Genomic DNA, 130,310 nt, shown 5'->3' on the forward strand with positions numbered 1-130,310 from the left:
CCTCCTTACAAATGTATTAGAATGTAGGTAGCTAGGGGCGCCTGGGTGGCGCAGTCGGTTAAGCGTCCGACTTCAGCCAGGTCACGATCTCGCGGTCCGGGAGTTCGAGCCCCGCGTCGGGCTCTGGGCTGATGGCTCAGAGCCTGGAGCCTGTTTCTGATTCTGTGTCTCCCTCTCTCTCTGCCCCTCCCCCATTCGTGCTCTGTCTCTCTCTGTCCCAAAAATAAATAAACGTTGAAAAAAAAAAAATCTTTAAAGAATGTAGGTAGCTAGACTTGGTAAAGTCACCTTGGTTGGCCCAGGCTTTAAAAGCTTGTAATGTGAAGAAGACAGGAAAGGGCAGATAATTTCATTGGTGGTAATAAATACCCTTTGGTTCTTAAGTTAGCTATTTTGAGAATACTTTTCCATAGCAACAACAATAAAATAATCACTCCTAGTTCCCCCATGTGGAGACATGGCCATTATTGATTCTTCAGTGACTATACATTTTTTTCTGTATATTCATATATATATTTTCTTCAATAATAAAATTTGTACTGTGCATACTCTCAAAGCCCATAAGGTTAGTATTTCTGACGTAGACTTACAGTATTCAGTTACATCAGAAAATGAGCAGTGAATTGATTCTTTCTAATGCTACAGATGCAGATTATATGCAGTTACTGAGAGCCCTTTCCAAGTCGGTTGCTTAATTATGAATGTTTAGATACTGTTGGCATCAGGATGATACATGTCTAAGTAAATAAAATAGTTACATTTATTTAGCACAGACAAGCTTAACATTGCAGATACATCTCCTCAAAAGCCATTTTAAATATTTGCATTTTGGAATTATGTGTTAAATAGTTAAGCGGAATATGTGAGACACTATATGAGTAGTTCACTTCACTGTTACCTTTCAATTTCCTTCCTAGGTTGGAAAAGAGGATGAGCTTTTCAGTTTTTATAGTTCCCAAACAGTTCAATGTAGAGTGAGTTAGTTTAACACCTGCAAAAAAAAAAAAAAAAGAAAAAGCTACTGCTTGTCTGTCAATTAAGTCTCTGTGCTAGTGTGGTTTCCAGCATCTCAGAAATAGTATTTCATGAATGGTTCACCTTTAGTTCTGGAACTTACCGTGTTTAGTGTCCTGGGGGCTTAGAACATGCGGCTCTTTTTTTGATAGTCATTTGAGAATTTTGGTGAGAAAGATTTAGCTGCAGGGCAGTACGTAACGTATAAACCAACATATTGATATTTCAAGAACATTTTTACATATATGAGTGAGGTCAGCTGCCAGCTTTGAGCATTACCAGATTTTAAAATACAGCCACATATTTTTAAATGAAGTGTTAAGGATTTATATATATATATTTTTTTAATTAAAGATAATGTCTGTCTTGTTGCATGTGGATTCTCCTCTGTTCTTGAAATGGTTAGAGGTTTTGTTTGGAATGGAGCAAGGCTTGTAGTCACGGCTCTACTGTTTCAGGTTGTCAACTGTTCAGTGAAATTCTGGAAATGTTTAGGTGTGGCTTTCTGAAGCCTGTCATTTATTGGCGTTAATTTACGTGCACCTTTAGTATTTTCTGCCCACCCTGTCCAGTCGTCCAAATGATACCCAGTGGTTACAAATGCCCTTTCAGTTTTTACTTTCTCCTGTCATTAAATTGCCCTAATGGGAAGTTTATAAATGCGAGTGTGGATGGGTGGGTGGGTGAATTAAATTTTTGAATGCTAGACTCCCAAGTTCAGAGACTAAATCCTTTGAGGCAAACCGTTCTCACTGGAATCTCATAGTTCATTGTAATGAAAATAATGTTTACCTTGGATGACCTTTGACGTACAGGAATGAATCTTGGATATTAATGAACTTGTTAGTAGCATCTGATGTGTGCATTGAGTTATTTTCAAACTTGTGCATTTAACCAAAGTTGGTGTATTGGAAATGTTTATATCAAGTTCCATTTGGCTACTGATGGACATAAAAACAAATGCTTTCCTATGGAGAGTATTTTTTTCTTTAAAAAATTAAAAAAGTTAATTATTTTGAATATTTGGTTTTAAATTTTTTATTCAACAAGTACTTATCAAGTCCCTTCCTTTTATAAGATGTTTGGAAAATATTAGTGATCAAAACAGACATACCCTCTTTTGCCCTCAGGAGTTTCCACGCCAGGAGAGGAAATAATGTTTTATTAAAATAAAATGTGATCCGTGCTGTGAAATAGGAGTTACATGTGATACAGTAATGACCACCAAGCCTCTCATATGCTCCCCTTGACTTCGACCCCCTTGAGCTTGGCTGGGGCCATGGTAACTAGTCAGTTCCAATGAACAGACGGTGAAAGTGAGGTGACATTACAAATTAAGTTCCTCGCACACTCCTTGGGTTCCTTTCTTCCCCTCTGGCAGTGACCAGGGACTGGACACATTTCAGATGGTGCAGCTCTGTCAGCCTGGGTCTTGAGTGACTTTACGGAGCAGAACTTCTTCAAATCAAACATGTTAGACATTAGCATGAGCAAGAAACCGATATTAAGTTAGACCAAGATCCTGGGACGACTTGTTGCCATAGCGTAATTAATTATATTCTGACATGCTTTGGAAGGGTCAGAGAAGGAAGCAGGGAAGGGGGATTTAAAATTACGCCAGACAAAGGGCAATGTCTTAAAACCAACAACATGGTGCAATAAAGAAACTAAATTGCAGGTCAGTCGTTATGGGTCACCTGCCAGGCACTGTTTTAGATACCTGAGACCAATGGGCAAACGGCAGATCCCCATTCCCATGAGGTTTACATCCCAGCGAGGGATACTAAGTGATAAACAGCGAGCACTCGGCCAGTTATAAGGCAATGCGGGTGGCTGGCTGGGGGATTGTGGAGCGGGGGGGTGGGGGTGGGGGGGGTGGGTTCGGGTTTGCAGAAGTGATGAGATTGCAGTGGTGATAGGACAGTCTGGAAAAGCCCTCACTGGGAAGGTGAGGACTCAACAGAGCCCTGAAACCGTGGCATTAGAATTTTTTCCCATCCTATCAAACAGCAAGATGCACCCCATTATCCTTTATAAAATTTTATTCTCACCTACAACTCTATATTAGTTCCTGGGCTTTTATAAGATCATTATTGGTATATCTATCTAGGGGTAACTTTTGAGAATGACACCCAAAATAATCTAAATCATTCTGTTTTCTAAACTGGTTTGGCAAAATCCATATAAACAATATAGGTTCCTCTTCATTCTCAGAGTTTAGTTCATTTTAAATTTTTTCTTCTGAAATCTGTATATGTCTCAAAAATACTTGATAACCGCTTTTCAGTAGAAGTTATGGCCTTAAACATTTCTGTAAAGCTGAAAGGAAATGCCATTTATGATTTATCAATGGGAAACAAGCTATAAATTTTGAGTTACTTCAGAAACAAAAGGGGTGAAATTTATGGCCTAGTGCTATATGCTTTAATTCTTAACTCACGAGCAAAAGTTTTTTGAAAAACACCAATATCTAAATAGTAAAAGAAACTTTTTTCACAAAGGAGGAAACCCTTTCTTCCCCTACCTCATTTCAAGCTCCACAAAATTTAAATTTGTGATGACGGGCAAATAGTATAATTGAGTTAATTTGATAAGGTAGAGACTTGCAACTTTTTATTTATTGGAGCATCATCTTACAGTATTTGCTGTTGATCGGTTTCTTCCGTCCGGGCAGGCACCTGGGGCATGAAATTTTGAAAGAAAATGTAAACTATTAGCTTTTCCTCTTTTCTTAATTTAAAATACAATTCTAAGTGATTTTTAAAGACACTTCCCTTTGGAAATTTTGCATTTTGTTTCTATTCTGACTCTGATGAGTTGTTTTTTTTTTTACATTTTATTTTGCTTTAGAAAAAACTTAAGGTAGCTGAATAGGTTTCCCCAACATGAGAAAAATGGTCATGTAAGTTTAGAAGAAATATTTGTGTACATCCTTTGGTCTTGGCCTAAAGATTAAACATTATTTACTGGGCATGTCTCTTAAACCTACCTCACTGGAATTTGGAAGAATATTCCAACAGTAATGATAAATAAGCCTCAAACTTAATTTGCAACGAATTAGCCATATTTTTACTCCACTTGAAATACCGGAGACTTGGGGCAAGATTTAGTTACCCTTTTCTATTTAATAATACTCCATTAAATGTGACCTGCCTGTAGAGATTACGAAGCTTATCAAAAATATAGTCTATAAAAATACCCTAAATATGACGATGCTTTTTATGTATTAAAACTGAGCTCAAGTAGTCCAAGCAACTGATACTGGGATACATCGTGACCTGTAAGTTAGGAAAAATAACAGATGAGAGTCATGTTTATGCTTCTCTTTTCAATTATAATCATGTTTTTGAAATTACAGATCTCCTAATTTTCCAATCCTTATCTGTAAGGAAGACCAATGTATATAAGTTTTACGGGTGGATGTGAAAATTAGCAAACTATTTCATTTTATTCAATATCTTCATGAAGATATCATTGGCAGGGCAGCTCAACATTTTACATGGTTATCTTCAACAAGGGAACTGTAAGTGTTCTTTAAGTCATTAATTAGCTAATCCTTATTTACTGCGTATAGCCATCACAATTCATATGAATAATGCATGGGCTTCTCAGAATTATTAGTACTGTACATCAAATGAATGTTTGAAAGGGGAAATGACTCTTAGTCTTTGGTAAAAGAGTAGGCATAAATTAAATTTACCGTTTGCCAGACTCAGCAGACACCGTTTCATGTGTTGAGTTGTCCTTGGAGAAGACTGAGGCCATTGTTTCCATTAACAACAACAAAAAAATCCAATAATGTTAAAACAAAAATACCACTATAAACATGATCAACTGAGGTAAAATCCCTGCGAGGAGGTACTTGAAAATCTCAAGCAACTTGAATCTTCTTCAAGAAAGTTCAACACAGCTCTCTCAGAAAACCTGGAGATGCATGTCTAAAATTCATAGGAGTTCTGTGATAAGTCACCTACCTAGAGACCAAAATAACAGAGCAGAGAGAAAGGAAGCTGAGGTAAGAAAGGGAGGAAAAGGGAAGAAAAGAGCCCTGGGGGGGGAGCTCATGCTAACTCTTAGTACTGGAGGACTTGTAGGAAAATACTTGGTGCCAGTCTCTTGTGCCCAACACTGTAGTAGACGTTTCCTATGCCTTACCCACCCTTCAAGGTGTGTGGTTTCATCCCAACTTGTCCACAGAAACTGAAAGAGTGTTCAAGCTGCCCAGGCCTCACAGCTAGTAAGTAGGGAACTGACTTTGAACCCAGGTTCAAATTTTTACCATACTATGATACCACCTCTTAACTAAAATCAAATTCACAAAGCAAACCAAAAACAAAAGCGTGAACAACCGATCGTCATGGAGTCATGCCTGTATCCTTTATTACTGACAGAAGAAAAGCAAATTTGAGTACAAGGTTTTAAGTCCTGCAAGATGAACAAAGAAGAGAAATACTTAACTGCTGTTCGCGCCATGAAAGAGAAACAACTCAATCTTGCAAAGTTCTTGGGAGGTAAGATGGTAAGGTGTTGGCACATGTGTTTGTATCAAGACTCAGAATGAGAGCAAAGTTTGCTGTTTTGGTCTTAAATCTGTTGAATGAACTTGTACCTTATTTTCAACTGAACTTCAAATACACTGTTGTTTAAAGCAATTGGTTCCCGTTAAGCAGGCCATCTAGCCATCTATCAGGTGCATCTGTATATGCTGCATGCCTGGTATCTAGTTAGAATTATGGTGGTGTGGAGTCAGAGCAGGTCATTTAGATTTCAGACTGGGAAACAGAGTTTACGCAGAGGGCAAAGCAAGCAGAGTGGCTTGTTGTGGGAACAAACGTGGCCGTTGAGGAAGCTGTAAGAAGAGAAAAGCTAGAACAGGGAGAGGGACATGGAGAGGCGTGGAAGACAAAACTTGGAGAAGTAGGTGGGGAAGCTCTGATTCCTCTCAAGCCCATTTCTGCTGTGAACAGCAACTAAACATTTCTGGACCACACACACAAAAGCAAATACCTAAGAACTCAGACGGATTGTGAAGGAGACTCAGAACTTGGAAAAGCAGCCTCTGTGAGGATGCTTCCCTTCCCTTTTTCTTTTTCTTTCTCTTTTCTCTTACAGGTTTGCGCCAGGGGTCAGCCCCACTTATGGAGATGCACAGCAGTGGAGGTTTACTGTCCAAAGAGCCAGGAGAAGCCTCTCCTGTTGGCCAAAGAGCATGGAGTGGGGGGAATGGGAAAATCCTAAAGAGGGGAGAGCTGGAAAGGCGGACCCTCTCTCACTGTGTGTATGACTTTCCACATGTCCTGGGCTCACTCCTGAGCTGGTGTGCACAAGACAGACCCAAGGAACTCTGGCAAAGTCGACAAGAAATGAAAATGAGATCAAAACTACTGTTCGTAGAAAGTGACACAGGATTTGCAGTCTGAGTCTAATTGGGTTGATTGCCTGCTTAAACAAACAAAATATTTCTCAGACAATTTTAGTAAGACCCAGAGTTGACACAGCCCAGTATCCAAAATTGCTTAAGTAGGAAGACCAGGATAATGTGACCAATTTCCAAGGAAAAAGTCAATCAAGAGATGCCAGCCTCGAGATAAACCAGATGTTAGAATTATCAGACATAAAAGCAACTGTTATAATTATGGCCCATGAGATGGAAGATAAACACACTTGAACAGAAAGATAGAAGTTCTCAGCAGAGAAAGTGTAAAAAAGAATCACATGGAAATTCTGTAGCAAAAGATACAGTATCTGAACTTAGAAACGACTAGATGGGCAATAGAAAAATGGAAATGAAAGAGTCAGCAAACTTGAAAGTAAATTAGTAAGTGTCCAACTTTAATGATGCCTTTAAAGTCTTAAAGGTGGATGAGGCTTTGAAAAGCAAAATGGATCTGACTGTAATTAGCTACAGGGAGCCCCAATAAGATATTAATCCAACTACATTCTTGTGGCTTCCTGAGATACATATGAAGAAATTCATGCTGTTTGTCAATTACGTTGAGTAAGGAATTAGCATTATCATAGGCCCAACTGTAATGATTATGCAAATGTTCTACTACAGCGTCCTTACACAGGCTTACTATGTAAAAACATGTCACATATGTTCTGCGACTTACAATGTCCAAGGTGATGCATGCATTGACAAAGAAAAGTTTCCTAATCGGCTCCATTAAGTTTTGTACCTGCAGTCAAAGCAGTTTTGAAACATAGGAGTGTCATCACTAGGTAATTGCCAAGCTCATCATCAGAGTCAGCGCCTGGGAAATTGATTGGCTCGCCTGCTCATGTTAACTCTTTGATTCAGCTTTTGTAATAGGACCTCTCCCTAAATATAGATGTTATTACAGTGATGCTGTATGAAAATTGACCTATCTTGTAGGCACAATACATGCTTTTCAATTTTAGAACAAAAAAAAAATGCTGTTAGTACTTAGGAATCTGTTATGAGAAATCATTAAGGTGAATTTGGAGTAAGATTGAACTGGTATATTATGTTTGGAAAAATGACTTCCTGCTGAAGGAAGAGAATTTCAAGGCTTTAGAATACCTCCCATTGTTACATTAGCACCATATTGCTCTTAAGAGGTAGCGTAAATTCTTGTAATGCTGGTGATAATTCTGGATTTAAGAGTTTAACAAGTGTTGCCATTTAATTCTTATAAGATAGGAAGCACAGTTATATCCATCTTATGTGTGAGGAATCGAGGTATAGAAACGTTCAGTAACCGTTGAGCCTAGAAAAACTAGTAAGTGGCAGAGCCAGGACTGAAGTTCAGGTCAGCCTGATTGCCAAGCCTAAGCCACTAACCACGTGTTACATATGTTACTTCCTATAGCAACTAAAGGAGAAATTTCATGTTTCGTTTTTTTTTTAAGTTTATTTTGTGTGTGAGAGAGAACGAGCATGAGCAGGGGAGGGGCAAAGAGAGAGGGAGAGAATCCCAAGCAGGCTCCACACTGTCAGCGCAGAGCCTGACGCAGGGCTTGATCCCACGAACCACGAGATCACGACCTGAGCAGAAACCAAGAGTCGAATGCTTGACCGACTTAGCCACCCAGACGCCGCTCAGGTTATTTTAAAAGGGCATAGCCTTCAAGCCGCAAAGGGTAGAATAGTAGTCAAAGCAGTGGTTCTCACGTTTTTTGGTCTCAGGATTCTTCTTTTTTGGCCGCAGAGAGGGTTTATTAAAAATATGGAACGCTTCACGAATTTGCGTGTCATCCTTGTGCAGGGGCCATGCTAATCTTTCTGTATCGTTCCAATTTTAGTATATGTGTTGCCAAAGCGAGCACAGTCTCAGGATTCTTTTAAACTCCTGAAATTTCTTGAGGACCTCAAAGAGCTTTTGTTTATGTGGGTTATTTATACTTACTGATATCTTACTCTATTCGAAATTAAATCCGAGACATTATTACCTGAGAAATATTTATTAATTAAAAATAACAATAAACTCAGTATGTATTAACATAAATAACATTTTTTAATGAAGATAATTATGCTTTCCAAAACAAAACTTTGGTGATGAGGATGGCTTCTTTAAAAAGAAAATACATTTCTTCCCCAAGTATCTATTAATACTTGGCTTAATAGAAAACAGCTGGATTTTCACATATGCTTCTGCATTTAATCAGTTGTGATATGTTGTTTTGGTTGTAGTATATAAAGAAAATAGAGCTTCTGTACACAGATATGTAGTTAGAAAGGGAGAAGTATTTTAAGAGCCTTTTCAGATAGTTGTAGGTATTCTTACCTGATAATCATCAAACTCAAGTTGTAATTTTTAAAAAGGTTGTTGCAGTGTGGGATTGGGAAACCTCATCGAACTTTTTGTGCTCTGTTTAATTCCAACCTGTTGCTTTTATCTTGTTCTTTGAATGGCCTTTTACCCATGTATAATTTTGTAGCATCATGCATGGATTATTTGGAACATATTGGCTCACTGATTTGTATAGATCTTCCAAATGTGGACACATTTCATTGTAAATGTAAAAAAGGGAAAAGCACATATGATATCATCTTGAGCTCAGCAGAAAAGTCTTTAAATACTGGGAAGCTATCAAGTTCATAGTAGCAGAAACAAGTTATTTAAAATATTTATTTTTACTTGAAAGCTTGAATTTTATCACCAAAAATACATACTGTTAATTGTTTTTCCAAAAGGGTCTCGGTATCCCACTGGGGCCATAGGCCACACTTTGAGGGTCACTGGCGTAAGAGCTTAGATTGGGGAGAAGCAAGTTAGAAAACATTTGTCTAAAGGTCCAAACAAATTAATTTTCAGGGTGCTGAAGGAACTTGAAGACGAGGTCTCAGAATCACTAGCAGTGGGGGAATGGGAGAGAGTTCAGACATGTAAGAATGAGAAAAGACTGCCTTGCCTCTCCAGAGGGATGTATTCTGGGTAACTCTGATTCCCAGAAAAAGACTACGGGATATTCTGTAGCAGGTAGCTTAACATTACAAAATAATTCTGTGATTGCCAGATGTGGTGAAGGCTAGGAGGTCATTTCAAATATCGTTTTTTCTTTCTGATCATGTGACACAATGTGTCACATGGTATATACACTGAGCTATTTGAATAACTACATAAAGACAGTTGAAGAGTAATTTGTGTGGGTACTGCTTGTACAAAATGGCACATGTTGCTTTTGATCAGAAAATCAAACATAAAGAAATTATACATAATATAATTTCTCATAAAAGAAAATTTATAGAATACCTACCATATGCAAAATGTGGTGTTGGGAAAATGGCAGCTCTGAGGGGCACATATGAGGAAGTAGCATGGCATTATGAGAAGATCATAGCATTAGGAGTCGGGACGCTTGAAAATGTGTTCATCCTGGTTTTCCACCAACTCAGTGGCTGCTGGGCAAGTGACTTCGATTCTAGACCTACGCTTGATATCTGTCATATTAAAGAAGTTAAGGCCTCTGAAAGGGATGGAGTTGTGCTCTCTTATGCCATGGAGCGTAACCAGAGTTGACAAATGGGATTTGGGAGATGCCAGTTTGCCTCACGGTGGATAACTTCCTATCTCTGTGAGGTCCATTACTGAAGCCACTAGCCTCACATGGCTATTGAACACTCAAACTAGGACTAGTCTAAATTGCGATTTGCTCTCAGTGTAAGTTACACACCAGATTTTGAAGACTTCATATGAAACATAGAATGTAAAATATCCCATCAGTAATTTTCATATTAATTTCATGTTACAAAAGATAAGTTTTGGATGCATTGGGCTATGTTAAGTATTATTAAATTAATTTCATCGGTATTTTTAAAAAATACCTGGCTACTAGAGAGCTTAAAATTACATAGATGGCTCACGTTATATTTCTTTTAGACAGTGCTGTTCTAGCTAACAGAGTTTCCAACAAAAGAACAGTAACTTGAAGAAGAACATAAATTTACTTTTAATTTTACTTTTTGAGGTTTGCAAGCAGAACCCGGGTCACAGTTTTGAGAAGACAGCCTCACAGAAGACTGCGTGTGCTATGCAGCTGGGCTATACTGGGTTCTCCATCTGCACTTGGGTGAGTGCTAAGGTTCTTTCAGCTCTGCTCCCAGGATTTGTCAGTGGTAGTAGGTGAGGGAAACGGCCCAAAGGAATGCCTGACATAGGACACGGGGGACTTTCCTCCATTCCCGGATTCAAGCAGAGAATGTTCAGTGTGTACTAATTGAGTGAATGAGAGCGTACCAAATGCGTGTGGGTATTTCAGGTAAAATGGATGATGGTTTAAGACTCAGGCTTTGCATCAGCTCATTGCCAGCATTTTCTAGCTCTGTGGCCTTCCTTACCTATCCATTCGGTGCCCCAAGGTCTTGGTCTGTAAAATGCAGGGTCCGCAGGTGCAACTTTTCAGAGCATGCACTAGATTTCCCTCGACATGCGGCGAGCTACGAAACTTACTCTGCAGTGCTCTTGTGTGAGTCACGTCTTGCGAGAGAAAACTACACGCAACGACAAACCCTTTGCAAAACACCTTGCCTGTGAAGTTGGTAAGCGTGTTCTCACTTCCTTGTGTCCCCTAACCACCTGTGCAGCATGATTCTGAAACGGCTCCACAGGGCTCGGCACTGAAGCAGACCTGCCGGGAGGCCCTTAACAACCCCATCTCCCCATCTCCTGGTGGGAGGTCCACTTGTGGGGAAGTGGACCCCTTAGGTGCAAAGAGAGCAGAGGCGCTCTCTCTCCAGTCCTGCACCTCCCATGCAGACCCGCCCCTGCCCGTCAAGTGTTGATCTCATGTGCCTGCCATCTGACCCTTAGGATTCTGCAGCGGAGGCCTGGGTGATGAGTAGTGATTATTTTTGTAACCCAGGACTGCCCGCAATCACATCCTCCTTCCCTCCCCTCCACCCAGCTCTCTCCCCTTCCCCAAACCTTCTCCATCTGCCCATTCTGTCCCTCTCACCTTCCCCCCTTCTCTCCCTCAGACCTACCTTGGCCTGATCTTTTACTGGAGAACCAAAGGCTCCCAACTTCTGTCCTTCTATCATCACCCAGCCCTCTCCCTCCTTCAGTCTGCCTCCCTGAGATGCAAAACGAAAAATACTCTTCCTCTTGCTGAAGGCAGACTTTTCTACCATGTTCTTAGTCCTCTCTTCCCCAGGACCTAGACCATGTTTTATTGAATTACCTCTTTTTCATCTTATTTTTGACATTTCGATCTCCTTTGGTCATTTCTTAAAGAGTTTATTAAATATTCTTTTAAATATTCTTAAATCTTTTTTTTTTTTTTTTTTTTGCAAAGGAAGAAAAAAACCTTCCCTACCTTGCATTCTGTTTAGGTATCACTCTCTATTTTTTTTTTTTTATCAATTTTTAATTTTTTATTGAAGTATAGTTGATACACAATGTTACATTAGCTTCAGGTGTATAACATAGTGATTTGACATCTCTTTTTTTAAAAGCTTGTTTTATTTATTTATTTATTTATTTATTTATTTATTTATTTATTTTGAGAGACAGAAAGAGAGAGAGGGGGAGCATGTGAGCAGGGGAGGAGCAGAGAGAGAGGGAGAGAATCCCAAGCAGGCATCCCTGAGGTGGGGCTCGATCCCACAAACCATGAGATCATGACCTGAGCCAAAATCAAGAGTCTGAGGCTTAACCAATGGGGTCACCCAGGCACCCGGTGATTCGATATCTCTATACATCATGCTATGTTCACCACAAGTGTGGTTACCATCTGTCACCACACAACGCTATTACAGTACCATTAGCTAGAGTCCCTGTACTGTGCCTTTTATTCATTCCATAACTGAAAGCCTGTATCTCCCACTTGCCTTCATCCTTTTTGTCCATCCCCCTCTCCTCTGTCTTTTTAAAATCAAGTTAAAAAAAAATTTACCCTTTGTCTCAACTTCCTCACATCTCATTCGCTCATTTTCCTATTTATAACATTTACCATATTAATTTAGTTACAAATGCATTCAAGAATCACATGTAGAATAATATGTCTATTTAGAAATATTTTAGACCTCATCAAGTTATTAATCTAGTAGTGGAATATACACATTTTCAGATATTTAGGGGTTCAGAATCTTTATCTCCTATGCAACTTTCCTGGCAAGGTATGGGAGAATATGTTCTATGAAAATGCAGAAGTAAACCAAGAAACAGGAAGACACAGGATCTGGGAAAGGGGAGGGAGGGCAGCAAAGGGAAGTCCTAAAAATAAAAGCTACATAGCAGGCCTAGAGAAAAACCAGTCCAGATTGAACCAGAAACGTGGAGTCCTCAGGGAGGACTCGGGTCTCCAGGAGGGAAAAAATGGAACCAGTGTGTTTGAGTGCATGCAAAAAGTTATCAGTAGGTAGGTGACAGAGATGCTGGAGAATTTTGTAAAAAAAATATGTCAGAGTGTCAGAGGCATGTTAGAGTGTCAAGCAAATGAAAACATGGGGTAATTATCAACTCCAGGAAAAATGAAATGTTGAGTAAGATAGGATCTATGCTTACAAATGACTGTCAGTTTCCTCAGAAGCATTACTATACATTATTAAAGTGTAAACACCGATTAATGATTTCACCAAAAATCGCTGAGATGTTGGTTGGGTGGTGTGGTGGGGTAGAGAGGTGAGTTGTGCAAGAGCTAAGTCTTTCTCCGCCATCATTAGGAAGTCACCAGCTAATACCTAACACCTGATATCGATGAATAAAGAGGTAGAACTATGATGTGGAGTTCAATATGTAGAGACAGATTAACAAGAAAAGGTGAGGGTCCAATTGAGACATTGTCTCTGGAGACTGTAGTCATGGAGAGGGGCAAAGGTAGGAAGCTGGTTTTTTCATGATAAGCTTTTGAGTATTGTTTGAGATTTAAAATTATGCACGTGTTATTTTCATACATAATATTTAAAACTTAGGGGCAAGATTTTGATGTCACTGTTCTCCAGGATTCAAAACCTCTCCCTCTTCCTTTCTTCTATACCAATAGACTTCCTTGGTGATTTCTTCTATTTCATGATATTCACTGGTATTAGTACTCCACAGCTTATAGCTGGCTGTACCCCAAAGGCACAGCTTCCCCTGTAGTCTTCTCTAAACCCTAAGGTATTTTATTAAAAAAACCTCACTTCTTTAAATTTAAGTTAGTTAACATACAGTGTAGTATTGGTTTCGGGAGTAGAACCCAGTGATTCATTATTTACATACAACACCCAGTGCTCATCCCAACAAGTGCCGTCCTCAATGACCATCACCCATTTAGCCCATCCCCCCCCACCTCCCCTCCAGCAACCGTCCGTTCTCTGTATTTAAGAGTCTCTTATGGTTTGCCTCCCTCTCTGTTTTTATCTTGTTTATTCCTTCCCTTCCCCTATGTTCATCTGTTGCATTTCTTTTTTCCAATGTTTATTTATCTTGAGATGGGGGAGGGGCCGAGAGAGAGAATCTCAAGCAGGCTCCCCTGCTTGGAGCAGAGAAGCCTGACACGGGGCTCAAACCCACAAAGTGCAAGATCATGACCTGAGCTGAAATCAAGAGTCGGATGCCTATCCGACCGAGCTGCTCGGGCGCCCCTCATCTGTTTTGTTTCTTAAATCCCACATATGAGTGAAATCATATAATATTTGTCTTTCTCTGACTTATTTCACTTAGTATAATACACTCTAGTTCCATCCACGTTTTTGCAAACGGCAAGATTTCATTCTTTTCCATTGCTGAGTATTATTCTATTGTGTGTGTATGTAAGCTGGAAGCTGATTTTACCTTTCCTTTCCTTTTGTAAGATTTTGTAGGGGTGGGATGATGGGATAGGGATGGATCTTGCTCCTCATTGTTACCTCTCTTGTCCGGAAAACCAAAAAACAAGAACGTGTGCACGCATGCACACACACACACACACACACACGCACACACACACACATGTCCATCTCCTCTGAAGTTTATACCGTTAGATTTTCCAATCCGAACCCCTTCATGGTGCAATTTCCTGGTCATCTACTCTTCTTCCCTGAGGACTACAGTATCTTGCTTACTGTTTCCCCCCATCCCTTAATCCTGCCGTGATTTCTGGTAGGTTTTCTATGCAACAGTTCCCGGACCCAATCACTTCTATCCATTGTTTTCTCCCCTCTGCCTCAACCAGCAGCTCCCATTATCATCCTGTTAGTTCTAATTGTCAGTCACCCGAATCTCTGGTTTTGAGCCTCCTACCCTGTATGACTCCGATATTTGCACTCACTTTGTCTTGTACCACCACTATTGACCCTCCCACTTTTTTTTATTATTAATTTCTCCCCTTATCTCCTTACATATGTTCATACCCATTTCATGGTTCTTCATTATAATCATTCTTTTGTAGCACATTCTTGATTTCTTTGACACTTTCTTTCTCAGTCATTTGCCTGGCAGATTCCAATCTATCTGTCTATGTGTCGGCAGCTGAACATCAAAGGGTAGAACACAACTGCGCTTTCTGGTTTCACTCTGCATTGACTGCCGCCACCGAAACATTCCCACCAGTCGGCAGTCCTATTTTTTCCTGGCAGATTTACTTTCTCATTCTCCAAGGTGACTACTTCATACCTTCTCACTCTTTAGACCTCCATAACCTTGATTGATGACCTAAACTTCTATTTTATGGACAGCATTTCAGTAATTTCATGCTAGTGCTCATATTCCTACCACAGAATCGAATAACCTCCTAGAATCAGTACCCATGCTCTCGGATTCTTTTCTTGGTTCCAACGAAAGGGAAAACTTAGTTCGTTTCAAAGAGCAAGTCCTTCATATTGGCCCGAATGCTGTCTCTTCTAGTGGTCACAGACTTTTTTTTCCAATCATCTCATCCCTTTGTTCAGCAATTTCCCCACTGTACTTGATGGATTGTTCCATTAGCACACAAACGAGCTTGGGTATTTCTTCCAGGTAAGCTCTTCAATCCTTAGCATGGCCTACAGAAACGTCCGTGGGCTGGCTGCCCTTATCTCTCCACTTTCGTCTTCCCACATCCTACTTTCCGGTCACCCTAGACAACTGGCTACTTGCCAAGCAGCCCTTCTGCTGTATACGTCCAGGTGTCTGACTACATTCAGTGTACAAAGCTCAGGGAGATATGACCCAGAACCAGGAGAAAAACCAACCAATAACCCACTCATGATAAAAAGCCTCAGCAAACGAGGAGTAGAGGGGAACATTTTCAACTTGATAAAGAACATTTACAAAAAACCAAAGCTGCCATCATCCCTACTGGTAAGAAGCTAGGAGCTCTCCTGCTAAGATCAGGGATAAGGTAAGAATGAGCCCTCTCACTCCTCGTTTTCAACATCATACTGGAAGTCCCAGCTAATGCAATAAGGTAAAAACAAACAAACAAACAAACAAACAAACAAATAAATGGTATAGAGTTTGGGAAGGAAGAAATAGAACTGTCTTTGTTTGCAGATGACGTGATTGTCTATGTAGAAAATCCAAAAGAATCAACAAAAACCTCCTGGAACTTATACCTGATTATAGCAAGTTTGCAGGATACAAGTTTAATATAAAAAGCCAATCGCTTTCCTGTATGCCAGCAATGAGCCGGTGGAATTAAAGTAAATACACAATACAATTTACATTAACACCCACCCCCAAAGTGAAATACTTACATATAAATCTTAAAAACATAGTAACAAGATCAGTATAAGGAACATTATAAACTTGACTAAGGAAATCAAAGAAGAACTACATTATTGGGGAATTTTTCCATTTTTAAAGATAAGGAGATAACAAGATAACAATCTTGTTAACATGTCTACCTAGTCAATACAATCCTAATCAATATCTCAATTTGTGGATATGGACAAAATGATTCTAAAATATATGTGGAGAAGCAAAACACCCAGAATAACCAACACAAAATTGAAGGAAAAGAACAAAATCAGAGGACTGACACTATCCCACTTCAAGACTCACTATAAATTTGCAGCAATGAAGACAGTATACTCTTGGCGGAAGAATAAACAAATATATCAGTAAAACAGGATTAGAGAACCCAGAAATAGACCCCTGTGAATATAATCAACTGATCTTTGACAAGGATAGAAAGGCAATATGATGGAAAAAATCCTTTTTTTTTCTAGGTTTATTTTTATTTATTTGAGAGAGAGACAGCAAACGGGAGGGGCAGAGAGAGAGAGAGAGAGAGACAGACAGACAGACAGAATCCCAAGCAGTCTCCACACTGTCAGCACAGAGTCTGATGTGGGGCTCAAACTCAAGAACCGTGAGATCATGACCTAAGCCAAAACCAAGAGTTGGATGCTTAACCGACTGAGCCACCCAGGCACCACAAGATAGTCTTTCCAACAACTGGTGCTGAAACACTGGACATCCACGTGCAAAAACTGAATCTAAATACATACCTCACACCCATCACAAAAATTAACTAAAAGTAGTTCAGAGACCTACATGTAAAATGTAAAAGTGTAAAACTCTTGGACAATAACATAAGAAGAAATCTAGATGATCTTGGGTGCGGTGATAACTTTTTAGATACAACACCAAAAGCGCAATCCACGAAAAAAAAAAACGTTTGATAAGCTGGACGTCATTCAAACTAAAGCCTCTGCTCTGCGAAAAACACTGTCAAGAGAATGGGAAATCGAGCCACACACTGAGAGAAAATATTTGCAAAAGTCACATTGGATCAAGAACTATTATTCAAAATATACAGAAACATACAAAAAAATTAGAGAACAAGAACAAAAATAAATAAACAAGTGGCAAGAGATCCAAGTAGGCACCTCACCAAACAAGATACTCAGATGGCAGGGGACAAGCTGTTCCACATTCTGTGTCTCCAAGGAACTGCAAATTAAAACCACAGTGAGATACCCCCACACAGCTTATTACAGAGGGGAAAATCCCAAACACTGAGAGCACGAAATGCTGGTGAGGATGGAGACCAGTGGGAGCTCTCATGCACTGCTGGTGGGAATGCAAAATGGTGCCGCCACTTTGGAAGACAGTTGGGTGGTGTTTTACAAAGCTAAATATAGTCTTACCGTATGATCTAGCGATCGGGCTCCTTGGGATTTACCCAAAGGAGTTGACGACTTATATCCGCACAGAAACCTGCACGCAAATGTGTATAGCAGTTTTATTTATAATTGCCCAAACTTGGAGGCAACCAAGATGTCCTTCGGTAGGTGAATGGGTAAATAAATTGTGGTCCATCAGACGATAGAATATTATTCAACGCTAAAAAGAAATGAAATATACAACCCTGAAAAGACCTGGAAGAACCTTAAACATATATTACTAAGTGAAAGAAGCCAATCTGAAAAGGCTATATATTCCAATTATATGACATTCTGGGAAAGGAACAATATGAAGGCAGTTACAGGATCAGTGGTTGCCAGGAGTTAAGGGGGAAGGAGGAATGGATGGGTGAAGCAAAGAAAATTTTAGGGCAGTGAAACTATTTTGTATGATGTTATAACGACAGTTGTATGTCATTACACATTTGTCAAAACCCATAGAATGTGAACACACTGAGTGATCTCTAATTTAAACTGTGGACTTTGGATGACAATGACACATCAGTGTAGGTTCATTGGGTGTAACAAAATTTCCACCCTGGCCTAGGAGGAGTGGAGGAGACAGGGGGTGTAGGAGCACATTCCATTAAATTTTGCTGTGAACCTAGAACTACTTTAAAAAAAAAAAAAGACTAGGGGGCACCTGGGTGGCTCAGTAGGTTAAGCGTCTGACTTCGGCTCAGGTTATGATGTCACGGTTCGTGGGCTCGAGCTCTGCAAGGGCTCTGTGCTGACAGCTCAGAGCCTACAGCCTGCTTTGGGTTCTGTCTCCCTCTATCTCTGCCCCTCTCCCACTCATGCTCTGTCTGTCTGTCTCTCTCAGAAAAATAAAATTGAAAAAAAAATTTTTAAAGGCTATTTAAAAAAAAATCAACCAAGAGAACCAGGCCCAGCAATAATAGTTAATAAAGTTAATAGAAAATAATCCTAAGGGGTGCCTGGGTGGCTTGGTTGGTTAAGCATCCAAGTCTTGATTTTGGCACAGGTCATTATCTCATGGTTCGTGGGTTTGAGCCTGAGTCGGGCTCTGCACTGACAGCATAGAGCCTGCTTGGGATTCTCTTATCTCTCTCTGTCTTTGCCTCTCCCTCGCTCATGCTCTGTCTGTCTCCCTCTCTTTCTCTCTCTCTCTCTCTTTCAAAATAAATAAATAAACATTAAAAAATGGAAGAAAGAAAATAATTTTAAAATAGTTTCTAAAACTGTTATCATGTGTTAAATAATGTAAAAGAGAATACGATTGTCAAATTGGATAACTGATTTTTAAATACAAAGCAAACAACACAATGTAAACTTAAACACAAGGACTATTATGAAGGATAAAGAGGGAAAGAGGAGCATTTCTTAATGTAAGAGAGGCCAATTCAGCAAGAAGCCATAATTGCTTTAAATGTGTATAAATGTAATAACGGAGCTTCAAATATATGAAACAAAAGCCAGTGGCATTGAAAGGAGAAATAGAGAAATCCACACTTATAGTGGCAATTGAATCTGGAAATATGACCTAAACTGTAAGCAGGCAAAAATAATTTAATTTTGATTTATTTTGAGTGGTTATTCCGTTCACATGGCTGAAAATCAGAGGTGAAAAGCACATCGTGTATATGGTATATACAGCATAAAGATATGGTGAAAAATCTCGCCACCTTGTTACTCGCTCTTTAGCCAGTTTTCCTTGGAGGTAACACTGTTACCAATTCTTCTGTATTGCCTAAAGATATTTTATGCATATATAAAAGGCTTATGTACCCACTTTTCCCCTTTTCTATACAAATAGTAGTACACAGTACCCATTTCAGAGTTTTGGGGGGTACCATTTAATAATATTTTTGATTCCATTATTGGTACACAAAACCCCAGATTAGGTAAGCTTTAGGGCATGGCACTTTGTCCGTAGTTCTATGGATTCTTTTTTGTATTCAATTGTGCGTGCCATGGCTTGAAATTCTTCAGAAAGTTTCAAGCCCCATTGAGATCGCATGAGAATTTTTTTTTTAATTATTGGGATGTAATTCACATACCATAAAATTTACCCTTTCTTTTTTGTTTTTATTTTTTCAATTTTTAATTTTTATTTATTTATTTATTCACTTTTTTTTTTTTTTTTGAGAGAGTGTGCACACGTGTGCAAGCGAGGGAGGAGCAGAAGAAGGAGAGACAGAATCCCAAACAGGCTCCAAGCCCAGTGCAGAGCCTGATGTGGGGCTCGAACTCATGACTGTGACACCATGACCTGAGCCAAAATCAAGAGGCAGTCGCTTAACCGACTGAGGCACCCAGGTGCCCCACACACTTTCAAAATATACGCTTTAAGTGGTTTTTAATGTATTTATTAAAGTTGTGCGAACATCACCACTTCCTAATTCCAAAGCATTTCCATTACCTGTATCCATTAGGAGTCACCCCGTTTCCCCTAACACATCTGCTGACTCTGTAGATATGTGCAGTGGACATTTTATAGAAATGAACTCATATAATATGTGGTCTTTTGTGTCTGACTTCTTTCACGTAGCGTACTGTTTTCCAGTTTCATCCATGTTATACTCCACTCCTTTTTGCGGTTGAATAATACACCACTTCTCATTTGCATTAGAATTTTAAACATCCTTGCTAACAATGTGTAATTGAATCGGTACAGGATGAGGTGGTGTGGTCTCGTACACATTAAGACATAAGTCCTTTTTAGGTTGTGAATTTGAAAAGGTCTATTTTTAACACATTTTACAAGAATATTCAGATATGAATGAAGCACATTTCGGAGAATCAGGAAGCTGTGCCTGTTGCCACAGACTTTTGGCAAAGATGGTAACTTATGTGTAGGTTTCTGAAGCTTTTCTCAGAATTGGAAATGACCAAAAGACATTAAAGGAACAAAAACAAAATGCCCCCGGCTCATTTGTGTGGAAACCAGGGAATGATGCCAACCACACTGCATGAAATTCAAGGTATATCTATTAGGTCCAGTGCAGTGGGACCAGATGGAAGTCACAGAGGAGGAAGGAAATTCTTCAGGTTCTATCAGCATCCCCTTAAGTCACTGATCGAGGCTGATGTAGGGTGGGAGACAAGGCTAAATTAAGAATATGACACACGGCTTACAGCAATGAAAAGCAGGTTGGGGATTTTCTCTGATCCATTGTCTCAGTGACGTCGGGTTTCACATAGAGACAGATAAGGACTTTCCCAAGCAGGAGGGCCATGAATGCTACTTTCTTGTCAAGAGGATGGGACACTGTTCCAAATGAGTGGATGTACCAAGAGTAGCTACCAAGCCAAACAGTAAACTGATGTGGAAAATGGCCTTCCTATGACAGGGAATGAAATATGGAAGTCAACCAACAAAGACAAATGACCCCACCCCAGTGTGACCGGGGCAGACTTTGGCCTCAGTTCTTTCCGGCCTTCTATAGACTTCTTTTAAAATGGTTATGAGAACATATATCATCGGCCCTCCAGCTGATGTTTAAGGGGAGGTTTAAGGGGCGCCCAGGAACAGTGAGGAGACTCAAGGAGAGTCCATGTACATTATCTGGGGGCAAATATTGGATCTGGTATTTACCTCCATGTTTGTAAGTATGTCAGTACACAATCTCTTTATTTTTTCATTTTAGAGCTTATATTGACCTCCTATTTTGGTAGATGCTGCTTAGCACACATGTCCTCCAAACACCAATTCTGATGCTTTTCCAGTCCTCCTGGTTATACCACAGGTTTTAGTTAAATCACTATGAAGTATTCATATCACTGGACTAAATAAACACTGCCCTCTGCTTTGCCAAGCAGCATACTGATTGCTTCTTACACGACTTTTGTTTTTCCTGTAGTTAGTAATTGCCTGATTTATTTCACTTGCCCATTTCCTTGTACCTTGTACTTTTGCTAATATTTCTCCTTCCTTTCAATATAATGTTCCACAGAGTCAAATTCACCTGTAACCTATCCATTTCATTGATTTTCCCCGAGACATTCCATTGATCTTCATGGGTTGTCCTCTAGTGGAGATGTCTTTCCGCATATCAGGTGTCCATCCATATGGACAAGCAAGACATCCCAAATCCCAAAGCTCCCCGTGCGCCTGCACAACACCAGACGCCTCTGCTTCTGGTGTCTTTTCAGGGTTTGACCTGGTTCTCGTCAGTGCCTCTCGTGGCACACACTGAAGTGTCACATTTCACTGCTCTGACAGGTGCTAACCGTCCCGCCCTATCTTTTCTGTTCTTCATGTTTTTGTGGTCTACAGACATTTCCAGGATTCATTATGGTTGGAATCTGTGAATCTGTGTTTCTGTTCTCATTTTTCTTGTTCAGCGCAGATTTCTAAGAGGAAAGGTGTGCAGAAGGATCTTTACGTTGCCATTTTACACAGAGGTCAACCACTCTGTCTTCTTCAAACACCTCTTTCCTTGCCCCTGTGACTCTAGGGTGTGGGTTCTTCTCTTCCCTCTTTCTGTCCTACAACACGTCTGAATTTGGGAGTCCCTCAGGCTGTCGTGTGTGGCTACCTACTCATCTCTCTCTATCTCTCCACCCACGATTCTCTAATCCATCCATGTGATGTTAAATACCTTCTGTGTCCTGAGGACTCCCCAACTTTTAATTTCATCCAAGATTTCCCTGTAAAGACCTGATCTTGTCTATTTGTCAAATGCATCACAAACTTACCATGTCTCAAACTGAAATCCTGATTCTCAGCGCTAAAGCTGTTCTGCTGCTGGGCTTTCGCATCTCAATTACAGTGGTGCCATCCACCCGGTTGCTTGAGCCTAAAGCCTGGCAACTTCTTCCTCTTGTTTGTTTGTTTTTATTTTAGAGAGAAAGCATGTGTGTGAGTGGGGGAGAGGGGCAGAGGGGGAGGGGGAGAGAGAGAGACAGAGAGAGACAGAGAATCTTAAGGAGGCTCCATGCTTAGTGCATAGCCTGACTTGAGGCTTAATCCCATGACCCTGGGATCATGACCTGAGCCAAAATCAAGAGTTGGACGCTCAACTGAGTGAACCACCCTGGCACCCCTCTTCCTTTTGTTTAACAAACCTCTCTGCACCCCCATTTAACCCCAGTTCACTTAATCCAAAATTCCAATTCCAAAATATATCTTGAATCCTTTTGCCATACTCTAAACTACTATAATTTCTTATTCGGATCACTGACTTTGCAGCCTAACAGACTTCCTGCTTCGACTACTTGGCTTTCCACCCCATGCTTCCCAGCAGCAGCCACAACGGATTTAAAGCGTCAGTCAGATCACGCACTCCTTTCCTTGGAGATCCTAGTGAATTCTCGTAGCATCTCCAAGAACACCCAAGCTTGTACCAGCCTGGGTGTGGCCTGGTTTTGCCCGCCTCTTTCACTGCAACTCCTGCAGAGTGATCAGGGCAGAGAAAAGCAAGAGGGTTTCTGGCCTCAGGGCATTTGCACGTGCTGTTCTTTTTACCTGGTTCACGCCTACACTCTCTCTTCATATGGATTGCTCATTTTCATCCATGACATCTCATCTCAAATATCACTTCCCAAGAGGTTTAGAGGGTCACCCAATCTAAGGCAGTTTCCCCGGCTATGGTCTCTCATAGGACTCCCTTCTTTTTCTTTAATACCTGGCCCTAATTCATATCTGTTTTCTTACTTGCTTAAAGTCTGTCTTTCACACCAGAGAATGAGACTAGAAGCTAGTTCTAGGATTTTTCTTTTTTTTCCCTTTCAACATTATCCTTCCGGTGCCTGCCCTGTGGAGATCCTCAATATATTTTTCAATTCAAGGAATGATTTTAAAAATAAGCAAGCAGCAATAAAACAAAACAAAAACAGGACCTATCAAAACATTCTGCTGCAAACAGGATTGTCATCGATTCAAATACAAAGGATGAGTGTATTTCAGGAAAGACGATGACATTTTAGGGAGCATTTGCTCTCTCTCGGGGCCCTTAAAAAGAAATTGTGAAGTCTCTGAAGAAGAGAAGAAAGATGTTACGGAGAGACAGCAAAATGCGGACGAAAGGGAAATGTAGACTCAAATGCAGGGGGACAGTAAGACCAGGACAGAAATTCCGACGGCATCGGAAGCCATGAGGAACAGAGTCAACGCTGCCAAGAATAAAGTCAGTTCAGTGAAAGGCAGGTAAAGGAGGCTCTGAGAACACACAGGGAAAGGGAACTGGAAGGAGCACACCGGGCGTGTGATAGATAGACAGGAAAGAGTGCGGTGTGGACAGATGGCGGACGGTCCTGAGAGGGAGAGAGGAAATGGAGCCAATGGATCCAAATACACCCGTGCACAAATTAACGACAAGACTATAGCCACCTGGACGCATGTTGGTGGCTTTCTGTGTCCTCTGTGTCTTGTACACAGTAGGTACTCAATCCACCTAGGCCAATTTTAACATAAAAAAATTTCTATGTTTGGGGCGCCTGGGTGGCGCAGTCGGTTGAGCGTCCGACTTCAGCCAGGTCACGATCTCGCGGTCCGTGAGTTCGAGCCCCGCGTCGGGCTCTGGGCTGATGGCTCAGAGCCTGGAGTCTACTTCCAATTCTGTGTCTCCCTCTCTCCCTGCCCCTCCCCCGTTCATGCTCTGTCTCTCTCTGTCCCAAAAATAAATAAAAACGTTGAAAAAAAATTAAAAAAAAATCAATTGATTTTATTAAAGAGAATAGAGGGGCGCCTGGGTGGCACAGTCGGTTAAGCGTCCGACTTCAGCCAGGTCACAATCTTGCGGTCCGTGGGTTCGCGCCCCGCGTCGGGCTCTGGGCTGATGGCTCAGAGCCTGGAGCCTGTTTCCGATGCTGTGTCTCCCTCTCTCTCTGCCCCTCCCCTGTTCATGCTCTGTCTCTCTCTGTCCCAAAAATAAATAAACGTTGAAAAAAAAATTAAAAAAAAAAAAAAAAGAATCAGACAGCTGGGGTGCCTGGGTGGCGCAGTCGGTTAAGCGTCCGACTTCAGCCAGGTCACGATCTCGCGGTCCGTGAGTTCGAGCCCCGCGTCGGGCTCTGGGCTGATGGCTCAGAGCCTGGAGCCTGTTTCCGATTCTGTGTCTCCCTCTCTCTCTGCCCCTCCCCCGTTCATGCTCTGTCTCTCTCTGTCCCAAAAATAAATAAACGTTGAAAAAAAAATTTAAAAAAAAAAAAAAAGAATCAGACAGCCGGGGCGCCTGGGTGGCGCAGTCGGTTAAGCGTCTGACTTCAGCCAGGTCACGATCTCGCGGTCCAGGAGTTCGAGCCCCGCGTCGGGCTCTGGGCTGATGGCTCGGAGCCTGGAGCCTGTTTCCGATTCTGTGTCTCCCTCTCTCTCTGCCCCTCCCCCGTTCATGCTCTGTCTCTCTCTGTCCCAAAAATAAATAAAAAACGCTGAAAAATTAAAAAAAAAAATTTCTATGTTCTTATAAAAATCAACAACTAAGATGGAGGGTTGCAGTTTTATTGTTGACATATACAAACTTCAATAAAATTACTGTAACAAAATATGTACTGAACAACAAAATACATAATACGAAATCTATTTATAATGTGTGAAGAAAAGAATCAAAACAACAGAGGAAGGAAACACGCGCATCATTCCTTTGAATTTTTACCTGACCAAAGAGATCTATGATTGTATCTATGATTATAGATAAATTTAATATAAATCAATAAGATTTATGATTATAGATAAATTTATATAGATAAACTTAATCAATAAGATTTCTTTAAATACATAAAACATTTTGTTCTTTTTAAGGTCCATGGAACACTAAATAACAAGTTTTAAATTAAAAATAACTTATGCACATAATATAATTTTATCTTAAAAATATGTATAGATATATACAAATATATTTATTTTTAAACTTATTTACTTATTTTGAGAGAGAATGTGAGTGGGGGAGGGGCAGAGAGAGAGAGAGAGAGAGAGAGATTCCCAAGCAGGCTGTGTGCTGACAGCACAGAGCTCTCTACATGGGGCTCGATCCCACAATCCATGAGAGAATGACCTGAGCTGAAATCAAGAGTGTATGGACCGAGCCGCCAGGTACCCCACAAATGTATTTATGTGGGTAAAAATAATGCAAGATGGAGACTGCAGTAGTAAGAGTGTTTTCTCTGAGTGGTGGGATTTCTTTTGTTGTTGTTGTTTTTTTTAATGTTTATTTGTTTTTGAGAGAGAGACAGAGTGTGAGCGGGGGAGGGGCAGAGAGAGAGGGAGACACAGAATTGGAAGCAGGCTCCAGGCTCTGAGCTGACAGCACAGAGCCCGACGCGGGGCTCGAACCCATGAACTGTGAGATCATGACCGAAGTCTGATGCTCAACCGACTGAGCCACCCAGGCGCCCCTAGTGGTGGGATTTCTAATTATTACTATTTTCCTTTCATTTATATGAATTTTCTGTCATTTCTACAATGGACTCGTATTGCTTGTATAATTAAAAAAGTGAAGGGGAAGCCGGTCAATTCACACTCAAGTGAAATGTTATTAGTAAAGACACAGCCCATCATAAGGGAGGGGTGACCAGTAGGAAGGACGAGACGTGCATGCAGACAACAAAACCTTCAGTGTGTTTGGGGAAAGCTTTGTTAAACCATAAGAATTGAGCGAAGTCCAAGAATACGTTCTCTATGGAAAAGGAAACCAAGGGAGGAGAAAACTAGATCACAGGCTGTCTTCACAGGCAGAAGGCTTTCCCAAGCATCACATACCACGAGGTAAAGAGCAGGAAGAGAAACAATCCCAAAGGAATATGGATATTAAAATTAATGCTAACCCTAGAAGGATTATAGTGCTGTGCTGTTGATTTTGGAAAGTGGAGAAAACTCCAAGCCTCTTGAAGTCATAAGAGACACTGTGCTGTAGTAAAAAAAAAAAGCCCCGAGTAATCAGGCACATTTGAATTTCAGTACAAGGTCTGCAACTCAACCAGCCTGTAACCTGATTACTGAACTGTCTCTGACCCTCAGTTTGCACCTCTATAAAATGGGGATAACGATGCTTGCTTTGGATGATTGCTATATTGAATTATCCAAAGAAAGTTTGTGAGGGGTGCCTGGGTGGCTCGGTTGGTTAAGCGGCCGACTTCGGCTCAGGTCATGATCTCGCAGCTCACGAGTTTGAGCCCCGAGCTGGGCTCTGTACTGGCAGTTCAGAGCCTGGAGCCTGCTTCCATTCTCTCTCTCTGCCCCCACCCTGCTCGCACTCGCACTCTGTCTCTCAATCTCTCTCTCTCTCTCTCTCTCTCTCTCTCTCTCAAAAATAAATAAATAAATAAAATAAACATTAAAATATTAAAAAAAGGAAGTATGTGAACACATATGGATAAACATATATACAGAAAGGGGTGTGGATCTTGAAGAATTAATTCGGTATCTATGTGTGGAGCACTTACTACGTACGAGCCACAGGGGCATAGAGACCTCATGTCTGCCCTCATGAAGCTCACGAACGTCATGTCCACGAATGCAGCCTAAGATAGCGGAGGAGGAGTTCCCCTGAGGACAGCATGCTGGGCGTCTCAGGGAGGAGATGTTGGTGTTTGAACTGGACCTTACCGGAAAGCCAGAATCTGGACGTGCTAATCCACGGGCAGGCGGGGGAGTGATTAAACACCCCCTGCGTTATGAAGAAGGATGGAGAAAGGCAGGAGGAGAAAAATAACAAGTTGTCAACAGAGCGTTGTTCGATTTGATTAGATCCGCAATGATCTAATCATTTTTTTTGCCTACAGATCTTCAAAGATCATCGTTTGGATGACCATGCAGGCGCAGAGAATTGAGACAGTGATGTTAGGAAGCTGGTGAAAACGCTCCCCTATTTATTTCTGCCTGCTTGTCTGTGACCAGTGTTTCACAAAAGGAGTGAGAAATTAGTAACCACATGCTGGGTAAGATGTTCACGAGAAGGTCAGGAAGCTTGTTTGTCAACCTTAATTGACAACTGATGTTTAAAAGGCGAAGCATCATTCTCGTAATTTAATGGGAGAAATTGCTATTTAATGCCAGAGGGGGAAGAGCTACCATGTGCAAAAGCCTGTGGAAATGAGAAAGGCGGACAAAATAATCCCCTTTTTGTTTTAGGAAAACGTAAAGTGGTGCCCCAGGGATTGTTGGCAAATATTATCATCTTTGAAAGCTACTACTTAACACAAATTCCGGGAAACCAGAGGCTTCTGGGTAATGTGAATCACAAGGAAAGAATGCCCCGTTTTGTGGCTGAAACTTTTTAATGGAATACTGGTTGATCTTAGCGAAGAAGGCCAGGGGTCAGGGTCAGTTTGGGAGAATTTTCTGCCTGTTTCTGTAGAGGCCCCTACATAAAACACTTCTTTCTCGGCCTGATTGAAATGTTTCATGTGATCACCTACCCGTGGGAGCCACTCACATCTCCAGAGATACGCTTCCTCCTTTTTCCCTATGTTGCCTAACTTGAGATAGAGCTTAATAGGGCTCTACTCATTCTTTAAATGAACACTTATTAAGCACTGGTTGCCTCCATGCCTCCTGTCTTTGACGATCTTGATTGAGAGATGGTGTATCTGAGACAGGATCCCCTTAGCCAAACAGAATCACTCTACGTTTTAAACCGGAGGGCATTTACTACAGGGGATTGGTTACCTGATGAGGGGGAAACCGAGATGCCAAAGTGGGTGGTAAGGCCACCCAGGGGTTATCGTAAGAGCAGGCAACTGCTTCGGCCCCAGGGCTGCAGAGGGCCGGGGGGAACTAGTGGGGGGTGTTGTTGTGGGGTGTCCAGGAGCATCACAGAAAGCTGAGAGGAGGGGAGAGATATCCTGACTCCTTTGGGTTCCTAGCTTTCTAATCTTTCACTGGTGTCTTCACAGGCCAAACCCATCCAGAACTGGAGGAAAGGGAGGAAGAAGCTCCTTGTAATACAGAGTAGAGCACTAGGAGAGAGAGGGGTAAGCCAGGACTGTACTGTGATGTAGTCTGTCTGTGCTAAGTCCTACAAGAGCAGGTTGCACGGACCTCTGTGCGCTGAGATGCCTTCAGAAGAAGCTATTACTTGAGCTGCTTCATAATGAATAGTTCTATGGTAGGAAAAGGCAGGGTGGGGGTAGGGGAGGAAGGGTGCTTTGAAAGAGAGGGGAAAAGACTTGGAGGGCTCAAAGCTTATGTTGGAGTTGAGGAATCACAAACAGCTCTTTGGGGATAGAGCATCAGTGGATGGCAGGTGTGCAGGGGATGAAGCTGGAAAGAGTTGGGGACCTCCTAACACTTAGGACGAGGAGCTGGCCGCGGCTAGGACGCTAGGATGGGGACAGTGTCATTGAGAGTTCCCTCGGGGGTCTGCACCAGCGTGAAAATGTGGTGTAAGGGGGAGACTGAAGACAGGGAGGTCGATTAGAAGGAGGAGACAGTGGGGAGAAGGGCAGGACTCCCCAGGGAGGAGCACACAGTGAGGAGGGGAACCTAGTGACGTCAAGAACGTTGAATGGATAGGATTTGGAGATTTTTTTAATGTTCATTTTTGAGAGAGAGAGAGAGAGAGAGAGCGAGCAGGGGAGGGGCAGAGAGCGAGGGAGACACAGGATCCGAAGCAGGCTCCATCCAGGCTCCGAGCTGTCAGCACAGAGCCCGAACTGTGGCTCGAACTCACGAACTGTGACATCATGGCCCAAGCCCAAGTCAGACGGTGCTTAACTGACTGAGCCCAGCCAGGCGCCCCTAGGATTTGGCGATTTTAATGTACATCATGAGGGGAGATGCAGAAATCCCCATTGGATGGTCATGGTGCCATTTACCCAACAGGAGGAGGGAGCTTTTTATTGACCTCTCTGATATTTTCCATGTAGAGTTTTATTTTTGGCTGCTAGTGGAGTTTGAAATGGAGAAAGCTAAAGCTGTCTATCTGGTTGATGCCCCATTACTGATAGGAAGAGAGTAGATAGGACACACCCACCACTCTCCCCATTAGCCGCCTCACTTCCTGTGGGAGAGACACGTACGCCAGCACAGAATAGCAAGACAAAGTGATAGTCATGGAAGAGGTCAGTGCCAGCTGCGAAGGAGCTGAAGGGGGAGCCAGCTTCCAACTCTGCCTGGGTGCAAGTGGAGGTGGGGTATTCATGAGGGCTTCCAAGAGGAAGCGACTCTTGACCTGACTCTTGAAGGGTGCGTGGGAGTTCTGTAGGTGGAAGAGTGAGAAGATAAAGTGTGTAGAGACATGACCTGTGAGAGAACATGGTCCCATCTTGTTGAACATAAGTGTGAGAAGGACAGAATGATGTGAAATGATGCCAAGAAGGAAACGAGAGGTAGAGCAGTGACAATGTTCACCCTATAATTGATGGGGAGACCTTGGTAAATTTTGAGGAGATCCTTTTTGGATACCACTCTCTTGCTCACTCAACAAATATCATCTGAGTTCCATGTTGGACCACTCTGGTGGCAGAGTGAAGGATGAATACATAAGAGATGTTTCACAGGGAACCAGCTGTTTTCCAGAACGTGCTGCTTCTGCCTCCAGACGCAACTCGACCACATCTCTGTCTCTCTTGCCATTAGGTGTGGCTGCGTGTCCTTATTCCAATCTAAGCAATGTGTGCAGAAGCGAATCGTGCTTCATTTTGGTGAGATGGGGCCTTTGGGACCTACCCTGTGCTGGGCTTTATGCTTTTCCTCTTCCTGGCCGACTGGGTTGAGACCTTGGAAACCAAGTCAGGAAGATGCTGGAGCTGCCATCAGCACAGGCCTCCCTACTGTCTGGAAACATACCATGGACCATATGTGAGCCAGAAATAAACATTTCTTAATGTGAGCCCTTGTGTAGATGAATCTATCAGCGTAGCTCAGCTACCCTAATCATAATCTTAGTGACATAAGAGGTTGGTGTAAGTAAATGAAAGTTTGAGCTGGGGCCATAGAAGTGAGGATCGAGAAGCAGGAGGAGAGGGAGTAAATGGCTGTTTAGAAGACAGAAAAAACAGGTGCTGGAAAGCGGTTGGCTTCGTGGGTGAGAGCGGTCCAGCATGGCTCCTGATTCCTGCCTTGGGTGACTGGTCAGATGATGGTAACATTCCATGAAGGAACCAGAAGAGGGGCAGGATGTTTGGTGTTAGGGGTATGGATCTGACTGAGTGAAGGTCTGGGGTTTAGACATTTGGGAGACGATAAAGTTATGAAGGTATGAAATGATTCATTTAAGCATAGAGGTAGAGTGTAGAGAACAGGATAGATAATGGACTTCGATGAAGCATCTATCTATCTATCTATCTATCTATTTACTGTTGGTCTTCAAATATTTTGATCATGAAATTTCAAACATATAAAACTGAGAGAATGGTGTCGTGAACTCTGCACAACCATCATCATGCTTCAGCGATTTCAGGTTCATTAGCTTTCTATTGCATAGAACAAATCACCCCAAAACTTAGCAGCTGAACACAGTAAATATTTATTATTGCATACCATTTTGGTGGGTCATAAATCCAGGAACGCCTCAGCTGTGTGGATCTGGAACTGTGGTCATCAGGAGGCTTGACTGGGGCTTGAAGATCTGCCTCCAAGGTGATTCGCTCACATGCTTGGCAAGTTAGTGCCAGCCATTGGCAGGACGTCTTATTCAAGGGTCTTTATGATGTGCCTGCTGGCTTCTCCCCAAGTGAGTCACCTTTAGAGATAGCAAGGCAGAAGATGTATATGACCTATCCTTGGCAGTCAGACGCCTTCACTTCCACAGTGTCTTGTGGCTACAGAGGTCAACTCTGTTCACTGTGGGAGAAGATCACACAAGAGCATGAATACTAAGAGGTGGAGGTCATTGGGGTCATCTTGGAAGCTGGTGACCCTATCACTCCCAGCCAGTCTTATTTCCTCTATACCCTCAACTCACGGCCCCTTGCCTACATTGTTTTGAAAGAAATCCTCAATATTGTACCATTTTATTATTAAGCATTTTCAATAGGTATCTGAAAAGTTAACGGTATTTTTTTTTTGATAGAATCCAATATCTGGTCAGTATTAAAATTTCCCCATTTTGTATATTTCTCCATAAATGTACATACATATACATATATTTATTTGTTATATTATTTGTTTATTTGAGTCATGTTCCTACTAAGGTGTATATATTGCAATTAGTTAATATAACCATTAGGTCTCCACCTGTGGGTTCATCCTTTTTTTTTTTTTTTAAAGGTTTTACATTTATTTGTTGAGGTAGTTTATTTGTTTTGTTCCACAGTCTATTTTTTGATGATTGCAGTATTATTTAACGTGTCTCATCCTCTCTGTATTTCTCACAGAGACATCAATATTTAAAGTGTCATCAGAGAAAGAGAGCTTACAAATAGATACTTTTGCTAGTGTTAAGATCGGTACTTGCCCCAAACCAGTACACTACAACAGGATGAAATTCTGGTATATAAGAATACATTTGAATTCTTATTTTTAACTATAATAATTATTGTTCTTTTGTTGTTTAAAAACCAAGCAGTCAGATTGGAGCACTTCGAGTGCTAGAGTAGAAGCCATCAGCCCTCGGTGCCGTCTCTTCCTGGACTCTGGCCAAGTGTGTGCACATTTGCGATACTGAATTCTTGTTCGCTTTCAGTTGAGGCCAGTAGAGGAACCAGAATTCTGGGGAGCCCTACTGTTCTCTGATACTTTTTTCTTTGCTTTCTTTCTGTTCTGTCTTGTGTGTGCACCAAGATAACTGATGGCGGCAGTGTCCAGATTTTGGAAAGCTTTGCTTGTGAAACTTGGAGGCGGTCAGGGTGTCGTTGTCCTTTTAATTTGTCCTTACAAGGCATGCAAGGGTTCCCAAGTAAGACTTTTTCTTGAAAGACTTACGGCCTAATGTGATTAAGCAACTGCACGTGAAGTATAGCTCTTAAAAGTGATTTTATTTATTTTCACGAATGCTAGCCTACCAATTAGTCTCACAAAGCCTGAAATGGTGACACGTTATCTTTACTATTTTGACTTGTATTATTAATTGAAATTGTATTTAAAACATTATAAACATTAAAAAATTTTTTTTAATGTTTATTTTTGAAGGAGAAAGAGACAGAGCACGAGTTGGGGAGGGGCAGAGAGAGAGGGAGACACAGAATCTGAAGCGGGCTCCAGGCTCTGAGCTGTCAGCACAGAGCCCGACGCGGGGCTTGAACCCACAAACCGTGTGATCATGACCTGAGCCGAAGTCAGACGCTTACCAACTGAGCCACCCAGACGCCCCTGAAACTGAATATTTTGATATTAACAATAAATCTGAATGACATGCTCTTTCTGTATTACGGCGATGTGATCAGCTATGAAGGAAACCTGTGCCATCACACGATTATTGGTGGGCACAAGTTCAGGGATGCCAGAAATGACAGTGAAGTTGGTATTTAGTTATTTGGTCTTTCAGAAGCTGAAGCAGAATCCTCAGGTGAAAGGACATTCAAAGAGAATGTCCAGATAAGCAGGAGAAGCGGGAGAGAGTACTTAATTCAGCAAATATTTGTTTAGAGCCTATTGTGGACCAGGTACAGTTGTTTTAGGATACACTTGGGACACGTTCGTGAAAACCAGACAGGGCTCTGTCTGTATGGAGCATACACATTCTCAAGGCCAATGGCAAAAAGGACTGGAAAATGTCCACTGAGCTTGACAAGGAAAGCACTAAGCTGGTAGGCTTGTGAGAACAGCTCTAAAGGGCTTGTTGGAGTGGAGGCCCCTGTCTCCACAGGCTAAGTGGTGAATGGAGGTGAGGGAGTATAGATTCGTGTGTGTGATTCGTTCAGAAGTTCAGCTGTCAAGGGATGGAGGAAGGGCTGCATAGAGCAAAGGATTTTTCTTGTAAGCTAAGAAAGGCTGAGCATGTTAAGCTGATGGTGCAAATGAGTGTCAACATCTGGAAGAGCAAGGAGAGATATTAAGAGTTCAATGGTCAGGGACAAGGTGAGGTAGACCTAGAAAGTTCTTTGAACAACCTAAGCTGATGGAGAGGGAGTCCTGCAGGGAATTGCCTTAGACACCACCAAGACCTTAGCAGCATACTCTCCCCACTTCCTCACTAATAAGAAACTGGGGCACACTCAGCCCTTACTTCCATGAGCCATGGCAGGAGATGCCTTCCAACTCCTGGATCCTTCTTAGTGTCCAACTTGCTTCATTAGGCACAGGGCTTCCTTCTAAACCAAACCTACCTTCCTTCCTTCCTTCCTTCCTTCCTTCCTTCCTTCCTTCCTTCCTGATCCTGGTTGAGAAGACAACCAGAAGTGGTAGTGCTGACCTCCAATCTGAAACCATCATGCAAGAAACTTAGGCCATAAAAGTGGGGAAGTAGCAGAATTCCTCCTGCTTTGTTCTGGTTTTCAGAAAACCAGGAGTTCTTTATAGAAAACAGGAGTGACCAACCCAGGGCAGTAGGATAAGATCAAGCAGATTGTTCACTGTGTAGGGGCACGTGGGCTCGGGAGCAAATGAAGACTGGAGCTCTCTGCTTATCAGGCCTCGTCCCTGGGCCATGGGTTTGAAACTCCAGCAAGAGACATCTTTTTTTCTTTTTTCTTTTCTTCTTCTTTTTTCTTTCTTTCTAATTCATACAGACATACTCCTTATCCGCTAGAAGCAGCCCTGGAAAAACTCAAAAAGATACCTCAGTAGACACTCTACCAGTGGCCAGATGAGGTATTCCTTATTTTTTGATAGATAATTCCAAGCTCTCATTTACTTAGAGCAAACCTGCAACATGACTGTTTCCAGAGTCTAGTAAGAAATTCTTGAGTGGGTATTTTTTAGTGATATCTCTGATAGCCAAGAAATCATCCGCAGATGAGTCATACAAGAGTCAATGCAAGTATTAAAGAAACACATGGGAAAAATCTACAACCTCATTAGACAACAAAGAAAGTAGAATTGAGCAGCCTTGAGGCAACATTTTAAACACATAAAGATAGAATGATTTTGTCCTGTGTGGGGAAGTTGGTGATGAAGTTTACCCCTCACAGGACAGCTGGCATCATTTGAGGGCAAACCCACTTGCAAAACAGCATGACAACATGCCCCAACAACTATAAAGATGTTCCTATTCTTTTTTCCCCACACGGTTATCCCATGCCTGGAAATTTATCCCATGGAATTAATTCAGAAAAAAAAAAGGCTATATGCGTGAAATGGTTCATGGCATCATGATGTACGTATCAGATAAATAATAGGAGCTCAATAAATACTTATGCATTGATCTAGCAGTACATGAGGGTGTCTGCTCTAGGAACATTCTGCAGAGACTAGCTCTGTGATACTGGTATGTTTTCAGAAGTCATCCAAAAAAAAAAAAAAAAAAAAAAAAAAAAAAAAAGGGGCGCCTGGGTGGCGCAGTCGGTTAAGCGTCCGACTTCAGCCAGGTCACGATCTCGCGGTCCGTGAGTTTGAGCCCCGCGTCGGGCTCTGGGCTGATGGCTCAGAGCCTGGAGCCTGTTTCCGGTTCTGTGTCTCCCTCTCTCTCTGCCCCTCCCCCATTCGTGCTCTGTCTCTCTCTGTCCCAAAAATAAATAAACGTTGAAAAAAAAAAAAAAAAAAAAAAAAAAAAAAAAGAAGTCATCCACACAAAAGGTGTGCAAGCATCTTATAAAATGAAATAGCATATATACACATTACACAGCAGTGTCTTTGGTATCCACAGGTGATCTTTAGCAAAATTTTCACAAGGAAAATAATCTAGGCGTTGCTTAGTGCTTAATATAAAGTAACGGTCCTCAAATTGAAGTGTATTTCAGACTCCACCCCCCAGCAGTTCTGATTCGATGGGTTTGGAGTGGGGACTGAGAATTTGCATCTCTGACAAGGTTCTCAGACAAGCTGACCGTGTTGGTCCCAGGGCCTCACTTTGAGAACCACTGGTTTAGAGTAACTAGCTTTGGCCCCGGGAATTCTAATTATGTCTAAGTATCTGGAATCAAAAACACAACTGAGATTTAAATGATTAGGGGTCACGAATTATGCCTTACTCATCCATGTGTCCCTAGCACCGAACCCATGTCGTGTCTGGGTTAATGCTTGTTAAACCGAGTTGCAGCCACAGCCGGGAATTTCAATAAATAAGGCACATCTTCATTTCACTTTCCGGTTTTTCTCCATCCACTGGAGGCAGGATTGACGAGACCATGGGTCACAGTCATGTTTATGTGGAGGCCACCTGGTTGGCTCAAGCTCTCTGATCTGACTTTGGAGTATTTAAACAGCTGTTGAGACCGGGCAGCGGGGTGGGTGGTGAGTCCCTGCTCTTTCTGTTTTCTGTGCCTCTTAGATCCTAGACTCTCTGTGATGGAGGCCCAAAAAGTGACCCTGTGGCCGAGGATGTACTCTGTGCATTTTCCGCAGTGACAACCGGGAGAGAGCAGTGTGCTTGAGAATCACGTGGGCGTTGAGTTCCCTGAAGGGATGTACTACGATTTAAAAAAAGTACTTCAATTAACATCTCTTTCACGCCTGTGTTTTCACAAATTGTGGAAATGCTAGTCCCACGTTTGCAAAATGCTCTGCAAAAGGGTTTTGTCATACTTTTAAAAATTTTGCTTCCAGTAATAAGGTTCCTTTACAGGTTTGCCGGCGTGGCATATGATTAATCTTTTAAATTTCTTTTATCTTACGGGAAAAATTATATTTTTATTGTTTTAAGTTGCATTTTCCCAACTCCTAAGCCTCCTATGTTCACTGTCCAATTGTGTCTCTTCTTACGGGACTATGGTACCTTTGTTAAGGAAATTTCCTTTTATTCCTTTTCTAAGATTTCTTCCTTTTTAAATTAGAATAGGTATTGAAATTTACCAAATGCCTTTTCAAGTCTATTAAAACTCATGTATTTTTCCCTTTGATCTGTTATATTGTAGCGGATTATATGAATATATTCTACATACTCTACAGAATAAGTTCTACTTGGCCATAATGTTATTCTCTTAATATTCTGCTGAATTCAGTTTTTAAATACTCTCCCAGTATCAGTTCATAAGTGAAATTTGTTTATGAACTCTTTTTTTTTTTTTTTAATTTTTTTTTCAACGTTTATTTATTTTTGGGACAGAGAGAGACAGAGCATGAACGGGGGAGGGGCAGAGAGAGAGGGAGACACAGAACCGGAAACAGGCTCCAGGCTCTGAGCCATCAGCCCAGAGCCCGACGCGGGGCTCGAACTCACGGACCGCGAGATCGTGACCTGGCTGAAGTCGGACGCTTAACCGACTGCGCCACCCAGGCGCCCCAATGAACTCTTAATTATATACTGATTGAACCACATCCCCCTCTGGCTCTCCATATTTCTTCAATCTGAATTGAGGTTCTTGTATCTGTTCTCCTCTTCACACTATTTTTCTCTTGTGTTGTTTCTATTTCCAAAGAACTAATCACTGATGAGACTTTCTTGTATTTTCCACTGCTTGTTGGGTTTATCCCTGTTGTACTAAAAATTTGACAGTCATGTGTGTTCTTCGATCTATCACCTTGATCCAGTTCCAATGCCATTGTTGCTATACCTAAGAAAAAAATTTATGTCTACCTTGTATCTTTCTGCCCTATTAAATTCTCTTTTTCAGACTGATAGTCTTTCATTAATTGCTTTGGGTTTTTTTGGATAAACAGTGATAGCACATACAAACAACAATTTTACCTCCTTTCCTCACTTTTCTTTTCATTGTCTTATTTCAAAGACTAGAAATTCTAGACTATGTTAAACATGGTGAGAGAGGACATCTTTATCTTATTTTTGATGTTAACAGGACTCACTTTTTCACCATGCATATCATATTAGCTGTTGGCTTTATATAGACATTGAAAAAATCTTTATTTATTTATTTTGAGAGAGAGAAAGAACAAGCAAACAAGCAGGGAAGGGGCAGAGAGAAAGGGAGAGAGGATCCCAAGCAGGCTCCACCCTATCTGTGCAGAGCTCTCGGCGGGACTTGAACTCACAAACAGTGACCTGAGCCAAAAGCAAGAGGCAAATGCTCGACTAAGCGCCCCTAAACCTTCTTTATCTTGTTGGGGTTCTGTCTCTTTGTTCCCTCTATTTCTAGATTACTAAGCCATTTTTAAAAAATAGGTATTGATATTGAATTTTTATCAAATGCCTTTTGACCTTTATTCAGAAAGTCAATTTTTCCCCTTTGACTTCATGAAATAAATACATTTCCTAATTGAGGGAGGTCAGTGTCAACCTTTTGTCCTTGGTTTTCTTTCATTGTCTCCTGTCATCTTTGCAGAGCAGGCTGAAAACGAGCCCCTGGGCGACAGGTGATAGGGTGTCCCCTGCCATTGAAGATGGCGAGATGGATGGACGGGAGTCTGATTTTCTGGTTGTTGTTGTTGGTTGGTTGGTTAGTTGTCAGTCATGGGAAGAAGTCACTCTCCAAAAGTGTCACCCAACGGCAAAGAGAACAAGGTCCTGCAGAACCAGGCACAGTTATAGCCAATGGATGAGAACAGACCAACTGGGGAACAGGACGGAAACCATCACTCTGGCTCTTTACCAGCTAAACAACTGGGCACAGACACCCCAGGTGTGCTCTTTGCCAGGTCAACATGCCCAGAGTGGGTGCCGGGGCCGAGCTAATGAAGTCTGTCTACTGTAACTTCTTACCCTCCTCCCATTTTGTTTTCTGAGTAGTGGTTTTGATTCTGAAATACTTCATATTTGGCCATTTTCCTTAATGCTAAACGCTTAGGACTAAGCCTCAGGATTTCCACCAGCCATGGGGAAATGCTTTTCTTGTGAATGCTGTTTGGCTAATGTGCCCAATTATCTCCTATGTTCACAATTATTTCCTCAAGGTACATCCTGGACCTTTCTAACTTAATACAAGCTAATGAATTATGTGTGGGAGATATATATATATATATATATATATATATATATATATATATATATTTTTTTTTTTTTTAAGAATTCAGTCATGGAAGGTGAACCATCTTTCCACTGAGTGTGTGATTCTAAAGGCGTTTCTTGGTATTTAACTACAGGGTTAGACAACAGCTAAACATGTTAAGGCCCTAATGATGAGCCTGGTGGGCTAGGTTATCGAACTGTGAGAGAGGATTCAGATCGTGCTTGCTCCCCAAAAACATGCTCAGTGGAGGCAGATCTGGAGACTCTGATAGAACCCTAGGCTGCCACACTCAAAACCTCCAGCGTCTTTAGCAGGGGAGCCGCGAAGGGTCTCAGAGCCTGCTCCAATCACAGCCCTGCTAAGAGGTGAAGCTTCTCAGAGCGCGTGGTCACAGCCACCATGTCACCCGTCCCCGTTACTATTGTCCCGTTGCGCTAACACGTCACAGGCTGAGTGGGAACCTAACTTAGGCTCTTCAGTGGCCTTGTTCAAAGTGTTTTTGGGTCAATCACACTGCTCTCTCAACAAGACAGATTTGGGGCTGAAAGACCAAGCCAGTCAGGAAATGGACACGAAGATCCCAGGTCAACGAGGGGCAAGAGAGGTCTTGAAAAGCCAAGGACAAGTAAAATTACGAGAGAGGAAGGACTGCGAGGAAACGGGCAGTGAGTGGACGGCAAAAGGAGAAGAAAGGAGCAGATGTGCTGAGCAGAGTGGGTAGGTCCGGAGAAATACAGACCGAGGTTCTGATGTCTCCCAGTCGTGGTTCTTGGAGGCGTCCGCATGTGTGTTTGCTTCGTGTCCCCGTGTTCCCTGTGACTCCCGTGGATTCTCGCGTTGCCCACCTGCAGGCGCTAGTCTGTGTGTCCTCGCAGTCAAAAGACCCGGCCGCGGACGCTGACAGTTTGAGAACCCCCTTCGACAGGCAGTGGGACCTTTACTCTCACCCCGCCGTTCCGAATCTGCCCACCTCACGGGAACCCTGTCAGACACTAGCATGTCTGGGCCTGTCCAGGGCTTGAGGCTTTAAAGTTCGCCAGCAGGGCCTGGACCTCTTCACACTCAAACCCGGGAGGCCTGGAGACCATCCCTTAGCTCCAGGAGGGCTCGTCCGGTGCTCTCAAGTCATGAATGGTTATTTACCAGAGGGACTGGGGAGCCAGTCTCCTACGTGTCCCCTCACACCCCTGGAACCGCCACAGTGACAGTGCCACTCGCTCTCAGTCCCATTTTTCTTTTTTAATGTTTATTTGTTTATTTTGAGAGAGAGGCAGAGGGAGTGAGCTGAGGAGGGATACAGAACCCGAAGCAGCTCCAGGCTCCGAGCTGTCAGCACAGAGCCCATGTGGGGCTTGAAGTCAGCACATGATCATGATCTGAGCCACCCACTGGGCCACCCAGCCCCAATCCCATTCTTTGGAAACAAAAGAGCAAAAGAATAAAAGGTGAGAATTGATTGTAGGGAGTGAGCGCATCAGGAGAACCTTTCTGATCTCAGCTTAGTGGAGGAAAGAAGGCTTTTTTGTGATGGACATCAGCACCGGGAATTTTCCGAACGCCCAGGATTCCCATGGAGCCCGCTGCCCATTGGGCAGCTTTTCTCCTGTGGGGACTGAAGGGCCGGCAGGATGTGGATGGACGTGCCCACACGAGAGGAAAGATGCTCCCTGTGGAGACGGTAGCACGACTCACAGCGGACAGCGTGGGGTGGTCAAGCTTGCCGTCTATACGGAGAGCCAAGGACAGGAAGGTAAACCGAGGCTACATCCTGCAGTGCTCCTTGCGTGGGCAGAGTGGGCATCGGTTTTAGGAACAAGAGAGCGATTCATCAGAGCCTTCGGGGAGGGCCGGGCTTTGTGAGGACCGGAGGGAGGAGATCGGACATAAGACCAGGGTAGATGAGTGACCTACCTGGGCCAAGGACAGAGGTAGTCGGAGCTACTCTTAGAAGTTGCTTGTTTATGGCGTTGTGGAAGAGGGACGGTGACTTTTAGGAAAGTGGGAAATGCCAGAGGGGGAGAGGATGGGGAAGAGGAGGAGGAATGGGGGGAGAGAGGCACTTCTTGGATCACTTTAAAAATCTTCAAAGACTCAGTTGATGAGTTACCATCAGATTTCAACACACCCTGTCTCAGGGGGAGACTCAAAAAAATACACGTAGATCACGGCTAAATTAGACTAAGCGTTTCATGTCTGCACTGGGGGAAGTGTGTTGGTCTATAACATATATGTCACTAAATCCTTGAATGTGCTTGCAATTTGTATAGAAATGTAAAAAAAATAAAACCCAGCAAAACCCAACTTAGCCTCCTTTTGTCCCCCCCCCCCCGCCTCCCCCCCCCCCCCCCCGGCCAAGACAGTTCGGCTATCCTAGGGTCTCTTGACTTAGATTTTTAATTCATTGTGATAATTTTCAAGTCAGTTAAAAATTTCCCACATACTATCGATTTATGACTACAAATCAGAAAAATCTAAACCCTCTGTCTTAGCACATTGCATCTTTAATAAGACATTCTTTCCAGAATGACATTTCAAGGATATCTGGAGGTGACCGATGGGATGATAATTTTGAGTGAATTTAGAGTTTTAATTACGGTTTTATTTGTAATTGCAAGTGGGTGCTGTGGAAAAAAAAAAAAAAAGAGCTATCAACAAAGGAAATAATTGTTCCAAAGAATTACATCTGCACTGCATTCTCTGTCAAAAATTTCTCATTAAAAATGTGTTTCTTTAAAAGTAACTCAAAGCAGCTGATGAAATATAAGAGCATGGAAAGTTTCAAATCCCAGAGCAAATGTGGATTCATCAGGGATCATTTGCCAGAGACCTGACTCAATGGCAAAAGACCTTCTCACCATTTCTCACATCCCTTCCTGGGTTTCATACGTAAGTTCAGATGCCTGCAGTTTTATTTCCAAAGCTCAGTATTTTCCACTTAAACACTTCCTTTTCATAATACTTCTGGTGTCTCTGGAGTGTTATTACCGTTTGATTTTTCCCTTTTAATAATGACTCTGACTGTTGTGTTTTTTTAATTTTTTTTTTTTTTATTTTAAGAGAGTGGATAAAGAACGACTAAGCTACCAACAAGTCTCCCAAAGAGGAGACAATCCCGTAAACCTTCCCAGGATCTCTGCGCCACCCGCCGAGGCTGACGCGCGCGAGATGGCTGTTACCAAGATTATTCCCAAACATCCTCTAGCTTGCTGGAGACCACAAAGATCAGTCCTGCCTGAGGGGCCACCGGTGTGCATCCTACAAAGAATGAGATGATGGAAAAATATGGCCATCTCCTTGAAGTGGGCGCTGCCGATGGAAGAAAAGCAGTAGATGGGCAGAAGACAAGGTCAAGACCCAGGCCGGGCTGACGCTGTCTGGAAGACCAAAAGCCAGCTGCCTTATCGACGAATTTAACGAGCACCTACTATGTGTGGGGACATTGCCAAATGCTGCAGGAATCCCTTCCCGAAGGTATTTACAGTCTGTTGAGGAGACAAGGCACGTGTAGACCAAATGATTTAATTATCATCTCAGGTGGGTGTTTGGTTGATCTCTGGAGTCCCTCTTGTTCTTCCCCAGTCAGAGAACACTATAATTTTATTTTTTCCCCCACTTTTAGAACACTTTTTCTACATATGTAAGTGTATGCCGATTTGTTTATCTGTTTCTGGTCTGTCTTCTCATACTGAGCTGTAAGAGCAGGGCTGTGTGTGTTTTGGTATTGTTCTATCTCCAGAAGCGAACACAGTGCCTGGTGCGTAGAAGGTGCTCAGTAAATGTTTCTTTAATGAATCAATGAATGAACCAATGAATGAGAGATTGGCTGGGAAACTCTCAGGTGTCAGGAGAACACATTGCAGGCACAGCTAGAAAGAAAGCTGGTTAAAGCGACTTTTTTTTTTTTATGTTTATTTTAGTTTTGAGAGAGAGACAGACAGAAGGACCACGAGTGGGGGAGGGGTAGAGAGAGAGGGAGGCACAGAATCCGAAGCAGGCTCCAGGCTCCGAGCTGTCAGCACAGAGCCCGACGCAGGGCTCGAACCCACGAACCACGAGATCATGACCTGAGCTGAGGTCAGATGCTTGACCGACTGAGCCCCCCGGGTGCCCCGTTTCGGGGTCTTTATTACTAGTTACAGATAATTCTCAGACTCTGAAAATGTGATTGCTCAAATTTCACTTTAAATGTAGTCTGTACGAATTGATATTGATAGAAGTTTTACTTCCCTCTATGCTGCAAAAAGCCTCCTGCCTGTTAGAATTCTCTATCTGCGTTCTTTGCCTCCACAAGGGCAACGAATGACAGGACCAACAACAATGGTAACATGGCCGCTGTTTAGGTAGCACTTCCTGTATGGCGGGCACGGGGCTGACTGGTCTAGGTAACTAATCTATCCTTCCCCGTAGATGAGGACGCTGCAGCATGAGAGGTGTATTACCTAGAGTGGGGTAACTTACATTTTGCCACTGTGGCGTCCATGTAGTTTGGTGGTCAAGGTTATCTACTGAACACAGTTATTTGGGGCTTCAGGCTCCTTTCATATAGAAAGCCAGTAGGGCATCAGAATCCTCCTTTTGGCCCCTGTGAGTCTGGTGGTAGTTGATAAGAGAAAGGCGAGGGAATGTGAGCATCAGGCAGAAGGGTTTAGATTCCAAGTCGAGAAGCGGTCTATTTCCTCCCTGTGCTCAGATTCCATCAGCCAGGTGTCGATTCCATGACCCCATCAAAAGGCAAGGGGGCTGGGATGCACGGTCTTGGCAAATGCCCAGGAAGAAGAGGAAATGGTGTCGGTGAGCAGCTAGTTTCTGTCTCTCAAAGGCTAAGTGACTCATAAGATAATAAATATTACAGCTCGGGGACCCAAACCCACGTCAGTTGCAAGCTGTTAACCACACACTCCCTTTCTTCCCTTCATCTGTCAGTTCATTGTCAGTGTTTGCTTGTTTTGTGTCGAATGTATAGTGTACCACAGCCGGGCCATGAAGGGAAGGTTCTGGTCTGCTCTTTGTCAGGAGGACTCACCACCTGATCGAGGGCTGGGCTGAAAGTGGATTATTTGAAGGGGCAGGAAGATGGATGGCTGTGATACTTCCTCTGTGAAACCATATAGCCTCCGTTTTCATGTCAGCAGCTCGGGGATGCTGTTCCTGCTGAACTAATTCCCGCCAGATATCGTGAGGCCACGTTAGACCAAGGACCTCGGACCCTTCTCTGTGGCCGGGCTGCTCATGGACCCTTGGGTCTCCCATTGCTAAACCTGTGTAATGGGCATAACTTCATTTTACCCAGTCCACCGTGTGCAAGATATGCACCTTTAAGTATTTCTTTAACTCAAGTTGTCATACTTCATTAATTCCAATACATGCCTTTTCGTGCGTTAGCGTCTCAGAAATCAGGATCCTCTCACTGATGGCATCTTTGAATCGCTATTTCCCGGGTGGCAGGGCGGACGGAATGGCCCGTGCATGTCTGAACTTGTTCACAGGCATTCCTATGACCGTCCCTTCTGTTGAAGTCTGTGCATTGTTGGTAGGACCCAAGTTGAGTTTAGTTGCTGTTTGAAATGTTTTCAAAAAGATCATCCCAAGTTTCAGGTTTGAGATGAAAAGTTATCGTCAACAGAAAGGTTTGGAAACAGAGCAGTGGGGTGCAAATATGATATTAGTGAAGCAGGTATTTGTGTTGGGGGGGGTCGCTGAAAAGAAACAACCTCATACACGGTAATAGATGTAGATTACTACAAGCGTTTGAAACTGTGATCATTTTGTTACTGAGTTGTGTACAAAGGCAATGCCTGTTTGCACACGTCAAGCAAGCAAGCACCCACATCAGACCTTTTAGAATGGATGGCAGCATCTCGGAAGAAAACCTGCAGCCAATAGTGGGGACACTTGTGAGAAATGTTTCATCATCAATACAGAGGACAGCGCCGTGCAGAAAAATATGAACATTGATTCCGAATGCGTAAACTATGAATGCGAAGATAACTTCAGGAATTTCTTAACGAATTTATTTTCTTTTTTGTATACGCGTGAGTGTGATGTATAATAAAAGCCTCTGACCCAATAAGTCTAGAAAAGCTTTTTCAGCAAGCATAAAATACAGATTTTAAGTGATGAGAAAGCATTGTTTCATAGATTAATTGGCGTCTTTCTTTCTTAGTGGTACATAAATTAATGATGCATTTTACAATCGATGGCTTCTGAGTATCAATGAAATAGCTACTTTCTCATTTGAGTTCCCATTCCTTTGGGTATTAGAAATTAAATTTCTGCCAGTTCAGCAGCACCCCTCCCCATGATTACACTGCATTCCTGGGGGCTTACCCACAGCTACCATTTAGACTGAGGACGCTGTGTTTGTTGGGCATGAGTTTCTCTCTGTACTGGCAGCCGCCGAGATGGCCATGTCTGATGCCACACAGATCGCTGCTGGGTCCTTTTCCTGTTCTCATCTCAGGCCTCTTTCAGAGTTGGGGGGATCTTTCTGCTAGTTCAAGTGGGCTTGGGGTCCACCTCCCTGGCAGCGAAGACGCCGAGCTGGTGAGGCCCTGGGCCCCTCGGTGGGCTCTCCGGAGCAGGAAGGGCAGTTGGCATCCTCTTGGGCACTGGGTGGAATTCACTCTTCCCGCTGCTCTTAGGCATGTAGGATCCAGCGTCCCTTTGCCATCCCCTTGGAACGGGGAGACCCAGACCCCGCCATGTTTCCACTCTGGCATCTCGTGGCCTCCCTGGCTCCGCCTGGGGAAGGGGTGCGCGTGTCCTCCGGCCTGGGTGGGGTTTCTGGTTGTTCCTCTTCCATCTCTGCACGATGAGGGGAGGGGGCTGTGCTGCAGGGCCCCCTGTTGAGGTCCCTCCTGGCCTCCTCTCCAGCCTGCCCTGTCCTCCTGGTCTGGGCAATGCCTTCTAACCTGGAGGGCCAGAGAGCCTGTCTCTTACTCCCCTCCCCAAGTTTTGCAGCTCCTCAGAGGCTTTGGGTTCTAAAACTCAAGCCAAGGACAGACTCGTGGTTCCCCTACCGTCTGGACGAGTGCTTCAGAGCACAAAGCTGACTAAATGGAAGAAAGATCTGGCACAAGCAAACACAAGAAAATCACATTGACTCACATTTCAAAATATCACCCCAATGCAGGTTCTCACCGTGGTTCCCCTTTCCCCTTTATTTTAATGTGTTTGTGTGGGTCCATTTCTCACATTGTCGGTTTTCCACCCTATTTTGTAGTAGCCTGGGGCCCCGTTCCAACTGCGATGCCTCAGATTGACTGTTTCTCATTACCTCGGTAACCGGGGTGAAGGGACAACCATGTTCTTCCTTCACCTCCTCCTCCTTCAATTGTTATCATATAAAGTTTATAATCTTTGTTCCATCATAGAGAATCCATAACATGAGACGAAGCAGAAGGAAGGAAAGGAAATCATGCATCACCTCACTGTGCTAAGACATCCACCGGTTGGTGACATTTTGTTCTTTCTCAAGTTGGTTCTTCGTGCTTACGTAGCTTTTGTATATTTTTATATAGCTGACATTGCATCAGCCATAAATCCTGCTTCGTTCGTTCAACACTGTGGCTGAGTATGTTTCCTTATTATCCTCAAGTCTTCAGAACCCTTAGTTCAACGCGGCCGTTTATGCAACCATCTCCCTTGCGTTGAGCACTTAGCGTATTCCCTTCGTCATAAATAAACGATAGCATTGTGATGACATCCTTGTGCATGAAAGTTGCCCCGCCGTTTCTGACTATTGTCTTGAGATAGACTCCCAGGATCGGGATCGCTTGTAAGACTGCCGTCTTAAAAACAAGCCATTTCCCTACCCTCTCTGTGGCGTCTTCTCTGCCCATTTATCAGTTGTTACAGTAACGCTTATCTGCGGGTAGCGCGTACTGTTTGGCTGGGAGTTTTCTACAAGCTGGCGTCCTTACAACAGTTTGGCATTTATCTATAGGAGGTCACGTCCGGTACCTCCACGTACAAAGTCTGACTCGGTTACTTCGAAGGTTTCATCATTTTTTAGCCAAAGATGTTGACAGGCAGCCTGCGGCATTAGACCTGGAGCGTCACGCTGAACATGAAAATGACTCTGAACGTGATGTGGCCGATTTCGTTTTAAACAAACATCCAACGCTGATCCATAAAAAGCACTGTCCCCTCCAAGGAGCCACTGTGGATGTCCGAGCACTTATTCCAAAGATGCATCATCACTCAAGATGGTTTCAGGCCTCGCCTCTTGAAAACGGCTGTCAGAGTCTCGTGAATATCCTCCATGAAGAAAAACAAAAAAAGAACAAGCTTCATCCTTCGAGGAAGCATTGGATCTTGGGAGCCTTTCAGTGGTATTCAGGATAAAATCTGAGTGGACCGTGGGGTTGGTGAGCAGGTGGACAAGACTAATAAAACTGTCGTAAGGCCACGGGGTGACTTTCTGGTGCGACTAGTCGGTAGCCGAGTGTATGGAGACAGTTCTCCAAGAGAAAAGAATTACGCCGTAAGCCACAGCAGCATCTTTGGGACGGAAGCATCACCCATGTTGACATCAGGTTGGGGAAGTACATGCCCTGAAGCATTTAACCTCGGCTCATTACTTACTAGTGATACCATTTAAATTAAAATAGCCACTTTTTTTTTTTTTAAGTATGAGATCGGGGCGCCTGGGTGGCTCAGTCAGTTAGGCGTCCGACTTCGACTCAGGTCCTATCTCGTGGTTGTGGGTTCGAGCCCCATGTCGGGCTCTGTGCTGACAGCTCAGTTCTGGAGCCTGCTTCGGATTCTGTGTCTCCCTCTCTCTCTCTCTGCCCCTCCCCTGCTTGCACTCTGGCTCTCTCTCTCAAAAATAAATAAACATTAAAAAAAAAAAAAGTCTGAGATCAGGAAGAAGAATAAAATGTATGCATTGCAAATTCCTGGGCTTGATTAATTTTAACACTCCAGGGAGGACCTTGCCTCTTTTAAAACAATGCCATCTTATCCGTTTAAAGTAATACAGACGCATCCCAGGGAATTGGGGAAACCCAGGAACTTTGTCTCTCAGAGGTGTTCCCTCCTAATATCTGATTGGGTTCCCTGGAAACAGAGTCCGAGATAAAAGTTGCATGCGGAGTGTATCTTGGGGAGACTCCCCTGGACGAAAGGGAGGGAGAAGCTCGCAGAGGGAGACTCTGGCTCCAAATGTGGCTCCCGCTGGCCGGGGGCTGAGCGGGCCTGGCCTTCCAGAATGCTTCCAAAGGAAGGTAAGTGGATGGGCCTTTGTGGCCCTGCCTCAGCAAGTCACTGCCCCCCCCCCGCCCCCCGCCCAGAGGGGCTAATTTTGGATGCATCTACTTCCTGGGGCCCAGAACAATTCCCAGTGAGGGGTGCAGCTGTGAGCTATCAGCAGTGACATCCCAGCAGCCGGGGAGGGATCAGGGCTCCAGAGAGGGACTTGGGTGAAGACACATGATCTACCACATTGCATGCACATTGGGATCCCCCCCCCCACCCCCCACATCACATACAACTTCAAGCCCACTTTTTTTTGCTGAACGTTCTTTGGTGAATTGTCCCCATCTCGTGAACCTTTCTTTGAAAACATTTTAAGTAGATGCCTGTTTGGTTGTGTGGAAATATCGTCTATGTAACCATTCTCTCATTGTGGGACAGCTCATTTTTAACACATTTGCCCCGTAAGAGACAATGTTGCCACGGCCACATTTGTGTTTCCGCGATGGACACGGTAACGATAAAAAGAGTCCACACTTAATTGACTGCTTATTGCTGACCGGATCAGGCTAATATTTTTCTTGCCTTCCGTGTGGAGTTTTCATGAAAAATAAACGAGAAGATGCATATAAATAAAGATGTTACATTTAATAACTCAGTCGTCTTCACACCTCCGTGACGCAGAGCCAGTTATCCCCATTTTGCAGGCGAGGAACCCAAGGTCCAGAGAGGTTGAGTCCCCCTTGCAAAGTTGCACAGCTGGTGAAATACAGACACTCTAAATCCAGAGGTCAAACAATGCACTGTACTGCTTAGCCTGCTTTCCTGAAGTTCATGTCCTTAGAAGGAAAATTCCGAGGTCAAAGGGCTTGATTTATTTTAGAACTCATGATAAGAATTGCCAGACGGTTTTCCAGAAGCAGTGAGTACTTGTGCTAGCAGAGGAAGTGGGTTTAGTTCAGCGCAGTCAACCCCGAAAACCCTGAATCCTTAGAGAACCATGATACACGACTAGTCCTCTATTTCCTTGTCTTCCATCAGGCATTGTGAACATCGGTGGTTCTTTAAAAAAATTTTTTTTAATTTTTAAAAAATGTTTATTTATTTTTGACAGAGAGAGCGAGGGACAGAGCGTGAGCTGGGGAGGGGCAGAGAGAGGGAGACACAGAACCCGAAGCAGGCTCCAGGCTCCGAGCTGCCAGCACAGAGCCCGACGGGTCTCAAACCCACGAGCCACGAGATCCTGACCTGAGCCAAAGTCACAGGCTTAACCGACTGAGCCACCCAGGCGCCCCTGAACGTCGGTGGTCCTTAAGCAGAAGGTTTTCTTTTTGTTTTAGCACGCACGACTTTTTCAGGGTCATCTTGTAAGGGTTGACTCCGTTGTGCCGCCTACATTTCCAAGAAGAATTTTTCGTTTGCGGAATGAATGCGTGATTGAGGGCGGGGAGAGAACGTGAACCCGCAACCCCTCACTGGGAGTGAAGCAGGTGAATGGAAACCCCGGAGAAGACCGTCTTCCAGAAACAGCGGGAGTAGTTTTCGACAATGGAAAGGGTTCCCAAAAATTCTTTGCCAGGGTCTTTTTCTGAGTCTCCGTTGAACTGCTTATTTAATAAGCACTGTCCACCCTTTACGAGCTGGACTCTATCGTGTGCTTGGAAACACCAACGTTTCACGCTGGGAACAAAAACCTTTGGGGTCATCTAGCCCCCACCTGATTTCAAGCTGGAGGAGCATGAAGTCAGGGCAACCACCTGCTAGGGGAGGGGCATTTCCCTGTTCTGGGGGTGGCCGTGCAGGAGCTGGGTTTCTGTTATCTTTCCTTCGTGGTCAGAGGAACCCTTCTAAGATGTCACCAGAGTTATTTTGCATTATTTTAGCAGTGACTTAGGCTGATGCTACCTTCAAATACCTCAATATCTAGTTTGCCACCGAATTCTGAAGGATTTCTTTGGAAAACCAAGAAGTTTTTCCCTCAATATTTTGCCCTTTGGCACTGGATCAAACCTCTCCAAGTTCATTTCCTGACCTCCTCCTCTTCCACCTAGGTTCCTGGGAGGCTTCGGTGAGCTAACGTATGTAACATACGTCCCCAGAGTAAGCGCTCAGTAGATACTGGCTTCCACTTCCTCCGGGTCCGCACGTTCCCTGAACTTTCTTCCACCTGGGATGGCGAATGATTGCGTGAGTTTCCTTTCTTCTTTCTTTCTTTCTTTCTTTCTTTCTTTCTTTCTTTCTCCCTCTCTCTCTGTCTCTCTCTTCCTTCTCTTTCTTTCTTTCTTTCTTTCTTCCTCCCTTTCTTTCTTTCTTTCTTTCTCTTTCTTTCTTTCTTCCTCTTTCTTTCTTCTTTCTTTCTTTCTTTCTTCCTTCCTTCCTCTCTCCCTCCGTATTTTCTTTCTTTCTTCCTTTCTTCCTCTTTCTTCCTCTTTCTTTCTTTCTTTCTTTTTTCTTTTTTCTTCCTTCCTTCCTTCCTTCCTTCCTCCCTCTTTCTTTCTTTCTTTCTTTCTTTCTTCCTCTTTCTTTCTTTTTTTTTTTTTTTATTTTATTTTTTTTTTTCTTCCTCTTTCTTTCTTTCTTTCTTTCTTTCTTTTTTCTTTCTTCTTCCTTCCTTCCTTCCTTCTTTCCTTCCTCCCTCCCTTTTTCTTTCTTTCTTTCTTTCTCTTTCTTTCTTTCTTTCTTTCTTTCTTCCTCTTCCTTCCTTCCTTCCTTCCTTCCTCCCTCCCTCCCTCCCTCCTTCTCCCTTCCTTCCTTCCTTCCTTCCTCCTTCCTTCCCTCCTTCCCTCCCTTTCTTTCTTTCTTTCTTTCTTTCTTTCTTTCTTTCTTTCTTTCTCCCTTTCTCTTTCTTTCTTTCTTGCTTGCTTGCTTGCTTGCTTTTAATTTAAACTTAATACTTTATTTATTATTATTTTTTCTCACTATAGATTGTGTGAGCTATCTGAGTCTCAGGGCCCTCATCTGAAAAAAAATACAGATGATACGTTACTATATAGTCAGTCCGCAGGGGTTTAGTGGAGATCAAATGAGTAATCCGTGCAAAGCGACTCGCACTGCCTGGCCGGGCAGGTGGCCACTACTGTGTAGTTGTCCTTGTCTCCTTGCCTGTTACTCTGCCGTTAGTATCTGGGCACGGGGATGTCGGTTGTTCAGGGGGCTGGGCTGTCTACAGTGACGGAGCCTGTGCCCCTTAGTAATTTTCAGTCCTGCTGAATTTAGACAAAGGATGGCCTCTGTACAGAATCTATATAGAAGGAGTATAATATTTCGATTTTTAGGGATGAATCATTAATTTCAGCCCAGGTATCGTCAATTTCTGTTTTTTCTCATCTCCTTGTTTCTTCTTTCCCGTTTGTGCACTCGTCTCCTTCTTTCTTTTTCCTCTTAATAATAACTCAAGCAACTGCAGTATGCTTTTCCTCATGGTCTACTTGCAGGGATAATTTGTGACGAGCGGTTAACATGACTGTCACCGCGCCACCAGGTCCCTTCGTCGCTAAGTCTGATGAATTGGTCGTCCTGGCCTCGGGCAGCCTTTGACACCGCTGAACCCTCGCCTTCCTGGGACTTGGGGACACGACTTCCTTTCTTCCTGTTTCGCCTCTCCTCAAGTCCCTCGGGGCTTCTTCTCTTCCTTTGCCTGTCACGGAGCTCTGAAGCTCCCCGAGTTGCATGTGCAACCATCTTCTTTACCCATTTCGCACTTTTTTCCGGAGCCACCTTCACTGTTGAATCCCACATCGCCGCCTCTGACCCAGACTGCTCAGTAGCGTCCGTGGCTGGGCACCTTCTCGTGGGTGCGCCTCTCACGAATCAAGCCCAGTGTGCAGAGAACAGAGCCTGTCATCACTTCCCCCCCAAACCAGCCGACTGCGAGCCTTAACCCCCAGGCAAGGATTAGTGCAGACACGATCGGTCCAGGTGGCACAGCAGAGTGAATAAATGAAGTATTTTGTCTTTTCTGAGTAAAAGCTCTCTCCCTTCTCAAAATGTCACCTTCCCTATGAAGGCTTCGTTTCAACCCGTCCTTCTCTATGCTGCACGATCTGGGCCTTGTGATAACATTTATTTTATGCTATCACTATGCTTCATTTACGTTTCTTTTCTTCTGGACCGGGAGTCAGTGAACTTTTTTGGTAGAGGGCCAGAGAGTAAATACTTTAGGTTTTGTGGGCCATATGATCTCTGCTACAACTAACTCCTCGACTCTGCGGTTACAGCGTGAAATTGGCCGTAGACGAAACATGAGCGAGTGGAGTGTGGCTGTGTTCCAATAAAACTTTATTGACCAAAACAGGCAGAGTGGGCGGGATTTGACCCGTGAGCCACAGCTGGCTGCCTGTGTTCTAGATTTTGAATTCTTAAAGCGTTACTTCATGAGAATTTCAAGTCTAGAGATCCTTTTACCAGCCGGATCCCTAAAGAGGCCTGAGCACCCAAAGGCAAGTAAGACTCAGTCCCTGACCTCAAGGAGCTCACGTGTTGTGATGGAGAGGACGTGACAAAGAACCATGAACGGGGCAGTTTTACTGTCTCACAGTTTTAGGGGCTAGAAGTCCAAAACGGAGCTGTTGGCCACGTTGGCTCCTTCTGAGAGCCGTAAGGGAAACTTCAACCCACAGCAAGGTATGTGTATTTACTGTGTGTATGCCAGGGGCAGCGAGGCGGGGGGGAGTCACTCTCCTGGACACAAAAACCCACCACCTTTGGCCCGACGGCTGAGTCGTATTTTGCTAGATGGAAGGAAAAGGAAAGAGAAATCCAGGCTGGGTAGCCTGAGCAGACAAACAAGGGCAGGATCGGAAGGAACCCATATTGAACACTTACCCTCGTGCAGGTGTGCAGTGGTGAGGTGGGTGGACGGAGCCCACGCTCGGGCCAGGAAGAGAAGCTAGAGGGGTTCTCGGTGTGCGTGCAGGCTTAACGTGTTGCACGGCCTTGTTCGCTGAGTACGGGAGCTAATGAAGCTTCGGGGAATGATTGCGGCTCTCTGGCAGCTAGGAACCCCTTCCCCTTGCAGGCGGGGGGCTCCCGCAGGGCTCCAGATACTCAGTAGCGTCTGGGCTGTGACCCTGAAGCTTCTCCTGCCACCCACGTTTGCTGGGTTCACAGCTGACCGTCGTGCCTCTGTGCGTCCCAGAAGAACTCGGGGGTGATGTCAGGGGAGGTCCGGCTGAGAAGCGAATGTTCTCTGATGGAATCAGGCAGAGTGTTTGCCATTCAGTAGGGAAGATGCCCGGCCTTTGTTGACGGTTCCTCAGCACCAGCCATTGACGCCTCAAATCCGCACGCACCTCCGAGAGATGCCGTTACCTCCGCCAATACACGACGCGAGGGAAGCTCAGAGCGGTGCACTATCTCAGTGCGACCTAGCTGGTGAATGGCTGACGTCTAGCCGCCAGGAAGTACTGCCCCCAGCCCTGCTCTGTTCCCCCTCCTCTCTGTCTGTCCCTGCTTGTCTGTCCTGGGCCCATCCTGGACCTTTCCACCCGCTTCTGTTGGCCTCCACTCACCACCAACTAATGCCCGACCTTCTGATTCTTCCCCATCTCCTGCTTCCTCTTTCCTCTCTTATTCTCATGCTTCGGCCCCCCCAGCACACCCACTTTTTGGCGCCCTCCTTCACTCTCCCTACATTGGCTTCCCGGTCTTTGCTACTTCGGGTGTCAGCGGCAGGTCATTGTTCTAAAGGGCTCCTCGTGTTTCCCAGCAGTAACCCAGTGCTTACCAGCTGCGTATACAACGCAGCCCCGCTGATCTCGCAGCTAACCCCACACTCTCTGTTTGGGGGCACGGCCGGAGGGTGTGCGAAGGGTTGCGTGTTCAACCACAAAACCACGGAAGGCGTCGTAGCCGCGTAAGTGCCGTTAAAGACGATTCCAGAAGCGCTGAGAGTGACAAACTTCTAGAACGGCGTGTACAAAACATCCCCCTGCCTTGTGCTAGCAACATCATGTTCTGCGTTGCCATTATTCTGACACTTTAGCCTTGTCTGACTTGACCAGTCTGTCTGGTTCGCTGCTGAAGCTTGAACATGTCTTCCCGAATGTGTGATTTCTGGTTCCGCCACGGGAACGGGTTTAGAGAGAGCTTATGGCGAACACCCCTCGGCGGCTCGCTGGCATAAAGGCCATGAACTTTGTGCCGAGAGGAGCTTTGGACTCTTAGAGGAGTAAGTCTTGGGAGGGATTCTGGGATGATGGTGGGCGGGGGGAGGGGTGGACAATGGGGCCGTTTTCAAAGTCACTGCACTAGGCGCGGTTGGCCTTTCCCTATAAAGCGTTCTTGAGGTGCCCTTGTGCTCTTTTTGGGTAACGTTCTTGGATAGAAAACAAACAGGGCTTTTGGCTCCTGACCACCCCTGTACCTACAGAAAGCAGCTTCTTAGAACTTGCAGGCGGCTTATGTGTGCATGCGTGTGCGTGCTTGGCAGGAATCTTCTGGAGAGGCATGAAGCACTACTTTAATTCCCAAGGATGCCGCTTGGTCCTCAGAATGGAAAATGTTCTATTTTTGGCCACCAGAATATTTGAGGGGAAAAAAAAAAATCGAACAAAGCACGGCAGCATGGGTGTAAGTTTTCTGAGTTTGAAGAAGTTTTAAGAGTTCAAGGTGCTTTGCCGGGAGAGAAGCCGGAGCCTCTGGGAGTGATAAGAGGGGCCGTTTGGCGACGATTCCTGGGTTGGGACTCGAGGGCGCTGGGCAGGGCGGCGTGGACGGGCGAGGGCTGGGCAGGGGTGGCGTGGACGGGCGGGTGCCGGCGGTAAAGGCTGCAGCTTGGATTTGCACTGCAGGCAGACAGGCGATGCGGAGAAAAATGCCTTTTGCACCCGTAAAGGGAAAACAGCCGGAGACAGGTGTCCTTTGCCGGTCCCAAACCTATCTCGGATCCTAAGGTCAGCTTCTCCCCCAGAGCAAGGCAGCCCCTGTAGCACCCCTGACTCGGTGTTCCGGGTGGCCACAAGCCTTGCGGGGGGAGGACTTCAGGGGAAGACTTCCAGCGGAGGCTGGTCAAGGCCCGTCTGCGGGGGCCAGCCGCCTGGCGGGGGGGGGGGGGGTGGGACTGAACCCTTCCTGGCCCTTCCCTCCACCAGACACCTTTCCAGGAAACAGCTCTTGCTGCCACACCCCTGCTGGCTGCCGTGTGACATCCTCGCTTCGAGGGACCCGAAGGGCAGACCAGCATTAGTCGAGCCTGGGGACCAGGACCCGGCCGTGGACGCATCTCGGCGCGGGAGGCGCGGCTGGGCCCCGGGGCTCATGGGAGAATCTTGAAGGGGACGGGGCGTTTTGCAGAGGTGGCGGGCGTGCCCGGGAAGAGCCATCACAGAACTCGTGGAGCCGAAAGCCCCTGGAAGCGGAGCTGTGCCCTCCGGCTCCGACCCGCCGGCAGAGGGGACCCAAGTTAGCCGATGCCCTGAAGCGCGCGGGGTGGCCCGGGCCCTTCCCTCCCCGCCCCGCCCTGCCGTTGGAGTGGGCTTGAACTCCCGCTGGTGTTCCCGTCGTCCGCTTCACACCCAGGCCTCGGGTGCAGAGGCGGCCGTGGGTCTGGGTGACGTTGAATCCTCGGTGGGAGGCTCCGAGATGCTGTCTGCGGGCTCTCAGAGCTTTCGTCTTGGCTGCGGGCTTTCGAGAGGCGCTCGAGATTGAGGAGCTGGCATCGCGCTGGGTCAGACGTCCACGCGGACGGCGCGGGGAGCCTTTACTCGGGGCCAGCTGGATCTCTCCTGCCTTCACACTGACTTATTCAACACGCACGTCCCAAGCGCCCAGTCTGTGCCAGGCACGCAGGCGAACCCAAGTCTCCGCCGATGTAGTGCTCTCAGTGGGCCGGGGAGAGAACAACACACGCCTGCAGTCTCATTCTGGTGGTTCCGGGCAGGCAAAGAAGGGGGTCCCGAGAGATAGAAAAACGGCAGGTATCCTTTAGAAGGGATGGGTAGGGATGACCATCATGGGAGGGAGAGATTGAAGTTAAAATCAAAGGAAGAAGCAAGTCACGTGAAGAAAGGGGGGCGGGGGTGAGCTTTTCTGGCGGAAGAAACAGCAAGTGCAAAGGCCCTGAGGCCAGAATGCTAAGCACGTCTGAAGAGGCTCACTTTGGCGCCTGAGATGAGCCGGGGCAAAGTGAGTGAGGGGGTGAAAGGCTTGAGGTGAACTGGGGGAGCTAGCCATCGGGCTGGATCGCAGAGCACCTCGTAGGGCCGGAAAGGGGCTTAAGTGTTATCCTCGCCAGTGCTGGGAAGCCACGGGAGAGCTTGAAGCAGGGGCGTGACATGACCTCCCTTACGGTCTTGACAGAACACCAGCCGCCATGAGGTGAACGGCTGGAGACAGAAGTAAAGACGGAAGCTTTAGAAGGCTCTGGCTGACGTCCGCGCAGGCGGTGACGGTGGCCTCGCCTGGGGAATGGCGGCAGCTCCTCCTGTCTGTGTTCATCCTGGTCTCCTCCCGGGTCTTGCCCCACCGCCGCTTCCTGAGGGGAAAGCTGGCCTTCCTTTACCAGCGCCTCATGGGGGACATGGCTTTAGACTTGTGCAAAGTGCTTTAAGTCAGCCGCGCATCTGGTTGTGCAGAAGTTTCAGGAAGCTCCTCAGAGAGCCAGGTTCTTGGATTCCCAGCCCAGGGCTCTCGCCTTCTCCACACCACTTGCCCCACTGAACTTTTGCTTTCATACTGTCGCTCCGGCTCACGCACTGAGTTACCAAATAATTTTCAGAAAGGTGAAATTTTGACTTTCAGGGAAATGTAAAAGGAACACAGGCAACGAGTTTATTTCACTCGCCGTTTAATGAAGGAACCAGTAACATGTTATGACCTGCCCAAAAACTACCAAAGAAATGAGGGTATTTCCAGGCAATTTATTTATTATTTATTTAAAGTTTATTTACTTACGTATTTTGAGAGACAGAAAGTGAGCAGGGGAGGTGCAGACACAGAGAGGGGGAGACAGAGCCCCAAACAGGCTCCCTGCTGTCAGCACAGAGCCTGACACGGGGCTTGATCCCACGGACTGCGAGATCATGACCTGAGCCGAAACCAAGAGTCGGATGCTTGCCTGACTGAGCCACCAGGGTGCCCCTATTTACAGGCAATTTAATAAAGAAATGTAGGGATAGGATTTGAGTTACATATAAACCGGTTAGTGTCCAACAGGCCATAAATCCTAGGGGTTATCTGTTCCACTGGGCAGAAACTATTTGCTTCTCTTCTAGACAGAAATCTGTAAGACAACAGGTAACTTCACTAAGCCGGGGGCCTTTATGTCGATAGGAACAAGGAGATGAGCTGATGGCATGCTCCAATAAAGGGGCCTTGGAAAGATATGCAGCCCCCCCCCCCAGCCCTTTTTTGGTTTTATTTCTACGTTTTGGCTATTTTTATGACACTGTTTCTTAGAGTTCTGATCGCTAAGTCCAATGACTTTGTTATGAAGAAAGCCAAGGGAGGGAGGTCAAAATGAGTGAGAAATGGGTCCATTGAAAAGCAACCCTATCTTGCCCAGAATGAGTTGGGATTCAGTCAGTTATCAGATACCTGTTGAGCCCTGACTGTGGATGTGCAGAACCCCTCGGGAGCACGAAGCTTCATGCAGAACAGCTCCTGCCCTGTGGATCTCCCAGTCTACACAGGGAGACAGGCACTCAAATGAACGCATTCCAGTTCATCCGGTCGGTCACGCCCTGGACGAGGTGTGGAGATTGCGTGGGCTCTGGGAGGGGCACTTCCCAGAGAAGGTGCCTTTGAGCTGTGCCTTGAAGGATGGGAAAGGATTGCCAGGTTGAGAAGGGAGGGTCAGGGAAAGCCATTCAGGCAGGGTGTCAACTACTGAGCAGAGAAATAACCTGGATGTGCCTAGAGACGCAGCCTTTTGGTTATGGAAGGTTTAGATTCTTCTCCTCACTTCTCCCCGATAGTTCCAGAATTCCAAGAGTAGGGAGGGGAGGGTGGCGGAAAAGGGAAGAAGTTGGAGTCTCTTGGGCAAGCTTGCAAAATTTTCTTTAGATATTAGGTCAAATTCCCTATAAAAACCCTATTTAAAACTTTTTGAAAGACTTTGAAGTCCCAGAGAAGCAGGAAGTTAATTAGAGTGGCTTTGATATCTCAGGGTATGTTTTAACAGCTGCTTAGGACAGTTTAAACAATAAGAACTTATGTGGTTTGGGATGCGTCTGTGATAGTCAGCTCTGGTCGGAGCGAAATATCACTGCATCTGAGAGCGGCAGCACTTGGCTTCAAGTTTAGAAAGAGTCCAAGCCAAAATGTTCTCTAAAACCCAAGAGAGGAACTTCTAAAGAGGAAGACTGCTCCAAGAGAATGTGTTGGGGGGTAAAAGATGAACTGAGTAGGAAACAAATTGATCCTAACCAACTCGGTTCTTGGAAGAGCACAGGGCATGGCCGTTTCTGGAGAATTCTCTTAAGGTGGATTCGAGCAAGGCTGTTTGTTGGGCGATGCCGTTTGTAAAGGGGCCCCCACGGGGTGGATTCGCATCTGTAAGGGACGCCTGCAAAACCCGAGGGGTGTCCAGCCAATTTACATTTATTTTCTGGGGATCGCCACTGAGCTGGCATGAGCACTTAATTTGTTTCCCTGGTCGACACCCTCAGCCTTCGTAATGATTTCCTCAGATTCTACCCCCGATTGGAACTTGTCCAAGCTGGGGAACGGCACAGTGAGGGATCCTCTGAAGGGCAATAAAGAGCTTCCTGAGGAGAGGATTTCGAGAGATCCTGGGAAGGCCCATTCCGGAGGCCCTACGTCTGACACTTGTGCGGTAGGCACCTTGCCGAGCATTTGACTCCCAGTCTCACGCGGGAGGAATGTGACTCTCATTTTACGGATGAGGGCTTGCCCATTCTTCCATCCGGCCGCTGAGTCTCTGGCTTCCATCAGGTCTCCTACTTCCTAGCAATGTATGTAATAGCGTATTGTAGCCTCTTTCCCCGTACCCTCCAATCGGCTAAAAAACATAAAAGTAGTTTGTAGAGAGGTACTTTTGGTAATGGGCCAACTGCTGGCCGACAGATGACTGTATCGTCCCATTCAAGAGGCAAATTTATCTTCCGAAACTATTGCCTTGGGCATGTTATGCAAACCTCGCAAGGGCTTTCCGTTCTCCCCGGAATAAAGACCAAATTCCTCTGCCTGAACACCCCATGCCAGTCACTCTGAGTGTCACTCTTGGGTGTGGGGCTTACCCGAGTCCTCGCCGGCTGGTCAGGTGGGGATTGTCTTGTGAAGGCTGCTGTTTGCTCCTTAAAAAAAGTGCCACCACTGCCTCTTTTTCTGGAGAAACGCTTGGATTTATAAATAAAATGAACTCAAGACCACATTCTGGCAGCACACGCACTCACACTGAATGCACGGAGAATGGATTGGCATAGATCCTTGCACGCGGATAACCTACTTCTTAATAGTTCCATTTCGGGGAGTAGCAGCTACACGAAGAACTTTCAGGCAGATAGAGCTCTGTTTGTGCAGTGCATTCGTACGGGGGGAAACTGGATAGAACGTCCAGGCACAGACAGAAGTCTACTCCAACAGTGGACTTTTCTTGATGAATTACTGCCCTCGAACTTAACATTTTTTGGCAATATCTACCTATCTTTATATATATTCACGTCTATTGCATATTACATATATGTTAACCATATATATGTATGTGTGTGTGTATGTATATACTATATATGCATGTATATATAATATATGTATATATTTACTTCTATATACAGGTACACAGGTGAGTGGTAGGCTGCCAAGCTCGGTGTGGGGGGTAAGGTGAACAGATGCATAAGGAAAATTCAGATAGAATTACCTCTCAAAGACGTGTCTTCTCTCAAAGGACAGGCACTGGCCATACAGAGGACGAGGCCAAGACAAGGTGTTCTAGAGCTCAGTGTTGGCCACAAACAGGTGGCAGGGACAAAAATAAGGGAGAAGAGGTGTGTCAGCTTCTCTGTTGTCCTGAACTCACTGGCGTCCAACCTAGTTCTCAGGGAGCCCTCGGTGCTCACCGTCTGTGGGATATTCTCTGGGGTCTGCGTCTCCTCCGATTGTATAGCTCGTGGCAGGCTCCGACTCCTCGGTCCCCTCTCTACAAATCGGGGGGGGAAATTTTTGTCTAAGTTTCACGTGTTGTCTCTGGAAAATCGAGCTCGTTCTTTCCTTTGGATTTAGGATTGGCTTCCTCTTGGTTTTATGGGTCCTCAAAGGGCCAACCAAGAACCTACGAGGGATGATGATATGGGCAGTGCGGCGTTGCCTCAACCAAAGCAGGCTGAGTTCTGGGCACTGCAGTGAGCACCCCCACTTCATAGCTCATCCCGAGTGTCTTGTCCCAGAGCTCACAGCAGCAGTGACATGTTAGCAATCAGCTGGTGGGATGGCTTGGGTTGGGGGCTGCTGCTGTGGCTCCCAAAAGCTAAAAAGAGTAGGCTCTAGAGCGTGCAGAAGGGCACTCCACCTTTCCAGCTCCAACCATTTCATTTAAGAATCCTAGTGTTTCCAAATTTCCAACAGATCTTAATTTCTGGGATTCAAGGGTGAGAAATCAGACCTCCCAGAAATTCTTAGGAAGTCCCCAAGTCCTAAGTTATTCTTGAAATAGTCCAACGTTTTCATATTCTTATTAGGATGGTTATCTAAGAAAATGCACTTAATACGTAAGTAACATCAAGTTTAGAGTATTTGCAAGGAACTGTAGTTTATAGCAAATATTCAAATGCTTGAAAACGCCAGCAAACATTAATGGTCAGTATTTGAATAATGTAAGATTGGATCTACAGGAAATGTTAACAGCATAACGCAGAATATCATGTCGAAACTGACAATTTAAGAACTCATTTTCCTTCTGAGATGGTTTATATTTTGGTGCATATTTTGGTTTCATGGGGTCTTTTATAAGTCTATGTGTACATAAATTTGTTAAAAAGTTTATTTATTTTGAGAGAGAGAGAGAGAGAGAGAGCGCGTGTGCAAGCAGGGGAAGGGCAGAGACAGAGGGAGAGAAAGAGAATCCCAAGCAGGCTCCGCACTGTCAGTGCAGAGCCCAAGGTGGGGCTCGAACCCACGAACTGTGAGATCATGACCTGAGCTGAAATCAAGGGTCAGACGCTCAACCGACTGAGCCACCCAGGCACCCCTATTAATACTGCTGTTTATTCCCCCACACGACCCCCCATTGACTGCAAAGGGGGCCGTGAACACACACTCAAAACATGGAAACCGCTACAAGCAAGATCAACTGGGTTGGGGCAGTTCCCCTCCTACTTGTGCTGGTCCTGATTCCCTGAAATGTTGGCCTTAACCCCTGGCTGCTCGTGTTGATAGCTATGCCGCTTTGATTCCTACTTGATGTCAGTGGATTCCGTTAAATCAGTAGTGGCTCTCTGTTGATTGCCAAACTTCAGTTCTCTCAGTGTGATTATAATACTTTCCCCCATTGGCTCAATTTCTTGACCAACTCTTCTTGGGATTTGGGATTCAGAAAAATAACACAATTTCTAGGGATACGCTGGAGGGAGGGGGAATTCCCTCATGGAAACACTGCAGTATTCCAATGTTAGTTTCTGTATTCTGTCCACTTCTTTCTCACATATCCAGTCTTGGAAAGGATCCCTCTTTCTGGGAGCAATCCAGGACGCCACCATGGAGATTGAGGAGCTGTCAACTAAAAATATACCCAGTAGCTAATCTTGGATATCCACCGTTGCTTATTTGGTGGTGTTTGTGGGGTCTTCTTCCAGCAAAGGACGGCTTTAAAACATGTAAAAGCTGAACCACAACAGTCAAGGGAAATTCTTAACTTGAATGGGTTGGAATATAGCATCCATCTGGGAGCCTATGGGTCTTTGATGAAGATGGCGGCCTTGTGCCACATTGAAGATGTGGATCTTGGTCACTTCATTTTCTCATTGAGTATAGAATAAAGAGGTAGTAAAGAGTAGAAGCGTCAGACCACCTGAGTCAAAATCTTGCTACTAACGAGTTGTGAGGCCCTGAACCAGTCACTTGACTTCTCTCGATCTCAGCTCTCTTGTCTGCACAGACCTCACAGAGTGGACATAAAGACTAAATGAAATAATGTATCGACAGTGCCCTGACCCATGCCAACTCTGAACCAAGGAGAACCCGCTGATGTGCTTTTCCTTCTAGAGGAGAAAGTTTTGGTGCCATAAATTTCTAAAATGGTGGTGCTAGGCATAGACTGAAGCCCTCACACTAAATCTAAAAAGTGGTACCAGGAAAGTGCCTGTGTTTGGTGACTCTTCATCTTGGCAGGACTTCAAGGAGCAGCCTTGGGCTTAAACCCAGTAACCAATGCATAGGCAGAGGACAGGCTGAAGAGGTCAAGAATGAACACAGATCAGCGTAGATGCCCCCACCCAGGCCAGTCTGCACGAGTGTTCTGCCCATGCTCGTCTTGTACTTTTTAAGTGGTGGGGCAGGTTTCGTAAGACAAACGGCCACCCGGAAAGAGTTTATTTTTCTGCATCTATCTCAGAAAGATAGAGGGACTCTCAGATCCGGTCACATCATCTGATGTCAGAGTCCCTTGAGTAGCTTTGTAATAGCACAGTCAGTAAACAATGTGCATTGGAGTAGCGTAGAAGGTTCTAGGTTAAGAGTATTATTGTAGATTTTAGCACATTTGAGTTTAAAAACCACTTCTTTTTACTAGCTGTGTGACTTTGGATGAGTCATTTATTACCTCTCAAGTTCTGTTCCCCTGGTTATAAAACAGGGGTAATACCTGTACCTCCCTCAGAGGTTATCTTGAGGATGAAATAAAACGACATATGTAAAAAGCTCTCAACACAGATCTTGGAACACAGTAAACACTCAAGGAATATTAGCTTTTAAAAAATTATTGTTACGGTTGAGTCAAGGAGGTGTATAAACACTCCTTGACATGCTCAGATGTTGCGTTCTTAAATGGATCAAAAGGAATTTTCTCCTACAAAATCTAGTGGGAGGGGAGTGAAGGGAGTGCAGTTACCCGTGAGGATGTGCTTTTCTATTATCCCGGTGCTCCTGGACTTGGACAGCAGGAGAGGTAGAGCGGGTGAGATAGGAAGCAGGGAGGAGATGTTGCAGAGGAGAAGAAGGACCCCTTATGTTCGACGTGCGGAGGGCGCTGTAGGTGGTGGGGCCCCTTCCCAGCATCGCCAAAGGTTGACGGCTGAACAGTCTCCTTCAGCCTTTTCCTGTTGGTTGTTTCATGGCTTCCAATCCCGCTCTGGTTAAGTCACAGGATTTTCACAAGGAGAGTCTTGAGTAGCCTCTCACAAATAGGGCTTTCAAATAGCGCCCCAGTCCGCCACCTACAATGCCTTGCTAGCAGAAGAAGTCTTTGCCAAGACCAGGGTTTACCAGCAGTTGATCACGTCAATACCAGTGATGAGAATTCAGGGCATCCAAACGTCACCTTTCCCGGGGGCCGGATGGAAAACGATTCTTCCGGGATGTTCTGACCAGCGACCGGCAGAGGTGGGAAGACCTGGAAGACGTCATTTTCTGACCCATCCTTGCATTTCTGACCCACTAACTTTTAAAAGGAAATAAAGAGACACGCGAAACTGGACGCTTGTGGGACCTTTTCCTCAGGCTGTGTCGTGAGTCCTGCTGGCTTATTCATGCCTCTCCCAGAGCACGTGCGCTCGTCTGTCTCTGGTGGTATCGTCCACCAGATCCTCTAGGGGTATCTTCCCAGGTCACGAGGGACCCCGCTGCCAGAGGGAATGATGGATGCCCAGCACCCATGCGCACAGTGTGACCTCCCTCTTCCCAGGACGGTTCCTGATTCGGTGTCTGCGTGGCCATAATCAGCTCCACAACAACGACAGTAGCTGCTCGCACTGCCTTCTATGAGTCACACACATCACTAGATACTTATATTATTTCCTTTAGTCCTCAAAACGGGGTAAGTGTCATTATCTCTAGTTTGCAGATGAGGATACTGAGGCTTAGACAAAGTCCTGGATTTGCTGCTCAAGTGAATGGAATTGAAACTTTAAAAAAAATGCTTATTTATTTATTTATCTTGAGAGAGAGAGAGAGAGAGCCAGCAGGGGAGGGTCAGAGAGAGAGAGAGAGAAGGAAGGAATCCCAAGCAGGCTCCGAGCTGTCAGTGCAGAGCCCGACGTGGGGCTCGAACCCACGCACGGTGAGATCGTGAGCTGAGCCGAAGTCGGACGCTGAACCGACCGAGCCACCCAGGCATCCCTGGAATTGAGCTTTACATCTGGGTCTGTGGGACTCCACTTGACTTCACTGTCCACGGCCCAACGGTGGCTTACGTGGATGTGGCCATAGCACCAGATGCTTATTTTGGAGGAACAGAGCTGCTTGGAGAGCTGTAAGCCCGGTGACTCTCTCTTCTGGACACGAGCCCTGCCCTGACGACCCATGCAGGTTACGGGTCTCCCTTGGTTCTCTTTTCAAGACGGATACGACCCCGTACTTTTGCCCCCACGTAGGCCGCGCTGGCAGCCCTTACCTTGAGTTTATGACACAAGCTTTTTGGCGCTCATTACGGCCCTGTGCCTCTTGGGTCACGACGGGACCCCGCGGGCAGAGTCGAGCCACAGCCCTCCCGCTTCTGAGGTCTGCGACCCTGGGAAAGCTGCTTCATTTCTCTTGGTGTTTGCATCTGTGAACTGGGGACAGTAACGGCACCCCATGGGACTACCGGGAAGATAAAACGAGAAAAAAAGTGCTTAGAGGGACAGATGGTTGGGGTGAGCTGCTTGAGGCCAATATTCAAGCTCAGGAGACTTTGAGTGATAAGTACACCTGATGACATGCTAACGAGTTTGCACAGCGCCCGCTGTACTCTCTAGTTTCCTGACTGGTTCGATTCCTCAGCAGATATTTATCGCGTGCTTCCTCTACGTCGCACGCTGTACAAGGGTCACGGATGCGGTTCCCGCCCTGGGGAAATGTACGAGTGCGGGTCGGGGGGTGGTGTAGACAGACATAAAAGCGGACAGGTTCGGCTTCATGTGTCAAGGATGCAGCCTTGGTTCGCTGCCTGGCGGAGAGGCGCACGGGTCAGCCTGGCTCTGCGGGGAAGGAGGAGCAAACGTGCAGAAGGACAGGAAAGGTTTCTGTGCAGAGCGAGCACGTGAGAAGACGCGAAGGTGGGAAGCAGCCACGTGGGGGAGAGGTCCTGCGAGCGACTGGTTGGCGTTGAGGTGCGGGGTCGAGGCTAGGAAATGGGGCTGCGGACAAACGTGGGGGTACGGACTTGACTTTCTTCTGAGGGTCGTGGGGGAGCCGTTTCAGTGTGGTGGGCGGTTTGGGGGGGCTACGAGCGGCCGCGCTCGCAGCTGGGCCACGAGCTGGGAGAGTCCAAATGGGCCAAACGAGCAGTCGGGCTGGACGGAGGGGAAGGGTTACACCTGAGAAATATTCAGGTCTTCACTTTCCCATCTGCAAAATGGGGACAGTAATAGACGCTTCTTAAAAAGCGCCTGCCTCATAGGCGTGTGAGCAGGTGGAACGTTGGAATGTATGCCAGATCCTGGCACACAGTAGGGAGTCAGGGAACGTAAGCTCCGGCCACGATCCTTGCCGCGTGCGGGGCATTTTTCTGTACGCGATACGATTTTCTTTTCCCTGCCTCCGGTACAGGAGGTGATACAATCCTTCTCTTTGGGATGAAAAGACTGAAGCGTGGGGAGGTTAAATGCTTTGAGGTCATATACAGCTGTAGCTAAGCCAATAGCAGCTACTCTATTTAGGACACCTTGATGCCTTTAGAATCTGCTCGAAGTTCCTCTAGACCCCTAGGAAAAGACGCTTTCCATCGTGCCTAGTTCATGACTGTCCTGCTTTCTACCAGAAAGGAATTCAAATCCTCGTTAACAGTCAGAGTTGGAAGTAACTTTATTGAGGACTTGGAAAAATTAATGACAGTCTTGTGTTAGTTCCCCCCCGCCCCCATCTGTTGTTAAAAGCAAGGCAAACTAAAACAACAACCGAAAAATCCAATGTACAGAACTTAGGCCAAAATCCAAAACGAGACACAGGTAGTTATGGATCTCCACTGCCTGGAGACGTTCCCCGTTCCCCCACCAGCCTTTCTGAAAACTCCACAAGACTCTAGGGAACACACTTTGAAAACCGCTGATCAGAAAATTCCTTCTCTGACTGGCGAGGAACCAAGAGTACAGGGGAGAGGACAATTTGCAGTGTCACCCACGGCAGGAACTCATCGGGACTGGGGGGGCCATTCTTCCAGCGGTTGTCCTGGATTTAGTCACGGCCACGGCCACCCCTCCCGTGCGCTGTGCAGAGCCCCGAGGAAGGGGCTCCCTGGTTGGTGAAAGCCTGTCTTCATGTTCACAGGATGGATATTCCATTTTCTGTGACTTCCAAATTTTCTAGAATACATATGTATTACTTTTATAATTAAATTAAAAAATTAATTAAAATAAAAAAATATATGAAGCTGGTAGCAAGAAAGAAGCTATTTGTAAGCCAAGCATGGGGTAATTCCATGTGGACTTATCTTGCCTTTGGATTTCCAGGTGGCTTGTTGTGGTGACTTTGGGTTGGGTGTGCATGTTGTTCCAAGGACATGTGGTGCTGGTCTGTGAAGGGGTGCTTGTTTTCTGTTAAAAAATTTTTTTAATATTTATTATTCTGATTATTTTTTATTTTAGAGAGTACAGGAGAGAGGCAGAGGGAGGCTCCTTGCTCAGCGTGGAGCCCGATGTGGGGCTCGACCCCATGACCCTGGGATCATGACCTGAGCCAAAATCAAGAGTCATATGCTGGGGCGTCTGGGTGGCTCAGTCAGCTGAGCGTCCGACTTTGGCTCAGGTCATGATCTCGCGGTCCATGAGTTCGAGCCCCGTGTCAGGCTCCCTGCAGACAGCTCAGAGCCTGGAGCCTGTTTCGGGTTCTGTGTCTCCCTCTTTCTCTCTGCACCTCCCCTGCTCACACTTTGTCTTTCTGTCTCTCTCTCTCTGTCTCTCAAAAATAAATAAACATTACAAAAATAAAAACAAAAACAAAAGAGTCATATGCTCAACCAACCTGAGCCACCCAGGCGCCCCTCCTCTTGGAGATTCTGGTCCCAAATTGCCAACTGCCCTGCAGACCAACCCGATTTCTGCCTCTCTGTCTTTGCCCACTTCATTCCCTCTAAGAAAGACTTTTTCCCTCTCTCTCTCTGCTTCTCATCTACTCATATTACTTTTCTTTTCTTTTTTTTTTTTTAATTTTTTTTTTCCAACGTTTATTTATTTTTGGGACAGAGAGAGACAGAGCATGAACGGGGGAGGGGCAGAGAGAGAGGGAGACACAGAATCAGAAACAGGCTCCAGGCTCCGAGCCATCAGCCCAGAGCCTGACGCGGGGCTCGAACTCACGGACCGCAAGATCGTGACCTGGCTGAAGTCGGACGCTTAACCGACTGCGCCACCCAGGTGCCCCTCATATTACTTTTCAAAGGACCCTGTCCCATCCGCTTCACTCATTCACTGATTTACTCATCCATCAACAAATATTTATTAAGCCTTCTGTGTGTCAGGCACTGGCTGTTCTAAACCCTGGGGCTGGAATCAAGTTGACATGGTCTCTGCAACTGCAGAAGTGAATTTTCGGTGTGAGAGACAAGTAAACGTATGAACTCACGTATTATCTGTCCATCCATCCAATTTCGAAGCGCGGTAAGTGCTACAAAGGAGAATACCGAGGTGGTCCCATTTTAGAACAGATGTTCCGAGAAAGCTTCTTTGGAGAAGCGACCTTCAAGATGATACCTCAGGATGCAAGTGAAGGGCAGTGGGGCTGCTGAGGAAAGAATATTTGGGGCAGATGAGCCCCTCAGTGAGAAGAGCCAGAATGATGGAGGAAGTTAGTGAGGCTGGAGTAGGGTGAGTGGCTATGACCACCCAACACCCTAAGTCTCTCACTCACCGATTTTGGGTAGTTTGTCTCCCTCCATTGGAGTGTGAGCTCCGCGAAGGAGGGCGCTTTTGTCTCATTTGTTTGCTCCTTTATCCCCAGTGCCTAACGCAGTGCTTACGACCTAGTAGGCGCTCGATGAATCCATTTCCGGGAACGAATGCACGGGTGGATGAGTAAACGGTGCAATGCAAAGAAACCGGAGAGGCGGCGAGTAGGGGTGAAATCATACGGGGGCTGTGGGTTAAGATGGGTGCCCGGGTTGTAGTCTACGTGCAGTGGCAGGTAAGAGGGCGACACAAGAATTATGTCAACAGAAGAATTACATGATGTGAGACACGCTTTGAAAGGAGGACTCCGGCCTGTGGTGTGAAAAGAATCGGAGACGTGCAATCAGAGAATCAAAGTCACTTAAGCGGCTATCGCAGTGACTTGTCGAAAGGAGGGACATGTGCTGGTGGCAGTGTAGACAGAGAAAGGGATGAATTTGTGATATCTTGGGAGGTAGGAATAAAGACTTGTTGAGGGGTTTTGTGGCAGATACCTCAGACTGATTTCCCAATATCCACTCTCCCCTTGCTCGTCGCTAATTTAATGCTACATAATGTAAATTATATAACTGCTATAATAGAAATGTTTTGGGGGGTGACAATGTACCTAATGAAAAGAATAATCTGTATTTTCCAGCTTCTGTTGCAACTAAGCGAGGCCATGCGATACGGTTCTAGTCAACAAGACATCAGAGGGAGTTGCTGGTCAGGGAGTCTTGCAAAGCTCTTTAAGAGAAAGTCCAGTAAAACCTTGGTTTGCGAGCATAATTCGTTCCAGAAACAGGCTTGTCATCTAAAGCACCCGTCTATCAAGGCGAATTTCAAGAAACCATCGGCTCAGCTCCGATCCTGTGACGTTGGGCATCCCGTACGACTCGTATTGCAAGGCACGGCTTGTTTATAAAGTTACAATTTATTAGAAATGTTTGCTTGTCTTGCGGAACGTTCGCAGAACAAGTCACTGGCAGTCCAAGGATTTACTGGATATTCAGCCGTCAAGTAATCTTTTTCCCTTTGCTACTCCCCTCCTTCCTGCCCTGGGTGCAGACACTGGTGTGGGTAGAGCAGCCGTCTTGCGGACAAGGGGCAGCAAGTGTGAGGACAGTGGCCCGTCGGGAAACAGAAAGTTAGGAGACAGATCTCTGATAACATTCTGGAGCCTCCGCTGTACCCTGGACTACCTCTCTTTGGCCTTCATTTGTGAGAAGCGTAATCAGACTCTCATGTGGTTAAATCATTGCAAGTTACGTTCTGTTTATCTCCTCCCAAGCGTATTCTAACGGATTTAGGTTGGACGTAGGGGAAGCAAGGAAGGAGCATCAGATAGTTTGAGGTTTTTTTGTGGCCCTGAGCAAGTAGGTAATTGGAAAACTGGGTGAGGAGCGAAATTTAAACGGGGGTGGTGTGTGTCAATACATGTATGTGTTTGTATGTGTGTGAGTGAGTGAGTGAGTGAGAAAGAGACAGACAGACAGAGCCAGACAGGTGAAATCCAAAACTTTCGGTTTGCAATATGTTACGCTTGCGACGTCTTGCATATGTTAAGCGTGAGACATCTAGGTGGTGATATTAACCCGATAGTCGATTACACGATCCTGTTGTTGACGGATCCTTCCTATCTGGAATAAAGACCGAAATCAGGCAGCTGACAGCGTAGAGATACTATTTAAGGTCTTGTGAAGGGCTGGGATTTCTAAGAGCAGGACAGGATAAAGGTGGAAGGAAACAAGGCTAAACGCAGATCACGTCAACAGTTAGGGCGAGGGGGAGAACTGCCGTAGAAGGGACCAAGAAGGCGTAGTTGGTGAGGAGAAGCCAGAGAGCCGTGTGGGGTGAGGAAAGTGGACTTTCTGAGCCCATCTCGCTCATGTGTGGCCCCACGTGCACTCTCTGTGTCCTGCGTTGGGAGGTTATCGCTCTTCCTGTGTGGGGGCCGACTTCCCTCTGTGGTCCAGCCTTCGGTCTCCAGGGACCAGGATCCCGTCTGTGCCCTGGAGTTCTACGGTCCAAGCACTGCACTTGACCTTGAGGTGATGCTCCTCTGCTTGGAAGGGATGATCTGTGCCCACGGGGGTCAGGGAGGAAGAAGACGGTGGCCAGAAAAAAGGAAAATGAGAAGCTGGAAAGTGTGCCCCACCCCCGACTGAAAGGCCCGTTGAGCAGCAGCAGAATGAGACACGTGATCTTGCCAGAGAGAAGCTTGTTCAAGAACGATTTCAAGAGCTGTTGCCCATGGGGCCTAGTAGAAGCCAGACAGACTAAAGGAAAGATGGTATAGACTACAAGAATTGCACTGGGGCAAGGTTCAGGTGAGAGGGTAGCTGGGACCGGAAACACCGAGGGCTTACCCCGGAAACAGAGCAGGAAAGGACAGAGCGTTCCCAGCACTGAGAGGAGCTCAGGGTGGCTGCTGGGGGGGGGGGGGGGTAAAAAATGAGGCAGGAACTGTGGACCCCTGGCTCACGCTGACCCACACTCATGACATTGGCTGATACTCAAGATTTCCCACGCTGGTCTGTCATGGAGGGCTGATGTCTAGCTAGGCTAGAGGCCTAGTGGGTATGAGAAAATAAATAAATAGAAGAAGTTAACGAACGCGGAGATTTTGCAGTGTTAAGGGCTACGAAGTACAAGCAGACATGACGATATGTTGCAGCTAGAGCTGCCCGTAGCATGGCCCCTGGGTCAGTAGCATCATATCGCTGGCGTATCATTGGCAATGAGCTTGTTACGATGCGGAATCTCAGGAGACGCCCGAATCAGAGTCTGCACTTTAACCAGATCCCCCTCACCATCCCCATGATTCCTACACATGTTCATGTTTGAGGAGCACCGTGCTAGAGAGTGTTTGGAAAGGGGATCCCCCGGGTGGGGTAGTTATGGCAGGTTTCTCTGTGAAGGTGACATCCGAGATGAAGAGAAGCCATCCACGTAAAGATGGGGAAGCACAGCATTCCAGATAGCGGGAATGGAAATTTCCAGGGACTGGATGGTAATAAGCTCAGTGTGTTCAAAAAACTAAAGAGATCGGTTTCCGCGTCACGAACTCATCTCTCCTTACCTGGCCAGCCCTTAGCCGGCTGTCGGACCCCAGTCTAAACCTCACTTCCTTTTGGAGGCTTCCTTGACCCTACACCACCCTTCCCGTGCAATCCCGCCCCCAAACTCCGCCCCCAAACTACTCCTGTGTGAGAGCGGTCTCATTGTTTATCTCCCCAGCATCCCTGCCATCTTGGCACCACACGGGTGCCCTGTTTTTCTATATTTTATGTATTGATTTTTATTTATTTAAAAAAAAATTTTTTTTTCAACGTTTATTTATTTTTGGGACAGAGAGAGACAGAGCATGAACGGGGGAGGGGCAGAGAGAGAGGGAGACACAGAATCGGAAACAGGCTCCAGGCTCTGAGCCATCAGCCCAGAGCCCGACGCGGGGCTCGAACTCACGGACCGCGAGATCGTGACCTGGCTGAAGTCGGACGCTTAACCGACTGCGCCACCCAGGCGCCCCTGATTTTTAATTTGTAAGTAATCTCTACACCCAAAGTGGGGCTCGAACCCACAAGCCGGAGATCGAGAGTCACACACGCCACCACCTGAACCAGCCAGGTGCCCCTGGACAGGTGACTTATGATTTTGTTAAATGAATAGTTGAACGAAAGTGAGAAACCCGGACAGGTGGGAGAGGCAGGCCATAAAAGCATTCACACTAAGGCTCTGCTGAGGGGCGAAGTCGGTAACTCTTGAAACCCTCTGGTCTTTGCTTGGGCAGATACACCCCCACTCTGCTCTCTGGGTCACCGGTCCTCACACATTTCCTTCCTCTTGACCCTTATTGCTCTGTGACCTGTGTTCAGACTCTAAATATTTCCTTTCAGTCAGGGATTCAGGGTCCGGCAGAGGACACGAGCTGCTGGAAACGCTACTCCAGCTCCATGGTTGAGAACGAGCAACTGTAGGAGCTCAGAGAGGGGCTTTGCTCCAAACTCCGGAGGCCTGTAGGGGGTTCCATTTGAGCTGGTTCCAAGGCGGGGAAGACGACTTTTTTTCCCAGTTTGAGAGAACAGTGGCGAGATGATGGTCACTGGGTGGTAAAGGTGACGGAGGGGCAGTGCTGTTCGTGGTGGTGATGTGGGTTTGGAACGGACACGGTGGTGGGGGTTGGTGGCTGTCGTGGTGGGCGTGGTCACGGTGATCACAGCGATAGCGAAGCACATGCCACACAGAGACCACGGCATGCCCCTGAGCGTGAAGTAGTGAAAGTTACGAAAGATCTCGCTGAGTCCAAAAGCTAGGAGAGGTCCCCTTCGGTAGGCAGGGTGTGGATGAGACGGGGAGGTAGGTTACAGCCATTGTCATCCAAGGTTTAAGTCACTGATGGGTTTGGTTAGCCTTGGTTGGTAGGAAGAGAACCGGCAGCATTGTTGGGGGGGCGCTGATATCTCCCGTCGTAACTGCCGTCTCGTTTTATAAGTGTCAGGTCAGACCCTAGGGTGGAAGGAGTGTATGGAGTACGCACATATTCGCTTCTCCTTAAATCCAGCGTCCTAGAGGAGGAAAGAATTTCCCTTTCCAGGCAGGAGAATACTGAAATCACCCAAGAGTGGGATTTACAGGGGTGCCGGCCGGCTCCACCAGAAGAACAAGGGACTCTTGATCTCGGGGCTGTGAGCTCAAGCCCCACACTGGGCGCAAAGCTTACTGAAAATAAAATGAAATAAAATAAAGTGTGAGAAAATAATATAAAAAGAAAAGGAGATGAAGTGAAGTGAAATAAGAGAGAAGAAAATAAGAGGAAAGAAAATAATGATACATACAGATCTTCGTTGACTTACGAGGGGGCTACCTCCTGATAAACCCACTGAAAGTCGAAAATACTAGAAGTTGCAAATGCATCAATACACCCGACCCACGGAACCTCACGGCTCAGCCAAGCCGACCTTACCCGTCCGCGCTCAGCACACTTCCGTTAGCCGGCAGGTGCACAGACCCGTGTGACACACAGCCTGTCTGATAACACAGTGCCGACGGCCTCATGTGACCGACGGAGAGCTGTGCTGCGGTGAGAACCGGGACGGCCGTGCGGGTGCGGGATGGTCGTCAGCGTGTCGGTCGTGGACCCTCGTGACGGCGGGCTGCCTGGAGGCTGCGGCCCCACCGCGGGAGAGGACCATGCTGCATATTGTCCGGCCAGCTCTGGAAAAGATTCAAGTTCAAAATTGAAAGTGCCACGTCTAGTGGATGTGTCTTGTGTTCACACCACCCATAAAGTCCAAAAATCCTCAGTCGAACCATTGCAACCCAGGGGGACCCTCCGTAGCTACCTCAGCCACGTAATTGCTTTCCTCTGCTGAATCAGTCAGTACTTCCTTTACCCATTCAAAATATTCTTACCGAGTGCTTGCAAAGTTCGGTGCTTGGGAAAGGCCGGTCAAAAAGAACTGTAAGTCACTTCCTCCGCAGCCCTCAAGGAGCTTACACAAGAGGTAGGGGTGTGGGGAGCACGGAGGACCAGAGTCAGGATGCCCGTGTTCTCTTCCTGATTCTGTAGACTTAGCACAGCTCTCTGACTTGCTCATTCGACACTTTCTTCCTGAGCCCTTACCGTGTTCGTGGTTCTGTGTCGGAGAACACAAGGATAAGTTCAATGGTTCTTGCCCAGAGGAGCAAGAAGCTTGGAACCTAGGGAGGAGACTTCTCCAGACCTCTGTTTTTCATCTCTATTATTATGCGTCTGCATATGGGTGGACAGGGGGCGGTTGAGCAGATGATTTAAGATCCTTTACAAATTTAATAATAAAAATATATTTTTTAATGTTTATTTTTGAGAGAGAGAGAGAGAGCAAGAGGGGGAGGGACAGAGAGAGAGGGAGATGCAGAATCCGAAGCAGGCTCCCGTCTCCGAGCTGTCAGCACAGAGCTGGACTCGGGGCTCGAACCCACGAACGTTGAGATCGTGACCTGAGCCCAAGTTGGACGCTCAACCGACTGAGCCACCCAGGCGCCCCCACAAATTTAATATTTCATGACAAAAAGACCCAAGACACGTAGAGAGCTCTTGGCTTACAAACAAGCTCAAAGTCTACGCTAACTTCGCTAGATGCTATAAAAATCGCAGAAAGCCACCCCCCTCCCCTCCCCCGCTCACATACGCAGGAGAAGTTCTCTAGGGTCCTTGTAAAAGGTGATGGTAGGTTTGTGAAGACCAGTCAGTTTTCGAACCCCAAGTGCAGGGCATGGGACCATCCAAGGGAATTCGGGGCCCTACGGGCTGTGGCTGGGGACAGAGTCATATAATGAAAAACCGAGTTGTTCTGTATTCAGGCTGGGGAATGTGGTTTGAGTGGCTGTGGGAACTTAAACTTTCTGACTTTCCGTGCAAGAGAAATCTCAACCCCCAAGCGTGTTGGAGTGACTTCTCTGACACAGCACATGTAACTTGGCTCCCTCCTGAGGTCTGTTTTTCTTGCTCTCAGAAGAAGAAATGGCCTAAACAATCCTCATGGGCCAGCAGTTGAAAAAATATTTGTTTTGGTTTTGTCGAGCGTGTTCCCCATTTCAAACGTGAACGTTTTGAGGGGACGGGAGATTCTCAGTGTGTACGGTTGATTCATTTACGCGTAACGTATCGGTTGTTTTGAGGAGAGACCTTATGTCCGAGGAGGCTATAGGAAGCTTTGCTGCCCCTTTCCTCTCAAACGGGAAGTTGCATTTTGCCAAAAGTAAACACATGTGAACCCGGGAAGGTTTGTTTAGCTTCTAACGCTGACTTCAGGACCTGGGAATGGAGACTGCGCTTGGCAAAAAAAATGCCTTCTCCGGGATCTATCTGGGCCAAAATGTTCTCTGCTCAGGACCTGGCCTTTGTGCTCTGGTAAACATCCTCCCCGCACCAGCCCCCAGAAATTCGCCGCCAAAGTCCCTCGGCGCCTTTGCTAACTTCTCGGGAACGGTCGAAAGCCGACGGCCACTTGCAAACACGCTGTTAGCGGGGCGCGGCTTTCCGAAGAGTGGCCGCTTTATGGGGCCAACCTGAGGTTTGGAGACGTCGGGGGACGTGCGTGCGGGTTGGCGTTCCGGCTGAAGACGTTTTAGGACAGTCACAGCTCCCAGTCCACCGACACGGTAGCGCTAAGCGCTTGGCAGGACTGGTCTTGTGAGTCCTCGCACGGGACCGAGGGGGAAGGCACTGAAACCCGCACACAAGGAAACCCAGGCTCGCGAAGGCTGAGAAACGGCTCAAGGTCACAGAGCGAGGTGAGCAGTGGCGTCCTCTGCCTTCCGGTTTGGAGATTTTAACCGGTTCAGGATCCATCTCCGAACCTCAGGAAGTTACACGCTATTCGGGAGAGACCCACGCGATCGAGGCAAAGAGCAACGGAGGGCAATTTGCTAGGACAGGGCCAAAGAATCGAGCAGGTTGCATTTCAAGGTTTCCACGAACACGTTTAACATGAAACCTATCTTGTTCCACGAAGGATTTAGGGCAGGTGATAAAAACTGGGAGAGTGTCTGAATAAGTAGAAAGGCGGATTCCCGTCCGCGGGAATCTGTGATGATGCTCCGGAGAGGGGCTCTGGCTCGCCTTCGAAGACCCTGGAAGGACGGGTAGGAATGAGATAAGGAAGGAACGTCTCAGAGTTGGGGAATCGGACCCCACCGTCTCTCTTGAGGGCTTGCATCGGGAGCTACTTCATAGGAACATCCCAAGTGCACTAGGTGCCCTTCCTGGGCCCTGATGTTGCTCTCTCTAAACTCGTACATGCTTGGGAAATATTTTAGCCGCCTAAACATACACGGAAACACTTGGCCCGCGATGTAATCCATCGCTGAGAGGCGGTGGCTAAGCCGGTTGATTCCTCACCTGAAACTCGGCCTCCCCCTACCTCGGCATGCCATCGGGAGCCCGCTGTCCCACGTCCCCGTGGCACCGCTCTCGTCGGGGTTGGGAAAACACGCCGTTGCTTACGTTGCTTCCCCGCTGTTCTTTACAGACGTTGTCTCGGATCCGCACAGCTGCTCTCGCGTGGTAAGCGAGATTAGGCCCATTTCACAGCGGGTAAAACTGAGACTGAGGGAGATTAAGAGCTTTGCCCCATGCCATATACCAACTCTTCGATGGAAGAAACGGGGGTGATGCTAAAGTGCTAGTTTTCCACGCCACGCACGTGGTCGCCCTGGAACAGAATAAAGACCGCCCAGGCAGTTTTTAGCCGGTATTCTGGATTTGCTTAAAGTCCTTACGAGATGTTAACAGCTCGAAGTCCCGTAATGGTACGGGAGACCTGAGCAGCCCAGTGCATTTTCTTTCATTCAATCTAACGGGGACACAGACCTCTGGCTTCCCTTGTAGAACCCCCCTTTTGAAGTGTCTCTGTTTTCTTCATTCGGAAGAACAGATCAGCATCTCTCATGCAAGGCCTGGCTCTACGCCCATCTCACTTTTGCAATGAATTTAGCAACATCTGCTTTGCCCATTAAAGTGATTTTTCTCTTCCTGGCCCTGAGCCTGTGTGCTTGCTGCAATTGATTACCAGCAATTTCCTTCCCAAACCAGAGGGTTCAGTGAACTCTAAATTGAATTGTTGCTCACTGGGTCTCCTCTGGACCAATGCAGACGGCTTACGTGCACAATGGTCAAGCCGCTTCGGTTCCCAAATCTATAGAGGCCGATGATTCTGGTTACACACAGGGGGAGGGACCCGGTGAGTGACAGTTCCCATTTTTTGCACACAGCGGCCTAGGGCTGTGGCCGTCTCTGGGTTTCTCAATTTCAAACCTAAGGTAGGGGGCAGGGTTGGAGCCAGCTTGCGTAGACCACAGTTCCTGCGGTGTTCACACGTCCTTTCTGTGACTCCCACTGTACCACCGATGGCCTCAGATGTAGCTGACCAGAAGGCTTACGTAAGAGACAACCGAGAAAAATGATCTCTTGCTCTAGAAGGATCACTTAAAGACCTCTGAACGAGGGGTGCGCTGTACCCTTTCGAAGGCAACTGTGGGTCCTCCTGTGTGGCTCAGGCAGCTTTTTTTTTTAAGTTTTAAAAACCTAGTTAATTAATTATTATTATTAATTTTTTTTGAGAGAGAGAGAGAGGGCAAGCAGGGGAGGGGAAGAGAGAGAGGGGGAGAGAGACTCCCAAGCAGGCTACACGCCCAACGCGGAGCCTGACGTGGGTCTCCGTCCCACAAACCGGGAGATCCTGACCTGAGCTGAGGTCGACAGTGGGAGGCTCAACCGACTGGGCCCCCCGGGCGCCCCCCGCCCCCGCCCCGCCGCCCCGAAGCGGTTTTTCTTAATAAAGCGAAGTCCCAGATGTGGATCTGGCCTGCTGTTCCGTCATTTCTCTGGCAGATTCCTAGTCGTCTTTAAAGATGTGGGCTGACTGTCACCTCCAGGAAGTGGGTGCACGCTCCCCCCGCTTTGCTTACCACGCTCATCCTATGTCAGTGCTTGTATCTGCTTAGGTAGAGCCCTGTGACACGCATCTTCCAGTCTGTGAGCTCGGACCCTCTTCCTCATTCACCCCACCACGCCCCCATATCCGGAGCAACACACAGTAGGTCCTCAGCTGCCTGCCTTGTGGGAAGGTTTTACACTGGTGCTTCAAGCTATTCCCGGAACGTCTCTCTTCCCCCACAGCGCTGGGGTCTTCACAGAAGGACAGTGGGGCCCAGCTGGTGACTTAAAGGAGCGGAACTCAGGAGTCCGCTCCAACACATCTCCAAAAAAAAAAAAAAAAAAATCAAGAGGGCCCACTACTATTCCTAACCAAGTCGCTGCTGTTTATCAGAGTGGTTAATTTAAAGCTGAGTGTCTACACTAAGAAAAAGGCGACACGCCTGACTAAACCCAGTGGTGGCGACAATAACTTGAAATCATTTGAGTCATTGCGTTTTCTGTTTCTTTGACAGACATCCCCCAATTCCCCCTGCGATTGCTGAAGAAAGCCCACCTCTGTCAGTAAGCACTTCTGAAATGATTATCGCACCCACGGCTGCCTATCTGATTCAGATCTTATTTTCACAGACCTCTTTTGCAAGCATCGTTGGTGCTGAGCAAGCCCCTTTGCTTTTATTTCTGGAAGAGGTCTCCTTTGTGTTATTATCGTAGTGAGAAGTGTGAGAAAGAGCGCGCTTTTCCAAAAAGGGACGGTTCAGCTTGCGGGTGTGAGACCCACCCCTCTTAGCCAAGCAGATTCCGAGCTGAACCTCCCAAGCTTTCGGGGGATCCTGGCGTATCTCGCTTCTAGAAAGGTCTTAGGTCTTTACTGAAGCCCCGCACATCGGCAGGTGGTCCTTGGACCTGCTGAGGAGATGGGCAGGTGCGCTTCAAGGGTAGTTTAGCTGGGTCTCGTATGCGGATGTGTAGTTAAGGGGAGGGACATTTAGCATTTCTTTTTTAATTTTTATTCGTTTTCAGCTTTGAAAACCTAACAGAGGGAAGGCTGGGAAAATGTTCCAACTGCCTGCCTTTGCTCTGATACGTCCATTTGTCAGGTACAATGGAACCTGGTGCCCTTCCGGGGGCCGTGCCTGGCCGCAGGGAGGGAGGGACCTTGAACCAGCCTGGGCCGTGTGCACTCCTGCTGTGTCACCTCTGCCACCAGGCACCCTGGAGGCCTGGGATACAGAAACGCATCCTTCCCCTTCCAGAGCCTTGGCTCCAGTTGAACAAGGCTTTTCTTTGAAAAAAAATTTTTAACGTTTATTTATTTTTGAGACAGAGAGAGACAGAGCATGAACGGGGGAGGGTCAGAGAGAGGGAGACACAGAATCTGAAACAGGCTCCGGGCTCTGAGCCGTCAGCACAGAGCCCGACGCGGGGCTCGAACCCACAGACCGCGAGATCATGACCCGAGCCGAAGTCGGCCGCTTAACCGACTGAGCCACCCAGGCGCCCCAGAACAAGGCTTTTCTAAGAGAAGTGGATCGCCCTGATGTCCAACTCGTCAAGCCCATGCTTAGTCCAAATTTCTGGATTGGACAACTAGGGATTTAGGGACGGGCTAGAATGTATCCAGAGCTAACTAGATCTCCTCCACCATCACATCACCTCCAGTGACCAAAGGGGCAGTTCATTTACACGGATGCTTATCACGTGCCAGGCACTGGGTAAGACCTTAGAGGCTCGATAGCCTCATCGCCCGGCTTCATGAGACAGGTTATGATCCCATTTTACGGAGGCTCTGAGGCTGCGGTTATTTTAGGGAACAAGGATTTGTTGAGGGGAGCGGGCACTGGCTAAGTGCTGGGGAATGAAGTAAACACACTCCTTCCTTAAGGAAGTGTCCATTGGCCCAAGAGGTCTCTGTTGGCCCGATTCGAAAGCTTGCCATGAACCCTGCACACAGTTCCTCGGAGATCGGGACGCGCCTGGGGACCTTCTTAAATCTCCCGTCCGCTCAGCATGGACACTGCGGAGGGAGAAGATGAGCTGAGTTCGACTTTCCAATGGCACACCACCGTGGAGTGTGAGCTCACTCGGGCGCGAGTCTCAGCCCATCCGTCTTCTGCTGGGCACAGAATGTGCTGTGGAATGCGGGCCAACAATCGCGTTCGCTGCGCGCAGTGAAGATAGTGGAGCCCCGTGTGCTGTGACCGGCTGCAGAGGAAGTCTTTTAGCCCTCTACATGCAGTGAGCTTAATTCTTCTTCTCTCTCCATTTTCGCACGCCTCCACACTTCCTGCTTCGTCCTGGGCCTGGCAGTGCTGAAAACCTGAGACAAAATGTCCTTCCGGTTTTTAGAGGCCGAAACCAGGAAGGACGGGGAAATGGGAAGGCCAGCTCTCTCTGTCTGGGACACCAGGGCCGGGGCCGGAGACCCTGGACCACATTTCCACACCTCCCTTGGGAGGGCAGGGCTCAGCGAGATCAGTCAAGGACTTGCTCTCAGCTGCGGCTTCCTCATTCGAGGGCAAGTTGATTACCATCCTTCTGGCTTCCTTTTCCATTTGTAACCGAAAGGAGAGGGCTTTAGTGGGAGATGATGCTGATAGTTATTTCCTGATTAGATAGCTGTTTATTCATTCAAACGTATTGATGGGTCACCTATTGCCTCCTCTAAAAGGAGCCCTCACGGGAGCTTACGTTCCAACGGAGAAAACCAAGCAAACAGAACAGATAAAATTTGTGTCGTGTTAGAAGGCCCGATTACTACGGAGGAGCCCAGAAGAGGGTGTGAGGGGCGCTGGGTTGGGGGTGCTGCAGTTGTACATTGGGTTCTCAGGGAAGGTTCAAAAGGAAGGTAATATTTGCAGTGAAGACCTGAAGGGGTTATGGGAGAAATCCATGTGGATACGAAGGATGAGCATTTTAGACAAACAGCAGGTGCAAATGCCCAAGGCTGGAAGCTGCCTTCTGTGCCCCGGCAACAGCAAGGCGGCCGGAGTGACTGGAGCAAAGTCAGCGGCGGGGAGAGTAGAGGGTGACACAGTCAGAGAGGAAATGGGGCCAGATAGTGTCACGAGGGCCTTGAGAACAGGGGAAGTCTGTAGCTCCCTGTGAGTAAGAAGGGGAGCCTCTGGAAGGTGTTGAGCAGAAAAGGGACATGGTGCGGTGAAGTTACACATTCTGCTCTGGCAGAAACACCGACACTTCCTACCCACTGGCCCACGCGTCAGAAGCAAGGGGTGATCGATCTGACACTTGAGCGAGCCCCCGACCTTCCACGACAAGGCATCACCCCCATTTCCGTGGAGGCCAACGAGACTCAGAGAGTCGCAGTAACTTTCTCAGGCCGTGAGCCACGCAGCTAGGGCGTGGATGAGGTAGGTGAGGCAGGCGACGTAGGTTTTGAGCGTCTTCTGGCTGAGTTCCTTCCGGGGGACCTGGCGGAGATTTGGCTCCCTCGCCTTCTCCAACGTCGAGGCTGCCCCAAAGCCTCTCCATCCCCAAAGCCTCTCCAAGCGTCACATCTTCACGACCCTCTGTTGTTGTCGGTCTCTCTCTCTCTCTCTGACCCCAGCTGGAAAAAAAGAGTGGCTCTCCACTTCTAAGGGTTCGTGCGGCTGGGTTGGGCCCACCCGAATGATCCAGGATCATCTTCCCTTCTCAAGGTCTGGCACTTTAGTCACATCTGCAAAGTTTGTTTCAACTATGTATGTTAAACATAGGGCGCCTGGGTGGCTCAGTCGGTTGAGCATCTGAGGCTTGATATCGGCTCGGATCGTGATCCCGGGGGGGGGGGGGGGTGGGATCAAGCCCTGCTCAGGCTCCGTGTTGGGCATAGAGCCTGTTTAACATTCTCTCTCTCTCTCTGTCCCTCTACCCTGCTCACGTGTGCACACACTCTCTCTCTCAAATAAAAAACAACATATATGTTAAAAATATAAATATATAATTTATAAAATATAATTTATTTTTACAACACACATTTTCTATAGATATATAGATATATATCTCTTTAGATTCTCTGTCTGTATCTCTGTATCTGTATCTGTGTGAGTGTGTCATACATATACCCTGATGTTGTCGGCCAAGCCAAACATTTATAAGTGACATAATACAAATAAAAATGCCTTAGGGGCCCCGAGAAGCCTCAAGAGAAGAAGAGAGAAGAAAAGACCCGGGGAAAGTGAACGGAACAGAAGACCAAGGGGATGATCCTTATTTTGGAAGGGAAACCGGGCGACTCGGTATCTGTGGATGTAACATGCAGGTGTAAGCCGAGCGAAAACTCAAGACGAAATGTACCAAACGGCCATGGTCCATTCTATGTAATGGATACTGTATTCTATGACTTGTTTTATCCACTATACATACACGTATATGCACATAGATAATGTAGTTCTAGAATGTATCAATGTAATTGTAGATTGCAATATTTGTTACGGTAAAATGAAATACGATGTAGCAGGACTGTATTGTAATATACAATATAATGGAATTAATGTGTTACTAACGTGCACCAGAGGAACAGGAGGGGGTCTGGTGGTCCAGGGGTCCTTGGATCTTCCCCATTCATGTCTCCCTTCATCACTTCCCAGGTCCCAGAGAGTCTGTCTGCAAAGCCATCATGTTGACCCCTCCGACCCACACTTCGGTTACACTTCTCCGAGGCCATCACGGTCACTGGGGATGGGGTGGCAGGAACCTGTGCCCGTGGCCCATTTCCAGGCTCCGTCTCCTCCAGCGCAGACCCGGCGCCCCCTCCCCCCAACCCCCCCGTCCCCCGTTCCCACCCCATGAAGCAGAATATCCCTAGTCTGCTCTTCAAGGCTGCTCGTACCCTAGCCTCGTCTGATCCTCTGCCAGACTTCCATTCGACTTCTCGGCCACACGGAAGGGACTTTCTACCCTCACACCACTTCCTGGTCCCTCTGCCATTGCTCAAGTGTTTGTCCTTCTCTGGAATGTCTCTCCCGTGTCCCCCTCCCCCGTCCCTTCCTCTCTGTCATTGAAATTCTGCCGTGTCTCTCTGGCTTTTCTGAAACGCCATCTCAGATCTCCATGGTCTTTCTTGACCCCTCCACCCCCTCCACCCCCAAGCTGGCCTGACTTATCCATCCTTTGAGCACCTTCTATGGGGACTTTGTCCCTCTTCTTTGGGGCTTATCCCATTTTACAGTTATTTCTGTGCTCGTCTTTTCTCTCCCCCCCCCTCAGTTATCCTCTCTTCAGATCAGGCACTAGGTCTCACCCTTTGCCAGGCTCCCCACGGCATCACATGCAAAGGGCATGTGCCGTCGGAGCGGTGTGAGTTAGAAGACAGGTGCCTGGGGGCTCCTGGGAGGCTCAGTCGGTTAAGTGTCTGACTCAGTCTCAGGTTATCATTTCACAGTTCGCGGGTTCGAGCCCCGTGTCGGGCTCTGTGCTGACAGCTCAGAGCCTGGAGCCTGCTTCCGATTCTGTGTCTCCTCTCTTGCCCTTCCCCCGCGTGTTTTTTTTTCTCTCTCTCTCTCTCTGTCTGTCCCTCAAAAACAAATAAGTAAACATTAAAAAAGAGACGGCTGCCTAATTTGTCATTGTTTGGGTGCACGAGGGAGGAAACACCACTGAGGGGTGATTAGAACCTCTTCTCTCTCTACGGACCACACGCATTTTCATCTTCACTCGCATTATCTCAGGCTTGAAGACGTCACTTCTCTGAATCAGCTGTCGCAGCCTTTGCCACAGTTCCACCTCTCCTGTTATTTGCTTACTTCTGAAAAAAACCCGACTCCCTATTTTTACCTAGCCTGCCGTAGGCCGTAAAGCTCCGTGAAAATACTGGGTTTCAGGTGATAGCCACACATCGAATCATTACGACACGACGCGAGACGTCTTCTCCATATGCTGCTACAAGGTCTGACTCTGGGACGTGGCACCTGACACCCAGGTGGGGCTAAAGGGCATGGCCAAGGTCGCTGAGCGCTCCGCCCTTTCCCACCAGGCCGCACCGCCTCCGCGCACAGGACCGGGAGATAAGACACGCAGGGTCCGCGGGGGGTCTGCTCGGTCACGGCCGGAAGCAAACGTGTCTTGCTCAACACCGTGGGGGAGGCACGCTGCGTTGTTTGTGGACTCGGTGTGGGGCCCGAGCGCACAATGGGCGGTGCACCCACGTCTGAGTTTAAGTCAAGAGCGCTGGTTCGCTCTCGAATCCCCTCCTGGGCCCTCAGACATTATTTCCGGGGGGGATGTCGGTCTCCCATCATCTGTGGCTGCAGCCGTGAACTCTGCAGGCGGCCCCGGGGTGCTTTGGCCTCGCACCTGCCCCGGTTGCAAGCGCCTCCCGGGACACAGGGCGTGAGAAATGCTTCGTCATTCGACCCGGGCCTTTTGGGGCTCGCTCCCGCCAGTCCCGGGAGCTCCTGAGGGCCCCTCGAGTATCTTCCAGAAGAAGACAGCTGGTCTGAAGTGATAGCTCAAGCAGGAAATGGGGCCACGGCAGTGACGCTCTAGGGCCAAGGAGCAGCTCGAAATGGCCTCCTTTCTCTCAGCCCCTGCCTTTTCCTCAGAAGGAAAGAGAACGCTAAGACCATGGGGTAACCTCATTCGCCACTGGGGACCAGGTCCCTTAAGTACCGTTTCGTCACTGCGATGAAAGGGGACACTTACTCGTAAGCTGGGGGTAGATTGTAACAGAATTTCTTCAGTCTCTCTCTCTTTTTTTGTGTGTTTTTTGTTTCTTAAGGTTTACTTTTGAGAGAGAGAGAGAGACAGACAGAGCGTGAGCGGGGGAGGGGCAGAGAGCGAGGGAGACACGGAATCTGGCTCTGAGCTGTCAGCACAGAGCCCGACGCGGGGCTCGAACTCACGAACTGCGAGATCATGACCCGAGCCTGAGTCAGATGCTTAACTGACTGAGCCGCCCAGGGGCCCCTTCAGCCCCTCTTTGAAGAGTGTGTTCTTTGGGAATTGCCAGGCCGCCTGGCATGAGAGGCGAGGGCCAGCCACACGCTTTTTTCTTGCCACTTTGAGCACCAGAGCAGAAAGGAGATGGGGGGAGGACACAACAGGGCGGTCACAGGCTCTAACAGGGGCAACGTGCTGGGGTTCGAGTCCCAGCCCGGCCGATGCTAGCTCTTGGGATCCGGGGTGGTTTACTTAGCCTTCCTACGTGTCTTTCTCAGCATCGCTTCCCGCATGCGTGTACTGGAGGGCAAACCTCTTGGCACGGTGGAAGGCACACAACGAGCACTCAGAAATTCTGGTGCCTTCCTTCTCTCTACTAATGTCCCTGCATCATCCGTGACCGAGTTATTCGGGCACCTTTCTTTCCGACCACGTTGATGAGGTCTTCCCGTGCCGTGAGCTTTGGAGACACAACAGACACCTATGAAGTGACTTGAAAACCTTTATGAAGCTGTGGGTCTGAACGGACTGCTCAATGGTGCTTTGATTCTGTCACGATGTTTCAGAAGGGGATTCTGAGCCCTGGATGGGTCCCTGAGTCTACAGCTCTTCAGTGTGCCTTTTGGCTTGGAGATTCTATTAACTTGGCAGCCCTTGATGTCACATCATAGACAGGGTATACATATAATTTATTGTGCAAACCAGGAAACATTTGATCGGGTGAAAGAGGCTGCTATTAAAAATGACAACTGGGAGCAGGTGTCAATCAGGACTGTTTCAGGCAGGTGGGGTACATCTTTACGCTACTCAGGGCACACATTTTGGCCCCAAGCTCTGCGTGAGTTATAAACCTTTGTGCTTACCTGGTTTCTATGCGCCCTGAATCATACCAGCTTCCCCCACCCCTCCCTCCAGCCAACAACACTGCTATGTAGGCAAGGATCTTCTGGAAGGAAGTTTGAGACCCATGGCACGACGCGCGTGTAAATAACATGTCAGATCTGTCTAAAGAGACAAATGGAAGCCGGAGGGCGAGCCGATGCAGAATCCAGAAAACTCTTCAGCACCCCCACCGCCCGCCCCCACATGCCCGCCTGGGCAGGCAGGCGACCAGCTGTGGAGGGAAGGAACAGGCTGGGGAAAAGCCAGCCAGATGCGGCTTGCAGAAAACCCGGACCAGATTCCGTGCTCTCAGTGACTGGCTCTGACGTGCCAGACCCACGAAGGTGAGGATTAAAGGGAGCACTTCATCACTGCCTTCTTCAGGTAGCACGCGAGCCTCTCGGATGTCCCAGGTGGCCAGCATTCTGCAGCAGCTGGCTCCAACGTACAGACAGCACGCCCCGATGGGGACAGGGCCCCGCGAGGCAGGCATACAAGCACAGACTGTGAGCTTGAAAGGACCCTTAGATCTGTTGGGGAGGAAGAGGAAGGAGTTGCAGGCTTCTCACTGGGACTTCTGGGTTTCTCTCTCTGCTGCAGAGAACCGTCAGCGCCCTCCCTGGGAAACTGAGGACAGCATACCTTTGCATCCATTGTCCGGGGTCGTTGAGGATAAAACGATGTGATGGACACGAACATAACTTACAAACTACAAATGCCAGGTGGCACCCTAATCGGAGACCCTCAATGCAAACCTCTGAATTTGCAGATGGGGGGCCCAGAGAGGTCAACAGGCTGGCCCAGCATGCACAACTCCCTTTACGGAGATGTCGATGACGTGTGTGTGATGGGGGAGCGGTTGGCTGAGGAGGTAAAGTCTAAGAGGAGGAGAAGACCAGGGACAAGCCAAGGAGGCAAAAACATTTTCAAGGACCTTAATGTAAATGTGTGCTTGATGAGATGAGAAAAATGATGCTGTGGTTATTTTTTAAGGGAGTGGGATCCTCACATCTTTTATTCCTTGTCGTCATGGACACTGACCATCCGAGGCTTCGAGGCTGGAGCCATTCTCCCTCTCTCTATCTTTTTTAATGTTCGTTTATTTTGAGAGAGATAGAGAGGCAGATGGAGAGAGAGAGACAGGGAGAGAGAGAATCCCAAGCAGGCTCTACACTCAGCTCAGAGCCCGACGCAGGGCTCAATCTCATGACCGTGAGATCACAACCTGAGCCGAAATCGAGAGTCAGACACTCAGTCCACTGAGACACCCAGGCGCCCGGCCACTTTCTTCATAAAGATGCTCCTTTGGCCTGACTGTCCGACTTGGACACTAACATGGGTGGTGGGGGCCTGGCCAGGCTGGAAAAGGATATGCAGACCAGAGAGGATCTACCTTGAGTAGGAGAAGGTGGAGGCAGCTTAACCGAGCAATGGAGAGCACGGACTCTGGGGCCAGGCTGCCTGGAGAAGAATCCCAGTTTTGCTGCTCACAGCTGTGCCGCCTTGGGCAAGTTGCCGAAGCTTTCTGTGCCTTCGTTTTCTCAGCTGTAGAATGAGAATATGAGAGTACCCACATCACAGCATGGTGTGAGGTTTCAGCAGGTTAATACATTTAAGAGTCTTAGAAAGGTACCTGGCACACATCCAGCTCTATTCACTTGTTTATTAAATAAGAATGAAATACGTAAGGCTGTCCAAGGTGGACAGGGGTGAGAGGCAGTAGTGAGGAGTAGGAGGAAGGACTCTGGCTTCATCGTCAGACAGACTTGCATTTGGATCCGGATTCCACGACGTTTTTCTATCGACGTTTGTGTTTTTCTGATTATCAAGGGCATATGTGTTTATAGTAGAAAATTTGGAAAATATAGAAAGCCAGCAGGGAGCAGATAGAGGTCAAGCCCACTTCTACCACGTGGAGATGGTCACCACGTAAGTCTTGCTGGCAATGTGATCTGCATCGGGGTTTGGTCCTGATGCTGGTAGCTTGTTGGTTTTTATTATTCCTCCCTTGTTTGCATATCCCTCAGGGAGAGATCCAGGAACCGCTGGAGGGCCAGGAGGTGTAAACATGTATGCTAAATAAAATATTTGTCTTGACAATGATGAGACCCTCGATATGTAGCTCAGAGCCCTTAATCTACCCACTTTTCACAGTTCTCCGTTCTTGACCGTGAGGAGCTCAGTTTTCTAGTGAGACAGCATGCCAAGCATTTAGATTGAGACTCATAAATTTCGTCTTCCAACTTCCCTGCTGTAATTACTTGGCCGCCCACGTTATTGTTGCCAATTGCCAAGTGTGGTGGGTGAGTGACAGGTAGATTATTTGTGCCTGATGTGGGTCACCCTTGTGCTGGGTCTGAGTGCTTTTGTTTAATGCTCTGCGAGGAGGCCATAGTCGGGTAGCAGAGCAGGAGTTGCAGGAGAAGTCTACTGGGTGATGATTTGGCAGCTCAAGGAAAGTTGTAAATTAGGCTGTCAGGAGGGAACTTTCTGGCAGACTCTGTGAACAAACACAAGGTGTGAGTTGGCCAGAACTTGTAACAAGCTGACTTTCTCTCTCGCTGGTGGTTTCCTCTTGTTGGTCTTTCGGAGAAGTGGTTAGACGTGTTAACTATCACCAAACAGAATCTGAACGGCTTTGGGGGTACGGGGGTGGCCAACGGTGGTGAAGAGGAGGGGCACGGACGCGCAGGTCCACATTCAGAGCGGCATTCGTGGCCTCTGGAGATGTCACCAAATCTCCTCCTGGGCACTGTCCATAAGCCGTAGCACACAAGCCAAGTTTTCTGGTCATTTTTGTGACTTCAGTGGGACAGACTCCAGTAACCCACTCTCTGCCTTCAGTGTCAGAAGAGGAGAGGGCCTATAAGGTAAAGGAATGAGATTAATATGATGGAAGGTTTTCTCTCTCTTCTCCCAGTATAGTGGAAAAGCAAGCAAGCCAGCCTCGATATGTAGGGTCAATGCAGTTGTGTACATTGGGTAACTTCCCTACTGGAACTGTCTCCTTTACTCGATGTGACAACAACTCACACTGATGACCTCCTTAGAAATAAGTCTATCTTTCCCACTGGGGCCTGAGTCAACATGGCCAGCAGCTAATTCGGATGACCTGGCATTCTGGTTCACCCAGGGCAGCCAGAGCTGACGAGGCCTCAGTATCCACCCATACATTTTCAGGGAACCCCACTTCCTTCGCAAAAGTGTTCCAATGAGGATAATAAATTACGTGAGCCCCCTAACATGAAGGAACTCAGGGAGAGGACTACTTTCTCTTTTCAGTGTGTGGCTTCGCTCCGAAAACTCTCTAGTGCTTCTGTCTCAAAGATTCCCTGCCCGGGACTCCCGGTCCGAGTTCTCTCCTTTCTCCCGCAACACCCCGCCCCGGCCGGCACCGCTGCCCTTGGCACACTGCTTTTCAGCCTTTTTTCATCAGCAGAACCTACTTTTTTTTAGGATGCAACGTTAGACAGAGGCTTCAACATTGGAAACAGATCAAGCGGAGCTTTTCCTGGTAGACGCGAGGGTAAGGATCTCAGGAACCCACACATTTGGCCCGCCTCTCTCTCTTTTCTTCCGTGTGGGTCTCCACTGAATCTCACGGCTTGGTGGGGCAGAGGTTAGAATCCACCGACAAAGCATCTACCGTCCATTTCTCGTGCTTGCGCTCAAAAAAAATTTTTTTTTAACATTAATTCATTTTCGAGAGTGAGAGAGACAGAGCATGAGCGGGGGAGGAGAAGAGAGAGGGAGACACAGAACCTAAGGCAGGCTCCAGGCTCGGAGCTGTTCAGCACAGAGCCCGACGTGGGGCTCGAACTCACGGACCGCGAGATCATGACCTGAGCCAAAGTGGGACTCTTAACCAACGGAGCCACCCAGGCGCCCCCACGTGCTTGCACTTCGTACGGTAAATCCTCTTGTCCCCCTAGTGAAGTTAGGTTGGCAATAATCAAACTCTGAAAAAATATTACCGCAGGATTCAGGCTCAGTTCTACAACAGGGCTCCTCTTGTGGCCTTGATTCTTCAGTCCACTCAAATCTTGACCACTGGCTTTGTTGTCCTGTCACAGGATATGACTGAGGAACGACCATGCCAAGATGGGTGCTCTGGTCTCCGGTCACGATAAGAGGCCCTGTGACCTCGACTGTCCCCTTCAGCTTAACTCTTGCTCCGTGGCTCCTCTGATGTAACCATATCCTCTGTCCTGGATTTGAGATGCTGTTCCCGCACACTTGTTTTCTCTTCATCCTCACAAATCTCGAGCATTCCACCTTGGGTGCTCTCTTTCGTTGAACTCCCAGCTTATTTGAAAGTTCCTCGTATCTTCAAAAGTGCACGGGACCTACCGCAGACGTCGATGCCTCAGAAGCCTTCGTTCTCCGAATCTTCCTGGTCTCTTCGCTTTGCCAGCCCCATTATTTAAACATCCCCAGCCAAACACGGCCTCGCATCCGAAAAGAGCCACATATATACCATTCCACACCTATGTTTCAACCACAGTTGACTCACCAGCCCGACGACCCCCATCAATTCTCAGTGATTCTGGGGAGCGGGTTATTTTTCTGGGCCCAGACCCAAAACATCAAGGCTAGAATTCAATATTAAGCTGGTCTCCCTAGGATGTCATTAAGAGGGTTTAGTTCCCGAAACACTGAAGGATATTGTCATAATACAGCAATTTCACCCCCCACGGCCTCCTATCCCAGACTGTTGTAACTTCATATTTTTCACTTCTGGTGCCCTTGAGGGGGGTTGGGGTGAGGGGACCCATCAGAAACGGACACCTTTGCCTCTTTGTTTATTACTGCACGAATCAAGCAGCGTGGTGCTGTCGCGGTTTTAGAAAATGGAAAAAGCTGGCTCTGCCCGACGTGGCCGCAGGGAGGAGGGTATCTTCCAAGATGTTTGTGAGAATAAGACGTACAAAACACCAATTTTTAAGGGGTGGCAGATCGTGGAGGTGTCAGCCAGAGGAATGTCGAGTGAAAATCTCTGGAATGCTCGAGCAACCTTTTACATTTACTGCCAGGAAACGTGGGCTGCTTCCCTTCCCTGCATCTTTTCAAAAGATCTCTTGTGAATCCAGTCAAGTCCAGGGCAGGTACAGAGGGCTGCCGACAGTGATAAGGGACGCAGTGTTTTCTGCAACTGCCTCAGCTCCCGTCCGACCAAACCCCGTTAATATGTAACCCGAATCCGACCACTTCATTTATGTTTGCCTTTGGTGTCGCTATGACTTTTAACCCGTGAAAGACCGATTCAAAGTCGCCTTTTTTTTTTTTCTTGGCCGTTGTCCACGATCTCTCAGGGGCTCAGGAGCAGGATGGCCCTAAGTCACATCAGCGTCTGGTGGAATTAAAAGTCACTTAGCTTATGACACATGCGAGGGTGCTGATGATGGATGGGTCAATTCGTGCAGGGAGAAGACGTTACAGCAGAGAGAATATTCGGTTGTTTGCGCTGAGGCCACAGATGATGAGGAAGAGCTACGTGTGTGGCACAATTCGTCAAAGACGGGCGTGTAACCACACACCTATCAGAAGGGGCCAAAACAAAAACAAAATGCTGACCCGGGGTGGGGGGAGGGCTGGAGAGGATACAGAGCAACGACAACTCTCAAATACTGCTCTTGGGAATGACAGATGGTTCAGCCACTTTGGAAAACGGTTTTGCGGGGCGCCTGGGTGGCTCTGTCGGTTAAGTGTCCGACTTCAGCCCAGGTCACGATCTCGTGGTTCACAGGTTCGAGCCCCGTGTCAGGCTCTGTGCTGACAGCTCGGAGCCTGGAGCCTGCTTCCGATTCTGTGTCTCTATCGCGCTCAGTCCCTCCCCCACTCATCTCTGTCTGTGTGCATGTGTGTCTCTCTCTCAAAAAATAGACGTTAAAAAAAAAAAAGGAAAACGGTTTTGCAATTTCACAGTAAGTTCAGCATATGCTTATAAACTAGACGATCCCATTTTGATGACATTCTGAAAAAAGGCATACCTATGGGGACAGAGAACGGATCGGTGGTTGCCAGGGTTTAGGGGTTGGGGTGTCTCCAAAGGCGACATGTGGGAAATTTGGGGTGTGACGGAACTACGTGGGTTGTGATGGCGATGACGTGACTGTGTGCCCGCCTCAAAACTCCCAGAATCGTGCACTAGAAAGGGTGGGCCCATGGGTGGACAGCTACCCTGAACGAAACCAGTAACATGCTCTCTTTTGAGACTTCGCTGTAAGAGACATGGAAACCACAGTCCAGAGGGTGTAGCTTTTGGCTTGCAGATATGTTTTGTTTGGCCCGCACAATGTTTAAAGAAATCGAATTAATTGCCAACATTAAAAAATGGGAGATTTCACATAAAAATCCAGATTTCCGGCTTCTCTTTGAGAAATGGGAGGGTCCGGTAAAATGGGCTCAAGTTCCCGCCTGGAGACAATGGCTGGAACAGAGACCCTCACCCTCTTCCCACCAGCACACCGTCTGTGTGCGCATAGCCGCTCTGGCTCCCCGGAGAACCCAGCAGTGGCTGTGTTTATGCGGTCAGTCTGGCTACGTACGAGTGTTCAGGGAAAAACGAAACATTTCTTGCACCTTCCACTTCCGTCAAAAGTGGGAAAGCAAAAGGTAAATTCATGTTCCGTGAGAAACGAGAATGGCGTACTACTCTGCGAAAGCAAGCTTTATTCCAATGGCGTGTGATAAGCAAACCAGACGGATGTGCGCTGGAAGAACACAGATTTAGATTCCTCGAAGCCAGCGAGGCTCTCTGGGCTCGGCTGGGTTGCCCGCCTGGCCTCTGGAGTCCCCCGGGTCTGCTCCGCTCTGCCAGTCCACCGACGGAAGAACGGAGCACTGTGGCGTATCTGCCCACGACTCCTCTTATCCGCTCAACAAATATGTATGAAGCAAGTTAGACTGAAGACGAATGAGCATCGCAAGACCCCTGTCCATGTACAAACCAGGGTCACCAGGGAGGGAAACGGAGAGCCTTACAAGGAAGCAAGTCTGCAGAAGTTTTACAGGTGTGTGTGTGTGTGTGTGTGTATGTGTGTGTGCCAGACAGACAGACAGAGAGACAGAGAGGAGAGGACAGACATCCACAGGGGAGTGCCAGTAGATTCCCTCCAATCGCTCACAGTGAGGAGGCTGGGACATAACTCACGTCCTACAGATGACACTTGTCAGGCTCTAACATGCACGTGAATCCTGGGGGAGGTTGTGCAAGTGCCCGTTCTGACTCACTAGGTCTGGAGTCGGGCCTGAGATTCTGCATTTGTAACAAGGTCCCAGGTGACGTCAGTGCCGCTGATCAGCGGACCGCATTGTGAACAGCAAACCTCCAAATCATACGTACAAAGACACAGTAAAAGGTTACCCGCCTGACGTTTGCTTTTAAGCCATGTGCTCTCCATTGAAAAAGGACCTGGTAAAACCATTTTCTTTTAATTTTTGTCACTTACCGAAGAATATCACTCCTCTTGCGGTCTAGGTAGCGGGTAGCGGAGGCTGGCAGTCTGGGAAGCAGGAAGGACTGGGAATAACCGACTGGCACCTTCCGAGAAGCCGCCGGGGGTAACGGTCCAGTGAACAGACCAACAGGTGCACCTGGCCAGCCCGGGCGTGGTGGCTTGGCTCTGTGACCTTAGGCACAACACTCTTTCTCAGCAGCCAAAAGGAGGTGAGATTTTTGACCTTGTAGCCCATCGTGGAAGACTCACTTAGCATCAGTGAAGGCTAGCAAGATCTACGGAGGGAAGGTACTTCGGAAGAACAAATTTATGGTCTCTAATCGTCATTCCGTTTCAGGTATGGCAGGCGACCCCGTGTGACAGAAGCCTCTGCACAATGTACTGCTCTCTCGTGGATGGAAATAGCGCAATAAGGAACACTGCGGCTGTCTGTGCAGGAAGGTAAATTGTGCTCCCTCTTCACATCCCTGCCTATGACTCGGGTGTCTACCATTTCAGGTGTTAATATGATGATTTTCCCACGTAGAGAAAGAAGAGTCTCCCTTCCGTTGTCTCCTCCTTCCAAGTATGGGCCACAGTGATGGTGATGTCCGTCTCAAACCTACGGGCTCTGGTTTGAAAGGAGCACGTTCTCTCATTTCTCTCTCTCTCTAAATCAGCAGTCTGGAGGAAAAGAATCAGACAAAGTTCATCTTAGTAATGCTCTTTATTTGATCTAATGTTTCTAAAATAGCTTTTCAGTACACAATTGATGTCAAAGTTACTAATGAGAAAATTTTCCTTTTTGGGGCGCTGTCTTTGAAATTTGGGATGGGTTACGCCTCAAATGGAATGCTACGTTTTTATTGAGCGAGACTTAATCTGTGTTTAGACTTCTAAAGTTCACAGTTGGAAAAAGGAGGTTCGCCCGTCCAAGTTGTTCCAAACCTACTTAAATTTGTTTCTAGTAACTGAGTTCAGGTTTTTAAATTTAAATGTCAACTGCGGAATGAAATCTCATCGAAAAATCAGCTCCTTGCTCACCCTGGCCACATCTCAAGGGCTCGATAGGCACCTGTGGCCAGCCAGTGACTGTCCACATTGGACAGGGCAGGGCTAGGCACTCAGGTGAGGGCAGCCTTGAGGCTGGGATCCCGGAAGCCCTCCCTCCACCCCCACCGCTGGCAGTGTGTGCGTGCGTGTGTGCGTGTGTGCGGTCTGTTGATGCAGTAGCCTGGGAGCTGATGAGTCCTGTGAGCGTGATAGGAAGGCCTTGCCTCCATCAATACACATTATTTGTCCTCTACCATTTACAGCACTGTTTATGGTTCATCTGTCTTTCAGAATGACCCGCATTCCCCAGAGGGACCTTGCAGAGATCCAAACTGGGCGCCACTAGACTAAAACAGCATTGGATCCGCCCACGGCTCCTCTTATCCGTTCAACAAATATTTATGAAGCGAGTTTCTGTGCCTAGCCTCGCTAAGCCCCGGGACTGCTTCAGCCATGAGAAAGGACAAGGAGGTCACTGCCCTCGTGAAACCTAATGTCTCCTAGCGGTAGACCCTTAAACGGAATCTTACAAATAATGAGTTAATAATAATTTGATATCTATGAAGAGGGGCAGAGGTCTCCATGAGATCCTTAGGGAACCTAGTCCAGTCTGGAGGTTCAGTAAATCTTCCTCAATAAAAATGACATTTCCGTTGGGACCGGAAGGGGTTACGCAGCGGAGAGCTGGGAGAGGGGGCCTGTTCTTGGCAGAGGAGACCATGTGCTGGAGAAAGCGCCGGAAGGTCAGGGTGGCTGGGGTGTGGTGAGTCAGGAGGGACGGAGAGATGAGTAAAAGCCCGATCGGAAGGGCCTGGAAGGCCTGGAGGAGGGACTCCGTCTTTGCCCTGAGAGCAACTGGAAGACCAGCGGAAGGTTTTAAGAAGAACGATGTGCTCGGACTCCGGTCTCCCGTTTGGCTTCTACCAGATGACGTGTGGCCGCGGATCCTCCTTGGGATTTTCTGTGTACATTCAGCCCCAGGTGGAAAGGATTGTGGAAGCAAAAATGGCGCCCCCATGTCATTGTCCTGTTCACTGTAAGTGGACCCGCGGGCTCTCCGAGGTACAAGCAACCCATAGACATGCTGAGGACAAAGGCAGTCTGGTCTGATGGCTCCAAAGAACGAAACAGCAACACAAAACGCAACCAAGAAACCCAACAACAGCAACAAAAAACCCTGGGTGTTCCAGGTCAGACTTAAATCGGTTCCTCCAGGGCTAATTCTCACTACTGTCCCATTGTCATTAGTGGTACCACTGCTAATTACGACGACCACAGCTACTACTGACGAAGGGCTCATGGCCTGCCAGTTACATATAAACAGATAAATGTGTATACATAAGTGTTATAAACATATATACACACAAATATATATATGCACGTGTACAAAATAGATGTGTACCCTGGTTCTAATCCGTGCAAGAAAAACCTGCCTGAAAGATGGATATGACTGTTCCCAATTCATCTGATGTACAAGGAAAGGGAGTTTTACAACGTCCAGAGCGACGTTGACGGTAAGGGTAGAGGCAGGTTTGGAACACGTGTCTGTCTTCGAAGCCCTGACGTGTCCCCATCACCACACCGACCCCGGTAAGTAGAGGCCGGGCGAGCGTATGGGGCACAGTATGCATGGGCTTACGTAGAATTCACCCTGCTCGCTTCTTTTCTTTTTTGAAAAAAAATTAAAAAAAAATTTTTTTTAACGTTTATTTATTTATTTTTGAGACAGAGAGAGACAGAGCATGAATGGGGGAGGGGCAGAGAGAGAGGGAGACACAGAATCGGAAACAGGCTCCAGGCTCTGAGCCATCAGCCCAGAGCCCGACGTGGGGCTCAAACTCACGGACCGCGAGATCGTGACCTGAGCTGAAGTCGGACGCTTAACCGACTGAGCCACCCAGTCGCCCCGAAAATTTTTTAATTTAAATTCTAGTCAGCATACAGTGCAGCCTTGGTTTCAGGAGTAGAATTTAGTGACTCAGCACTTACGTGCAACACCCAGTGCTCATTAGAACATGTGCCCTCCTCGACGCCCGTCACCCATCTAGCCCATGCCCCTGCCCACCTCCCCTGCAGCAACCCTCAGTTTGTGCTCCGCACATAAGAGTCTCTTATGGTTTGCCTCCCTCTCTGTTTCACCTAATTTTTCCTTCCCTTCCCCTGTGTTCATCTGATGTGTTTCTTCAATTCCACGTATGAGTGAAATCGTATGATATTTGTCTTTCTCTGACTGGCTGATTTCGCTTAGCATAATACCCCCTAGTTCCATCCACATTGGCAGCGGCAACATTTCATTCTTTTTGGTCACCGAGTAATACTCCATTGTCTCTCTCTCTCTCTCTCTCTCTCTCCCCCACATCTTTATCCACTCATCCGTCGATGGACATTTGGGGTCCCTCCGTATTTTGGCTGCCGTTGATAGCGCTGCTCTAAATATCAGGGTACATCGGTATTTTTGCATTCTTTGGATAAACACTTAGCAGTGCTTTTGCTGGGTCATAGGGTAGTTCTATTTTTAACTTTGCGAAGAACCTCCACACTCTTCCTCAGAGCGGCTGCACCGGTCTGCGTTTGCAGCCACGACATTGCTCACTGCTGTGACAAGCCAAGGGCTCAGTATCCAGTTTGGATATTTGAGAGTTACTGAAACTCTGGATAGACTTGCCCTCAAAACGTTCCTTGCAGCACATCTGCTTCTGTTGGCTTGAGCCGGGCTCCCTTCCTGGAGCTTTCTTTGCAGGAGCCCTGCAGTCCCCGCACCCGGGCACGGCCTCCTTCCTCTGCCGGCGTGTGTTTGTGGGCAGTGTTTCCTGACACAGGGTAGATACGTGTTCTGGGCACTAAGGCACAGCAGGTGGACCTGAAGGAAAGGCCCAAGCACAGAAAATGCCGCGTGCGCTTGTAAAACACCTCCCCGTCGGGCTCGCAGAATGCTAGGCCCTTCCATCCATTAACTTCTAACGTTGCTCTTGGAGGGAGGGAGGGGCCTCTCATACCCCACAAAAGGAAACGAGCTGGATCCAACAGTTAAGGGCATAAATCAAGAGGCTTGTTCGAATTGCATTCATCCCACAAAACTTTATTAAGCGCCTGGTGTGGGCCGGGCGTGGATCGGGGCAATGGCCCTGGGATACAGCAAAAAATCTAAACCGATTAAAAGCAAAGAAGCCATTAAGAGAGCAGACCTTAAGCGCTCTCCCCGTGAAAAAGACGTGGTAATTATGTGACAGGGTGGAGGCGTTAGCTCATACCGCTGGTGGCCATCGTTTTGTAAGACGCAAGCGGATCAAGTCAACAGGTTGTGCATCTCAAACTTCCATGATGTTACAAATCAATTACATCTCAACCAAGCTGGTCAAAAACCAAACAAGCAAGTAAGCGACGGCCGCCAGCAGCAGCAAAGAACTCTCCGGGAATGCAGCTTTTATATTCTGGTGGGAGGTGACAGGCGATAAACAAAATAAGATGTAACATACATACATGGTGTGTTTGAATGTGGCCAAAAATAAGGCAGGAAAGGAGAGGGAAGCGTCAGGGACGCCTCACCCAGAGGATGGCCCTGGAGCAGAGACCTGAAGGAGGTGAGGGGACAGATGATGCAGAAGTCTAGGGAGAGAGCGTTTCAGGCAGAGAAATCAGTAAGTGCAAAGGTCCTGAGGCAGGAGGGTGCCTAGAGCGTTCAACAAGTAGCAAGGAGACCAGTGTGGCCGGAGCTACGTGCAGTAGGAGAAGGGGTTGGAGAGATAACCGGAGGCTCGCGGGGCCTTATAGTCACTGTAAGACCTTTGGTGTTTTCCCTGCATGACGTGCAAAGCCACTGGGGATATCCTAGCAAAGGAGCAGCATTTTTCAGGACCAGCAGGGTGGAAAGCAGATTGTGCAAACGCAAGGTACAGGAGGAGGACGAACCAGCCAGGAGGCCACGGACTGGCACAGAAGCTCAGACAAGCCGGGAGCAGGGACGTGGCGAGAAGCGGTTGACTCCTGCGTGTATTCTGAGGAAGAGCCAAACGGCTTTGCCGGCGGATTTGGTAAAGACAGTGAATTATCTGAAGTCCTTTTTTTCTCCCTACCCACAAGTTCTTTTCTCCATTTTCAGGTCTAGAGAGGAAGCTTGTTTGTTTCTTACCTTTGGTGAGATACCTCGTACATTCTTTTAAGTAATGTTTTAATTTTTGAAAGTATGCAAGTAAACCATCATTTTATTCTTCTCGTAAAAAAAAGCATATAGTGTAAAATGAAAACATCCGTGTATCCCTCCCCAGTCCTCTTTTTCCAAGAGAAAGATCATCCCTATTGGGATGGACTTTTTCTGTGCATTTACATGCATGCACATTTATTGTTTCATTCTCTTATGAAAACGCGATCATACTGTTTACAATGATTTGTGCTCAGTGAGTCTTCTTTTTTCCAATATGTGAAATTTATTGTCAAATTGGTTTCCATACAACACCCAGTGCTCATCCCAAAAGGTGCCCTCCTCAATACCCATCACCCACCCTCCCCTCCCTCCCACCCCCCATCAACCCTCAGTTTGTTCTCAGTTTTGTTTTTTTTTAATTTTTTTTTAACGTTTATTTATTTTTGAGACAGAGCATGAACGGGGGAGGGTCAGAGAGAGGGAGACACAGAATCCGAAACAGGATCCAGGCTCCGAGCTGTCAGCACAGAGCCCGACGCGGGGCTCGAACTCACGGACCGTGAGATCGTGACCTGAGCCGAAGTCGGGTGCCCAACCGACTGAGCCACCCAGGCGCCCCTGTTCTCAGTTTTTAAGAGTCTCTTATGCTTTGGCTCTCTCCCACTCTAACCTCTTTTTTTTTTTTCCCTTCCCCTCCCCCATGGGTTTCTGTTATTAATCGCTGGGCTTGAAAACAGTATAGAGGACAGCAGACAATGTGCTCAGTGAGTCTTGGGGACCTTTCCACGTTGGTGCAGAGAGGTCCCCTTCATTCTTTTAAAATGCTTAGGGAGTTCTCCAGAAATCTATCTGACTCATTTGACTCCTCTCTCCTAAGCACTGTCTAAATTAGGGGCTCAAAGACAGGCACCCCCACACGGGCGGTAAACAGAATCTCTGTTTCCACAAGACATCCACAAGGTGACACGTTAAGGTTGACAGGCTGATCCCAGCATGCGCAGTCCGTCTGTCTGAAAGGTCTTTCCCGCTCTTGGGGGGGGGTCACCGTTGCCCCGAGTCATTTCTACCTCTGCTGTGGAAAACTCTGGGGGCAGTTTGTGGCCCTGGCTTCCCAACACCTCACTCCTCAGCATGCGTGGCTAGAGAATGTTTAAAGACCCGGGGCGCCAGGTTGCCCGGCATAAACAGATCTCCCAAGCCGAAAGGTAAACACCTGCCTCGACGAGAATAGTTGATGCTAACGGCTGAAAAGAATTCTACGTGTAGAGGCTTTCCCCTGAATTATTATAATGTTGCATATTATTCTTCTTTGCAGTTGTATAGGTAATGCATGCATTGTAGAAAGGTTAGTCAAAATACAGAAAAAGTGTAAATAATAATGGCTACAAAGCTCCTGCCCAAGGGCACTGGTTTGCTGCTTCCAAGAGGATTAGCAATTGCATCGTCTGTGACACAGTGGCTGAGACAGCCGCCTTAGTACGAACTAGTCACTTTGCTTGGTCCTCTGCCTGCGTGCAGGGGCGTGTTATGAGGCAGTGGGAGGGGTCACGAGCACATCCTGTTGGAAAGCCAGCTCTAGGCGTCTTCCCGCGAGTGCTGGGACCTCTTCATATAGGAGGCACTGTTGTCATGCTGGATGTGGTCCGACCGGTTGACCCTAGCCTCCGGTGGTTGGGACAATGCTCAAAGTTTGGCAGCTGCCCCTCATTCACTCTTCTGGCCCCCACAGGGGCAACTTGGGTCACAACCGTGCCTTCCCCTCGCATTTGGTGGCCCGTTTTAAATTGATGGCGGGGACCTAGTCCCTCGGCTCTCAATTGCCTGCACCGATGGGGGTGGCAGGAAATGGAAGAGGGAAGAAGGGTCTGCCCGGCTGGGTGGGCACCTCAGCGCAAGAGACAGGTGAGTAAGAGAGCTGGGCCACAAGCCACGTCGGGAGTCAACGCTTGCCAACACAGCTGGGTTGGGTGTCTGCCTTGACACCGGGTGTACCCCCCCTCCTGAGCTGTGACATGACAGCTGGGAACCCTGGCCTGGAATAAGAGAAGCCCTCACGCGTGTTATGCCAATAGGGACGCCGAAGCTGTTCTAGCCATTGAGCGGAGTCCAGTGCCTCTCACCTTTGGTGCAAATAATTCGTGCTCCCTCGACGGCAAAAGCTTTTGTTTCTATCATCGTGATTGGTTATACTCGTTGAACGTAGGAATAGCACAATGTGGGGATTTAAAGAGATGCGAAACAGGGCCTTCGCTCTCAGAAACCGCTCATCCTACAACGGTTGGGACGGACTGTGTGAGAAAACTAGCACGCCGAGGCAGCAAGTGGGGAGTGCGACGTGGACAGCACAGAAGAACAAGGTGAACGGTGGCCAGCGGACGTGGCCTGAAGCTTTGCGAGAGAGCGAGAAGGTTTGGGACGTCAAGGGAGATGCGCCGGTGGGGGCGGGGGGCAGAGGAGGTGACTGGTGCGCAGGGGGCCGCGCAAGAGGTCATGCTGGTAAGTTACAAAACAAGAATCCCAAAGCATGAACACGTGGGGCAAAGGGGAGGGAAGGCAGGAGACGCTTCAAGGTCGTGAGGAGAGATCGTTGGAGAAACGATGCCGTCCACTCAAGAGGGAATTTCCGGAAGGGGCATGACTCTGGGGCGAATGTCGACTCTCGACTGGCTGAAGTGAAAGATGGGAATACAGAGCGAGGGGCCTGTCCCGTTCAACCGGGCGGTCGGAGCTGGACCAGTGTGCTGGGAAGTCACTTTCAAGGCTCATTAAGATGATACGACCGCGTGAGGTCTCCGAGGCTGGAGCCACCGAAAAGCACCCTCCGCGTCACGCTCGCGGCCACAGGTGACGAGGTGGCCGGAGGGGGAGTCTCTAGTTTTATTTTTGGAACAGACGAGGCCTGAGCTGTTTCTCCAGGCTGTGGGGGAAATAGTCTGATTGAAGACACAAGGGAAGTGGGACCCAGGAGGTGGTCAGGCGACTCCAGGGAAGACTCGGGAAACAGGAGAGGGGTCTCCAAGGCCCACGTAGAAAGGAGGTGGCCCCGGGGACGCGGTGCGGGGCGGACATTCAAGCGAAAATTCGAGTAAATGAAAGGCAGCCCCTCCCCGTATTCTTCAACTGATTTCAAACTCGCCCGGCGGAGTTTTCAAAAATCGACTCAGTGCATCTCAACACCTTGTTGACTCCTCTGACCGTGTTGAGCAAATTGCACGGCTCTTTCGTCATGCGGGCTACACCCGGGAAACGCGGTTATGAAAGTTGAGAATTATGAAACGACACAAGCTGTGCGGTTAAGCATGAGCTGTGTCTTTTGAAAGTTTCTATTTCACAGATGCTGAAATGAGCACTCTGCATGACGTTTCCTACCTGGGTTTTCGGAAGACTGGGGCTCAGAGCAGAAAAGGCCCCAAGTACCCGTGTCGGCCCCAGGTGGGGCCCGAGAGCCCGGACTTCAGGGTGGAAGGGGACGCCCTGGGTGCTGTAAGCAGTGTGCATTGTGGCGTCAGCATCGTGGCAGGAAGTCCTGGGTCACGGATCACACCTTGCACTCTTTTCTCACTGGCTGGCCGGCCTCTGTGTGAAATGCGGGTCTGTAATCTCTTTCTTCTACCTTTTCTCCCTTGTACCCAGTGTCTGCACAGCCCAACTGTCATTAGCGGGTTATCTTTGCATCCTGTGAAGTGCATGTAGCACGTTCGTATGATAGCAATGAACCCGGCGGCCCAAGGAGTGAATAACAACCCCTGTACTCTTTCGAACACTTCCTACGTGCATTTTATCTAGCGCGTCCCTTTGAAACGTGCCTCGCTGGGCCAAATTTCTACTTTAACATCCTACTGCAGTTACGTAATTCTTTCTTATTATAAAAGACAACACACAGATTATTACTAACAGTGCTCATGCACGCGGAACACGGTTCTGAGTATTTTAGTATCTCGATGCACTTGAAGGTCGCAAAAACCCTATGATGTAGTTATATATTTTTTTAAAGTTTATTTATTTATTTTGAGAGAGACAGAGGTAGCACGGGTGGAGGAGGGGCAGAGAGAGAGGGAGACAGAGGATCCCAAGCAGGCTCCACACCGTCAGCACGGAGCAGGACGCGGGGCTCGAACTCATGAAACCATGAGATCGTGACTGGAGCTGAAACCAAGAGTCGGATGCTTAACCACCTGAGCCACCCAAGTGCCCATGATATGGTTATTTTGATCCCCATTTTACAGATGAGGGGATCAAGGCTCAAAGCAGTAAGATGTGTTGCCCCAAAACATAGTGAACGGTGGGGCAGGGATTCGAACTCACGTCCATCTGATATGAAGGCCAGAGCTCTGACGCTGTAAATGATGAGGTAGATTGAAATGTAGTCAACAAGCAGGCGAAGGCATGTTTGGGAGTTGAAACTGCTTGTCTTTTTGTTCTGACTTCTCAGCACACTCTCGGACAGTCGTTCTTCAGATAATCTCAGCCGAAATGCCAGCTTCCTGAAGGGCTCCGATTTAGATAAGCCAGGTGGATACATCCCTGGAAGCCCGTGGCCCCTTCCGTGAGCTCATAGAACAGAAGAGTGAAACAGAGGCCAGCCCTGATGCGTACATTTCAGAGGGTCAGTGGACAGAGCCCATTCGTCGTTCATTCATTCGAGAAACGGTGCCCACAGGGCACGCCCCTATGTCCGTGTTTATATTATGGAAACAGGTGTGGGAATCTATGGTCCCAGGAGAGGGCACTCACAAGGAGACAAAGGGACCACTGGGGTGATCTGCCCATGACAGACGGATGCACAGAGGAGGGCCTTAACCCAGACAGTGAGGTGAGTGGGAGGTGTTACTTCTGTTCAACCGAGGTTTAGGCCACTCGTGGCGTAGGGCGAAACCCACAGACGGCGGGCTTTCAGGATTCGGGGCAGGAGGCGGTATATTCCCATGATGCTAGGGCACTGGGGTGCCGGCGACTGCGAATTCTCTCTCACCCGTGGGGAGAGGCGTGACCAGGGCGGTTTCCCCAACGGCCACCACTCAAGATGGTGGCCATCTGGCAACGTGTCGGCTCCAAAAAGCTTGGGGCAAGGGTCAGGCCGAACCCGACTGGAGGTCCTTTCTGTGATTTGCTGGCCGGGTGACTTCAGGCGAGGTATCTACCCCTCTGAACCCCACTTTCTTCACGTCTCCCGTTGAGTTGCCGGGAGCTCACGGAGCCAATGAACATCGCATTCAGCACGACTTCTGGCAAACGTTCAAGGGACAGCACTGTTCGTCCAGAGGGGTGATTTCTCCTGCAGAAGACATCTGGCAATATTGGAGCCATTTTGGCTGTCACCGTGGGGAGTGGGTAGAGGCCAGGGGTGCAGTGAAGAGTCCCACTTGCACAGGACAGTCCCCTCCCGGGCCCACTGTCCACAGCGCCAGAGTCAAGAAAGCTCATTCTGTCTATGTATTAATGCACATCATCAAAGGAACCCCGCCCAACAGTGCTTCTGTCGTTCCCCCGTTTTAGATCAGGACATCCTGGAGAGACAAATGCTTTGGAAATTAAGCGGCTTGCTCAGGGATCGGCACCGAGGAGCTCATCCTGGGTTGCCTTCCGTGGGGGTGGGTTGAAAGGCATGTAGATAGGATGTCGGGATTGGGTGATTGGGTGATGGGATTGGGATATGGGTGATTTTTAGGCTCCAGCGAGCCTCAGAGCGACGTCAGGAGCAAACTGAGGATGCAGATGCCGGGGCCCTGCCCCCGGGCCATCCCCACGTGGCTGCGTTTGGAGCGCCAGGCTCTACAAAGAGCCCCCAGGAAGAGCTTTCCCGTAGGAGAGCAGTGCGATACCAGACTGGAAATCATTCGCGTTGTTTTCTGAATCTCAGCTTTTCGGATATACTGGGCGAAGAGCTTAACAGAAGTTTACAATGTTATCTAAAGAAAAACAAAAAAGAGTAATGCAAAAGCTTTAGAGCCTGGGGACGACAACTGTCTCCTCAAGGAGGACTCCTCTGTATGAAATCCTTCCTAGTCGGTCTCCAGATGAGGGCAGGACGATTGCACGTGGCTGCCTTCCCAGCACCTTAAACGCACAGCACTGGACTTGTACTTTCACCTCCCTGCCCTGACCCTTACTCCTTAGGATATTGTCCTCACTGCCGGCTCAGCCATTACCCAGGCCCCGAGCGTCAAGCGCCTGGGATTCTCCTTCCTTCCACTAAGGCAGCCAATCTCCAATCCTTTCACGTGGTCTGCCAGCCTCAGCTCCTTGTCCTCCGATGCCCCCAGCCAGGTGAATCCTCTGGAAACGCCACTTTCTTTCCTTTGCGGATCTACGGACTCACTCCCAGGTAGTGCCCAAGCGCCACACGGCGCCGGGTTCGGTCCTGTAGAGACAAAGCTGAACATGACCCAGCGGCTCCCGCTCTTCCCGGGTGGTGTCCTGCCCTTTATCTCGCCACAGCCTCCCCTCCCACCTCATCCCTGCATCGCTCTGCACAGCTCTCTTCACCGCCCGCTGTCCCCACCCGCTCCTTGCCGCCTCTGCGGCTTTACCACCTTTCCCTCGGCCCAAGGCGTGTTCTCTGTCATCCGCTTACCTAACTTCTATTCGTCCCTCAGAACCCTGGTCCCGTCGTCTTTCTGTAGGGAACGCTTCCCTGGCCCTTCTTCTCCAGGACGATTTCTCTCGTCCTAGAGTCTTCCGACATCCAGAGTCACCGTTCTTTTGGGAAGTGCTACTCAACACACACACACGGGTTCATTTTTACACGTGTCTGGTAGGGGATAAAAGGTTGCAATCTGGAACAGTTTATCGTAAAGGATTTAGCCACTCTGGGCGGCAGGGTGGATGCATTCAGAATCAGCGTCAGTCTGCCAGTTTTAAATTCCTGCGGACGGACCTTCAAGAGCCCAGATCTGCGGGCCGTGTGCCTGGCTCGCCCCCGTGGACCAAGCATTGCTGCTCAGATTGGCCAAGCCCCGCAGGGGCCCGGGGGGCTGTCTGTATCTGGCAACACCTCCACAAACTTCTGGATTGGTTCTCCAGTGACTCTTCCCAGAGTTCTCTGTCAGCTAAGGAAACCGAGGGCTGCGTCAGCTACGGCTCAGGTTCATTGGGGGTTTACTATGGGCTGAGCACGGAGTTAAGTGCTTTATAGGCTTTGCTTGTTCAAAGCTCAGAGCGGTCACATGAGTTTGGGACCATCACGTCCATTTCAGAGGCGAAGAAACCCAGGCTAAGGGCGGGGGGCGGAGCGGGGGGGAGTGAGTTACCCCAGTTTTCACGGCCGGAAGCAGCTACAGTCGGGGGAACTCAGGCCTGTCTGTTTTTATTCTCGGCTTGTAATATTTCTAGGCAATCCGGGCTTGGGGATAACAAACATTAAGGACGCCCAAGTCCTTCCAATTTTTTTAAACGAATCCTGGGACTTATAGCCTTTGTCATTTGAAAAGCTTGGTATTGAAATGGGGATTATTTTAGAAACGACATGGCTCCAGTTGAAAAGATGTTTTGTCATATTCGGTAAAAGAAGATTTAAACTAACTGCCGCTTGGTCGTGAGCCCAGCTCTGGATGACCGAGAGGGTAGCGTGTAAAAGGGCTCACGCGTTACAGTGTTTTCTAGGAAAACAGGCAGATGAAAGGCTCCCAGGGAAATTTCACCCTGGACATGTGCACTCCCAGCGGTTACATTTCAAGGCCGATAATGAAGCCTTTTCTTTTGGGGGCGTGCTTGTTGCCCTGTGTTTATAGTTTTCGCTAGCTCAGGTGGCCTGGAACGCTTGATGTTGGAAACACTTGCCCTTTTGGGTTCCCCACTGGCCGCGGAGAAGGAGAATCCGGTCTCATGAAGAAATGAGTCGTGTCCCTTAGAAAGGGGAATTTGCACCCATGACCAGAGGAGCAGATTTTCATGGTTTCAAATAAATTTTTTTTTAATTTTTAATTTTTTTAAAGTTTATTTTGAGAGAGAGAGAGAGAGAGAGAGAGAGAGCTGGAGGGGGCGGGGGGAAGAGACAGAGGGAGAGAGAGAGAATCCCAAGCAGGCTCTGAACTGTCGGTTGCAGAGCCCAAAGTGGGGCTCGAACTCATGAACTGTGAGATCATGACCTGAGCCAAAATCGAGTCAGATGATTAACCAACTGAGCCATCCAGGTGCCCCAGATTTTCTTTCTTTCTTTCTTTCTTTCTTTCTTTCTTTCTTTCTTTCTCCTTTCTTCTTTCTTTCTTTTTCTTTCTTTCTTTCTTCTTTCTTTCTCTTTCTTTCTTCTTTCTTTCTTTCTTTTTTCTTTCTTTCTTTCTTTCTTTCTTTCTCTTTCTTTCTTTCTCCTTTCTTCTTTCTTTCTTTCTTCTTTCTTTCTTTCTTTCTTTCTCTTTCTTTCTTTCTCCTTTCTTCTTTCTTTCTTTCTTTCTTTCTTTCTTCTTTCTTTCTTTCTCTTTCTTTCTTTCTTCTTTCTTTCTTTCTTTCTTTCTCTTTTTCTTTCTCTCTTTCTTCTTTCTTTCTTTTTCTTTCTTTCTCTCTTTCTTCTTTCTTTCTTTCTTCTTTCTTTCTTTCTTTCTCTTTCTTTCTTTCTTCTTTCTTTCTTCTTTCTTTCTTTCTTTCTTTCTTTCTTTCTCTTTCTTTCTTTCTCCTTTCTTCTTTCTTTCTTTCTTTCTTTCTTCTTTCTTTCTCTTTCTTTCTTTCTTCTTTCTTTCTTTCTTCTTTCTTTCTTTCTTTCTTTCTCTTTCTTTCTTTCTCCTTTCTTCTTTCTTTCTTTTTCTTTCTTTCTCTCTTTCTTTTTCAGAAAGAGGGGAAGACAGAGTACGAGTGGGGGGAGGGGCAGCGAGAGGGAGACACAGAATCGGAAGCAGGCTCCAGGCTCCGAGCTGCCAGCACAGAGCCCGACGCGGGGCTCGAACCCACAGACCACGTGATTATGACCTGAGCCAAAGTTGGGCACTTAACCGACTGGGCCACCCAGGTGCCCCCCAAAATCCCAATTTTGAGAGACGTGTTGCTGAGATGAAGTGAACATTTTGGTTCAGAAAGAAGAAGGCAGACGAACCCCCAAGAGAATCACTAGCACTAAGAACAATAATAAAAAAAAATGTGTCGTTGAACCTGCTTTTAAGGTCTCCCATGTGTTAATTCCCCTGGTCCCTCAAAATTCAGCTGCTCCCTGAAGGATGCCTCCCATTTAAAATTCTTCTTAACCGTGTGAAATACTCTTTTTATTTTTAACAAAATAAAAATGTGACTTGAAATACTCGTGTGCTGCTCTTTTTAACTTTGAACATTGACAAAGCCTCACCCCTCCCATGTTTTCCCAGTTCCGGTATGTACGATTATGTTGGGAAAATGTGATTTTGGTTCTGTTGCTTTCAGAATTTGCTCGTGTGAGACCAGCGTTTTTAGAAACGATTTAATGAGAGGTCACGTTCCCCTCCCCCCCTCCCCTTTGGTTCCTCAGAAAATTAAAGCAGAGTGGAATAAAACACTGCTCGTCTCCAGCTCGGCTTGGGTGCTGGATGGCGCCCCTTTGCCACTCTTGTTCACTGTTCGGCACGGGGATACCATTTTGGAGTATATCTAGTGTGAGATCTGTACCCACCAAGGATTACGTTTGTTTGTGAGCAGACATGTAGCTACCATGCTTAAACACATAAAGGTTTAATTCTCTTAAATAAAAGCACAAAGACGGGGCAGCCTTTGCTCAGTAAGGGCTCCACAGTGTCCTTGGGGAACCAGGTTCCTTCTGTCTTTCTTCTCGCCACCCTCAGTCGGTGACTTCTGTGGTTAAGGACTCCTCGTGGTCCAAGGTGGCTGCTGGAGCGCCAGTCATTAAGTTTGAGTTCTTATCAGGCACTAAGAGGGAGGATTTCGTGAAAAACTCATTAACAACTTCTAATCCTGTTGGCCACCTGTAGGTGATATGCAGTATAATGTAAAGTAAGGTAATGCGATGTGATTTTCCGGCTAGGCACACTGCCCAGGATTTTGTTAGTAAGGAATAAGGAATAGATGACCATGAGCAGCCCCCATGACAAGGTTTGCGTTTTAGTCTGGTGATTATCTAGTTGGGCTAAATTACGTCGCAGCAACAAATTAACCCCCAGGTCTTGGTGACTTCATGTAACAAAGACGTCTCTCTCTGGCTCACGCAAAGCCCGACGTGAGTCCAGTGGCTCTGGTGTACCTCCTTTCCGTGTGATGATGACTTCCTCTTAAGCTCCCTTTTCTTCAACACATGGCTTCTGGGAGGCTGAGGCAAGGGAGGCTGAAACGGGGGTTCTCACAAGGGCTCCTCACTGCCCCGGCACGGAGGTGACACGCATCACTTCTGCTTATAGTCTTCGGGCCCAGACCCATCACACAGTCCCTCCCGCTTGCAACGGGACCAGGAAGTGCCGTTCTCCTTGAGGTGATGGCACCCGTGTCTGTGCCATTCGGTCCCATTCCCAAACTAAGCCGACATGGTTCCACCGGCCGGAAAAGAAAGCGACGGCCCATTTCTCAGAGGGCGTCTGTCACGTGGTTACTATGTACCGAAGCGTGGTGGCACATGCTCCAGGTACAGACATGAAAAGGACACAAATCCCCTTTCAAGGAACTTAGTGACTAATAAAGAAGATGTAGGCACACCTGCAGAATCATCAACAACGGCAAAAATGGAAGCAAAGATTAGCAAAATGGAAACTGAAAGCTGGGAGGACTTCTTCACGTTGCTGCCCAAGGGAAGAGGTTTGGAGAAGGTGACCTACAAGGGGTCCTTGAAAGACCTGGGGAATCAAGCTGGGTGATGCGGTCCAATCACTAGCGTCTCCCTCAAGGAGTTTTCTGAACCACAAGGAAGGTCGTGTTGTGATTGCCATGCTACCAGTGGAAGTAAGCAAGGTTTTGCCTCTGCAAGATGGAAGAGGTGGATAAAATGGTCTCTTTCGCCTCTTTCACCTTGAATGCCTCTAATTACCTCTAATGCGATCCTCCAATTAAAAAAAAAAAGATTTTTGCTTATTTATTTTTAGGTAATCTCTATACCCAACCTGAGGCTTGAACTTACAACCCCAAGATCAAGAGTCACATGTTCTAGGGGCGCCTGGGGGGCTCGGTCGGTTAAGCGTCCGACTTCGGCTTAGGTCATGGTCTCGCAGTTCGTGAGTTCGAGCCCCGCGTCGGGCTCTGTGAGGACCGCTTGGAGCCTGGAGCACCTGCTTCGGGTTCTGTGTCTCCCTCTCTCTCTGCCCCTCCCCTGCTCATGCTCTGTCTCTCTCTGGCTCAAAAATAAAAACATTTAAAAAAATTAAGAAAAGAAAAGGGTCACATGTTCTACCGACTGAGCCAGTCAGGCGCCCCATGGTTCCCCAGTTCTTAAACCCACATTCTAGAAGACTTACGATGTGGCCATAGCACGTACCGATGATAAAGCCTTCGAAACACAAGCATAGTCAATGCTCATGGAAATGCAGTTGGAAAAGAGAGAAAAATAGAAAGAGAGAAGATCTATCGGGCAAGGGTCGCTATTCTTTCTTTTTATTGCAGTTTCTCCAGGAGTTTTCGTGCATCGCTTTAAAGATTTGGTTTTGCTTTTTTCCCCTTTGAGCCTAGTTGTCAAATAAGGCACGGGCTATAACGTAGCCTTCTTTATCTCCTAGTATAGTACTACGAGCATTTTCTTCTGTATCATTTCAAACTGTGTAGACACGTGAGAAAATATGGTAACTCTGCCGCTCGGATCGACTCCCGGGCCTCCTTCCTATGAGCTATTGAAACGCCAAGTTTCCCTCACATACCCGTGAAGCTTAGCAGAAATGACATAATACCATAGGAACTTGACTCTCGCAGGAGCAGGCATTAGGTCTTGCTTTGGATTATAGTTTGGTCATTAAAGAAATTGGAGCTCAAATGTGTGGGGCACTGACCGTGGCAGCAACCGTAACACGTGCCTTGGATAGATTCTCGATCGTCGCTCCCAGCCGTGGACACTGTTGCCCCCATTTCGCAGATGGGCAAACTGAAACTTAGCTTATGTAACTTGCTTAAGGTCTCATATCTAGCGTGGCCGCACCAGGATCCACGTTTCCCTGGTGTGTTTTGTGAGCCTGTATAACGACCGCGTGGCATCGTCCGTCTGCACGGCAAAGAACGGAAACCAAACTGCAGCTCGTGTATGCAAACAGGTCTGATGTGACTAAAGCCCAGACATTTCTCGCTTCAGGTAGGGCAGGATGCAGGTGTCCACGGAGGTTTCCTCTTGCCTACCTTGCTCTGGCTCTGTGTGCCTTCACCTGGAGTTAGGCTCTCTGGATGGCAGCTTCTAGTGGCTCTCATGGCGGGAGTCTTAAGTTTCAACGGAGCTTGGTTTCCCAGAATGTTCAGTGGGAGTTTGGCGGTAGGGTCTCACTGGCTTGTTTTTCCCGCATGGCCGTCCCTGAGCCAATCACAGTTGGAGGCAGGGGTGGAATTTTCTGGTCAGTCTCGTTGGGGGAGGGGTGGTAAATTTCAGTTTTTGTCCCAGTTTCACGGACTGAGAGGGGTCGGTGTTCTCCAGAGGAAAATTCGATAAAAGTTGCACTTTTATCAAAAGAAGGCAACATGGGCGTTGGGCAGGCAAAGCCAATCACTTGTCCTCCACACTGGCCCCTGCCCTGCTCTCCTCACGGAGTTGTTTTCTTCCCCCCCTGCCTCCAAAAGAGCGAACACTTTGCCATGTGGTGTTACCTCCCAAGAACACTTCACTTATGTCTTAGAAAAATAAATACACAGCCAATTTGCAGATTATACCTTCCTTAGTTCTGCTATAAATTATATGACTTGTTCTTGGCGAAGTCTGAAGTCCAAGCTGGCTTTTTTCCTCCCCCCTCACCAACTCGAAGAACGGGTAGCATTCACAGGAGTTGTGTGTCCAGGGATGAATTTGCCCACCTGAAGGGGATAGCTCAGTTTATGGGAGGAATTGTAACTTTGCAAACAGTTCCAAACATCAATGACAGGGTGAGGAGCCTATAGGCAAGCAGAAAATATTTTTCCTGCGGAAATGGGGCCAAACCTTCATTTATGGTATTTATAAAATTTGTGAATCTGGAGGAAACCCATTACGGTTCACCTTCGCCACATTGAAATTCCAAAGTTTTTTCAGCACGTCCCAGGTGGTTTGAGAGCAGCGTGAGGCATAGATTTCTAGCAGCAGGAAAAGACAAAACCAGAAATCAAAAAGTCTGGGTTCTAGGCTCCACTCGGACCCTCATCAGCAGGGTGGTCTCAGCCTGGTCCCTTGGGGTCCCTGGTTCTTGATTTCCTCCTCTGTAAATTCAGGATGTGGTTTATTTGGATTACTAAATGCTGGAGGGCCCGAGCAGCCCCAGCTCAGATATTCGTTAGAAACACAATTCATGGGCGGTCGGAACTGCTCTTGAGACTCCGTCCTTCAATCCCATTACGCCAAATCTTTTGGGAGTTTCTCTTCCTGGCTAGAGTCAGCCCGCTTGTCACTGTGTCCTCTACCTAAGTGTGCTGTAGGGACAGATTGGCTTTACCATTAAGGAAATCCCGTTAATACTGTTCTGAGAACGTTTAGGTTTCAAGATTTCACTTGACATGACCGAAGGCATCTCAACGTTTAGAGATTCCTGATGCAAATGGTTCATGGAGTAAAACTCCCATGCTATGAAGATTCAAGGACGCCCTCGTCAAGGATGCTGATGCTTATTTAGTTTTTAGTTGGACCACTATATGATCTGGGGAACAAAGTCTGCCAGGCTTTCCTGCTATAAGTATTTTTAAAAATCTTGTCTATTAGAAAATTGAATGTGAGGTTCTCATACATATTCATTCATTGGGCATTTGTTGAGTGTGTGTTATCTACCAGGTGGAAGAAGTGAATTTACGGACACAAATTTAAATAAAAGGCTCTTTTTAAAGATGAGGAGGCATACTAGGGAACTAACTTTTTTTTTTTTTTTTTAAGGCTGATTCAATCAAATAGAGTTCCACCAACCCGTCCTAACGTTCCTGTGTCTTACAGCCTCATATACTTCAATTATTTTTTTTTTTTACATTGGGATAATTCATGTAACACAAAATCCACAATTTTTAAGTGTGCATGTCAGTGGCTTTTAGTGTATATTTACTCTGTTATACAATCATCACCACTATCTAATTCCAGAACATTTCCACCACCCTAGGAAGAAACCCATATCCAATTTTTTTTAAAGTTTATTTTATTTTATTTTTTTAATTTTTTTTAACGTTTTATTTATTTTTGAGACAGGGAGAGATAGAGCATGAACGGGGGAGGGTCAGAGAGAGAGGGAGACACAGAATCCGAAACAGGCTCCAGGCTCCGAGCTGTCAGCGCAGAGCCCGACGCGGGGCTCGAACTCACGGACAGTGAGATCGTGACCTGAGCCGAAGTCGGACGCTTAACCGACTGAGCCACCCAGGCGCCCCAAGTTTATTTTATTTTTGAAAGAGAGAGTGAACAGGTGAGGGAAGAGAGAGAGAGGGAGAGAGAGAATCCCAAGTAGGCTCCACACTGTCGACACAAAGCCCAACGTGGGGCTCAAACCCACGAACCACGGGATGGTGACCCGAGACGAAATCATGAGTCAGACGCTTAACCGACTGAACCATCCAGGCTCCCCGGAAACCCACACCCGTGAATCGTTCATTCTGATCCCCGTCCTCTGACCCACTGTCAACCATGAATCTACTTCTTTTCTCTGTGGATTTGACCATTCTGGACATTTCGTGCAAGGAAATCACACCACGTGTGGCCTGTTGAGTCTGGCTTCACTCACGTCACATAAAGCTGTCGAGATTCATCCGTCCAGGTTGGAGTATGAATCGGGCTGCATTTCTTTACTTTGGAGGCAATGGGGACATCCCACGTTTTGCTCTTCCTGTTATCATCTGACGGGCCGTCGGGTTGTTTATATTTTTCGGTCGTCGTCAACGATGCTGCTACGAATGTCTGTGCACACTTTTTTGTGTGAATGTATGTTTTCAACTCTGTCGGGGTCCACATCTAGGAGCGGCACTGTTGGGATCCGGGGTGATTCTATGTCTCACTTCTTCAAGAGCTACCCTGCCGCTTTTCCAAAGTGGCTGCACCTTTTTATGTTCCTTAACCATCCTAGGAGTCAGCAGAATTGCTCCCAGCGTGTGGAAGAGAACGTTAAGGCACTAAACTGAAGAATGCTTCCCCAGGGCCCAGGTCTTGGGTTCAGTCCCGCAGTCTGCTTTCATTGAGCCCCATTCTGTCCCCGGCACTGTTCCCAATGTGGATACGCAGCTGAATAAAGTACGTTGTCCGGGAGGTGTTGAGTCTTGAGCCTGCGAGGTTTCTGCTGGAACCGTTAAAAACAGTCTTTCAAAGACGGCCAGGCATGTGACTTGGCCTAGACGAAACCTGCCCAGAACCACAGGACGGGCCGAAGCAAATATCCCTCAGTACCGGGTGACTTTCGGGCGACGTTCCTTCATTGTACAGATCCAGCTTCCTCGTCTCCGTGGCAAACTATCAATTCATGTTTTATTTTCTTCATGGAGAAAATGTGTGAGCATCTGGCATTTTCTGTGTCTGTGGAACGAACGATTTTGCGGTGAAATCGTCTAATCCCGGGAGTTTGGGCATGAGCGGGTAAGTGAAGTTCAGAAAGAACGACAACCCTGAACGCATACGTTATTCTTCACCTTTTCCAGAACTGTTGTGTGCGTGTGTTACTCTGTCTCCTTTGACCACAGTCCCGTGAGATGGGCCAGGCACGCACGCGCTATTTCCATCCCCTGGATGGTGAGAGGGAAGTGGAGTCGTTTGCCCCGGGTCACACGGAAGAACCACTAACGCAGCCCTTTCCCAGGGCTACTCCTTGGACCAGTGCCAGCGCGGGACGGCATTTCCATTGGTGCATGAGGAAACGAGACAAGTGACGGCAAGGTCGTGAGGTTTTCACATCACTAAATGGATTCAATTTTAAGAACTGTCTTTTATTCTAAAATGAAGTACCCCATTTTTGTGTCGGGAAAATCTCTCTGTTTCTCTTTTTGTTCTTAACTATTCCATGAAATCCACCTGAGCTGGGTCAGGGCTGATTCAGACCTTGATTGGTCCCTTGGCTGTGTGCTCCTAAGCACCTCGTCCTCGGTAAAGGAGGAAACCTATCCTCCTCTAGGTATGGCCGTTCTTCCTATGTGCCCATGTCACATGCGATTTTGGTGTCCGGGCTCCTGGTTTTCAGTGAAACCCTCTTAAGCTGCTGTAGTTCAGAGATTCACAGGCTGGTGGGATGACCCTGCAGGCAGACTGACTTATTCAGTCTTTTGGTTTCTAATTGTGAGTAAATCTGTCTCACTGTTCAGTTTGCTAATTATCGTGATTTTTCGGGGTTGGGCGGGGGGATGGGCTGGCTATGACATTTCTAGCAAAGGGCAATTGGCTACATTTGAAAGGCCGTAGCAATTACCCGTCTTATGCACGATTCTCCATCTGGGAGAGAGCAAGACTCAACCCAGACAGGTTAATTAACTTGCCCACATCACACAGAACAGGGAGAGGAACTAGAAGTGGAAAGCCTTCTACTTCTAAATATTACTCATCAACTTGAAAATGTAATCGTGGGAACGACGTGCAAGTTACCGACGGAAAAATCCACTCGACGCTTTGGAAACACTGAGCAAAAAGACACAGCAGGATCCGAGCTTTCTCAAGAAACCCCCCCCCCCCCCCACCGGCTGTTCTACTGGGTTTGTGGGAAGGAAGGGGTTGCTGAGTGCCAGTCCCCAAAGCGTGAATGCTTACTGGACTCGAATATGTTTGGAGCAGGAATAGGGCTAAAGGAAGTAAATCCTAGTCCTGTAATGTAGGCTTTGGACTTATCACAGGGCATTGTAAATACCTGGGACTAGAAGAACTGCCACCCCCCCAAACTTTTTGCCCAGAATCCACCTCGTTCCTCGTGCTGTTTCCACCTGCCGCCTTCAGTATCTCTCGAGAAGAATTAGTCTTCTGCAGAGGGTGGTTTTCAATCTGCGTTCCCACTAACGTCTCATTCAAGCCTCCAAATAGCTCTACAGGGAGTAATGGTCTCATCCCCGTTTTACAGATGAAAAGCCTAAGGCACAGAGAGGTTGAGACTTTCCCAAGGCCACACAGTGGCAGGGCCTGAACTCCAGTCTGGTATTTGGGTCCCAGAGGTAAGTGTACAAACCCCTGAGCTGTGCTGTTTCCTCTGGCTAAGTGGCTTTCCTCCTTTCACCGAAGTGCAGTGTATTTCCTTACCTAAATGAAGTTAGTCACCTAAACTGGAAGATACACTGAAATTTTCCAGTGTCCTTGGCTTTTGCTGGGGACACTAGTACAGGCGTAATGGAAAGACCACGGGCTCTGGAGGAAAAGAGCTGCACTCGCCTGGTTTTGCAGTGTGACCTTGGCTAGTTGGCTAGATTTAAGAGCCCCGACTGGGGCACCTGGGGGGCTCTGTCGGCTGAGCATCCGACTCTTGATTTCAGCTCAGGTCATGATCTCGTGGTTCATGAGTTTGAGCCCCACGTCAGGCTCTGTGCTGAGCACAGAACCTGCTTGGGATCCCCTCTCCCTTTCTCTCTGCCCCTCCTCCACTTTGTTAGCTCTCTCTCTGTCTCTCACAAATAAAGAAACATTAAAAAATTAAAAAAAAAAAAAAGAAATGCCATCAAAAAAGGAGAGAGAGTGGGTCTACAGAGCCTTGAATTGTCCTCCGTGGGCCTTTGTCCCAAAGGGAAGTGAGAAATTGAGAGGAAAGAACAGGTCTGGGAAACCAGCCCTGTTTCTCGCACACCCTGATTGAAGGTGGAGGGGGTCTGCGGGCTGGGGGGTCCACTCCTGTGGTGTCACCTCACTGCTCAAGGGGTGCGGCCTACGGCTCCCTGCTCAGCCAGATAACCGCAGGAGTTCACCAAATCCAAGGAGATGCCCTTGCTTCTCAGGTTTTGTTTTGCGGATGTGACTCAATTCGGATTCGAATTCCTCCTATTGCTCAACTACTCACCGTCATAGGGAGAAAGGCCTTGTGCACACAATACCGTGTGTTCTCACTGTCCCCCGTGCAAAAATGAATGTTTGGTAGTAACAAAATAACAAAGGTGACGACTTGGAAAGCCCGGCATTTAAAAAACTCTTTAATCCTTGAACGTCAAGGATGAAGTAACAGTATTAAGAACAATTCCGAAAATAGGATTAAAAAAACCAACCTTCAGGGGCGCCTGGGTGGCGCAGTCGGTTGAGCGTCCGACTTCAGCCAGGTCACGATCTCGCGGTCCGTGAGTTCGAGCCCTGCGTCAGGCTCTGGGCTGATGGCTCGGAGCCTGGAGCCTGTTTCCGATTCTGTGTCTCCCTCTCTCTCTGCCCCTCCCCCGTTCATGCTCTGTCTCTCTCTGTCCCAAAAAAATAAATAAACGTTGAAAAAAAAAATTAAAAAAAAAAAACAAAAAAAAACCAACCTTCAATTTCTATTATTATTTTTGTATATTGGATTTTGATCTTTTCCTTCATGTACGGATATTCTGTATGATTCTAATCATAGCACATATGCCGTTAGGTGTGTCACGGGCCTGGGATTTGCATCCATGCTCTCTATGATTGTCATTTGAATGGCTTATGTGGGAGAGGGGAGTGCAGGTGTCTCTCAGGAGTGAAGACACAGTGACTCCGGGCACAATTACAGCGATGTGACATCATTCGCTAACCCATGCCTCTACTGGTGATCGCAGCCAGTTTTGTGCAATTGTAGATGATGCTGTTTAACGGCTGGGAATAGCTTATAGCTACAGGACGCAGAGACCTAAGTATAGTATCTTAAACGCACGAAAAGAAAAGCCAAAGCAAAGGTAGGCTATCCAGAGCTGGTCTGATGTTGTAAGAAGACGTCAGTGGCCCAGCTGCTTTCGTTTTTCTGCTCTTCCATCCTTTTTTTGCAGGACTTCCAAGTTCAGAGTGACTAGCTAGCTACCCAGCCTGTAACCCTAGTGTCTGAATCCCAGGCGAGAGGTGGAGAGAAGAGAGAAAGGCAGAAGGTGTCCCTTCCCCACCCCTGCTGTCTAGCCTCCCCCAGAAGTTCCAGGTCAGCGTGGCCCCTCATCTGTGTGATCTGGGGCAAGTTGGACAGACTCTCTGAGGCCCATTTCTTCATCTGGGAACTGACGGCAGTAGTCCGGCCTCACCGCGTGCGGGTGGGAGAACGCTGCGGGTCCAGACAGGCCGTGGAGACGCCGGCGCTCAATGAAGGCTGCCTTGGCAGAAACAGTTCATGCGTCGATGTCCTTGCTGCAGAAGAACACGTCACGGTAATCGAGAACCAGCCCCCTTCCCCATCCCGGGGTGCTGCTGGGCAGGAAAGAAAGCAGAACTAGACCGCATTTGGTTCATGTCAAAGGGAAGTTTGGGAACGGTAAGATTGCAGACAGCGGTAGAAATGACCAAGCCCCAAGCGGCCTCCATATCTTCCACACCTTTGCCGTCCGGGAGGAAAACCTCATGTTGTAAAAACGGGCTACCGCTAAACTCAGGCTGAAAAATCCTAACACAGGCAGTTCGTCAAACACTCACGGGCCCCCAGGCCAACGACACACTCGGCTGTGAGCGGGGTGGTCCAGATCTCAGTCATCGAAGTTGTAAATCACGTCGACGTCGAGGGCAGAGACCCTACCTGCTTAGCTCTGCATTCCGGAACCTCACACCTGGAAGGGCCTGAGTAAAAATCCATTTATTAATTCTGGCACCTTGGAGACTGAAGGCCATTCCCAGGGTGTCTTAGGTAAGCTCTTGTGTGACTCAGCCCATCATTGTTGACGAGAGCTAAGGGCCGTCTCCGTTTGAGGCATACTTTTGAACAAAAGTAATTACAGTGGTAATTATAGATACCCCCCCGAGCGCTTACTCTGTGTGGGCACTCAGTACTTGACATGATTTACCTCATTTAATCCTTCCAACAACAGTAAGTATATATTATGTTCATTCTAAGGAAGAAGAAACACAAGCTTGGAGAGGGCAAGTAATTTGCCCAAGGTCACAGAGCTAGGGAAAAAGAGAAATTGACTCAAAGTTACTAAACCAGGATGTAGATAGATTTTCCTGAAATATCACAGTTAAATTCCTCAAATGGATTTTTTTTTTTTTAGTTTATTTATTTTTTTTTCAACTTTTTTTTTTTTTTTTTTTTTTTATTTTTGGGACAGAGAGAGACAGAGCATGAACGGGGGAGGGGCAGAGAGAGAGGGAGACACAGAATCGGAAACAGGCTCCAGGCTCCGAGCCATCAGCCCAGAGCCTGACGCGGGGCTCGAACTCGCGGACCGCGAGATCGTGACCTGGCTGAAGTCGGACGCTTAACCGACTGCGCCACCCAGGCGCCCCAGTTTATTTATTTATTTTGAGAGAGACAGAGACAGTGTGAGTCGGGGAAGGGCAGAGAGAGAGAGGGAGACAGGGAATCCCAAGCAGGCTCTTCACTGTGAGTGCAGAGCCTGACATGGGGCCTGAACTCATAAAACTGTGAGATCATGACCTGAGCCAAAACCAACAGGTGGACGCTTAACCAGATGAGCCCCCACCCACTCCAGGTGCCCTTAAATGGATTGTTAAACATCCTTCAGGGAGCTTTATTTCACCTAATTCATTTACTCATAAATGGCCCACTGTAGGCAAATGATTTGGTTTCTTTAATTCTTGGTTTCCTCCTCTGAAGGAAGGGGAAATAACGCTGCTCACCTCACAGGGTTTTTGTGAGGATTAAAAGAGATCAGTGCCTACACAGTGCCTGGCACATAGTAAATGTTTAGTATATTTTAGCCACTGTTACTAGCGGCCAGTTTTGTGACTTTGACAAGGAGTTCTTAATTTGCGATATACATCAGAATCATCAGTGGATGATTCCTTTTCAAAACGTAGAAGTCTGGGTTTCAAGTGGCGTACTTTGAAAAAGTTCCCCAAGCGATTCTGATTCCCATTCCTGTATGAGAATCACTGCCGAGTATGGCCGGTATCATTAAGGGACTGTTTTGTCCATGACACCATGCTACGTGCTAAGAGGCACCGTGAGAGTAAATGTCACGTCAAGTAAGTACAGTAGCACAGAGATGGAAAGTGGGGGCAATTAGCAAGGCCTCACGGGATGGCCTCAACTGGGCTCGGCTTGAAGGCTCGGCAGGGTTAGCTCACTAACGATGGTGTCAGGGTGGTGAGTGGAGACAAGGGGCAGAGAAGGTCGGTGGTGACGCTTGCGACTGGAACAGAGAGTCTGCTTTGCGGGGAGGGGTTTGGGAGATGAGGCCAGATGTTTGGTTGGAACCAGAGAGTGGACAGTCTTGAATTCCTGACCAAGTGGGTTTGTACTGAGTTTGGAGGACCGTGACAAGCCACCGAGCGTTTTCAAACCACAGAGTGAGAAGTTCAGAACTGTTCTCTCAGCAGACAGATCTGGTGTGTGACAAATTAGAAGGTGTAGGATCTGATGGCAAGAAGCACGCAAGGCCACAGACATCTACTGTATCCAGCTGGGTCTCCGAATAAGAACTTGGACCAGGCAGGGTATTGATAGTTGGTCAGGATGAAAGAACAATTACGTAAACTGAAGATTGATTGTTTGGTGGGGGAGGGGTGGTGAGGGAAAGAAGAAGTGAAGATAATTTTGAGATTTGAGCCTGGGTGATGAGCAGAACAGTGCTGTGACCAGAGAAAGGGAAGTTGGGGTGTGAGCTGGGTCGGGGGAGGCACCGTGACGAGTTGATGTGCTGAATTTGAGATGCCCAGGAAGTAGGGACACACATCTAGGGATTCAGTGGAAACGTGCAGTTCAAAGGAGAGACTAGAGCTACACACAGACAGATAAAAAACAACACTGTGGGGGCTGTTGCTTGGAGTCTCAGTGGTGTATGAACCCTATGGGAGGGAGAGTAGATCAGGGACTCTTAGCCTGGGGTCTGTGGAAGGGCTTCTTGGGTGGGGAGATGTCTGTGAATCCCTGAGCATTTTGAGCAGAACATTATGTGTGTGAGAGAGTCCACAGTTTTAGGGGCACCTAAGAGGCTCAGTTTGAGCATCTGAATCTTGATTTCAGCTCAGGTCATGATCCCAGGGTTGTGGGATCAAGCCCTGTGTTGGGCTCCATGCTGAGCACGGAGACTGCTTAAAATTCTCTCTCTGTCTCTCTCTCTGTCTCTCTCTCCCTCTGACTCCCTCCCCTACTTGCACACACACACACACACACACACACACACACACTCTCTCTCTCTAATAATAATAATAATAATAATAATAATAAAGCCCACAATCTCCTTGGCTTATTTGCCTTAAACAAGGTTAAGAATCATTGCTATATATAGAAAGAGGTGACCTGAGATGGTGTTCCTGGAAGTTTTACGTAATATGTACTGAGTGAAAACACCCAGCCAATCTCTGCACCCCTGACAGAGGTAGCTCATATTGTGTGCTGGTCATCTTTTCTGTGTCAGACTCTTCCATTAGGGTTGTCTCAGAAATATTTCTTCTTGCCAAGACAGTTCAATAGGGAAAGAATAATCTTTTTAGCACATGGCCCTGAGAAACTGGGTAACCACATGTGAAAGAATGAATCTGGATCCCTACCTCACGCCATATACAAAGTTACCTCAAAATTGATTAAACAAAAAAAATTAAAAAAAACAAAAATAAAACTAAAATTGGTTAGACATGTACATATAAAAACTAAAATGATGAAAGTCTTAAAAAACACTTTCTAAGATGTAGATCTTTGTGACCTTGGATTAGGCAATGGTCTCCTAGATGTGGCACATAAAGCACAGAACAACAAAGAGTGAACTGGATTTTGTCAAACTTTAAGTTTTGTGTTTCAAGGACATTATCAAGACAGCAAAAAGACAACCCATGGAATGGTAGAAAATATTTGCAAATCAAGTATGTAATGAAGGGCTACTCTCCAGCATATATAAAGAATTCTTACAATTGGATGACAGAAAGACAAATAACCCAATTAAAATTTTTTTATGTTTATTTCTGAGACAGAGAAAGAGCATGAGTGGGGGAGGGGCAGAGAGAGAGGGGGACACAGAATCCAAAGAAGGCTCCAGGCTCCGAGCTGTCCGCACAGAGCCTGACGCGGGGCCCAAACTCACAAACCGCGAGATCATGACCTGAGCCGAAGTTGGTCGCTCAACTGACCGAGCCACCCAGGCACCCCAAATAACCCAATTAAATATGGCAGAAGATTTGAATAAACATTTCTGTAAATAAAATATAGAATGAACCTGAAAAAATTCTCGGCATCATTAGTCATCAGGGGATTGCAAATCAAAGCACAATGAGATATCACTTCATAGTCACTAGAATGGTAATTACAACAACAACAACAACAGACAATAACATGCATGTGTTGGCAAGCACGTAAAGAAATTGGAATCCTCATCCATTGTAGGTGGGCATGTTAAATCGTACAGCCATTTTGGAAAACAGTTCAGTGATTCTTTAAAAGGTTAAATGTAGAGTTACCACATGACCCAACAGTTCCTCCTGTAAGTATATACACATGAGAACTGAAAACAGATGTTCACCCGAAAGCTTGTACACAAATATTCCTGGCAGCATTATTCGTAAGAGCCCAAACGTGGAAACAATCCAAATGAACTGATGAAGGAAGAAATAAAAAGGGGGACCTCCGTCTCATGACATATGATTCAGCCGTGAAGAAGAATGGAGTGACACCTGCTACAGTATGAATGGGCCTTGACGACCTTATGCTAAACGAAGAAGCTAGACACGAAAAGCCACATGTATGATTCTGCGTGAATGAAATATCTAGAATGGGTGAACGCACGGAGACAAACAGGCACATCGGTGATCGCCAGGAGCTGGGGGAGAAGAGGAGTAGGGAATGGTGGCTGATGGGTAGGGGGTTCATTTGGGGGTGATGGAAGTGTTCTGGAGTTAGTGCTGACGGCTGCACAACCTTGTGACTATAGGAAAAATCACAAGTGAATTTTATAGTGTGTGAAACTGCATCTCAGTAAAAGAACTACCCTCCTGCCTTCTGTAATTCCGATTGTCCTGCAACGGGATGGAAAGGATATCCACACTCCAAGAAGAAGGCATCACATGAACAAAGTCACAGAGATAGGAAAGTAAAGGCCACTCAGGGAGTGGCAGACGTGGACAGAACACAGGTGTGTGTCCAGAGAAATCAGGGCATGGAACATCCCTGCAGAACCTCAAGTCAGTCAGCCATTGAGCGAGACACAAACATTTATTTATGTATCAAAAAATCTTGTTAAGGTGTATTCATTTCTGAGAGACAGAGCACGAGTGGGGAAGGGGCAGAGAGAGAGAGAGAAAGAGAAACACAGAATTCAGCAGGCTCCAGGCTCTGAGCTGTCAGCACGGAACCCGACGTGGGGCTCGAACCCATGAATCGTGAGATTCATGACCTGAGTTGAAGTCGGACCTGAGCCAAAGTTGAGTGGGGCTTGACCCACTGAGCCACCCAGGTGCCCCAATATGAACGTGGAGGCAGCTGGGAGCCATTTGAAAGGTTGGGTCTGGAGAGAGATGCGGCCAGGGCAAAGCCAGAGGAAGACTCGGCCGGTGGTGGCTCTCCAACTCAACACTGTGACAATCTTGTCCAAACACCGCACGTTGCCAGCAAAGCAGGGGCAGGCGGAGCACGTCTTCAACGACAGTTTGTGGGCTCCCTGTCCTGCTTCATCCTCCCAGACGTTGGAGAAAGGACATCCGTGGCCCTTTGGGAAAAGAGGGTCTTAGCATGGCAAGCCTCTCTTCCTCCTCAGTGCTGAAAGCCATCAACCCAGGCCCCTTCCTGGATGTGGTTTCTTTTTTTTTTTTGGAGGGGGGCTCAGGCAGATACAGCGTCATGTCTACCTTGTATCTGCCCCAGTGGAAGCTGTCAAAATGAACCGCTGAATCATGACCTGTGGCCCCTCGATGGATTCCACGGGCTCCCTGACAAGTCCTGCAGCCTTCTGCTTCCTGATGCGTGCCGGTCCCTGAAGCCCCGTCTTTCACACCGAACAACTGTGGCCAGTGCTGTTAAGAGGTCTGGAGCAATCCTTGCCTTTCTTTAAACACACACACACACACGCAAGCAAACGTACCATTGCGAGGAAATCTCGGTCAAAGCAGCAAACAGGTGCCTGCCTCTTTCATTCTGTTCCTCCTGCTTGTATGCACCGCCCGGGGCTGTAAGCGCCTCCAGGCCATTATTTCCTGGGCAAGACTGCTCTGTGGAGAGCCGGAGTTGAGCCTGTGGCCTGGCATTACTTTCTCCCCAGGATTGTCCGTCTGGGAAGGAGGGTGACCAAGCCAGTCGGGTTGAGCACAGGGCTTTGAAAAAGTGGGAGCTTGGGAATGGAGCTCCGAGCGGCCAGCTGGCTGGGGGTGGGGGCACTGCCTCTGGGAGCCCATCAGTATGCGAGACAGTGAGTCACCTGGACAGCCCCGTTGTACTGGGTGCTATGGGCTCCTTTTGTTAAAAACAAAGCCCAGCAAAGTGGATGTTTGCGAAAGGAGCTTTTTGCTCAGTGGGAAAAAGTGCTCCTACCTTAGAACAGGAAAGGCGTCAGCCATGGTGGCAGAAAGCGAGGGCCATCTTCTCAGAGAGCCACCTGCTGGCCCTTCTCTGGAAGCACGGCTCCAGGAGCTGCCTCTCTGGGGGCCGAGCTCCCCCCGGGTTCTGTTCTGGGAGAAATGGTCTCCCCAGCTCAGGGGAAAGTCTCCAGTCCACCACGATGTACCAGGCGGCTGCCCACTTTGGTCTTCCTCACTGAGGCCTTCAGGAGCCCGCGGGCCCTTCCTGTCCACCCCTGCCCTCATCCCGACCTGCTTCTCCAACCCCAGCCCTCCACCAGCCCTCCTGCCCTCCCCAGGGCCTTTGCACGTCCTCTCTCTGCTCAGGGTGTCTCTCTCCAGCTGAGTCCTCCTCACTGCCCCTGTCTCGGTTCAGATAAGCTTCTCTCAGAAAGGCCTTTCTGGACCCCTCCCTCTCGGGCAGTCCCTGAATCAGGTCATTCTGTATCCCATTCCTTTGCTTTCTTTTGCTCATGGGCTATTTAATGGTATCTAAGACGATCTCACTCATTCACGTGCTTCTCCCCTTGTTTGTTGTCTGTGTTCTGTGTAAGAGAGCAGGGCCCTGTCTGTCTGTTTCATCTCTGCCTCAAACACAGTGCCTGGCTTGTCTTTGGCGGTCAGTATGTGGAAAGACATGGATGGAACGGAAAGCATAAACCCCAGAAAGGGAGAGGCTTTACAGCCCAGAAGGGTCTGTGGGAGGTTGCACTGGGCTCCTCGTCATTCCTTCTGTGTCCTTCCTGCTGACAATCTAGGAAAGGGCCCGTTTTCATGGCCACCCTCCATGTTCCTACAGGACTATGTTTCAGTTGCCAGGAATCTGGTTCTTTCCGCCATCCGACCCTGCTCTCTCCCTTTCTCGGTTCGGTTTGTCCACACGCTCTTTAACGGCTTGAACAGGGGCTGTATTTATAGGGCAAAGTCATCTTCCACCTCGGAGGCGTCACGGTGTTTAGACATTTCCAGATAGCCGACGTAAAAGCATCGAACCATCAAGAGAGATTCATACCCCATCGGATCAAACCTCACGGTCAGTTTCCCGGGCTGTGGCCAGCGCTCGGGGGCACATCCGCACCCCTTGGCGGCCAAGATGCCCATGGTTTCCTGGCCACTCCACCCAGGTAGAGCCCTAGACTCACCCGGTTTGCTGGCCCTTCCTCCATCCACCTCTCTTTTTTCTCCTCCTTCCCTTTTTGGTTTCTGTCCACCCGCTCCAAGTCTTGAGAGGGGTTCACAAGCAGTTCGACTCTGCCCCGGCCCGTGGCCCTACCCTTCGCCCATCCACGCCCGGCAAGGGCTCAGCAGATCCAGAGGGTTTCCTGTGAATTAAGAGCCTTTCTCCTTGGAAGGCAGTTGGGGTTTCCTCGTCTTTGCAAGGGAGCTCTCCAAGGGGAGGCCAGTGGGAACCTCATGGCCCGTGTGTCCCCCAGAGGAGGACCCCACAAAGGAGCAAAGCTGGTGCTGGCTCCTCAGAGGCCCGCCCGTGACTTCATCTCACTCTGAGATGGTAACTGGCTCAGGGATCCCTCTGAGCAGCTGGCATCAAACTGTCGAAGTTTCTGGAGTAGCTTTATCTCCATAGGAGAGCTGGGAGCCCCTGAGATCCGGTTCGCACCGCCCCTTTTATTTTTTACAGGGTGTGGTTTTTCATCTCGGGTGAACTAGCCGTTTTCACGAGCTTCTCTCAGCCTGGGACTTAATACAAAGACGAACGAGAGAAGATCTTTCCACTTTTCACACTGGCAGGGCCTTCATTGTCTCCTGAGCGGACGGTGCTGTGCCGAGAATCCAGGAATGAGAAGGAAATCAGAGAGGCATAGAAGGGGCGAGCTCAGCGGCCGTTGGAGAACCTGCGAGAAGCAGCCCCTTCTCTGCCGCTGCGGGATTCCAAGCCCAGAGCGGTGAAGCAATGAACTTGCTCGAGGCCACACATCAAGGATATGTGATTTATGGTCCACTGTTCAGTTTGGGGAGGAAGCAGGGGTCCCCTTGGACCTCCCTGACTCCGGGACGGGTCCCCGTAAGGGATGTCGGGCCTGTGCTAGGGAACCCGCAGCTCTTTGAACCAAGGAAAAGTGAGTCAATTGCTTGTTCTCTTTAGCTATTGAACTTTAAAAATCTGAGCTGTGGTTCAGTATTTGAGGTGGTATGTGCTTCGGCGGGGGGGGGCCCCGGGGAGGCGTCACGAGCGAGGCCAGATGTGCTGTGGGTGCCGGGACGAGAGGCCTTCTGGTCCTGCCACAGTCTTATTAGGAAACCGAGACCCAGAGAAAACGAGCTCGACAAGTTGAGTGCCGAAAGTCATTGTGCAAGCAGTTTAGGTTCTGGAAAGTCATGAGGAAAAGCGGTCTGGAGGAGGGGACGAGGGGTAGTGCAGCATCAGCCGGGGTGAGAGCCACTCATTTTGGGGGCTGTGTCTTCCTCCTGTATGGATGCCCTTGCCTGAGGCTCCGCCCACAGCAGGTGCTCGGCAGAAGCCTCAGTGATGGAGGCGGCCGGAGGGGGGCAGACAGAACGGACGAGCAAATGTGGAGGCCATCGGACGTCTTCGAGGACCAGCCCAGCGGGTTTGTGGTGGCTTCGCAGGCAGGGCGGGAAGGCTGGGCTGTCTTAGAGTTCGGACTTGCTCTGTGGCCCAGGGGAGCACAAGAGAGGCGAGGGGCGGAGCTTTTTTCTTAAAAAAAAATTTTTTTTGTTGTTTTAATGTTTATTTTTGAGAGAGAGAGACAGAGCATGAGCAGGAGAGGGGCAGAGAGAGAGAGAGAGAGACACAGAATCCAAAGCAAATCTGAGTTGTCAGCACAGGCTCTGAGGCTCTGAACTGTCAGCACAGAGCCCGCCATGGGGCTCAAAGTCACAAACCGCGAGATAGGACCCGAGCAGAAATCAGAGAGTCAGACGCTTAACCGACTGAGCCACTCAGGAACCTGCTTTTTTCTTTTTTAATTGAATTACGGTTGTCACAAGTCACATTGTACACAGTTGCAGGTGTACAACGTAGTGATGGGACAGCCCTGCATTGTCCTATGCTCAGCACAAGGGTAACCGCTGTCACCACACAATGATTATGACACCGCTGGCTGTATTCCCTGGGCTGTACCTTTCTTTCCTGTGGCTTATTCCTGCTGTAGCAGGAAGCCCGGACCCCCCACTTCCCTTCACCCATTTTTCCCTGACCTTCCACCCTGCTCCCTTTGGCAACCATCTCTGTATCTATGGGTCTGGTTTTGCTTTTGTGTTTGTTTGTTTACTCATTTTTTTTTTTAGATGCCACATGTAAGTGATATCCTATGGCACTGATCCTTCTCTGACTTGTTTCAATTAGCACAATACTCTCTAGGTCCATCCATGGTGTTGCAAATGGTAAGAGCCCATTCTTTTTAAAGTCTTCTTTTTTGTGTGTTTGTTTTTATTTTTTGGTGGGGGGAGGGGCAGACAGAGAGAAGGGGACAGAGGATTTGAGATGGGCTCTGTGCTGACAGCACAGAGCCTGATGTGGGGCTCAAACTCACAAACCGTGAGATCACGACCTGAGCCGAAGTTGGATGCTTAACTGACCAAGCCACTCAGGCGCCCGAAGATCTCATTCTTTTTTTTTTTAACTTCTTTTTTAACGTTTATTCATTTTTTGAGACAGAGAGAGACAGAGCACGAGCGGGGGAGGGCAGAGAGAGGAAGACACAGAATCTGTAGCAGGCTCCAGGCTCTGAATTGACAGCAAAGAGCCCGATACGGGGCTCAAACTCACAAACCGTGAGATTCATGACCTGAGCCGAAGTCAGACACTCAACCGACTGACCCACCCAGGCGCTCCAAGATCTCATTCTTTTTAATGGTTGAGTACTATATATATATATATATATATATATATATAGACAGAGAGAGAGACAGAGACAGACAGAGACAGAGATATGCAGACAGACATACAATGGAATATTACTGAGCCATTAAAAAGAATGAGATCTCGGGGCACCTGGCTGGCTCAGTCAGTTAAGCATCCAACTTGGGCTCAGGTCATGATCTCATGGTTCATGATTATACGTATATGTATATGTATATATCACATCTTCTTTATTCATTTATCTATTGATGGACCCTTGAGTTGCTTCCATGCCTTGATTATTGTAAGTAATGCTCCAAATAAACACAGGGGTGCGTATATCTTTTCAAATTAGTGTTTTATTTTCTTTGGGTAAATACCCAGTAGGGCAAATGCCAGATCATAGGGTGACCCTATTTGTAATGTTTTGAGGAACCTCCATACTGTTTTCCAGAGTGGCTGCACCAGTTTGCACTCCCACCAACAGTGCACAGGGTTCCTTTCTCTCCACATCCTCGCCAACACCTGTTGTTTCCTGTGCTGTTGATTTTAGCCATGCTGACAGACGTGAGGTGGTGTCTCATCGTGGTATGGCCTTGCATTTCCCTGATGATGAGTGATGCCGAGCGTCTTTTCATGTGTCTGTTGGCCATCTGGATGTCTTCCTTGGAGAAGTGTCCATTCAGGCCTTCTCAAGGGATGGTGCTTTGGCAAGTACGCGGAGAACCCAGGAACGAGGAGGCAATCAGAGAGGTATAGAAGGTGCGAGCTCGGCGGCCTTTGGAGAACCCGCGGAGAAGTGGCCCCTTCTCTGCAGCTGTAGGATTCCGAGCCCAGAACTCACTAGACTGAGCTCTGCCCTTTCATCCTCTTTGCCTCGGCTTTGTGACTTGCCAGATGCATGGTCAATTCTCTTTCAGGCCTGTGTTCTAGAGAATACACCTTTGGGTGGTGTGCCGGGTGAACACGCGGAGGCGGAGAAACCTCTGGGCTCCGGGAGTTTCAGCCTGAAGATCTGGAACCAGAGTGGTGGTCGAAGGGAGCACCAGGAAGGGAAGGGCTCTGGAGACTTGAAAGTGACTCTCAGGGTGCTTTGGGGATGCACTCCATGGGCATGGAGGTACCATAGTTGCGTGTAAAGTACTCAGCACAGAGACTCGGGCAAAAAACGGAGGAGACAAATATTTGTCGGAAGGTTGAGTTCCATGAACCCAGCAGATGGACCAGCTGGACGAAACGGGATGGGTTAAATAATCCGGCGCTGCCACGGGCATCTGCAGACATGGCCCGCGTGGTGGGCAGAACCTGTGGGTTAGGACTCTACCTGTGTTCATAAAAGAGGGTGTGCCAAGAAAACTAGTAACGTAAATAAGGAAAATATTGGCGCCTTGAAGAGGGCAAACGCTAGCGGCGGGGTTTACATTTTAATGATGCTTATGCTAATTGTGAATGAACACAGTACCTTCGCTGGAGGATTTCCGAGATCCCGAGATTCCGGGAAGACGCGCCCCTCTGCTCTCTGACCCAGCTGACGCGGTGGCCGTGCGCTCAAATGAAATAAAACCACATTTTGCTTCAGTTTTCATCCATTCATTTATTCACGTAGTCAGCAAATATTTATTTGGTATTTTTTGTGGGTTAGGCACAAAGCCAGGCTCTGTGGAAGCTACAAAGAAATGTGAGAAGTAGTCTGTATTCTTAGAAAATTCCCAGTAAAAATCGTTCTATCCTTATACTTCTTCTCCCGGTTTAAAGTTGAGCCATGATCCCTTCTTTCTTATTCTTTCCCCACCAGCATCAAGGCCCTCTGACAGCTGTGTGTGCAATTTTACACTACCTTTAAAGTCCTAGAATCCAGAAAAAGAGAAATCAGAAAGTCTCCATTAGGACATCTTGAAGAGATGGGCTGGGGACAGAGAAAGTAGACTAGAAGAGCAGGAGGGAAGCTGATGGAACTGAGAGGGAGGGGAGCTGAGGGGAAGAGGAGGAGGGAGAACAGAGGGGAGTTGGAGGGGGGAAGAAGGGCAAGAGGGGACGAGGTGGAGGGGGGAGGGAGAGCCGAGGGAAGGAGGAGGGGAGAGGGGGGTCAGAGGGGAGGTGGAGGGGAGAGAGAGAGAGAGTAGAGGGGAAGGGAGTAAGTGGGAGGGTGGAACAAGGGAAGGGGGAGAGAGGGGGGAGATCAGGAGGAATGGGGAAGCAGAGAGGAGGGGAGGGGAGGGGAGCAGGGGTAGGAGGGTGGGGGTGGGGCTGGTGTGAGGGTTTCTAGAGGGGGAAGGGGAAAAGCAGCAGGAGGACAAGGACTGAGGGGAGAAAGGCAGGCAGGCTGCAGGGGGGAGGTGGGGAAGAAAGGAGGGCCCGAGGGAGGGCAGCTGAGCGCAGCAGGAGGCTGGGAGGGGAGGATGTGCCTGCTTAGCTACAGCCACCACTTCCCCTCACCCCCAAGCGAACGAAATGTTGAAATGACACACGTGAGGGGTTTTTTTGTGTTAATTGTGGTTTTTTTCTCTAACCCCAGCTGAGAGGAAACCGGGGTAGGGAGCAGAGCAGGGGACGAGGAGGGGGTCCAGGGCCCCCAGGCCAGCTGGGGTCACTACCAGGAGTCCCCATCTCCGTGGCTGTCCCTGCCCGCTGGGCTGGGGGCTCCCGGAGCCTGCAAGCCTCGGCTTCTCCCCCACCCGACCCGCTTCCTCCCCAGAGGGCTCATTCTGGTGCAACCTTGACGAGGCCCTTCCCTTCCTTCACCTGAAGGGGCAAAGCAGGGGCAGGGGCAGGCTTGCTTCCTCCTCCTTCCTTTCGTTTTTTCTCCAGAGCTCCTCTCGCTGTCCCTTCTCCTGGTTGTGTGTCCCCGAGGCCTGCGTGGAGCCGGAGATTCAGGATAAGAACGTGGAACACACCCCGGGCCCGAGAGTCCAAGAAGGAAGCCTCGCTTTGCCTTGGACGACGACCAGGGTAGAAGGGCTTGCAGAGCGTATTTGCTAGCCAAGAGCTGCGGACCAGAAGGTTGAAAAATTCCATGATGGGAGCCAAGCGGTCAGATCCCTGGCTGCCTCCATCAGCAAAACACCAAGGCAAGGTCTGGCCAGCCCAAGATGGGCCGCCATTATGGCGTGTCTGGGCAACCCCATACTGATGTAGATCTCTTGGGTTATGGTGTCAAAGGACAAAGCCATTGTGGACTGTAGGCCTGAAAGGAAGTTGTGCTATCACATACCAATTTGGGGGATTAAAAAAAAATATATATATATATATATGTGCCCAGTCTATTTGAAAGATGCTACACCGGTAAGTACAATTAGTCAAGCCATTCCTTTCTGAACATGGCTGTGCCATACATCTCAGACTCTTTGCAGTTCAGGCTTCCACATTTCGTGCCTCATTTCTGCTCTGCATCATGAGACTCCTAGGCTGCTCTTAGGTGTCACCCAAGCGCCTGGACCGTCCGTATTCCGGACAAACCCATGTAGATGGCACCTGCCCAGTGTTCCCAGAGCCTCAGGGCTAGCTTGGAGACGATCACAACGTTCGGTTATGATTGCGTAGTGCGTGATAGTTTGCAAACACGGTCCCCATGCAGTAGGTCACTGGAGCCTGGAACAACTCGGCCAGATAGATATGATTGTCCCCAGTTTGTCGATGAG

The 130,310-nt window shown here is 47.6% G+C and overlaps 4 long non-coding RNA genes and 1 other non-coding gene across 12 annotated transcripts; 2 read left to right on the forward strand and 3 right to left on the reverse strand.

The window, feature by feature from the left end:
* Positions 1–3,795: 3,795 nt before the first annotated feature.
* Positions 3,796–94,848, forward strand: LOC124518666 (uncharacterized). Of its 2 annotated transcripts, XR_006963725.1 has the most exons (9): positions 3,796–5,525; positions 10,447–10,548; positions 27,233–28,423; positions 41,070–41,218; positions 41,390–41,866; positions 88,112–88,181; positions 92,136–92,324; positions 92,453–92,556; positions 93,439–94,848. It is a non-coding gene; the product is annotated as an uncharacterized LOC124518666 (long non-coding RNA). The 2 variants fall into 2 exon arrangements; XR_006963724.1 differs by lacking the exons at positions 3,796–5,525; positions 88,112–88,181 and having other exon boundaries at positions 8,499–10,548.
* Positions 8,199–8,304, reverse strand: LOC124518912 (U6 spliceosomal RNA). Its single transcript, XR_006963927.1, has one exon. It is a non-coding gene; the product is annotated as a U6 spliceosomal RNA (small nuclear RNA).
* Positions 70,986–76,057, reverse strand: LOC124518665 (uncharacterized). 7 transcript variants are annotated; one of them, XR_006963721.1, is made up of 5 exons: positions 75,464–76,057; positions 73,647–75,090; positions 72,819–73,274; positions 72,440–72,690; positions 70,986–72,195 (listed from the first exon to the last, which is right to left on the reverse strand). It is a non-coding gene; the product is annotated as an uncharacterized LOC124518665 (long non-coding RNA). The 7 variants fall into 7 exon arrangements; XR_006963719.1 differs by having other exon boundaries at positions 75,381–76,057; XR_006963718.1 differs by having other exon boundaries at positions 75,359–76,057.
* On the forward strand, positions 79,418–81,603 carry LOC124518667 (uncharacterized). Its single transcript, XR_006963726.1, has 2 exons — positions 79,418–80,265; positions 81,021–81,603. It is a non-coding gene; the product is annotated as an uncharacterized LOC124518667 (long non-coding RNA).
* Positions 94,849–127,282: 32,434 nt separating the features above from the next.
* On the reverse strand, positions 127,283–128,676 carry LOC124518709 (uncharacterized). The gene is made up of 3 exons (XR_006963739.1): positions 128,510–128,676; positions 128,135–128,338; positions 127,283–127,996 (listed from the first exon to the last, which is right to left on the reverse strand). It is a non-coding gene; the product is annotated as an uncharacterized LOC124518709 (long non-coding RNA).
* Positions 128,677–130,310: the final 1,634 nt, after the last annotated feature.

Source organism: Lynx rufus, unplaced genomic scaffold, assembly GCF_022079265.1.
Source record: "Lynx rufus isolate CCGP_SWC_20201006 ecotype Redwood Valley unplaced genomic scaffold, mLynRuf1.p SCAF_25, whole genome shotgun sequence".
Taxonomy (NCBI): domain Eukaryota; kingdom Metazoa; phylum Chordata; class Mammalia; order Carnivora; family Felidae; genus Lynx; species Lynx rufus.